Genomic DNA, 144,179 nt, shown 5'->3' on the forward strand with positions numbered 1-144,179 from the left:
TCAGAAAGGCAGACTGACTGTATCTACAATGTTATTCATAGAGAAGTACTTCCCAACAGATCCTAAAATCTCTTATTTCATATTTCAGAAATAAATAAAGCTCAAAAATGTTAAAGCTTTTTTGAATGTTAGCACAATATGCAGTCATATCATGTGAGCAAGTTTTGTCTTCTTTTGATCCTATACTATATGGTTAGATTTTAGTGTACATTCGATCCCCAAATTTGAAATACAATCTTGTTCATTGACAAGTCATGCTTTTTTTTTTTTTTTTTAATTTAAAATCAGCATGCATCACTTCTTAAATGGGGAAGAGGGTTTTAAAAATCATCAATTGGGGTGCCTGGGTAGCTCAGTGGGTTAAACCTCTGCCTTCAGCTCAGGTCATAATCCCAGGGCCCTGGGATCAAGCCCCACATCAGGCTCTCTGCCCAGCAGGGAGCCTGCTTCCTCCTCTCTCTCTCTGCCTGCCTCTCTGCCTACTTGTGATCTCTCTGTCAAATAAATAAACAAAATCTTAAAAAAAAAAAAAAAAAGATTGTGAGTTTGAGTCCCACATTAGGTGTAGAGATTACTTAAAGAATAATATCTTTAGGGGTGCCTGGGTAGCTCAGTCAGTTACACATCCAACTTTTGGTTTTGGCTCAGGTGGTGATCTTAGGGTCATGAGATTGAGCCCCACCCCCAACTCGGTGCTCAGTCAAATCTGCTTGAAGATTCTCTCCCTCTCCCTCCACCCCTCCAGCAACTCGCACATGCTCTTTCTCTCTTTAAAATAAATAGGGCGCCTGGGTGGCTCAGTGGGTTAAGCCGCTGCCTTCGGCTCAGGTCATGATCTCGGAGTCCTGGGATCGAGTCCCGCATCGGGCTCTCTGCTCAGCAGGGAGCCTGCTTCCTCCTGTCTCTCTGCCTGCCTCTCTGCCTGCTTGTGATCTCTCTCTGTCAAATAAATAAAATCTTAAAAAAAAATAAAAATTAAAAAAAAAAATAAAATAAATATATCTTTGGGGCGTCTGGTTGGCTCATTAATGATTAAGCATCTGCCTTCAGCTCAGATCACGATCCCAGGGTCCAGGGATCGCACCAGGCTCCCTGCTAAGTCAGAAGCCTGCTTCCCTCTCTCCTCCTTGCTCTTGCTCTTTCTTGCTATCCCTGTCTCTCTCTCTCTCAAATAAAATCTTTTTTAAAAAATAAATCTTTAAAAACATACATAAAAACAAAATCCTTTTAAAATCATCAATTTAATTAAATGTGTTAAAATTGCCTTCAACTAACAATATACTGTTATAATTTTTTCCTTAAAATAACTCCTTTGAGACCATTCTAAAGAAGAAATAACATGTTGGGGCCCGTCAATGAAGAAGTCGAGAGACCCGGAAAATCTCCATCGAGGACCACAGTTTCCCTTGGTTTGACCAGGTGGATGGGATGCTATCAAAGAAAAAGGACTCGGGGAAGAGGGGGGCATTGGAGTGGGGCACTCAATTTAACATGCTGAGGGGGAGGGGCCTGCATGGCATCCAGGCAAACTTGTAATAACTCTAGAAATGTCATTTTCACCTGAGCAGAGAGATCAGAACTGGAGAAACTATTTTGTGAGCTGAAGCCTCTACCAGACCACCTAGCACACTTGACTGTAATGTTCTTTATGGAATTGTCCAGCTCTACTTCTAGACAGTAAGTTCCTTGTGGCAGGGACCACATGTGTCCTGCTCACTCTTGTTTTCCTGGCATCTAGCACAGTGCATAGCATATAGTAAGATCCCAATTAATGGAGGCCACTGGGTGCCTCAGTCCTTAAGTGTCTGCCTTTGGCTCAGGTCATGATCCCGCGGTCCTGGGATCGAACCCTGCCTCGGGCTCCCTGCTCAGTGGGAAGTCTGCCTCTCCCACTCCACTTGCTTATGTTCCCTCTCTCCCTGCGTCTCTGTCAAATAAATAATTACGATCTCAAAAAAAAAAAAAACCAACCAACAACAACCAAGATCCCAATTAATGTTTTTAAAGTGAATGTGAAAAGAAGTTGCTCATTTATCATATGCCATGCCAAACTGATGAAAGTTTTGAATCACTAAGGGAGTCCTCAAGAGAGCATATTACTGTGGAGTTTCCAACAATGTTGGGAAGCACTTGCCTGAGCAGCTCTGAGATCTCAGTAGGCTTTGGGACTCGAAATCCAGACCTGAAGGGCCACATGCTCTGCAGGACCTACAGTGGGGGTCTGTGGCACTCAGACCATTCTAGATTAGATGACAAAATCCACCCCTGTGGTGATTTTAAAACATGGGTACGAGATCTCTAGCCTTTCTCCCATCAAGAAATAGAGTCTACTTGCCCTCCCTTTGGATACAGGCTGGACTTAAGGGCTCAGGTCTAAGGGAGAGGATATGGTGCTGGTGACATTGCTTGGCGGCTTGGCTTCTGAGATTGGTCACAAAAGAAGATGCGGCTCCCACCTGGCTTTCTCTGGGGGGCACGGGCCTGTGGAGCCCAGAGCTACCATGTGAGAAGTCTGGTCACCTTGAAGCTGCCATGCTGGGGAGACCATGAGGGGAGATCACATGGACATAGAGATGCCACAGGAGCCCCAGCTGTTCCAGCCCAGGAGCCAAATGTGGGAGGAGACTTTCTCCCTGTCCAACCCCAGGCCCTGTCTGACTACAACCATATAGGAGACCCCGAGACCAGTTAACCCCCAGCACTGGGACAGCCGGTAAAAATAACAAATGGCTGCTACCGTTTTATGCCACTGAGTTTGGGGTGGTTTGTTACATAATTCTAGATAATCAGACAGCTGCTGGGGTCTGTCCTGGGCTGGGTTCACTGTTAGAACCACAACTGCCTCTCTCCCCAATTCATCCCCTTTTAAGGAAGATACACAAGGTAGATAGGTTTACAGTATCTTCACCCTTCGCATTCAAAAGTATCTCCCGAGTTGTGCCTCTGCTCAAGCCCTCTGAGCCCATCCCTCACCACTAGATCGCTAACCAATTTATGGACTTATGGGATGTTTTTCCTTTCTTCTTTGTGCTTTTCTGTGTTTTTAACAATTTGTCGACATGGGAAATGTGTTATTTCTGGAATCAGAAATATTAAATGAACTTAGTGGCGAAAAGAACAATCTCCAGTTTGAGATGTTGAAAATGTGCTGGAGATAAACAGTGGTGAGGGTTGCATAACAGTGCGAATGTACCGAGTGCTACTGTACCCTGAAAACTGGCTCGCCGGTAAATTTTATGTTAGGTATATTTTACCATAATGGAAAAATTGTATACAGTCCCTTAAAACTCAACTCAAGTCCTGCCTCCTTCAAAGTGACCACCAGGTTCTCACCCACGGTCTCGTATCTTTCAATAGATCCTGGATTATTTCTGCCTTGTACCGGGATTTCTTCATTTACATAATTAGTTTGTCTCAGTCTTGTGTCTCAGATGACACTGGAAGCTCCCCGAGGGCAGAAACTGGCATTATACAGGTGATCATGCCTATGGTATGTTTATAAAACAATTGCCTGGAAATCGGAACATATTTCCCTAAAGAACTGACATGACAGATGATGGCTCTGTTCTTAGACTAGCCAATCAAAACCTCTTTAACTCATTAAATATCTGAAATGTTGTATGTGGGCAACGAAAATGTGTTGCAGAAAACAATGGAAATACTGGCAATTAAACAAAACAGAAAAATCAATGGAAAGGGTGACAAGTTTGGGATTTAGTAACAAATATATATATTTAAAAAGAGATAATTATTAACTAGATAAAATGAAGTTCTGCATGAATGAAAATGACTCATATCTAAATACATTTGCATAGTTTTAATGATGTGTAAGCACTGAATATTAGTTTAAGTAAAATTACAGTGGAACTATATTGAAAAGATGAGGGGGATGGGAAATGTGCATGTTTGGTGAAAATGGGAAGGAAACTAGTTAAATTCTAAGCTTGCATAGTGGAAATGCCACTAAATAATGCATGAAAACTGGAAAAAGTCAGTAACATTACATTTTATTTAGAGGGTTGTTTTAGAACTTGACTCTATAAAACTATGTGTCTGTGAAATTGGGGTAAAAGGAAACCTAAAAAAAGAAAAAAAGGTGACACAATTCTCTGTAGGGTTCAGTCATATGCCCTCCTGCCCTGAATCATCCCTCCTCAGCGCTGCACGCAAGCACTGATCCACTGCCCCACTCCCATCACTGCCTTGCTGCACCCAACAGCTAGCTCCTGTCCTGTATGCTCCCACACACCCACCTCTGCTCAAGGCCAGCCTGCCCCAGCAAGACTTGGATTCAGATGGTGCCTTTCTCATACCCCTTTGCAAAAACCCTGCACATCTGGCATAATGGGGCTGAGACCTGCTCTCTCCCAGGGCTCTGGGTCCTCTGCAGATGCTGAACACACCGACCTTGGCGGGATGACCACCCCATGCCCTTTTCTTTTAAGTAGGCTCTACACCCAATGTGGGGCTCGGACGCACAACACCAAGATCAAGAGTCAGATGCGGGGGCCCCTGGGTGGCTCAGTGGGTTAAGCCTTTACCTTCTGCTCAGGTCATGATCCCAGGGTCCTGGGATCGAGCCCCGCATCGGGCTCTATGCTCAGCAGGGAGCCTGCTTCCCTTCCTCTCTCTCTCTGCCTGCCTCTCTGCCTACCTGTGATCTCTGTCTGTCAAATAAATAAATAAAAATCTTAAAAAAAAAGAGTCGGATGCTCTACCAACTGAGCCAGCCCCGTGCCCCATCTAGTCCTCTTCGGAAGCTGCACCCCCTCCTGCTGGTGACTGTGTCCACCCACAGCTTCTGGGGGCCAGTACCCTCCCTGCCCAGGCCTATCCTGCCCAACAACCTTTTTCCTCCTCACTGTTTCCCATCAGAGCATGTTTACCCCATGACCCGCTCTCTCCTGTGGTCTCTCAGGCAAACGAAGCCTGTGGAGGTGAAGCAGCAGAAGAGTGAGGGGCAGAGGCAGAGCCCCCTTAGCATTCATTATTCAAGGCCCATCACACTCCAGCCCCAACCACCTGCCGGTTCCTTTCATCCCCCCCCCCACACACCCTCAGATTCCCACTTCCCCATCGGCCAGCTACCTCCCCCACCTGCAGCTTTATCCCTTCATGCCCGTGTGTAAGGTGTTCTCTTTGCCTGGAAAGACTTCCTCCCACCTAGGGAAACTCACTCTTCAAAACTTAATCCAAATGCTACCTCCTTTGTGCAGCCTTCCCTGACCATCTTTTTTTCCCATTGCCCAGAAAAAAAATAAGAGCTCCTCTTTGTTGAGTGCTATGTGACAGATACTAGGAGCTTGGCATGCATTTTCTCCTATCAGAGCTTGTAGCAACTCGATCTGGTAGGACCATGGTTAGTTCTAGGTTATAAAAGAGGAAGCTGAAGCACAGAGAGGTTAAATAACTTGCTCAAGGTCACACAGCAGGAAGTGATTCAGTGGGAGTCAGGACAGGTCAAAGCCCACACTCCTGACTGCTGTCCTGCTCTACCTCCTGGGAGCTCAAAAAGCACTCATCCTCTTTCATTTACATGGCCATCTCCACGTCTGGATTGAGAATCTTTTCAAAGTAGAGAATATGTCTGGCTCCTCTGAACATCTTCAGATCCCTGGATCCCTCACCATGAGCCAGGCCATGGCAACTGTTCAATTCATATTGCTTGCTAATGGATGAGGGAAGCCTGAATTAGCATTCCTCTTCTTCACTTGACCTTGGGGAAGATGTACAACCTCTCCGAGCTCTAATTTCTTTCTCTGGGGAGTGGGGTGGGAAAGCCATGGTGGGGGTGGGGTGGAATAATACTAGTACCTAATTGATGTCTCCTAGCTTATCATGGAGATCAAATTGAACAAGACACTGTCATGAGGAAATACTCTAAGTGGTGGGTGCTCACCGTTAACAAATGGTAGCAGTTGGTACTGAGGGCAATGTGTTACCTGGTCACAGGTAAAACATGGTATTCCTACCTGGGCCTTACCGACAATGATGCCTTCATCCTAATAATGTACAACCTGGAAGATCAGCTGTTGGCTCAGGCAGGTGGGAAGTATCTGAGGCCAAGGCCAAGTCCAGTTACCCCCATGGCAGGCTTCTTGTACCCACCCTCCTTGCTCACATCCCAGAACTTGCTGTTCTCCCAAGATCCTTTGGGCTGAGTCATGTTCCTCTCCCCACCCAGCATCTCCCTTTTCTCCAGGGATCAGGCCTGACAACTCAGGTCCTGGAGAGCGGACTGCTTCCACTGGCAGCCTTGCACTCTTTGGGGTGGGAAGGGGGGGGGGCAAACCAGTGGCAGGAATGCCACTATCAGCTTCATAAACCACTTCTGGGCCCCCATTCCATGCCAGGCCTGTGCTCGGCACTCTGGTCTCACCTCAACTTTGTGAAGGAGGTATTAGCACCCCACTTTGTCCAAGATTAGAGAAGCAAAGGGCTTACTCAAGATCACGACTGTTGGACTTGAGCCCAAGTCTATCAGGTTCCAAATTCTCTAGTCTTTCCCATGCTTCCCCTTCTTTCTCTGGGCAAGTTCAAGGAGATTTATATCCAAGATCCACCCAGGACATGCTTTCTCAGCATGATCTCAGTCCCTGAAGGAACTCAGATTTCAGGCAAATACCATATTTCCTTGATTCTAAAATACATTCCTATTCACATTTTTATATTTCTGATATCAGGATCTTAAAAGGGTAGCATCTTAGATGTTAAGAAATTAAGGAGGAGCCCTAGAGACTGCATTCCAGCGTCTCTGTCCAGCTCCCAACTAGTCTTGTGCCTTTTGGGAGAGTCACCTCCCCTGCTGGGACCTCAGGGAGTTTGGTCAGCCTGACTTTGGGTACCAGCTCTGCCACTTGACAGCTGAATGGCTTTGCAGTCTTCTCTGGGACTCAGCTTCCCCATCTGTAAAATGATGGGGGGGGGGTCACTGGTTTTTTACCTCTTCTTTTAAACTGCAGAACACATTCATTTCCCCAGTCTCATATATGTCAGAAACTAAGCTGCTGTTGATGAAACAGTGGTTGGAGGGCCTGGAGCCCTGAGGTTTCCTCTACTCCCTCCACTTCTTTCTGAGCCTTTCTGGCAGTCTCAGCCTCCTCACTCTGGCAAATTCCTCCGCTGAGCCCTGGTTTGGGAAAACATTGCTCTGGGAGGTGAAGACAGGGCTGGCAGATCTGAGCTCAAGCGTGGACTTGAAGCCGCTGGGATGGCTACAGTATAATCACTTCCTGGCTCTGGGCCTCAGCTTCTCATCTGTGAAGTCAAGAAGTAGGTGAGAGGTTTTCTAAGAATCTGTCCTGGTGCGAACATTCCGTGAACACCATCTTCCATTGCTCTACCTTTACTTTGGTTGCATAGTAGGATCACCTTAGGAGTGTCTAAAAAAAATGAAAAGAGGGGTACCTGGGTGGCTCAGTGTGTTAAAGCCGCTGCCTTCGGCTCAGGTCATGATCTCAGGGTCCTGGGATCGAGCCCCAAATCGAGCCCCAAATCGGGCTCTCTGCTCAGCAGGGAGCCTGCTTCCTCCTCTCTCTCTGCCTGCCTCTCTGCCTACTTGTGATCTCTGTCAAATAAATAAATAAAATCTTAAAAAAAAAGATTTATTTAAAAAAAAAAGAAAGAAAAGATAGCAGACCTCCTCCCTGCCTCCCCATCGTAATTTAATTGATCTTAGGAGGGACTCAGATACCAGCATTTTTAAAAGCTCTCCAGGCAATTGTGATAGCCACCAGGGCTAAGAAGCAACACTTCTTCAGGCCTAATGCCTCAGTGGGGGACAAAAAATAAAAATTCCAGTGACATTTCAAAGAAACAGTCCTAAAAGCTTAACTTAGGGAGAATTTGGGGTTTTGTGGGTTTGTTTTTTTGGCAGTCCTATTAGTGAATGGGTAGATGGGTGCCTGGGAACCTAAGGAGCAAGGTCAAGATATTTGAAATTTGAAAATTGTTTGAGGGGCATCTGGGTGGCTCAGTTGGTTAAGCATCTGACTCTTGGTTTGGGCTCAGCTCTCAGCATTGTGAGATCAAGCCCGAGCCCACCCTGGATCTCCGCACTCAGCAGGGGTCAGCTTGGGGTTCTCTCTCTTCCTCTGTTCCTCCCCCTGCTCATACTCTCAAATAAATAAATAAATCTTGGGGCGCCTGGGTGGCTCAGTGGGTTGAGCCTCTGCCTTCGGCTCGGGTCATGATCTTGGGGTCCTGGGATCGAGCCCCGCGTTGGGCTCCCTGCTCGGCGGGGAGCCTGCTTCCCCCTCTCTCTGCCTGCCTCTCTGCCTGCTTGTGATCTCTCTCTGTGTCAAATAAATAAAATCTTTAAAAAAAAAACATAAATCTTAAAGAGAGAGAGAAAATTGCTACTCAAGTATGTAAGAAGCCATTCCTGCGGGACTGTGTGGTGGGAAGAACTTGCCAAGTTTAAATACAGTGCCTACTCTCAGAATGTGTACTCTAACTGGAGAAGCAAACAGTATGGTGTAAAATTAAGTGTTCAGTCTGAGATAACCTTTACTGAGCACTTACGTTGCACACCAGGCAAGAAGTGCTTTATAGTACAGTCAGCAAATTTAATCCTTACCACCAATCTGCTGAGGAGGGTTCTGGTACTATTCCTGTTTCATACTTATGATATGGAGGGTCAGAATGTTATGTGAACATGCCCAAGCCCATAAAGCTAGCAAGTAGCAAAAGCAAAGGTTGAAGCCAGGCTCCAGAGCCAATGCCACTATCATCTTGCCATCCCACTTATCTTGGGGGGAAAATTCCCCAAAGCTCTGTAGGATGCCTAGAGGAACCTGGGTCTGACTTCAAAGTATGTGTTCTATTAATTAAAAGAGGAATCCCTCAGGATGCTTGTGGTGACTGAAGAGCCTGGGTGAAGGAAAGCGAGGAAAGGTTAGGTGACCCAGGGCCTTCAATTTGATTAGGGACTGGAGCAGGAACATGAGAATATAAAGTTCATTTAAGGAAGTGGCAGTGTCCTGCTGGGTGTTAGTGAGGCGGGAGGTGAGTTGGTTCTGAGCACCTATCAAGGAAAGGGCTGTGTCTCTTCTGTTTTCTCATGGCTTACCAAAGGCATGGCACGTGATTGTTACTGAATATTTGCTGAATGAAAGTTGAGAGCAGCTTCTTTGAAGTCACAAGGAATTTTTTTTTTTTTTTTAAAGCATGCTCCATGCCCAGCATGGAGCCCAGTGCAAGGCTTGAACTCACAACCCTGAGATCAAGACCCGAGTTGAGATCAAGAGTTTGACACTTAACCAACTGAGCCACCCAGGTGTCCCCCAAAATCAACTGGAATTCTTTTTTTTTTTTTTTTAAAGATGTATTTATTTTAGAGGTGGGGAGAGGAGCAGAGGAAAGGGAGAGAAAGAATCTCGAGCAGAATCTGCGACGAGCACGGAGCCCGATGTGGGCAGGATCTCACTACCCTCACCACCAGAGCCCAAACCAAGAATCAGATGCTTAACTGACTGCACCACCCAGACGCCCCTCACTTGGAATTCTTAGTCTTCACACCCAACTCAGGCTAGTTAGAGAGCTGCTACAGTTACCCACTATGACCTTCAGGTCCTAGACTGAGGCAGAAGAGCAGCAAGAGGAACGAGGAGGAATGGACAGTTGAGAGATAATGCAAAGCAATTAGCTGGCAAGGCATCACATCCTAAGGCACTCAACCAAACTCCACTATGACCACCTATATGCCCAGAGGCCAGCTAACAAGGAGAGTTCATTCTACAGAAGAACAGTGTGGTTTCTAGAACCTACCTGGCCAGAGGACCTTCCTGCTAAGAGTTGTTCCCTGTGACTAGCATATTAACCTATGCCACTTCTGCAGGGTGCCATTCCAGTGAAGATAGCAGGGGACTGGGCTTGGGGGGTGGGGAAGAGTCCTGAAACTGAATACTAGAAGTTTGTTTCTCCAAACTTCTATTTCAGTAACTCAAGTTTGGGAGCCAATCTAGAGAGTAGCTTTCAGTAAGGAGCACACAGCAAACTCAACAACTCAGCTGAGTCAGAGCTGAGCCCCAACTAAACCACTTTAGCGGGAGCTCAACCCCTTCTAGGGCAGCATGGCCAGGGCACCAGAGCTGTGGACTGAACCAGACTGATAAAACATTAAATCCTGGTAATTCTTGGAACCACTCCAAGCCCAAAATAAAATTACAAGCATGAGATTCTCATACTGCAGTTGTTTCACTATTCCCCCTCAAGGCACCAAGGGATCAATCATTGTTTCCTCATGACCTCCGAGTGGGTGAGGTTAGGCGGGAGGGAAGTCCAAAGGCTTCATGGCCCTGACAGGACTCTGGCGCCCTGGAGCCCTAGACACTGGGATAGCCGCACTGCCAGCACAGTATCTGCAGCATGTTCATGGCCAGGTTGAAAGCTGATTTTTTAAAATTTATTTTTAAAGATTTTATTTTTAAGGGATCTCTACATCCAACATGGGGCTTGAACTCACAATTCTGAGATCAATGGTCACACGCTCTACCAACTGAGCCAGCTAGGTACTCCAGAAACCTCTGATTTTTTTTTTTTTAAGATTTTATTTATTTATTTGACAGACAGAGTTCACAAGCAGGCAGAGAGGCAGGCAGAGAGAGAGGAGGAAGCAGGCTCCCCACGGAGCAGAGAGCCCGATGTGGGGCTCGATCCTAGGACCCTGGGATAATGACCTGAGCCGAAGGCAGACTTTAACCAACCCACTGAGCCACCCAGACGCCCAAACCTCTGATTTTTGATTAGCAATAGATCTAAGCTGAATTAAAGACACCAAGGAAGAGGCACCTAACTGCTCAGTCAGAAGAGCATGTGACTCTTGATCTTGGGGTCAGGAGTTTGAGCCCCACTTTGGGTGTGTGATTATTCAAAAAAAAAAAAAAATAAGCTTAGGGGAAAAAGAGAGAGGGACCAAGGTAGTCTTTAAGTTTCCCAACTGGAGTCCATACATGAGATTATGTGTATGCTTCAGAGCCTGGGGGTCTCACTGGTCACTTCGTGCTGCAAGCAGCCTCAACAGGTTGACCCAGTGTACCTCAGTCCATCCCAGCATCATACAAATGCCTTCTTTGGTGTGTGTGTGATGAGCTGAAAACGTGAGGAAGCACTGGTCTGTAGCAATGCCCTGTTTAAAGATCTTTTTTTTAAAGATGTATTTTTTATTTGTGAGGAAGAAGGGGAAGGGGCAGGGGAAGAGGGAGAAATAGAGAAGCAAACTCCCCACTGAGTGTGGAGCCCACAACCCCAAGATCATGACCTGAGCTAAAATCCAGTCGGACGCTCAACCAACCAAGCCACCCAGGTGACCCAAGATCATCTTCATTTCTAGTAATTTCTGTATACAAATTAATGTTTTAAGACCCTGGGACGCCTGGTTGGCTCAGTCCACAGAGCCCGCGACTCTTGATCTTGGGGTTGCGAGTTCAAACCTTACGTTGCAGATAGAGTTTACTGAAATAAGGGGGCATTCGGGGCACCTAGGTGGCTCAGGTCATGACCAAGGATCTGGGATCCAGCTCCACATCCGGCTAAATAAATAATAGAGGGGGCATTAAAAATAATTTAAAATGTTTAAAAATTAAAAGGTTGCAAACCTAATACATAATACATAATACAGCAGTGGTTCTTCTTGGGGGGATCATCCTCCCTCAAGAATCTGGAGAAGCCAAAGCCTTTCTCCCCAGAATGCACTTCCACTCATATTTTGCGTATTGCTTCAGAGGATCAGAGAATCCAGATTAAGTGCCTGTACTGGAAGGACTATCAGACAAACCCAAATTTACTAATTTTAGAGGGGTTCATCTCCTCCTCTCTCCCCCTTTGCCCAGTACAGCTTCAACAGACCAGAGACCTGTCAAAGAAACCTCTGAAAAAAGTATTACACCGAACTTCCTTGAAATTTCCCAGGGAGCATGCAGAGACCACTATTTGGAAACTCCAAGGAGCATCCCTGAGAAACTCCCGGCTGCTCAGGAAGGACGTGCTAATCGCTGGCTCCAGGCACCACCTATCCCTGCAGTACAAACTTCGGGGAACCACTTGCAGGCACAGAATAGCTCCCTCCACACCTCCCCTTGGGTTTAGATGCATTTTTGGCTGGTGTTTCTACTAGAAATCCCATGTAATCACCTTGCAGTCTTCCTTTCTCCACTGCAAGCATATGATCTCATTCGTGTATTAATCACATCACAGTTGCCACTAATCAAGGCAAGACTGTACAAATAGGGAAGGGAGGGGGGGAAGGAACATTTACATCAATTAATTTTAGCAGCATCTTTATTGCAACAAAGAACCTGTAATAAAATGCAACAAAACTAATGTTTCACTTTACATGATTAAAAGCCATGTAGCTGAAAATGAGAAAACCCATAAACTTACTGGAGTGAGACATGCAATTCTTTTTATACAAGTCAATGCTTAAAACAGCAGGCACTTTATGTTCTAAAATTAAAGACCTGAACTCCAATTGTGCTGAACACAACATAAATTTGTATTTGGGTTATTCAAAAATAAACATACAAATAGTACTTTTTCTCTCTGTGAGGGACTTCTGAAAGTCCCTTCTGATTACCTAGAACTGTCTCTTGACAAAATAAGAAAAGCAGGAGCCAGCACCTAACACTAACATGTCTCTATATTGTAGGCTGCAAGGTGGATAGGTGAGGCTGGGTAGAGTTGGGAAAGTGCGAGTCAGGGAAGTTTCCTTATTAATTTATGTCTGCTGGGAATGGGCACTCACCTGCAAATCTCTTAGTTTAGATACGGCCATGTCTCTTTTCTTACTTCAAATAGCTCTAAGTTAGGCTCCCAGGCTTAAGCAAGCACTCTATTCTATATCCCAATTCCCAAATCCCCCACTACTAGGAAGACACATTTAGGGTTAACAGTTTTAATTAACTTCAGAATGTCATATACTAATTAGAAGTACTGCTTCATTAATAAGCATGCTTAGCATTTACTTTAGAATGGAAAAATTAACCATTTTATGTTATCTTTAAAATGTTTCATAGGAATATATTAATAAATACTTCTTTAAAAATTTGCCTTTTCTACATATCATTTAAACTACCATGAGTCAGGGCATCTGGATGGAGTCTAGTACCAATAGAACACTAACTGGCTACACGGCCATGGGTATATTTTCTCCTCTCTCTACATGTAGCTTCCTCCTCTAACCAATGAAAACATTAGATTATATCAAAGATATAACAGCTTGAAAAATTTATGATTCTACAAGAGTGAGAGATCTTATAGGAGTCATTCCACCTAAAGAGAGAATTATGTTACAGACAGGTGGGATACACTTTCTTTAAGGAATAAAACAAGTAGTAAAAAAAAGTAAGCATCAATATCTATATCTCATTCTGTTAAAAAGTAATGCATGCATTGTGACTTTATCCTCTTGTACGACCCTTTCGAAATGAGCCAGCAATGGGATCAAGAGAAGACCTTCATTCCAAAATGAATCTCCAGACAAAGAGGATACATAGTTTACGATACCTTCTGCTTCTTTCAGAGTAAGAAGGGCCCAGCAGTGATCACAGATGAGCAGCTACATTGGCTACTGCTTTAGGTGTCTGTAAATCAGTCCAGTGTAAAAATCACCTATTATTTTCTCAATCCAATTCCATTCTCTTCAGAAGACTTTGTGAAAGTAGCCCACAAACAACTTCGGGATCACCCTGGAAAGACTGTTAGAAATGCAGATTCCTGGTCTCCACCCAAATCAATAAATCCAAACTTCTAAGAGTAAAGACTGCATCTCTTTTTAGCAATAAGCATCCAGATGAATCTTAAGGAGATTCTGAGTCCCACTGCTCAACAATGCATAAGCAACTCTACCTGGTGATGGCTGCTCGAGTGCACCTGTTTATCAAGCCTGCAAAACCCACCCCATTGGATGTTTAACCCAGTGCTTTTTGGCTCTTTCCAAAAAACGTTGCTACTTTTATATACTCTTAGCCTTTTCAGATGTTACCCATAGGCAGGGTATGAAGAGTTTTAGTGACATTTCTACTGATTGTTTGAAATGACTACGATGTTTCCCACTTCAGTTTTTAAAATGAAACTCAGTCAAACCGTCTTTCTGGATGTGTAATCAGTCACATATTTTCCCCCTATAGAAGGAGAATGGCATTTAATGAACTGGAGCTTATAAAAGAGGCATCCCTTGTCATAAGAGGAAAGGAGAGGCAAGAGGAAAACACTGGTGAATTCAAGAGTACATGAGGTTCTTTAAGGTTTGTTTTGGTAAAATGAGAGATGCCATTGAAAGAAACAGCCTTACTGGGTAAGAGGTTTCAAATGAGTAGATGTCTAAAAACGACTGGATACCATTTCCACTTTGCATATTATATAAGGATAGATCCCTGGAGGCCAATCAGTTCACAAACAAAAACCACCTTTGATAGATTATATACTTAAATCAAGGGGGAATATACTTTCTTGGGAAGAAAAATTACCCAAATCAATTTAATTTAACATTGAAAAAAATATAAACACACCTTGGTATGGGGAAATATCATAAACAAGAAAATCAATACATACACAGATAATAAGGGAAAGTGTGGTACCTATGATACAGTATAAATACACAAACAGTAAAACCCAATCCCCTTCCCAAGGACAAAACCACCAGGTCACCCTGCCATTTCTGGACCTCCCCCACCTCCCACCTGGCTCTCAGTGATGAATTCACCTCTGATGCACAGTCATCACCCTTACTAATGGAGGCTGTGCTCTCTACGAGAGAAATCTACTCTCTGTAGTAGTGAGAAAGAAAAAAAGAGCAATTTTTCTTAGAGCGTTGTGTAAAAGTACCAGAAACAACTTTCCGAACACTGAGGTGTGTGATAAAAAGGGTCAAACTCACAGGTGCCTTCTCTGCTGCTGGCAATGTGACCCAACAACACCCAAGACTCTAAAATGACAGACTCTAATCAGCACCTGAAAGCCTATGAGCTCCCTTAACAGTCGAGTGCTAGGGCTAAACCTGGAAAATGTCATGGCCATTTCAGACATTGCTTAGAGGCTCTGAATGCTTAAAAATAGAGCCATGGCTAGCTGGGGGTCAGTTTATGGTGGAGAGGTGGTCTGGATACCTGTTTAAGTTCACAATACCTAAGATGCTCAAATAATTTAAAAAGTTCAAATTTGTAAGGTTACCAAAATTAAGATGAAAATAACAAAAAATGAAAACTAGAAAAATAAGGAACTTTTCCTCCCTGAATAATGTTAGTCTGAAACTGTGTTGGCAAGACAGTGATTTCTTCATTCTGGTTTCCTTAACTAACATTCTAGCAGTTTAAATTTCACCCCCCAAACTTTTTCATAAGGATTTTTGGTCAAATTTTACTTCTACTTGGTTCTTAAGCAGATCCTTTCTTTTTCCTCTCCCTGTCATTCTCCACACCCTGGTATCTCTCATCCTACCACAATTCCCTTCCATCACCCTAGAACGCTGGAACATTTCAGTAAGGAAATACTCAATGGAAACTAGCCCCACTAAATTTTCTGAAGAAAACAAATCAATGTGAACTTTTCCCTTTTCTTAAAGGAGAAGATATTGCCTGCAAATATTTAAGCTCTAACCATTTGATTAAAATTTTTCTGCCTGTAATTATCAATATTGTAAGACTAATTAAACCATGCTACATGTACAGTTACTTGCCTTTGTATGAAAGGAAAAACCCACTCTGTCATATCATCAGAGAGAACTATTTATACTAGATATAGCTGAAATTGGCTAAAATTGGTCAGAGCTTGAATGAAACAAAATAAGTGTTTTTAGGAGGCCACTAAGTTATCCTTGGAAAATCATTAATGACTGGTTAAGTCATAGGTTTAATAGTGATTAGTTCATAACATGCTGGATACACCCCAAGCAATGAAGCATAAGCTATTCAATTATATTTAAGTGCTATCAAATCTGTAACTAGTCAGAGTTTCTGGAATTGAACCAAACCAATCACTAATAACATCATATTTTAACAAACTCAGAAGTATACCATAAAAATACACTAAGTCCATGAATTTTATAATGCTATTAAGAAGTGAAAATAAGGTAGTATGGATACATGGTGCTAATGTCTTATTTCTTTCAGTAATTCTCATGGTATTGCTGGGTCCTTTAGAAATACATGTCATTCAATTTTGTGTGTGTGTGGTTATTAGATTACTATCCACAAGCTGCAGACGCCTGCATGGCAACAAATGTACTTTCAGAAGTAGATGTTATGTGGCAGGTATCAAAATGTGATGATCAATCCCATGTTTTCTATCAATTAAACCTCCTCATTTGGTTAAATAGCCAGTGTATACCAGAGTTCTACACAGGTCAAAACTATATCACTTTCAGAGCAGCAATACGTGATCCAAGGTTTTCTTGAAGGTAGTGCAAAAGATGCAGTTCATAATGTTCTCCAGATTCAGGGACTCTTATGCTGTGTCTCTCCTGAGGATAGATCTTAAACAACAATAACAAAAAATCAAAATTCAGAAAGTGAAAATTGAATAATACATCTTCCAAAGCTTTCCATAGAGTTTCAGCAGGATTAGTAATACAGAGCACAGCCTCTCCAAGATACTACACACATATATCTGACACAAAGGCCGCTCCCCCTTTTTATCATTCCTTATGCACTCCAAGGCTTACAGAAGGATTTATGTATAGATCATTGGGTCTCCAAGTGTGATCTAGAGACATCTGGGGTCCTTAGAATCCCTTTCAAGGGATATGCAAGGTCAAAACCACTTTCAGAACAATTTGCCTTTATTCACTGTGTTGGCATTTGCACCAATAGTGCAAAAGCAATGATGGGTAATAAAAGTGCCAATGACTTAGCATGAATCAAAGCAGTGACATTAAATTGTATTGGATGTCACCGTATTCTTTACCACTGCACACCTATATTAAAAAACCCCAAGTTTAATAAACTGCAACCCTTGAAGAGATGTCTTTTTAAATGTTCTCTGGTAGGGGCACCTGGGTGGCTCAGCTCAGGTCATGATCCCAGAGTCCTGGGATGGAGCCCGGCATCAGGCTCCCTGCTCAGCGGGAAGCCTGCCTCTCCCACTCCCTCTGCTTCTGTTCCCCCTCTCACTGTGTCTCTCTCTGTCAAATAAATAAATAAAATCTTAAAGGAATGAATGAATGAATGTCCCGTGGCGATACAATGGAAAGAAAGCAGAAAGCACTTCCGCTATAGGGTGTCTAAAGGAAAAGCACTTATGAAACCGAGTTGCAAGCCACACTGCCACTTCTTTTTTTCTTTCCAAGATCTTATTTATTTATTTGACAGAGACATAGTGAGAGAGGGAACATAAGCAGGGAGAATGGGAGGGGGAGAAGCAGGCTTCCTGTGGAGCAGGGAGCCCGATGTGGTGCTTGATCCCAGGATGCTGGGATCATGACCTGAGCTGAAGGCAGAGGCTTTAACCCACTGAGCCACCCAGGCACCCCACTGCACTGCCATTTCTTTTTTTTTTTTTTAAGATTTTATTTATTTATTTGACAGAGAGATCACAAGCAGGCAGAGAGGCAGGCAGAGAGAGAGGAGGAAGCAGGCTCCCCGCTGAGCAGAGAGCCCAATGCGGGGCTCGATCCCAGGACTCTGAGATCATGACCTGAGCCGAAGGCAGCGGATTAACCCACTGAGCCACCCAGGCGCCCCTGCACTGCCATTTCTTAAATGGAACCCCATTTTCAACTTGAAAGAGTGACTGACAAATATGGTGATTCAGAGTTGGGATACATTTCAAGACCAACACTGGATACCTGAAACAGCAGATAGTACCAAACCCTAAAGATACTGTATTTTTCCCCATACATACCTACAATGAAGTTTAGTTTTATTACTTACTCAGGCATAGTAAGAGATTAAAAACATAACTGATAAGAAAATAAAACAACTGTAACGACATACTGTAATAAAAGTTACCTGATTGTGTGGTCTCTCTCTCTAAATATCTTGTACTACGCTCACTCATCCTGCGATGATGGAAGATAAAGTGCTTACGTGATGAGACGAAGTGAAGTGAGTAACAGGCCCTGTGATTTAGCGTTGGGCCACTAGTGACATGACACGATGTCAGAAAGAGGATTAACTACGTCGTCTTCTTTTTTTTTTTAGAGAGGGAGAGAGAGTGTGGGGTGGGAGGGGCAGAGGGAGAGAGAGAATCCTAAGCAGTCCCCACATTCTGCATGAAGCCTGACATGGCGCTCCATCTCACAACCTGAGACCATGAACTAAGAAGAAAGCAAGAGTCCGACGCTTAACAGACTGAGCCACCCAGGCACCCCAACAATCATCTGCTTCTGGACCTCGGTTGGCTAGGGTTAACTGAAACCTCAGAAAGCAGAACTGCACATAATGGGAAACTACTGTATACTTTAGCCAAAACAACACTTCCCAACAGACTGCGTATGGAAGTAGATATGAGAATCCAGGTGTCTTCCTTAAGCCAGACATTAAAGGGATTTTACAAAAATGCAAAAACAATGCTATTTCTTTCTTCTTTTTATATTTTGGAAAATAGTTTTCCTCCCCCACAAAAATTGTGATTTGTGTTAACATGTAATAGTTGATTATTATTTTTTAAAAAGTATTTTAAATTTTTCTTAGTTTTGGGGATGCCTAGCTGGCTCAGTTAGAAGACCATGTGCTCTTGTTCTCAGGGTTGTGAGTTTGAGTTCCATACTGGGTGTAAAGATTACTTAAATAATAAATAAACTTGAAAAAACAGAACAAAATTTTTCTTAGTTTTAATATCTTCTATGAGAAATACGGACAGACAAAACCCACATAAACGAAAGCTCTTTGGTGTGCATAGGGGTCCTGAGACCAAAATGCTTGAAAAGTGCTGCTACAGACAAACAGCTCATAGTTTATCTACATAAATGTCAACTGAGACATGAAATGGAAAAAGTAATATTTTTCACTCTTAGGAATAATAATCTGTGAAAGAAGTACAAAGGAGGAAAAAAATGATTAGGTTATCTTTTAAAACCCCTTTTTTTTGAGTAATGGAGCAATGAAGGTGGTTAACCTATGGCTTTCTATTCCAATGTCAATATAAAAATTATAAAATTAAAATATAAAATTAAAGGGGTGCCTGGGTTGCTCAGTGGGTTAAAGCCTCTGCCTTCGGCTCAGGTCATGATCCCAGGGTCCTGGGATCGAGCCCCGCATCAGGCTCTCTGCTCATCAGGGAGCCTGCTTCACTTCCTCTATCTGCCTGCCTCTCTGCCTACCTGTGATCTCTGTCTGTCAAGTAAATAAATAAAATCTTAAAAAAAAAAAAAAAATATATATATATATATATATATATATATATATAAAATTAAAATAAAATATAAAATTAAAAAACCATGTAAAGAAAAGCAAAGGAGGATACTGAATAGACTCCTGTCATTTTTTTCCATGATTACAAACTGAAAGCAGTTACAGATACACAAGTTATACAATCTAGTACTTAGCCCATATAGGTCATAGAGGTCAGTTCTTAGCCCAACTTCAACAGAATCTTATTTTTTACCCAACTAGAGGCACTACTAACTATGCCTATGACTTTAGATCTCTCTTTTTTTTTTTTTTAAAGATTTTATTTATTTATTTGACAGAGAGAGATCACAAGTAGACAGAGAGGCAGGCAGAGAGACGGAGGGAAGCAGGCTCCCTGCTGAGCAGAGAGCCTCATGTGGGACTCGATCCCAGGACCCTGAGATCATGACCCGAGCTGAAGGCAGCGGCTTAAACCACTGAGCCACCCAGGCGCCCTGACTTTAGATCTCTTAAGGAGAGAGAGGCCACAGCTGAAAATTCAGCCTTACTCCATAGTTTATTATATTTCAAAGTAATCAAATCACTAATTGCTACTTAATTCAATCAGAAAATAAAGAACTCACCTGTAAATCATATGGCTTTCCAGCCCTCACTAAAAAACTCAGTAATATACTGGTGTGTGCAAAATGGACATTCTCATCCAAGAATCCATGTAAAAGTAGTAAACGATTTGGTCTAGAGAAATGAAAATATCACAGGATTAGGCAAAATAGAGTTCTTGGGAAAACCACTTAACTCCTTTGATCACAATTAACTGTTAGTTACTATTATAGTTATGTAATATATACAACTATATATAGTTATATAATATAAAATACAATTATATAAAAACATATATAATGTTAATAATAAAGTTAACTTCCTTATACTGTAATATTAAAATAAGAATTCAACATTTTCAATAATAAATTTATAATACAGTAACCAGACATTACATGTAATGAAAAATTGTGTTTGATTTCTTATGAAGATATTGGCATGTATCAATAATCATAGCACGTTCCTAGAGAAAGAAAAATCATAAACGTTGTCTATAGAATATATTTAAGCAGAAACATAACTTTTCACCTCGAAACAGTTATGTATTTAAACTTCTTTCAGCACAGTAATTGCTTCAAATATAAGTTGTAATAAAACCAGGTTATATGAACTGGTCTGTAATTCAGCTTTGAGAATTAGCCATGCTGTTTGAGTAGTCTATAAAATATTAGTCTTGGTTTTACAGTATTTGTAGTTTTCACTGTTTAAAGACAAGTTTTAACACTACAATTTTAAATTTATAATCTTAATTTTAAAGCTTGAACTTACTCAGAGGGAAACTTTTCTGCTTGCATGGCCACAGATCCTAAGTAATAACCCTGCTCATTCTGGTCAGGGTGGCCCATATAGCGTTCTGTGTAGCCTGTGTCATAGAAGATCCACAGAGTGACTGGGGCCCCAGCAATAGCAACCTACAGAAGACAACAGTAACAGTCAAGTGTGATCCAAAAAACAATGGCTAGCAATGAGAATGTGTAACTGCAAATTTATAGGCTAAAATTATCCTTAGGCTTTGGCCCCACAACTGGGGCTTACATGGTCTCAAGCAACTCAGAAAATCAAAGTGAAGTGCCAAGGTCAAGAACTTGATACTTTGTGAGTCAGTTAGCTTCATGCTCCACAGGCATGCCACATACTAAACCCTTAACGTGGGCTAGCTGAAATACACACACCGGCCCCTCTGTTAAAAGGGGAGACTGAACTAGATAGAACATGTGAATGGCTCAGTGCAAACTCATTCCTGCTGCTGGGGAAAAAAAGTGTGACAAGTCTCAGCTCTATATAGGAAAGTAGCTATTTCTTTTTTCTTTTTTAGCCTCTGTTGGCAGTTCAGAATTTTAAACAATGAATGAAATATATTGAGGCACTAAACACTTTCCCCATTTTAAGGTTCCCACACAGTTTTATATTTAAATATTCTAATTACTTTCTCAACAGCTGCAAATCTGGGAAAATTACGGCAGTTTTCAGAGTTTATTTTGTGGTTATTATAAAGATTATCTGAATATACATGCAAAAGCAAAAACCCTATCATTTTCGTTCTTAAAATTATTTTTTACTGTAAGATAAAATCATGTTATTGAAATAGTAAAAAAGAAAAACATTTCATAATTGCCATTCTCTTAACAACTTTTAACATCTTTATGTATTTCCTTCTAGCATATTTTTCTAGGAAGTTATTTATAAAATTGTAACCATCGTTTATATATTTAGTATGTTATTCATTCAATAAAGATTTACTTAGGACCTAGTATGTGCCAAGAATTGTGCTTGGCTACTGAGGTTACAGTGATATGCAGAGCACACAAGTCCCCGCCCTCAGAGCTTGCAGTCCAGCAATTAAATTAGTAATTACAATCCAATGTGTGTGTGTGTGTGTGTGTGTGTTTTACTAATCATGACTATCTCCCACAATCTTTGGCGTGTCTATAAATTGCTAACAACTGGCCATCAAGTTGACAAGTTTTTTTTTTTTAAAAGATTTTATTTATTTATTTGACAGACAGAGATCATAAGCAGGCAGAGAGGCAGGCAGAGAGAGAGGAGGAAGCAGGCTCCCCGCTGAGCAGAGAGCCCGATGTGGGGCTCGATCCCAGGACCCTGAGATCATGACCTGAGCTGAAGGCAGCAGCTTAACCCACTGAGCCACCCAGGCGCCCCGACAAGTGTTTTTTAATATATACATATAGATAGATATGTAAATATATATCTCACATGGCTGTTAGATACACAAATCTTAACGTTCCATAATATTGCAAACTCTGTAAACCTTCAGAAAATAGATACTTCCTCATATCCTCAATTGACAGAAAATTCAACCTCTATTGCAAAAAGAAATACAATAGGAAGTCACATACCCTGAAGATATCCGACCTCTGCATTAATGCCATCAGGGAGAGGTATCCTCCATAGGACCAGCCATGGATGCCCACACGATCTAAGTCAATGAAATCATATTGAGAAGCTAGATACTGGAGTCCTTCCACCTGATCATCAATTTCTATTTGACCCTGTCAAAAAAGGGAGAACATTTCACTGATTCTGATAAATAGAAGTCTCATTACCAGAGTGTTTTTAAAGCTGAAAATGGTTTTTACTAAAAATACCTGTAGTTTTTAAAGAATTAATTATCAATTGAGATTCTGTTGCCCAAAAAAAAAATAGTTTAAACTCTAGAGATGGGGGCCTATAGTTTCTGTTGCTAGCCAGTCCTAGAGTTTAGTTACCCCTTAGTCACAAAGTTCTTTCCTACTGAGACCCAAACTGTCCCTCGCTATATGGGTATTTCCCCCTTCCATTTGTTCTGTTGTCTGCTAAGAGGTCAGCATCTTCCTTGTAACAAGCCTTCCTATACCCAAAGACAAAAAATCAGCCCCCTTAAGTGGTTGACTAAATTTACTTCTTTTTAAAACTTAATGTAGTAAAGCAGAAGGAATCACTCTTGAGGTCTTATCCTCCTATTTCCCCATCATCTACTTCTAGGAACTGAACATACACTACTTCTTTAAGGTCCTATTAAGTCCTAATTCCTACCACCACCACCCTGTCTGTATTACTAGGCCTGCCAGTGCACACAATCTCACTTCACTGAGCCAAAAACAAAAATAAAAACAAAAAAACTTACATGAGAATACAACATAAGGTCAAAGAACTGGCTGTGGGAGAAAATCCCATGTCTTACTCAGCATGTCCAATACACTGGCAAACACAGTAACTGCCTTACTGTGTAAAAGGAACATCGGATTCTCATCATTTCCCAAAGCAGCAGAAAGGACATGGGGCATCTCTAAAAGGTAGCATTTAAAGCTTCCTGTAGAGAGAAAGAGGCTTGTCACAAGGAAGGCACTAACCAGTTGGTTTCTCTCTTCACAGAGGACAGAACAAATCTCAATTATTCCTCTCAATAGGGCACAGGATGTTGAAAACTATGGTGCTGCTTTCTGGCTAAGCTGGATATACAACATAGAAAGAAAGGGTATTTCTCTGTAAAAGTGGTTCTATCTCAGCTCCCCGAAGTTATATACAGGTAAACAGGTAGACGTGGGCTAGACTACTGAATATCAAGTTGCATCTTCCCTCCCACCCCTGAACTCTAACACAGACACACACAGACACACACACGCGCACGCGCACACATACACACACACACACACACACATTCTCTCTCTCTCTCACTCACTCACAGCCCCTTCTCCCAACTTCCTCTCTGAGATTTCATACCAAACAATGAAACACAAAATGTAAATGTCTTTAAAAGAAAAATGTTTGTATGCTCACACACCATTTTGTATTTAAAGGCGCCTTCAAATTTAAGCCCTCGGTGACAGGATCCCCTGTTGTCTATCACTACAACCACATAACCCAGAGAGGCTAGGGTATTCAAGCGGAAATACTTGACTCCTTTAAATCGATTATTCACCAACTGCACCTGAGGAAGAAATACAACTTCAGTGAAATTTATTATATGGTAGCATAAAAAAGCATTAAGAGGCAGGATGCTGTGGAAAGTAGAAAGCTTGAATTTTTTGTATTATTTTGCTTTTAAAATTAAATTTTATTTTCTTGTGGCAAGAACACATCACAAGATGTACCCTCTTAATAAAATTTTAAATGTACAATACAGTATCATGAACTATAGGACAACGTTGGATAAATCTCTAGAACTTATTCATCTTGCATAATTGAGACTTTGTACTAGGTGATTAGCAACTCTCCGATTCCCCCCCTCCCTGATTCATTTTTAAGTTAACTTAAATTTCTCATGTTCATGTTCTTTTTCTTTCTGAACTTTACAGTCAAGGTTCAGGGGAATTACTGAGCAACTATAGACTTTAAAACTGCAACCAAGATATTCATTACATACAAGAGATTTAAACTGCCCCATAGAAAAAGTTACTAAAGGGGCACCTGGGTGGCTCAGTGGGTTAAGCCTCTACCTTCGGCTCAGGTCATGATCCCAGGGTCCTGGGATTGAGCCCCGCATTGGGCTCTCTGCTCAGCAGGGACTCTGCTTCTCTCTCTCTCTCTGCCTGCCTCTCTGCCTACTTGTGATCTCTCTCTCTCAAGTAAATAAATAAAAATCTTTTTTTTTTTTAATAAATAAAAATCTTAAAAAAGTTACTAAAATCATTATGGCTACCCTGAAGAACTGTGTCACTCAAATGACGGAGACAAGGATAAATAAGATCATTTTTCTTTCCTACCAGTCTCTTCTGGGGTTGTCCCTGACCAGTAGTAGAAAAATTTAATATTTTAATGAAACACTGTGACCAGTTCAGTTTCCTTTTTCCTGTTATACAAATCAGTGCAAAAGGTAGGATAGTTCTTAAACCACTTATCACACTATCATGCTTCAAAATGACTGAGAAACTAAACACAGTTTAGTGCCTTAACAGAAATAAACTAGAGAAATGAGGACTACATTTTTTTTAAAGTTTTTTATTTATTTAAGTAATCTCTACATCCAACATGGAGCTTGAACTCATGATCCCGAGAGCAAGAGTCACATGCTCTTTTGAGCCAGCCAGGTGCCCCTAAAAGAGGACTTTATTTATTTATTTGACACAGAGAGAGACACAGTGAGAGAGGGAACACCAGCAGGGGGAATGGGAGAGGGAGAAGCAGGCTTCCTGCCAAGCAGGGAGCCCAAATTCGGGGCTTGATCCCAGGACTCTGGGATTATGACCTGAGCTGAAGGCAGATGCTTAATGACTGAACCACCCAGGCACTCTGAGGACTTTAATTAATACAGAAAAACTTAGAGAAGGTTAGGGTTTGGTGGACATGAAGACAAACATTAAACAATGACAAAGAGGATTCTGGCAAAAATGAAAGAAGTTTTCATGTTGTTGTTTTTAAACATTTTATTTATTTGTTTGACAGAGAGAGATCACAAGTAGGCAGAGAGGCAGGCAGAAAGAGGGGGAAGCAGGCTTCCTGCTGAACAGAGAGGCCAATGTGGGGCTCGATCCCAGGACCCCAAGATCATGACCTGAGCTGAAGGCAGAGGCTTAACCCACTGAGCCACCCAGGTGCCCCTGTTTTGTTTTTTTAAGATTTATTTATTTAGAGAGAAGGAGCATGTGTGTGAGTTGGGGAGAGAGGAAGAGGGAGAGAGAGAATCACAAGCAGACTCCCAACTGAGCACAGAGACCTATGCAGGGCTCTATCTCAAAAGCAGGGCTCAGTCTCACAACTGTGAGATCATGACCTGAGCCGAAATCAAGAGTGGGACATTAAGAGACAGAGCCACGCAGGCGCCCTAAAAATGAAAGGTTTTTTTCCTGGCTGAAACCAATAGGAAAACCAATTCAGCAATTTAAATAAGAATCAACACCATCTTCACACAATTAATACATACTGAGCATTTATTAGGATAGACTAGGTTGTGCATTCTATGTGTAAAGAATCTTCTCTTTTTGTGTATAGATTTTATTTACTTATTTGTCAGACAGAGAGAGAGAGGGCATAAGCAGGGGGAGCAGTAGGCAGAGGGAGAAAAGAATCTTCTCTTTCTGAATTTCTGGATAGCCAGGACCTCTGTAGCAACTGCGAAACTGGTCTTCCTGTTTCTACTCTTGTCCTCCTACAGTCTATTCACACGGTAGCAGAGGGATGATTTTAAAATGTAAATTACATAAGACTTTATAGCTTATCTCCCTCCAACTGGTAAAGAGTTTAGACTTTATTCTAAAATCCTTACCATTGCCTTTTAAGACTTTACATTATCTGGCCCTTGGCTATTTCTCTGACTTCACCTAATAGCAAATCCCTACTTGTGCACTATACTCTAACCTTATTATCAACTATACCAACTTGCTTCTAATCCCAGGACCTTGACATTTACTGTTCCCTCCATCTGGAATGCTCTTCCCTCAGATCTTTAAGGTGATTCACTCCTCCTCATCTTACGTACATAGCCTCAGAGACCTTCCCTGAACTTCCTACCAGAACTCCCATTTTAGTCTCTTTGCCATCCCCTTTCCCAATATTTATGCATAGCACTTTCATTATATTAAGTTAAATCATTTATATATCTAGTCACTTATTATTTCCCTCATTAAACTCCATAAGGGTGGGACATTAGTCTGATTTGTTTGCTACGGTATCCTCACAGCCTAGAACAATAGCTACATAATCGGAACTCAATGACTTTTTGCTGAATGAATGAATGAAAATGGAGATAGGAGAATGATGTCTTCCCTTTCTTTTTTTAAATTTTTTTAAAAAAATTTTAATTCCAGTATAGTTAACAGTGTTTTCCCTTTCTCTCTTGGGAGGAGGGGCAAAAAGGAAAGGAGTTGAAAAAAGAAATAGTAGGCATAGAAGACAAAAATGAGTATTTAAAGAAAACAACTTCAGGGTCCCTGGGTGGCACAGTCGGTTGGGTGTCCAGCTCTTGGTTTCTGCTCAGCTCCTGGTCTCAGGGTCCTAGACCAAGCCCCATGTCTGGCTCTGTGCTCAGGAGGGAGTTTGCTTGAGGACTCTCTCTTCCTCTCCCTCTGCCCCTTTCCTCCCTTCCCTGCCCCATGTGCTCGAACTCACTCTTTCTCTCAAACAAATAAATCTTAAAAGAAAACTATTTCACTTCTTTGCCTGTTTTCACACACAAAATTGGCCCAACTGCCTGATACGAACATGTGCCCCAAGAGCCAGTGTTTGTGCCTTTGCAGCCAGAGGTCTGCTATTTCTGAAGGAAGGTACTTACACATAATGGCCTTTGCCACTGAGAATTCAGAAGTCTCCTTCAGTACCAGTTCTACAAAACCTGTGTCCTGCTATCACACAGCCCATTTTCTTGTTCATTTGTATTTATAAAACAGTGTCTAGCACATACGAAACATCACAAGGATTTGTTAAATAAACACTTTAAAACATACAGCTGTTATTAATAAAGAGTTCAAAGAACTAAGCCTAGATGACTTTAATCAGATATATTTGCTTTTCTTGGATTTCACTTTTTTTTTTTTAAGATTTTATTTATTTATTTGACAGAGAGAGATCACAAGCAGGCAGAGAGGCAGGCAGAGAGAGAGGAGGAAGCAGGCTCCCTGCTGAGCAGAGAGCCCGATGCAGGGCTCGATCCCAGGACCCTGAGATCATGACCTGAGCCGAAGGCAGCGGCTTAACCCACTGAGCCACCCAGGCACCCCTTGGATTCCACTTTTGTCCAACTATAGACATTGCTGCATTTAGTGACAAAGTAATTCACTTCATGTTACAAATTGTGACACTGTTGCCATCAGTAGATTCCCACTTTGACCTGAATATACACCAAGAACGAACATGATTTAGACTAATAATAAGATTTAATCAAAAGTTTATTTTTAGGGGTGCCTGGGTGGCTCCGTCAGTTAAGCAGCTACCTTCAGCTCAGGTCATACTCCCAGGTCCTGGGATCAAGCCCTGCATTGGGCTCCCTGCTCAGCAGAGAGCCTGCTTCTCCCTCCCTCTGCCTGCTACTCTGCCTACTGTGCCCTCTATCTCTGTGTCAAGTAAATAAAAAAACCTTTTAAAAAGTATTTTTATTTATTATTATTTTTTAAAGATTTTATTTATTTGACAGACAGAGATCACAAGTAGGCAGAGAGGCAGGCAGAGAGAAAGAGGAGGAAGCAGGCTCCCCGCAGAGCAGAGAGCCCGATGTGGAGCTCGATCCCAGGACCCTGGGATCATGACCTGAGCCGAAGGCAGAGGCTTTAACCCACTGAGGCACCCAGGCGCCCTGTTTATTATTATTTTATTTGAAAGAGAGAGCAAGCATGAGCAGGGGGAGCGGCAAAAGAGGAGGGAGAAGCAGGTTCCCCAACCAGCAGGAAGCCTGGTGCAGGCTCAATATCAGGACTCTGGGATCATGACCTGAGCTGAAGGAAGATGCTTGACCTACTGAGCCATCCAGGCACCTCCTGTGGCTTTTAAAACATAATTAGTGGGGCGCCTGGGTGGCTCAGTGGATTAAGCCTCTGCCTTTGGCTCAGGTCATGATCTCAGGGTCCTGGGATCGGGTCCCGCATCGGGCTCTTTGCTCAGCAGGGAGCCTGCTTCCCCTTCTCTCTCTGCCTGGCCTCTCTGCCTACTTGTGATCTCTCTCTGTCAAATAAATAAATAAAATCTTTAAAAAACAAAATAAAACAAAACCATAATTAGTTACAAGGAATAATTTAAAGGAATCCTTTAGTCTTAAAGATCCACATAACCAGTTAGTCTTAAAGTGTATTTGTCACATATATCACACATCATTTCTTCACTGGAAAGGAGAAACATCCTTCTTACTTACTTCTTACTTACAAACTTAGCCTTAATATAAAAATAATATGCCAAAACATGTAAAGCTTCTGGGAGTGTCTTATAATTTTTCTTAAATTTCTCTGTATTAAGCCTTTATTTATTTATTTATTTTTTAAGATTTTATTTATTATTTATTTATTTTATTTATTTATTTTATTTATTTATGAGAGAGAGAGAGAGAGAGATCACAAGTAGGCAGAGCAGCAGGCAGAGAGAGACGGGGAAACAGGCTCCCTGCAGAGCAGAGAGCCCGATGTGGGGCTCGATCCCAGGACCCTGAGATCATGACCTGAGCTGAAGGCAGAGGCTTAACCCACTGAGCCACTCAGGCGCCCCTTAAGCCTTTATTTTTTAAGTTATTTATTCATTTGAGAGAGAGAGTATGCAAGTAGAGGGCTAGGGCTCAAACTAATGAATCTGAGATCACAACCTGAGCCAAAACCAAGAGTCAGATACTTAACCAAATGAGCCACGCAGGCACCCCAACACTTTTTTTTAAAGTTTACAAAGATTTGGCTTCAAGTTTTTAACAGAAGGCTAATTTGACTATTTATAGTTTTATCATTTATGATGAGTATAATACAAATGTGAATCATGTTTTGTTTATAAAACACACTTAATGATGGCAAAGTGATTTAACTTGATCTATGATTGTCATTGCTGAGATTTTGTGGCTTATGCAGTTATTTTGCTTTTATGTTATTTTTTGTATGTCTTTTTCTTTTTCTTCTATTTTTAAAGTACTACCAAAGTGGGGCTTGAACTAGCTCTGCTGACTGAGCCAGCCAGGGGTCCCTACTTTTTGGATGTCTTAGCATCCAGATACCTTTCCAGATATTGATTAACTGGATATAATTATAAAGGATATTTATGGAGGTAAGAGCTGCATTATAAAAACAGGATAACTATATTCTATTTCTTTAAGGGCCCAACAGTAAGATAATATAATCAATAAACATTTTTTAAAAGTGCCAATTAACCAATGCACGTACCCCAAATACCTTACTCTGATAGTCAACAGGATTTACTTAATATTCACATGCTAATATTTAATCAAGAAAAAGGAAAATTCAGGTGTAAATTTCTTACAATGCTGAATGGTACTGTAGCAGTTGCCTTCCCTAGATGGTAAAAGTATTCTGGTCTGCTTGAGAGATACAGACTTAGAATGAAGAGGGGGAATTCATCAGGCTACCAAGGCTTCTGAAAATATCTATTAAAACTCTTTTTATGGGGCGCCTGGGTGGTTCAGTGGGTTAAAGCCTCTGCCTTCGGCTCAGGTCATGATCCCAGGGTTCTGGGAGCAAGCCCCACATCGGGCTCTCTGCCCAGTGGGGAGCCTGCTTCCTCCTCTCTCTCTCTACCTGCCTCTCTGCCTGCTTGTGACCTCTCTCTGTCAAATAAATAAATAAAATCTTTAAATCTTTTTTTTTTTTTTTTAAAGATTTTATTTATTTATTTGACAGAGAGAAATCACAAGTAGGCAGAGAGGCAGGCAGAGAGAGAGGAGGAAGCAGGCTCCCTGCTGAGCAGAGAGCCCGATGCGGGGCTCGAACCCAGGACCTGGGATCATGACCTGAGCCCAAGGCAGCGGCCTAACCCACTGAGCCACCCAGGCGCCCCTAAATAAAATCTTTAAAAAAAAAAAAAACAAACTCGTTTTATTTACCAAGACAGTTAACTACTTAATTTCACTTCCCAAACAAGTTTCTTCTCTACATAAAAGGTAACGTATTTATCTGCTGACATGAATATTCCATTCCCCATTAGTTACAGTCCTACTGTAAATTAAGAAACTGACACTGCTTTATAAATTAGCCATGTAACAAAACCCAACTTCTAAACAGGAATTAGAACACAAGCCAAAGTCAATAACAGCAGAGGCCCAACAATGCTCTTAACTTGAACAGACTAGACATTTAAAAAACAAATCACCTAAACACACTCACACGTATATATATACAAATATGCCCACCTCAAAGGTGGGTGGGAGGACAGGCGAAATGCGTGATGGGGATTAAGGAGTGCAGCTGTAATGATGGGCACTGGGTGATGTATAGAATTGCTGAATCACTATACTGTACATCTGAAACTAATATAACAGTATATATTAACTATACTGGAGTGAAAATAAAATAAAATAAGGAAATACACCCACCTGAGGACCACCATATATGAACAGCACAGTGGGGTATTTCTTTCCAGGCTGTAGATCATGAGGTTTGTACAGCATCCCATACAATGTAAATCCAGTAGTACTTTCAAAAGAGAAAATCTCTGGAGGGGTGTAGTCAGGAAGAGGACCTATGAGGAGATAACAAAAAAAGTACATAAAAGTTCTTATGGGAGCTCTGCAATCTGAGAGTAAGGACAAGAAACCATGATCCCACAACCCCCCCTGCCCCAACAAATAAATGACCATCCCCCTTACAGGTGATAAGAAATTACTCAAGAACATTTATCTTTAAGAAAGAAAATTAAATGAACATATATATTAAATTATTTCAAAAAGAGATACACAATAATCTGAATAATCCTTAGAGCCTAGGAGGTGTTTAGATGCAGAAGTATACAAACACTTTGTGCTTGGTTCAGTGTAACTTAATGATGGTTAAGCCATATATCTGACCAGAAACTGGAAGCACAAATTTAACTCAGTTTAACTTGCTCACAGCAGGTGCTCAATAAACATTTGTTTCTGATCACTGGAGAGTAAGCCTAACCAGGACCCAGAAAAAAATGAAAGTCATGATCAGTATTGGGTTTAATAAAGCTATACAGACCTGTCCTAAGTCTCTGTACACTGGATGATGTCTCAGTCCAAGCAGAGATCATCACCATATTACAAATCTACCTGCGGACACTGGAACATGCCCTGCGGTTTTGCACTAGTTTCTTAAACCCTCAGCAGCTATTCATGAGGGAAAATGCTTAACAGGAAAAAGGATTTGGGGAAAAATTAGATTAAAGATACATAAAATTTTTTGTTTAAGAAATCAAGCATTTAAAAAATAGATAATTCACAGTGCTATTCACTCCCTATAGAACAAGTGTTCTTTTATTAAAATGGCCACTGTAAGCGCTTAAAAAAGTTAAGAAAGCTACCAGCTGGTTACTCACTAAAGCTGCAGATTCCCTGCTCAGTCTTACTAGTTCCATGTACATTTTCTTCATCCGTTTAGCTGGGAAATTACCCAAACATGTGAACAAATCACTTCTTAGCTGATATTGTGACTATTTTATTCTTATTTTCAAAAAGGCCCTCCAGGGACATCTGGCTGGCTCAGTTGGAAGAGCGTGTGACTCCTGATCCAGGGGTCATGAGTTTGAGCCCCACAATGGGTGTAAAGATTGCTTAAATAAAAAATAAAATGAAATTTTGGGGCGCCTGGGTGGCTCAGTGGGTTAAACCACTGCCTTTGGCTTAGGTCATGATCTCAAGGTCCTGGGATCGAGCCCCGCATCGGGCTCTCTGCTCAGTGGGGAGCCTGCTTCTCCCTCTCTCTCTGCCTGCCTCTCTGCCTACTTGTGATCTCTGTCTGTCAAATGAATAAATAAAATCTTAAAAAAAAAAAATTTAAAAAATTTTAAAACTTCAAAAAGGCCTTCCAAACCTGCTCTTGCTTGGAATGGGAGGTAACCCATCTTATCTGGTGGTTGATAGAATAGGAAGGCTGGGATCAATCAGAACTCAGAAGCTCAGGGCCAAGTGGTGGTGAGAGTTGAGAAATGTGGACCTATGAAATGGGTTTAGTGCACTTATATACTAATCCTGCAGAAAATCGGGTTCAGGAAAATGAGTACCTGCTGAATCCAAAATGGTGGCCCAAAATTCCTTTGTTTTGCAAGTTGGGTCATCTTCAGGACTTGACAGCTTGTAAAGGGACACACAGTGTGGGTTCTTCTGGTTACTATACTTACTTATAAAGAAGTCACAATGCTAGAGAAAGGAGAAACAATTACTTTTTCCCCATGGAAAAATAAAAAAGGTGCTACATCTGTCCTGGTGCCAGAGTAGGAGTATGGTTAGAGTTGGACCATTTATGTCCATATACAATGCTGAAGTTAAGAGTAGACGTTTTAGGGGCGCCTGGGTGGTTCAGTTGGTTTAGCGTTGGACTTAGGCTCAGGTCATGATCTTGGGGTCCTGGGAGAGCCCCACATCGGGCTTCCTGCTCAGCCAAGAGCCTGCTTTTCACTCTCCTCTGCCCCTCCCCACTGCCTGTGTGCACTCTCTGGCTTTCTCTCCAATAAACAAATATATATATATATTTTTTAAAGGTAGACTTTTTAAAGTTTTTCCTCAGAGGATCAGACTTCAGCAGGCCAATTTCACTGATTTTCACATTATTCTAAAGGAGTATGACATGAGCAAAAGGTTTTTATATGATAGGAAACTCTTTTCCAACAGGGACTTAATACCTGGCTGATGCAGCAAGAGTGGGAATAGCCACGGTCAGTCAGCCTTGTCACCTCTCCAGGGTTTACATAACTGACCACATATAGGTGATGTTCCAAAGGAGAGTCCTTGGTGCCTTCAAAATATACCAGCTTCCTGACTTCATCAACCTGGATCTGTAAAAAAAAAAAAATAAATAAATAAAAAAACAATAGAAAAATCAGTGCTAGCAGGACCTTGGCCAGCCTAGTAATTCAACCAACAATTCCCAATTTTATTTAGAATCATTTGAGTCACCCTTTGACTTGTGCCTCTTAAAATATTTTGCCACCAATGTTAATAAACTTGAGCTGGTTTTGCTTATGACTTTTACCTAAGAATAGATTTTGTCCACAAGGAAAAAGGACATTTGAATTGCATGCTATTGTTAGTTTCCTATGTGGTTGAAATGTGGGCTTTTCTTAAAATGTGAGAGTTATTTCATTAAAATTACAACACTTTACAGGGAAAAAAACATACCTATATTGCAGCTTAGGTCAACCATTCATGCATATGTGAAAGAGTCTAATTTTAGAATCCTGCATATTTTTCAGTGCAGTATTATCTTAGGCAATACTTTTTTGGTTTTTCTTTTTTTTTTTTTTTTTACAAACTTGCAAAAGTACTTTATCTACTGGGTTGGGAAGTAACTGAACTCAATTACAATTTTAATACTGGTATAGTTTATAAATAAGTATGGATAAAATCTTTAAGTCTTGGGGCACCTGGGTGGCTCAGTGGGTTGAGCTTCTGCTTTTGGCTCAGGTCATGATCTCAGGTCCTGGGATCGAGCCCCACATCAGGCTCTCTGCTCGGCGGGGGGACTGCTTCCCCCTGTCTCTGCCTGCCTCTCTGCCTACTTGTGATCTCTCTCTCTCTGGGTCTAATAAATAAATAAAATCTTAAAAAAAAATCTTTTAAGTCTTCATTCAGAACTCAAAAAAACTGTAAGTAAACTCACAGCTGAAGTCATTTAATATTCTTCACAAATTATAGGAGTCTAAATAAATGGCTTTTATTGTCCCTTTAGAAATTCTTCTACAAGCCTACTCAAACAGTGTTTAATGAAATTCAATTTTTTTACACAGCAAAGAAAACAAAGATACGGGGTGCCTGGGTGGCTCAGTGGGTTAAGCCTCTGCCTTCGGCTCAGGTCATGATCTCAGGGTCCGGGGATGGACCCCTGCATCGGGCTCTCTGCTCAGCAGGGAGCCTGCTTCCTGCCCCACCTCTGCCTGCCTCTCTGCCTACTTGTGATCTTTCTCTCTGTCAAATAAATAAATAGAATCTTAAAAAAAAAAAAAAAGAAAACAAAGATACATTTCCAAAAGCAAGTATTTTATTTTATTTTATTTTATTTAAAGATTTTATTTATTTATTTGACAGAGAGAGATCACAAGTAGACGGAGAGGCAGGCAGAGAGAGAGAGAGAGGGAATCAGGCTCCCCGCTGAGCTGAGAGCCCGATGCGGGACTCGATCCCAGGACCCTGAGATCATGACCTGAGCCGAAGGCAGCGGCTTAACCCACTGAGCCACCCAGGCGCCCCAAAAAGCAAGTATTTTAAAATGCCACATTTTCTCCAAGAAACTGTTTCTTCATTATTAATTATATTTTAGCGCACACAGGTATAGAAAGAAACACAGTTGAGATTAAGTAGTGACATATACAGAAAGGATATAAGGGAGAGGAAATGCCAGAACAAACATTCATGAAGTTTCACAGGTATGTGTCAATCTGCGCAAATGGTTAGGATAGGTTCTGCTCTTGACCTAGCAGCTGACCTTTCAAAACTGGAGAAATTACTGGTTAATTTCTCACCCCTGATTTAAAGGTTCTTTCTTTGCTTCATGTGACTACTTTTATTAAACAGAAGTATCAGAATCACCTTGAGAGGTTTGTTAAACAAACTGCTGGGTTCTGCCACCAGAATTTCTGATTCAGAGGGTCCGGAGTGGACCCAAGAATTTATGTTTCTAAAATGTTCCCAGGCGATGCTTAGGCTGTGCAGCTGGTCCAAGGACCATACTTTGAGAACCACTCGCCAACACTGAGGAGAACATGGGCTTAAAAGGCTCAAAGCTTTACCCAATTATTGCCATTCAAAATCTTTGGGTGGGAATAAGGTCACTGGCAAAAGCAGAGGAAAATGTAACTTAAAAAAAAATAAGGTCAGGGGCACTTGGGTGGCTCAGTGGGTTAAAGCCTCTGCCTTCGGCTCTGGTCATGATCCCAGGGTCCTGGGATCGAGCCCCACATCGGGCTCTCTGCTTAGCAGGGAGCCCGGTTCCTCCTCTCTCTCTCTGCCTGCCTCTCTGCCTACTTGTGATCTCTGTCAAATAAATAAATAAAATATATATATATATATATATATATATATATATATATATATATATAAATATAAAATAAGGCCAGGATAGAGGGGATATGGAAGAGTAAGAAAGAGAGACACAAATACATTACATAAGTAAGCATGACCGAAAAAAAAAAAAAGAAAACTAAATAAGATTCTGATCTATGTAAATACAATTCTGTGGGTTCCCTCAGTTTATCCAACCATTACACAGCAGGAACTTTACAATAGCATAATTTTTTATTATCCACAGTAAGAGTGTTCTCAAATGATGATAACATCCAAGGTCCTTAGACAGAAAAGATGTATTTGGATATATAACCAGAAGGCCATGTGAGACTCTCAGTGGACATTAGACTTTTACTTGTGATATTCTAAAGTTTTTGCCAACAAAACCAAACCTGAGACCCAGATCTTCACTTTTTCTCCTTTACCACCTTGGGGACTAAGTGACTTCTATAAGAGGCCAGTACACATAATCCTTTAATAAATCTCCAAGTCAGGGGCGCCTGGGTGGCTCAGTGGGTTAAGCCGCTGCCTTCGGCTCAGGTCATGATCTCAGGGTCCTGGGATCGAACCCCACATCGGGCTCTCTGCTCCGCAGGGAGCCTGCTTCCTCCTCTCTCTCTCTGCCTGCCTCTCTGCCTGCTTGTGATCTCTCTCTGTCAAATAAATGAATAAAAAAATCTTTAAAAAAAAAAAAAATAAATAAATCTCCAAGTCAGTTTGAGGAAATCAAAGGCCTTCCCTAAATCCTGGTAGCATATACATCAACTTAACTGAATGTATCAAACACATAAAGGGTGGAGTTCTTAGAGTTCTCAGGAAACTGACCACCCAACTGAAAGTACAAACAAAACACAAGGTACTATAAAAGGCAAAAGAAAAAAAAATTAGAATTCATTGAATTGCTACAGAAAGCTGCATGCTAAGAGGAAAGAGGGTGGGTTTTCCTCCTTTTCCATATCAACCTGCACTCTGTATATATGTCCACCACTCTTTGAAGGTGCTGGATAAAACTTTAAACTTGTGAGATAAGATAAACAGGTAAGTGAAAGAGAAGCACTATCTCAGAAGTAGTAAATGCAATTTCTAAAGCAGAAATGACATGAGCCATCCAAAAGAGATACAAAAATAATTTTCAAACAATATCTCAACTCACAACTTTGGCAGACTCAGAAAATATGGACCAGCCTTTCCTTATTAAGTAGCAAAACTATATTTGAAAATGGTGAACCTAAGTAACCAGAACACATCTAATACCAGGGCTATAAAATGGGTGATTTATCATTTAAACTAAGACTCTTCCTTTCTAAAACTTGAGTTCTTCTAGGCCCTAACTTAATATTGTCTAAACACTGGGGCCATATGAAGTTGTACTACAGCTTTTTTGTACTGCATAAACACAGCAAATGTTGACCAAACATATCAGGAAAATAAAAGAGCATACGTTAGATCCATGCCGGCCAAGAACTTCCCATTCACCACTGGTAATTGCTATTTCCTCTTTGACAGGACACTTGAAATCACCTAAAGATAAACATAGTTATCTTTCAGCACTCTGTATCAGACTATAAGCAAATGAAACAACAAAGAATATTACTCTAAAACTCTTTTCTCCAAAAGTACGTTAAACAAGTTATATCTGGGATAATGAAAATGTTTTGAAACTAAACATAGGTGGTGACCGCACAACAGTAAGAATGTACTAAATGCCACTGTTCATCTTATTTTTCTTAATGTTTTAATTTTTTTTTTTAAAGATTTTATTTATTTGACTGAGAGATCACAAGTAGATGGAGAGGCAGGCAGAGAGAGAGAGAGAGAGGGAAGCAGGCACCCCGCTGAGCAGAGAGCCCGATGCGGGACTCGATCCCAGGACCCTGAGATCATGACCTGAGCCGAAGGCAGCGGCTCAATCCACTGAGCCACCCAGGCGCCCTTTAATGTTTTAATTTTCATAAAAAAGTAATCTCTACGCCCAACGTGAGGCTCGAACTCAAGACACTGACATCAAGAGTCATATGCTCCACCACCTAAGCCAGGCAGGTGCCCTGCCACTATTCATTTAAAAATGTTTGTTCAAGGGATGCCTGGGTTGCTCATTTGACTAAGCCTCAGACTCTTGCATTTCAGCTCAGGTCATGATCTCATGGCTGTGAGACTGAGCCCCAAGACAGGCTCCACACTCAGTGGGGAGTCGGCTTGAGATTCTCTCTCTCCCTCTCCCCCTTGGTCCCTCCCCAACCATAAATAAAGAAATCTCTAAAAAAAAAATAAAATGTTTGTTTAAAATGTTTATTCTAAAGTGGTTAATTTAGTGTTATGTGAATTTCACCTTACTTTAAAAAAAGTCTATAGTTAAAAAAATTCCAAGTTATGAGTCTTCACAATACAATGGAATAATGGTAGAAGGATCCCTGTAAATCAAGTAAAAACAGCAAAATAGCCTCTTTTTTAAGATTTTACTTATTTATTTGACAGACAGAGATCACAAGCAGGCAGAGATGCAGGCAGAGAGAGAGGGGGGGGAAGCAGGCTCACCGCCGAGCAGAGAGCCCAATGTGGGGCTCGATCCCAGGACCCTGGGATCATGACCTGAGCCGAAGGCAGAGCCCCCAACCCACTGAGCCACCCAGGAGCCCCAGCAAAATAGATTCTGATGGCAAAGCGAGAAAAGAACTCAAAAGCAACTGTATTCCTAGACCTAGAAGTCTAATGGGTTGACAAGGCATTTTCTCTAGAAATGCAACAAACTACTTAAAAAGCCACAAAAGAAAAATTTTATACAATTGTTCCTCATCTACCAAAAATAAACTGGGTATTACCATGGTAAATGCCAACATGCCCCATCTGTTTTTAAGAGATTCTGTCTGGGTAAAGACAACTCTCTCGGTGGCTGGTGGTCGAAGCAGGAGGTTAAAAAATGGAAACAATTTCTCTTTGCCTAGTAGCATTGTGGGAAGAGATAGACAGGGACAGGCTGAGATGGTGAGATGGTATGGGAGTCTTAACTAGGGTCCCTGTAAGGTTAAAGAAGTTGATTTATTTTTTCTTAGACACAAAAATTCGACTTAGTACTTTAAATTTTATGTCCAGGAAATATATATAAGTATTATTTGATATATATATGAAACAAGTACTAATTGTTTCATATTATAGCCACTTGAGGAAGAAGAGGGAAGAGGAAGATGAAGTGGTATCAAGGAAAAAGGAAGATTTAGAGCAAGAAAGTCTAAGAAGAAAGGAGCAGAAGGGAAAGAAGAGGTACATAAACTGAGGGGCCCAGAAAGAGACACCGAGAGGGAACAAAGAGGCCAGGCTTTAGAGATGAATGTTAACTTCCTACATTCTTCAAATTTTAAATTATAAAATTTTAAGTAACCAACATTTTATTACTGTTCCCCAAATACTGTTTTAGTTAATTACTATTCACAGCTCTTTGGCCCGTCTTCATCACTAAAATTTCTGGAGGGTGCCTGGGTGGCTCAGTTGATTAAGCATCTCCCTTCGGCTCAGGTCATGATCCCAGGGTCCTGGGAGCGAGTCCTGCACTGGGTTCCCTGCTCAGTGGGGAGTCTGTTTCTCCTCCTTCCCTGCTGCTCATGCACCAAAATTTCTGGAATTTCTTAAGTGAATTTAATTTATCAACAATAGAGGAGCTGGTAAGGGCAGTGTCACACTAAGGGTCAAGTTAAACTAAGGCTCTCAAGGAAGAAATTCTTTGCCTTGGATGTACAAGATCCAGTCTGCCTTAAAAAAATTAGGCTAAGGAAAGGAACAGAGTCATAGGCAGTATTTATTTTGTTAGTCCTAAGATGTAGCTCATGTTTCCCAAATAAGAATGATATTTTAAAAGGCCTTGTTGAGAAAAACACGCAAAGTTTTTTGGAAAGTTTGCAAAGTTGGTGAAGGATTCAAAGACATTTCTCCAAAGAAGATATAGAAATGGATAATGACACATGAAAAGATGCTTTTGTTGATGACAATGTTACTAGTCATTAGGGAAATGCAAGTCAAAGGCACAATGACATACCACTTCCTACCACTTCACTAGGATGGCTATATCCAAACAAACACACAAACAAACATACCACACAGAAAAATAACAGGTGTTGGCAAGGATGCTGATGAACTGGAGCCCTTGTGCACTGCTAATGGGAATGTAAAATGGTGCAGCTGCCACAGAAAAGAGTATGGTGGTTCCCCAAAATATTAAAAATAGAACTGCCACTTGATCTAGTAATTTCATTTCTGGGTATACACCCAAAAGAACTGAAAGCGGGGTCTCAAAACAGGTATCTGTGCACCCATGCTCATAGCAGCGTTAGTCACAATAGCCAAAATGTGGAAGGAACCCAAGTGTCTGCAGAGAGATGAATGGAAGACACAATGTGGTCTCTACATAGAGTTGAATTTATTTAGCCTTAAAAAGGAAGGACATTTTCACATGCACTATGACATGGATAAAACTTGAGGATATTATGCAAAGTGAAGATAGACATAAAAGGGCAAATGCTGTATAATCCCAATTATATGAAGTATCTAGAGTAGTCAAAATCATACAGACAGAAAGTAGTTGCCAGTGGTTGAGGGGAGGGAGCAATAAGCTAAATAGGGTATTATTTATTGAACAGTTTCAGTTCTGGGAGATGAATAAAGTTCTGCAGGTAGATGGTAGTTATGGTTGCATAACAATATGAACATACTTAATGCCACTGAACAGTACACTCAAATAGTAAAAATGGTAGATTCTTTGTATATTTTGCCACAATTTAAAAAAATGCCTATGTTGAGTCTGTTAAGTTACAAATGGCAGTTAAGCATATAACATTATCATAAAGTGCCTACCATTCTAAAACAAACTATTATTAAAGTAGAAAACTGGGATGCCTGGGTGGCTCAGTTGGTTAGGCGGCTGCCTTCGGCTCAGGTCATGATCCCAGCCTCCTGAGATTGAGTCCCACATCGGGCTCCTTGCTCGGCGGGGAGACTGCTTCTCCCTCTGCCTCTGCCTACGACTCTGTCTGCCTGTGCTCACGCTCTCTCTCTCTAACAAATAAACAAATAAAATCTTAAAAAAAAAAAAAGTAGAAAACTGTAACTAAATTAAAAAAACAAAAGCAAAAACAGGAGAACTATTAGATATACCGTTTCACTTTTTCTAGGCTTACATATCCATTGTGTATTATATTTCCCAGAAGGACAACCATCACTTTTTAAAGAGAAATTAACTCCAGCTGACATCATATTTAATGGTCAACAACATAATTGGACAACATAATTATATCACTCTGAAGAGCTATAACCATATTAGCTTCAGTGTAGATGCAGACAGTATTGAGGAAAAAAAAAAAAAGGGAGGGGCGCCTGGGTGGCTCAGTCAGTTAAGCAGTTGACTTTTTATTTCTGCTCAGGTCATGATCTCAGTGTCCTGGGATGGAGCCCCATATTGGGCTCCCTGCTCAGCGGAGGGGAGGCTGCTTCTCCCTATTCCTCTGCTCCTCTCCCTGACTCGTGCTCTCTGCCTCACAATGCTGCTCTCACTCTCTCTCATTAATAAGTAATCTTAAAAAAACCCACAGTATGTAAAAACCAAAAACAAAACTAGGAGGTAAAAATACCTAATAACTAAATAACATTTTAAAAACAGCCTTTTCAGTCTAAATATGACTTCGGCTCACTTTAAGCAAATTAAAAATTACAGTCAAGGCAAAAGTAGAAAGCAAAAATAAGTAATTCCATTCCCAGAGATTACTCAATAGTTTCTTATATAGCCATCAAGAACACTGTCCTGTAATTTCACATATGTATTTATACTTTAGCTTCACTTACATATTAAGTTTAATGAAGCAAGTACTGATGCTTATAAAGTATATAAAGTATACAAAAGAGGCATTATGTTATCCTGCCCCTCCCACTTTCTGCCCCCAACATACAGATGTATTTTCGAAATAAGAAAGGACTTCTTACTTGGGGCAGGCAGCCCACCACTGGATCGTTTGTATTTGCTCTCCTTTAAAATGGATGTGATTTTGTATAAATGACGGAAACCTGTTTTGCATTCAGAGGCAAAAATAAATTCAATTTCATCTTCATGACTTTGGGGAAAAACATGAAAGATGTCATGGATCTGTAAAATGAATAGGTTAATTTACTATACACATTAATGAAAATACTACATAAACAATTCAATTAAGCTAGAGAAAGAAGAATTAATTGATAAATACATTCTGAAACATAAGTAACTGTCAGTGCTAGGGGTACTGTATATTTACAATATAGATTCTGTCTTGTCCTTTCAGATTTATCTCACTTTAGTCACAGACTTCATCACTGAGAAATAAACGTTCCCAAATGGTGAAAAAGAAAAATATGACCAAAAGCTTTTTCTTACTCATTATCTCTATAATCCTTTGAAATATGGCATGAGGTTTAATGGTATAAATCTTATTACAGAAACTTATTCTTATCCAAAATTTTATGACTTTTCTTTTCCAAAGAGAAATACTGTAAAAGTTGAAGGGTGAATCATATAAAGCCTGTACTCAGCCAAGAAGTGATCTGGCTTCATTTATTTTGTATCTTGTTTAAGTTTTTTCCACTAACTTGGAAAATGATAAACTCACTCCCAACTGGTAAATTTTGGTATAGTTTGCCAACTTAAAAGAGAAAATCTCTTCTATATTTCCACTCAGGTCCTCCTCAGAGGCACTGATGAGGCTGTTTTTCAATACCTGATGTGTCTGGGAACAAGAGAAAATTTGTAGCCGGGAGATGTCATTTCAGTGACATCTTTCTATCTACAAATATTTTGATTTACAATGTTCAAACTAAGCAAATAATATTCATGGTTACTCTGAATTGAAAAGATTCATTTTGATAGTTTGCTATAAAACTTCACTTATTTTAGCATTCTGAGAAAATATATAACCAAGTACAGGAAAGCATACATACATTTATCCAGATGTCTGTGGTTTCTTCATAGATAATTAGTGGCGTCACAGAGTCAGGCACCGACTCGATGAGTCTCTGTCTTTCCATGGCATCATCTTCTACTGGGATAAATAATTCAGGTGAGATCAACACTATCTGTAGGCGAGTTTGGGAGCGATCTAGTAGAATGGACCAAGCACTATTTAAACAAAACAAACAAAAAAGCACCAAAAATAAAGCCATCTCTCAGAAAACGAATATTCCCCTACTCTCTCCTCTAGTACCCATCCGTTATTTCTGTAATCACAATTAAAGAACTGCTTTAGTAGATGTTAAATTATCACTTACAAATGGCTAATTAAAAGTATTAGCTTTTTCTATACTTACTTTTTACAGTTAGGCTTGAGTAGAGTTTTTTAAAAGTGGTTGTCTTTAAACTCCTAAAACCACATATGATCTATGACATTGTTTTCTCCCCTTAGTGTCAACAACTGGCAGTCTTGTGAAACTCCTGTTGTCTACCTTAGGAACTATATATAATCACCTTCACATAAAATCTACAAAAATTTTGCTTAAATTATATAATAACAAAATACAGACGTCCTTACATGTGAGCCCTAGGGTCATACAATTTAACCACAGAAAGTACTGAAACCATGACTGGCTATGTAAGAGACAGAATGAAAACGCAATGCTCCTATGGTTACAAGATTACAAGTCTGCAAGCTCACTTAGCTCAGGAGAAATTCTCTGTGTAGAAATAACTACTCTGCAAATTTACATCTGAAGGCATCTTCAACTGAAGGACAGGCCTAGTAACAAACATTTCTAAAGTTCTGGATTCTAAATCACTTGTAAAAGAGTGACAATTTAACATACGCACTATTTTCCCTCTGGAGTCCATCCAGCTCTGGCAATATATTCAACTCCTTCAAACAGAATCTCAAAAGGTTGAATTAGTTCCTTATCTATGACATCGATAATCTATTAAAAAAGAAAAAAAAAAAAAGGAATCAAGTTACAGAAGACTTACATCAGTAACTAGCTTACTAGTCTACCTTAATCATTATCTTTAACAGCATGACATTTTTTCAGACTTAGGTATTTAAAAAGAGATATAGCAAAACCAGCAGTAAGTTTTGGGTTACCTACATTGGTGTGCTCTTCATGTCTAAAAAAGTTCTAAGCACAAGATTTAGTACAGTCTAAAAGTCTTTTCCCATGAGTTTATATATACTAACAGAGCCCTTGCTAATAACTGGTAAAAACAAGTTTTAATCACTTTATTTAGACTCTAGTACCAAAGAAAAATAATAATCCCTAGTTCCCAACATTTTAGCCTAAATATGATTTGTGTAATATATTAGTGAAATGGCAACTTTTCCCTTTAAAAATCTAGCTGACGCAAAAAGTAAGTTTAAAAAAAAAAGGGCAAAGGATCTGAACATATAGTTCTCCAAGGAAGATATACAAATGGCCAATAAGCACATGAAAAGATGCTCAATGTCATTAGCCATCAGGATAAATTTTCCTGGTAAATTTTAAGTCAAAATCACAATGAGATACAACTTCAAGCTTACTAGGATGGCTTTAATAAATACGACAAACAGAAGTGTTGATGAGGATGCAGAGATTGGAAACCTCACACAATGGAAATGTAAAATAGTATAACCACTTTGGGTAAACAGTCTGGCAGTTCCTCAAAAGGTTAAATAAACATGTAGCTATCACATGACTGAAAAATTCCACTTTTTGGTATCTATCAAGAGAAGTGAAAACACACACACAGATTCATGGTTGCATTATTCACAACAGCCAAAAGGTGGAACACCCTAATTATAACTGGTAAGCGGGTAAATAAAATGTGGTGTAGCCACATAGTGGAATATTACTGGGTGATAAAAAGCAAGAAGTGCTGGGGCGCTTGGCTGGCTCAGTCAGAAGAGCACGTGACCCTTGATCTCGGGCCCCATGTTGGGTGCAGGGATTAAATAAATTAACACAAACTTTAAAAAAAAAAAAAAGATAGTGCTGATACATGGTGCAACATAGATGGAGCTTGAAGACATGATGCTAAGTGAAAGAAACCAGACTAGATACTGTATGATACCATTTATATGAAGTATCCAAAATAGACAAATCTACAGACAGAAAGTAGATCAATGGTTGCCCAGTGCCAAGGGACACAGGAAGGTTGGAAGGTGATGATTAAAAGATGTGGAGTTTCTCCTGAAATGTTGAATGATGAAATGATGAAATGAAATGATGAAAATGTTCTAAAATTGACTGTGGTGATGGCTGTACAATTCTGTGAATATACTAAAAACCATTCAAAACTTTAAACGAGTGAACTGTATTGTATGTGACTTATCTCTCAATAAAGCTGTTAAAGTCTAGCAGAGAAGACTGGGTTTTTGTTTTTGGTTGTTTTTTTTTTTTTTTTTTTTTTTTTTTTTTACTATGAAGTCATTTACTGAAGACAGACAATGATTCAAGACACCAATGAGTTACCTGGGTATTTTAGGGTACTTTAAACACTCATGACTAGCAGTGAATAAACATCAAGTATCAACAAATAGTATTTAAATGCCAAAATGTTGTGAATGTTGGGACTAGAGCAGTCATGGTCGGGGATAGCAGGACAGGTGCATATGTGGAATAAAACCCTGTCTTGATTGCTATGTTTCTGAATAATGTTTGCTAAATTTCATTTAATGTTTTTCTAAATTAATATTCATGGGTAAGATTGGTCTGGACTTCTCTTTATTTGTTTGTTTGTTTGTTTTTGGGGGGCTGGCACGGGGCTATGTAGCAGATGGAATGTGTGTTTTATCACTGTTTGTCACCTTCACAAAAAAGTTGGAAGCTCTCTTCTTTTTTTCTGTGCTCTTGAGGATTTTAAATAGCTTTGAAATTAGTCTTTTCTTAATAAATTACTCTGGGAAATAGTCCATTTTTTGAGCATAGCTTTTTGATCCATCTGTTACTCTGATGGCTTAGATTATCTGCTCAGATTATCTATCTGTTCTGTCATTGGTGGTGGCAGTTTATATTTTCAGGACTGAGACCTTAACCTGTGGCATCTGATGCTATCCCCAGGTAGATAATGTCAGGATGAAAGGCTTGGTCCTCTCAACCCAATGCTCCCTGGTTCATTCTGCAGGAAATGAGAGCATGGAAGAGCCTGCATCAGTATGTCAGCCCGGAAGTGACAGCAGTCATTTCTGTTGACATCCCTTTGGCAATAAACTTGGTCTGGGACTTCTTGGGCCTTCAGGCTCATAAACTTCTGGAAAGCGGTATTAGAACGGGGAAGCCGGCTACAGAGACAGAGCCGAGGAGTGACTCTCAGCTTGGGGTTGCCTTGAACCGGTCGCAGGCTCGGTCAGCTCGGAGCGCGGCCAGAGGCCAGGGTGACGGGAGTCATTGGGCGCTCTGTTTTGTTTTGTTTTTTAATTAGGTTCCACACCTAGCATGGAGCTCAGCGTGGGACCTGACGCACCACCCTGAGATCAAGACCTGATCTGGTATCAAGAGTTAGATGCTTAAGGGTGCCTGGGGGGCTCCGTTGTTGTGTCTGCCTTTGGCTCAGGTCATGATCCCAGGGTCCTGGGATTGAGCCCCGCATCAGGCTCCCTTCTCGGCGGAGAGCCTGCTTCTCCCTCTCCCACTCCCCCCGCACTTGTGTTCTCTCTCTCACTGTCTCTCTGTCAAACAAATAAAATCTTAAAAAAAATTTAAAAAGTCAGAAGCTTAACTGACTGAGCCACCTAGACTGTTTTTTAATTAATCTTGTGTGCATTCAGTTTATAAGCATTTGACTATCCAAATGTAAAGCAGCAATACAAGGGAAATGTGGGACATCCAACACAGGTGAGTCACTAGTCAATGAATGCCATCTTTTAAATATTGATCTGGAAAATTAACAATGGCAAAGAGGAAAAACCTTTAGAAAGGAGTGGTAAATATGCATATCCCTATATTCCTATCTTGGGAACCAGCAAAAAGTTTCCAAAGCATGGTCCACAGATATCTCAGCAAGTTAAATGGGTTTAAAAAATTAAAAAGTGGGGGCGCCTGGGTGGCTCAGTGGGTTAAAGCCGCTGCCTTCGGCTCAGGTCATGATCCCAGGGTCCTGGGATCGAGCCCCGCATCGGGCTCTCTGCTCGGCAGGGAGCCTGCTTCCCTTCCTCTCTCTCTGCCTGCCTCTCTGCCTACTTGTGATCTCTGTCTGTCAAATAAATAAATAAAATCTTTAAAAAAAAAAAAATTAAAAAGTGTATCTAAGACATCTACTAGACTGACACAAAAAGTCAACTTGGCATTTTATACTTACCCTTCCTTCAGCATCAATCATTATTTCTGACATCTTAAAGGTGACTTTTGGATTTGCTGTGCCTTTAGAAAGAGACATGAATAATAATCCATAATCAAAATTATTCAAACTAATTTTGCCAGATCAATCCTCTTCATACTTTAGTTAAGTCAGGAATATTGCAGAGTCAGGGCCTTACTGTGTAAGAATCTCAGAACTTCAATTCAAATTCATAATTCTCAACATAGGTATCAAAAATATATATATATACTTGAAAACATCAAGAGTCAATACAAAATAAATAAGAGAAATTCTATATAATTTTGTAATTGACATGTAAACAGCAAAATAGAAAAAAAATCACTGACTTATTAAGAACATAATCCCTTAAAAATCTTTGTTTCCTAAAAAAAAAAAAAAAAATATTTGTTTCCTAGCAAAAACTCCTCTTTTTTCATTCTTGAAGTAACCAGCTTTGTGCACTTACAAACCTTTGAAAAGAATTAAATACGATCAGCCTGTGATTACGTGGTGACACTTTAATGAATAATCTATCTTTACGAAGGTTGTAAATGACTAATTTGGCCATACCTTTGGGTGACTACAGAATCTTGTTTGGAAAGTAGAAATGAGTGAATATAAATGTCAATGGAATATAGTACCTGTTTTAGGATAACGGAATGAATCTGCTCTCCTTGTTTCCAACATAGGGGATGTAACATGAATAATTTCCACCTCAGATTCATCATTTTCTTCATATAGAATTCTTAGAATTTTGCTGCCACTGGGAGCTTTTAAGAGGAATTTAAATATTGAAAATTCAGAAGAATTATTTCAGAGAGCAATCATAACTTACCACTCCCTCTAGTACTATATTTCCCATCGTGAAAAATAATTTATGTATAAAAAACACTGCCTTTTGGGGCGCCTGGGTGGCTCAGTGGGTTAAGCCGCTGCCTTCGGCTCAGGTCATGATCTCAGAGTCCTGGGATCGAGCCCCGCATCGGGCTCTCTGCTCGGCAGGGAGCCTCCTCCTCTCTCTCTGCCTGCCTCTCTGCCTACTTGTGATCTCTCTGTCAAAAAAATAAATAAAATCTTTAAAAAAAAACAAAAAACCAAAAAAACACTGCCTTTTGTATATAAAAGTCTCACTAGTCTTTGCACTAGGAAGGTGAGTTACTACTAAATCACTTTTGCTCATTAAAGAAAGGTAAAACCTGAAGATAATTATATATTTTGGGGGAGTGGTGGTTGTTGCTTTAATTTAAGTAGGCTCCACACCCATCATGGGGCTTGAACTCATGACATGGAGTTCAAGAGTCACATACCCTACTGACTGAGTCAGCCAGATGCCGCTGTACCTATACATATTTAACAGGGGAAACACACCAAGGACTTCAGTCCATGCATACCTTAAAATGCATTCCTTGTTGAAAAATAAATTACTCAATTATATTTATAATATTTCCTGTAACAAAATAAATGCTATTAAAAAATATTTTATTTATTTATTTGAGAGAAAGAGAAAGAGCAGGGGAGAGAGGCAGAAGGAGAGGGGAAGAGAGCCACAAAGAGACTCTGTGAGAGCAGATGTGGGGCTCGATTCCATGACCCTCACACCATGACCTGAGCTGAAATAAAGAGTCAGACACCCATCCAACTGTGCCACCCAGACACCCTGAACATAAATGCTAGTTAAACAGAATATAGCTTTCTTTTTATGAAGTTTCTCTAATTCATGTTAGAATCTTGTTCTAACAAACACAGTTACGGCAAAACATTTTACATCTTAAAACTGAATGTCCAAATCTAAGACATGGCTTAAAAATAAGTATTTTTCATGGTCCCTAAGAGAAATGTTCAAAATAGGAGCTGCTAAGGCGCTCAGTGAGTAAAGTGAGCAACTCTTGATCTCGGGGTTGTGAATTCAAGCCCCACTTTGGGCAAAGAGCTTACTTAAAAAAACAAAAATGGTAGCTGCAATCCATTATTATGTCATGAAATCTATTAATGGGTAATAACAGGCATTTAAATATACAGTGAACAAAAAATATACAATATCAGAGTGCATTACACATACAGGTAAGTATTGCTTCATAAGATTTGTTTTTAGTTTTTGTACATAATATATGAATAAAGTATTAGGCTAGAATGTAAAGCAAATTTCTAACTGGATCTTCAGAGAAAGCTGTTTCACAGGCAATAAAATACTTGTGAATTCATCCAGAAAAGGGAGGAATTTGTGCCCTTTTCCTGATCCATTCATACACTAATTTGGCTGTACATTTATGCACTCCAGTCAATCCTATGTTTTTACAGCAACGCATTGGGTATAGTATTTTCTTTTTATTTTGTCATCAATATTGCCACTAAGACCAGCCTCTACATGAAAGACTGGCAAAAAGAGTTAAAGACCAGAGGCATCAATGCAATTACTTTTTTATTTTTATTAGAATTAATTATAGTGGGATATAACCTATATATTCTAAATACATACTGATAGGATCCAATCTTCATGACTTCATAATCTACTATTCAGGACTTAGCATCTGAGCACTTAACTAACTGGCAGCTGAATCTCATAATATTTTAGTTAACTTCTATTATTCTGAACCCCCTTACTTGTTTCAGCTTCTGGACACCACCAGTAGCCAGAATATCTATCAAATTCTTCTTGAAGAACAAAGGTAGCAACTCCAGCTGATCTGGGATCTTCTTCCATGTTGGCTAGCTCTAGACAAACATAAATAGCAAAATTATCACAGGAAGTTCTCTAACTTTTCATAGGTACTAAGCACAATGATTTGCATGCTGAATGAAATCTGCATGCATAATGAAATCCAGCTGTAGTATTGTGGGGAAGTCTGGAGCCAAATGGACTGGATATAAATCTGAGCTCCATCATGTACTAACCGAATGAACTTGTGCAAATCAACCAACCTCATTCTACTGAAGTGTCCCAATTGTAAATGGGAATAAGAATCATTACGGTTAAGTGAGTTAATTCACATAAAGCACTTAGAACAAAGCCTGAACCAAAATACATGCTCCATAAAAGTCAGTTATTATTTCCCCCATTTAGCTACTAGCATCATGGAAAAAAAGGATACCCAGAGAAGTCCAACTTGAGACCTAGAATGGGTCTTACACAACATGTAATCTTCATCCTTCTTCTTCTCTCCCGTTCCTGCAGTCAACTTTTATCTGTTTTACACTTTCCAGTAAATAGTTTGAAGGGAACTTTGCTTTAAAAATAACCCTCCCAGGATGCCTAGCTGGCTCAGTCAGTTAAGAGTCTGCCTTCAGTCTGCTACCCACGTGCCCCGGAGAAGCTTTTTTTTTTTTTTTTAATTGTTTTAAGGGGGGTCTGGGTGGCTCAGTGGGTTAAAGCCTCTGCCTTCGGCTCAGGTCATGATCCCAGGGTCCTGGGATTGAGCCCCGCATCGGGCTCTCTGCTCGGCAGGGAGCCTGCTTCCTCCTCTCTCTGCCTGTCAAATAAATAAAATCTTTAAAAAAAAAATTGTTTTATAATTAACGAAATTTCAGGTGTACCATTTGTGAAAAATGTACATATTTGTGTAACCAATCACACCCTATCAAGACATATGATATTTCCAACACCGATATTTCCTGCCTCTTCTCAGTCAACACCCATTCTCACCCCAGAAGCAAAAATTCATCTGATTTCTGTCACTAGAGGTTAGTTCTGCATATTCTAAAGTATTATATAAGTGAAGTCATACTTTGTCTGCTTTTTGAGATTCACCAATATTGTTACATGTATCAACAATCCATTCCTGTTTATTGCTGGATGATATTTCAGAGCATACCACATTTTGTTTTGTTTTGTTTTTTAAAATCCATTCAGCTGTTAATGGTATCTGGGCTGTTATCGACATTGTCAGTTATTGGTGATATGAATAAAGATACTATAATCTTTCTTGTATAGAGGTCTTTGTGGGTGTATGCTTTCTCTTGAATAAAGACCTGGAAGTGGAATGACTGGGCAGTATGATAAGTGTTTAACTTTATAAGAAACTGTCACATAGTTTTCCATAGTATTTGTATTATTTCACATTCTTACTAGCCATGTGTGAAAATTCCTCTCCAACATTTGTGTTCTTAATCTTTTTCATTTTAGCCATTCTAATGGGTGTATGGTAATATGCCATAGTGATTTCAATATTATAGACAAGCATCAATGTATTGTTTTTGGTTATCTGTATTTTCTATATAGTCAAATAAATACGCAACATGAGTCAATAATCCCCTATCCAAAAATTCTGAGTCCAGAAGTGTTTGGAACTCAGAATTTGGGGGATTTTTCATATTTATCCTATATCTACCATATAATTATGTAACATCTCTGGCAGGGTAATCAAATACCCTGTAATTGAATACACTAATATTCCTGCAGCAAACTTATGAAATAGACACACTAAGTATGATTAAGATTATAAATAACCTCAGGTCAGTTCAGGACAGGTTTTGCCAGCAAATGAGTTTTAGCTCTCAGCTACTGAAAACTAAGCTCAGTTTTTGTTTTTCTTTTAAAGATTTTATTTATTTATTTGACAGAGAGAGATCACAAGGAGGCAGAGAGGCAGGCAGAGAGAGAGGGGGAAGCAGGCTCCCCGCTGAGCAGAGAGCCCGATGCGGGGCTCGATTCCAGGACCCCAAGATCATGACCTAAGCCAAAGGCAGAGGCTTTAACCCACTGAGCCACCCAGGCGTCCCCTAAGCTCAGTTTTTAAGAGTTTTTTGAATTTTGGAATTAATGATATAGGCAAAACCAGTGTTCGGTTTTCTTGGATCTCTCAACTACCCCAAAGTTATACCCATCATATTGTTTCATATTTGTTCTCTTTTGGATGTGAGAACCACTCATTTCTATCTCCCTTTCACTTAATATAGACTTCAATTATTAAGAGTTATTTATTACATGAATAAAAGGTATCACTTTGTTCTTCTGATAGGTCAATATATCATTTGAGGGTAGAGGCTGGTACTATATTACTTTCACATTCCTTTTCATACTAGCAGAAAGGAAACACATGCACATGTTCACTGACTAACCCCATCAGAAAGCAGACTTTCACTTGGAAACGCTGTAAGCAGAGTTAAGAGTGAAGATGCTTACTCTGTACCTACTTTCTACTTAAACACATCACTCTTACTAGGTTTCAGACACCATCCTAAACACTTCACAAATATAAACTCATTATAACCTCATAAGAGCACTATAAATGACAAACCTTTTTAGATACAGAAACAGATCGGTTAAATAACTTACTCAAGGTGACAGAAGTACAAAATGGTAGATCTAGAATTCAAACTGGAAAGGTTCTAGACTGCATTTTTATTCTTTATTTTTTTTAAAGATTTTATTTATTTGACAGAGACAGCAAGAGAGGGAACACAAGCAGAGGGAGTGGGAGAGGGAGAAGAAGGCTTCCTGCTGAGCAGTGAGCCCCTTGTGGGGCTCAATCCCAGGACTCTGGGATCATGACCTGAGCCGAAGGCAGATGCTTCATGACTGAGCCACCCAGGAGCCCTAGACTGCATTTTTAACAAGTACATTAATCTTGAAAATAATAAACATACCACATACCTATATGCACAGAAAGGAAAATAATAGTAAGAACAATACTATAGCATCCTGCAGGGTGCTGGTGCTTTCTACTTTAAATTCTATCTTTTTTTTTTTTTTTTTTTTTTTTAACGAGAGAGAAAGAGAAAGAGATAGAGGCAGAAGGAGGCAGAGAGAGAAAGTCTTAAGCAGGCTCCACGCCGAGCACAGATCTCACAACACTGAGCTCATGACCTGAGCGGAAATCAAGAGCTGGATGCTTAACCCACTGAGCCACCCAGGCACCCTTAAATTCTGTCAATCTTTACAATAATCCTGTGTGGAAAAACAATTCTACAGAAGAAAAACTAGACTAAAAAAAATCTTAATTCTATCAGTTACTGTCAGAGCTTTGCACTCCCAGCCTCAAGTAGGATAAGTAGTACATAGTGAGAGTTCAATGTTTGTTAAAAGCATGAAGAAACAGCTAGGATTTCCAAACCAGATTTACTAATCATCAACCTAATCCTACTGTCATTGGTAGCCGTTCTGATTCCCTGACTCCAAATGGAGATGCAAAACATGTACTTTTCTTCCTTCCTTCCTTTCATTCTCTCTTTCTTTCAATATTTATTTATTTATGTATTTGACAGAGAGAGAAAAAGAAGGAGAGAGAGTGGGAGCAGGGAGGTAGTGGTGGGTGGAAGGGCAGAGGGAAAGAGAGAAGGAGGAAGCAGCCTCCCCACTGAGCATGGAGTCTAACATGGGGCTTGATCTAAGACCCTGAGATCACGGGGCGCCTGGGTGGCTCAGTGGGTTAAAGCCTCTGCCTTTGGCTCAGGTCATGATCCCAGGGTCCTGGGATCGAGCCCCACATCGGGCTCCCTGCTCAGCAGTGAGCCTGCTTCCCCCTCTCACTCTCTGCCTGCCTCTCTGCCTACTTGTAATCTCTGTCTGTCAAATAAATAAATAAAATCTTAAAAAAAAAAAAAAAAAGACCCTGAGATCACAACCTGAGCCAAAACCAAGAGTTGGATGCTTAATAGTCTGGGCCACCCAGGCGCCCCAAAAACACATATTTTTCACTTAGAAAGTTCCCTGTTCCATCCCCTTTGGCCTATCTGATGTTCCATAGAATCTTTGTCCACTTAAACCTGGATAACTTCAACAGTCAAGTTTTGGTGTCCTCGCCTCTAGCCCTGGGCTTTTCAAACACAACTTTCACAAAGTATCCAGAACAATTTATCTATAATATGACTCTGACCACACCATCCAATTGTTTAAAACTTTCAGTGGACCCCCACATCATGTTAGAGACTCTGTTGATTTACATGAGATACAGTTAACCCTTGTCTTGGTTACCGTTACCTTCTTGATTCATGCCTTACGTTTTAGAACTGTCAGACTGCTTTCAACTCCTCATGCACCACCTTCTGCATTAAGACCTTTCTCAGGTGGTCCCCTCACTGGAATGTACTGGTTAATGTGCAGTCAAATCTAAGATCAGGTTAGGTGCCCGTTAGGTGTCATCTCTTATAGGAAGCCTTTCCTGACCACTACCCCATACTGATACCTTCACAACACCCTATATTTGCTTATCATTCTGTTTTATTATTCATATAGTTTCCTTGAGAGTGCGGGTTATGTCTTAGTCAACTCTGTACTCTTAGTTCCTGCCATGTTACCTGGTGTACAGGAACTTAACCTATCTTTATTGACTGACTGGATAGCTAGAACAGATTTCTGGACTCCTAATTCAGTGTTCTTTCTACCAACGAAAATTGTTCAGGAAAAGGCTTCTTCTATAATACTGATAATCCTAATAATGAAAAAAATGTTTGTTGTCAATACACTACTGTATTCTAAAATAACTTAATCAGAAATATGCCCAATAATTCAGCTTTGTGAACATTAGATTTAAACAAGAGTTGAACAAATGAATTTTGAAAGTGACCATCCTCCACTGTGGAACTTATCTTTTGTTTTATGTGTTCAAAGAAAAAGCAATACACCATTTCCCATCTTTCATTTGTATGAAAGCTTCAGAGGAAAACATCTACATCTTTTCTGTGCTTTGAGCAGTGATTGAGACGTGATTACTATAATCACTTCAATGAAAATTAATTATTTCCACAATACACACAATTCTACAAAGTTTTGTTTTTCCTATTATGACAAAGTAGGCTCTCCAAAAAGGGGAGATAAATTTTTGTGTATTAGGTATTTGTTTCCCAAAAGCAAGATTAAAATTTTTTAAAGATTTTATTTATTTATCAGAGAGAGAGAGAGAAAGAGGGAACACATACAGAGAGGAGCAGCAGGAGAGGGAGAAGCAGGCTCCCCTGATGTAAGCAAGGAGTCTGATGTGAGACTCGATCCCAGGACCCCAGGATCATGACCTGAGCCAAAGGCAGACACTCAACCGACCGAGACACCTAGGCATCCCAAGATTTTTTTAATTGAAATTTTACTTTAATGAAAACAGTTTTGGGGAAATCCTGGCAGTCTTAGTAAGTTAAAGAAACAATCATGTCAGAGGTGCTACAGTGCTATCTGAAAATGAACATTAAAATAAGGCAGCATTGGGGCGCCTGGGTGGCTCAGTGGGTTAAAGCCTCTGCCTTCAGCTCAGGTCATGATCCCGGGGTCCTGGGATCGAGCCCTGCATGGGGCTCTCTGCTCGGCAGGGAGCCTGCTTCCTCCTCTCTCTCTTTGCCTGCCTCTCTGCCTACTTGTGATCTCTGCCTGTCAAATAAATAAATAAAATCTTTGAAGAAAAAAAGGAAAAAAAAATAAGGTAGCATTATGTGGGTGGTACATACCATTTATCCTCTGTACTTTTTAAAGATTTGAATTTAAAATATAAAGGTAACCTACTTTGCTTCAATTTCAAAAAGTGAGCAAAGGCAAAATCTTAAAAATGCTTTTCAGAAAAGTAGATTTGAAGAATTATGTGTTACCATTGTGCACATAGGTGAGCCTCCTTTCTTCTCTGGTTACGATGTTGGATATCCAAATATCATTGCTATGTATAAAAGCAATCCAGTCTGGATCAGCTGGGCATAATTTGGGATCCATGCGAATGTTGGGACAACTAGTCTCTACTAAATTCGGCCGTAAGGGTTGTTGCTAGAAAAGAAAAAACATTTTTAAAGCAAGTATCAGGCGGATACATACTTTATTCATTTGCCAACACCCTTCCTATAAAATGAACAATAATTCCAAGTAAAATGTCAACTATAACTGCTCCTCAGAAAAATATACTTTTGCATGCCTTAACTTATAAGGACACTTTTTTTTCTTATTATCAATTAGAAAGCTAAGGGTAATAGGAAAGTAAATAAGGATTTTTTAAAAGATTTATTTATTTGAGAATGAAAGCAAGAGAGAGAGAGCACTCGAGTATACATGGAAGGGCAGAGGGAGAGGGAGAAGGAGAAAAGCAGACTCCCTACTGAGCGCAGAATCCCACAACCCATGACCCATGAGATCATGGATGACCTGAGCCAAAAATCAAGAGTCAGACGCTTAATCTACTGAGCCACCCAGAGGGCCCCAATAGGAAAGTAAATAAAGAAATATAATAGCGCTTCATAAGTTCTGTTATCCAAACCTGTTTAATTATTGCTTATTAATACTTTTATTAAGCACTTATTTATTGAATACTTATTCAATATTTTAAATTCATTTTACCAATATAAAACAGTACACTCAAAAAGATTTAACAAAAGCCAGGATCATACAATTCCAACAAAAGAATAGTTCTAATACCATGTAAAGAATTGCGGAGAGGGGTGCCTGGGTGGCTCAGTTGTTGAGCATCTGACTCTTGATTTCAGCTCAGGTCATGACCTCAGGGTCATGAGATCAAGCCCCCACATCAGGCTCTACACGCACTGGGGATTCTGCTTGAGATTCTCTCTCCCTCTGCCCCTCCCCCACTCATTCTTGCTCTATCTCTTGCTGTTTCTCAAATAAATACATCTTGGGGTGCCTAGGTGGCTCAGTTGTTAAGCATCTGCCTTCAGCTCAGGTCATGATCCCAGGGTCCTGGGATCAAGCCCCACATCAGGCTCCCTGCTCAGCAGGAAGCCTGCTTCTCCTTTTCCCACTCCCTGCTTGTATTCCCTCTCTCGCTGTCTCTCTCTCTCTCTGTGTCAAATAATTAAATAAAATCTTTTAAAAAAGAAAAAACAAAAAAACAAAAAACATTTCCTGGAGTAAAAGCAAACATTTAAAACCATTTATTAAAATGAATTAAGTTTTTTGGGTGCCTGGGTGCCTCAGTCAGTTAAGTGTTTGGCTCAGATCACGATCCCAGGGTCCTGAGATCAAGGCCCGCATCGGGCTTTCTGCTCAGCAGGGAGTTTGCTTCTCCCTCTCCCTCTGCCTGCCGCTCTGCCTACTTGTGATCTCTCCTTGTCAAATAAATAAATAAAATCTTAAAAAATCAGTTAAGTTTTTTAAGAGAACCAAAAATAGACTGCCTTGTCGTAACAATATCTTCCAAAATCCTCCTCAACCTTTACTCAGAAAATGGGCATTGATGTCCTTTACTAAATCTTCCTACATAGCAAGTATTTTTAGCATTTAAAAAATTACATATTAACGTCAGTGCAAAAATGATTAATTCTTAACACAAGAAATTAATACTTATATATCTTATTTTCTTTACTATTAAATTTCTCACTTGGTTGGTAGATATAATTTTTTGGTTTAATTACCTTTCTGATTTGGATGCAAATAACCGTTAGTACCCAAAAACAGATTTAACAAATAGTAACACGAACTTACAGTAAATCCTTGTGGCCCTCCATCTTTTACATGATAAATTCCACTACCAGCTTGAAACAGAAATGTTCCACTTCCTTGGTGATAATCATAGGAAGCAATTCCAACAGTTCCAATGCGTTTCCTTTCTCTTAATAGTTCTTCTTCTCGAGAATACATTCCATAGTCCAGTGTTGCCTAATGCAAAAGGAAAGAGAAGTCTGGTACTTCAGTCTTCTGAAAGCTTGCTATTTGCTTTTAGCAAAAAATTTCCACTGAAATCCTAGCATCTCCCATATTACCGAGTCTACATGTTCAATGACTCCAAAATGTGCCAGTTAACACTAAGCAAACTAATTTTAGGAAGTTTCCTGGTAAAGGGTCTCTAGATGATTACTGCATATAGTGGAGAACGAGAATTGTTTTATCACCTTGGCTTGGCATTCTAGACTTTCTACAACTTAAATGTAATTGAGCAGTGTTGCATGTAGTTAAGAGCACAGACTCTGAAACCAAGTGGTTTGAATCTCGGCTATGATACTCATTAGAACACTGACTTTGGGAAGTAGTTTAATTTCTTCAAAAGTAATTGTTCTCACGTTCAAAATAGTAATATGTCATTTACTTCAGCTTTGTGAAGATTAACTTAGATAAAAACATGTCAAGCATTTAGCACAATGATTGGCATAGAGTAAATTCTCAAGTATCAGCTGTCATTAATACCTTCCCACCACATCTATTAATACTCTTCTAATAAAACCCTAGATCGGGGTGGTCATGTCACTGACATAAAACCCAACATATGAGTTTCTGCCTCCTGATCTTTGTCTGTTCCACTATCCCCTTTGAGAGGCTATTTTTCTTTCATCCATCCAAGTTCTACCATTATCCCAAAACCTCAGCTCTGATTCCATCTTGCCAAGGAAAGTTTCCTGATCCACTATGATGTACAGTCATCTCTTCTTTAAAATTTATGTAAGAGTTACTATGTCTTTTACTTATTTGACTGTGATACCATTTTTCACTCTTTTCAGTATTTCTGACTAGAAATAGTTAAAAAAAAAAACTTAAGAGCAGACTTTGTGTCACTTTGTTTTCCTACCTGCAGCATCTGTTAAAATCTCTCTCAAAGGCTATTTGTAATTAATGACTGATGATGATGAGGGGTTTTCCTAAGCTAGAAATATTATTTGATGCAGGTATAAAACTAAAAAAGGAATATAAAGAAAACAAACTGAGTAAGTGCTAACAAAAAAAATTTATATCCACATTTTCCCTATGAGCTCTTAATACTTTGAGTATGATAAATAAGGGAAGCAGACACGGTTTCTATCAAGGATGCCTTACAAAGGAATATAGATGAGTTTACTGGCAGAAATGTATCACTCCAAAACTAAGCTAGCACACTGAAAGTAAACACTGTTCAAGGATGGCAAATACATGTGTGTACTTGTAAACCTAAAATAATGTTGGGTGAGGATAAAAATGAGACAACCTAGAAATCTTGCTAAAAACACACATACTTTTTTTGTATTCACTGTATCACTTTTTAATGAATATTTAATTACATGTATATACATTTATACATGTGTGTTAGGCTCCAATAGAAAAAAAAAACCTGTAAATTCAATGAACATATAGTTTTATTAATTCTGATCCCTTTAAGTATCTCTTAAGACTCTTCTGATTGAAGCCAAAATCAGTTCTGAGAATATGACTGTATTTTAATTTCTCCCCTCTTACTCTCCCTGAATGTCACTGGACTTAGTCTGTACTTAATATGTCTTAATACTTAATAATCAGAACATAAGAAACTTCACAGCTAAGAAATTAACTTTCACAAGAGAACTTGGTAATTATAAATTAGTTCGAAATGAATCAAAGACCTCAATGTAAGAGCTAAAACTACAAAATTCACATATAAAAAAAAACAGACAAAAATCTGTGTGACCCTGGATCAAACAAAAGTTTCTTAGATATGATGTCGAAAGCACAAGCAATCAAAGAGAAAACAGAATGACTGTACTTTATCAAATTTTAACTGTGTGCATCAAAGAATGTATATTAGTTTCCTAGGGCTGCTATACTACAAACTTGGTGACTGAATACAATAGAAATTTATTCTCTCACAATTCTAAAGGACAGAAGCCCAAAATTAAGAGCTCAGTAGGGTCAGGTTTCCTCCAAAGGCTCTAGGGGAGAATACTTCCTTGCCTCTTTCAGTTTCTGGTGGCTCATGGACTCCTTGGTTTATGGCAACATAACTGTAATCTTCAGATGATCTTTACCCCTCTGTATCTGTTTCAAATTTCCCTCTCCTTTGTCATATAAGAATACCAGTTGGATTGCCTGGGTGGTACAATCAGTTAAGCATCTGATTTCAGGTCAGGCCATGATCTCGGGGTCCTGGATCAAACCCCAAGTCGGGCTCCCTGCTCAGTGGGAAGTCTAATTCACCCTCCCCCTGTTCCCTCCCCCAGCTCAAGCCCTCTCATTAATAGATAAATAAAATCTGAGGGAAAAAAAAAATACCAGTTACTGTATTTAGGGCCTACCCTATACTCAGGATTATCTCATCTTGAGATCTTTAATTATATCTGGAAAGACCCTATTTCTTTCTTTTTTTTTTTTTAAAGATTTTTACATTTACATTTTTACACTTACATTGGATTATTTATTTGACAGATGGAGATCACAAGTCGGTAGAGAAGCAGGCAGAGGAGAGGAGGAAGCAGGCTTCCTGCTGAGCAGAGAGCCCGATGCAGGACTCGATCCCAGGACCCTGGATCATGACCTGAGCCAAAGGCAGAGGCTTTAACCCACTGAGCCACCCAGGCGTCCCTGAAAGACCCTATTTCTAAACAAGGTCACATTCACAAACACCTTTAGGATTCGGACATACTCTTTTGGTGGTAACTAATCAAACAATACAACACATAAGCCATAAAACCCCCAAGCAACCTGAATACAAAATGGGCTAAGAATCTGAACAGACATTGCTCCAAAGACACACAAATAGCCAATAGGCACATGAAAAGATGCTCAGTATCACTGATAATTAGGGAAAGGCAAATCAAAACCAGAATGAGATACCACCTCATACTCATTAAGATGGCAACTCTAAAAAGCCAAGAAAAGAATAAGTATTGGTAAAGATGCAGAGAAACTGGAACTCTTAAGCACTGCTAGTGGGAATGTAAAATGGTGTGGTGGCTGTGGAAAATAGTATGGCAAATCTCTCAGAAACATAAAAAACAGCTATATGATCCAGGATTTTCACTTCTGGGTATATACCTAAAAGAACTGAAAGTAGGAACATGAAAATATATTTGTATACCCATGTTCATAGCAGCACTGTTTACAACAGCCAAAATGTGGAAGCAACCCAAGAGACTATTAATGGATGAATGGATAAACAAATACGGTATATACAAACTATGGAATATTATTCATCTTTAAAAAGGATATTCTGACACATACTACAACATGGACAAACCTTAAGTACATTATGCTAAGTAAAATAAGCCAGGTACAAAAGGACAAATACGGTGTGATTCTACTTATACGAGGTTACCTAGAGTAGTTATACTCCTAGGAATAGAAAATAGAATGGTGGTGGCCAGGGCCTAGGTGGAGGGGTAATGGACAGTTATTATTTAGCTTGTACTGAGTTACAGTTTTGCAAGATGACAAAGTTCTGTGGATGGATGGTGGTAATGGTTGCACAACAATATGAGTGTACTTAATGACAATGATGTACATTAATGTACACTTAAAAATGGTTAAGATGATAAATTTTACATGTATTTCAGCACAATTTTTTTAATGAAAATATAAGAACTTCAGATTAAGGTAAATGATGAACAGAAGAAAAAGGATGTCACGAAAAGCATCTTATCCTCCATAAAGGAGGATAGCAACTGTGGAAAGTAACTGTGTTTAAATGTATAGATCTAAATTAGTGATTATAGTACTAAACACTTGTCAAAGATAATTATGACTGATTTCATACTAATTAAGGACTACTGCAGTTAAAGAAAAAAGCAAAAAGACAACTCACAGAATGGGAGAAAATGTCTGCAAATCACTTATCTGATAAGCACATGGTATCCAGAATATATAAAAAACGCTTACAACTTAACATTAGAAAGACCCAATTTAAAATGGGCACAGGACAAACACACAGAGACTTCTTCAAAAAAGATATACAAATGGCCAATAAAGACGTGAAAAATGCTCAACATCACTGATCATTAGGGAAATGCAAATTGAATGACAATGAGAGACCTCTTTACACCACTAGGATGGCTATAACCAAAATGACAGACAATAATAAGTATTAGGGAGGATGTAGAAAATTAGGAGCCTTATACACTGGCGGTAGGATAGTTAAGATGGTGCAGCTGCTATGGAAAAGCCAATTAGTACTTTCTTAAAAATTTAAACAGTTACCACATGACCCAACAATTCCATTCCTAGATATACCCAAGAGAACTGAAAATATAAGTCTACACAAAATCTCATATATGTTAAAAGCAGTATTATTCATAAAAGCTCAAAAGCCCAAATGACCCAGATACCCATAAACTGATAAATCAAGTGTAGGAGACCCATAAAATGAAATATTATTCAGCCATTAAAAAAAAAAAGTATTGTTATCTGCTACAATGTGGATGAGTCCAGAAAATACTGTGCTGAGTGAAGGAAACGAGTCATGAAAGTCCAAATAGTGACTGCATGATTCCATTCATACGAAACGTCCAGGACAGGCAAACCTATCGAGACTCAAAGCAGATTAATAGTTGCCTGGGAGTGAGCAGCTAGGTGGATAGGGAGTATTTCCCTTTGGGATGACAAAATGTTCCAAAATTAGATTGTTATGATAGTTGTACAAATAACTCTACGAATATACTAAAAACCACTGAATTCCATACTGGGGTAAATGAATTGTATAGTATGTGAATCTTATCCTAATTAAGCTTGTAAAAAAAATAATAAAAGAATGGAAAAGTACATTCCATGCTAACACTAATCAAAAGAAAGCTAAAGTGGTTGTAATAATATTAAAGTAAATTTCAGGGCACATGGGTGGCTCAGTGGGTTAAAGCCTCTGCCTTCGGCTCAGGTCATGATCTCACAGTCCTGGGATGGAGCCCCACACCGGGCTCTCTGCTCAGCAGGGAGCCTGATTCCCCCACTCTCTCTGCCTGCCTCTATGCCTACTTGTGCTCTGTCAAATAAATAAATAAAATCTTTAAAAATATATTAAAGTAAATTTCAGAATAAAAAATATTGCGAGAAACAGTGAGGTCATCTAGTAACAATAAAGGATTCAATTTATCAGGAAGACATAATCATCCTATCCACTTATGTACTTTATAACATAGCTTCAAAATATATAAAGCAAAAACTAATAGAGCTGCAAGGAGAAATAGTCAAATCTATAATTATGAAATGGAGATTTCAACATTCTCCCTCAAATAACTGAAAAAACTAAATTAGTAAGGACACAAAATTTGAATACAATAAACTAACTTCATATAATGGTCATTTATAGACCCAGGAACAACAGAACACATATTCTTTCCAAGTAAACACAGAACATTTACCAAGATGGATCATATTCTGAGCCATAAGACAAAACTAAAAAATTGGAAGAGATTCAAGTCATACAAATTATGGTCTCTGAATACCATGGAATTTGGTTAGAAATCAAATCTCTGGAGAATACCCAAATAAGTGGAAACTAAACAGTACACATTTAAATAACTCATGGGGTAAAGGGAAAATAGGAAGTATTTTGAAGTAAATGAAAATGGAAATGTGACATATTAAAATGTATGGGCTGTAATTAATTTGGTACCTAAAGAGAAATTTATTACACTACATGCCCATGTAGGAAAAAAAAGAAAGGTCTCCAACTAGTAACCTTAGCCACCACCTTATGAAACCAGAAAAAGAACAAATGAAATCCCAAGTTAGCAGAAGAAAGGTAGTAAAAATGATCAGAGGGTAAAACAATGAAATAGGAAATAGAAATTGACAGAAAAATCAAAGAAACCAAATAGATAGTAACACTAAGTCAGACTCATTAGAGAAAAAGAGAGAGAAGGCACAAATTACAAGAAGTATCAGGAGAGAGAGAGGAACATCACACAGATTCTGCAGACACTAAAAAGATTAGGGAATATTATGAAACTGGTACCAATAAATTCAATACCATGATGAGATGGAAATTCTTTAAAAGACACAAAGAACCAAAGCTTACTCAAAAAGAAACAGATAATCTGAACCTGAATAACACTACCTATAATAAATAAACTGAATTTGCAGTTAAAAACTTTTCCACAAAGAAAATTACAGGTCCAGATGGCTTCACTGGTGAATTTGACCAAATTCTTCCACCAAATTAAAAGAACAAATGAGGGGCGCCTGGGTGGCTCAGCGGGTTAGGCCGCTGCCTTCGGCTCGGGTCATGATCTCAGGGTCCTGGGATCGAGCCCCGCATGGGGCTCTCTGCTCAGAAGCCTGCTTCTTCCTCTCTCTCTGCCTGCCTCTCTGCCTACTTGTGATCTCTCTCTGTCAAATGAATAAATAAAATCTTAAAAATAAATAAATAAATAAATAAATAAAAGAACAAATGACTTCCAACTTATTCTATGGCCAGAATAACACTATTACCAAAATCATACACAATATTGTAAGAAAAGAACTTTATAGATAAAAAAATTTAAACAAAATTATAGCAAATTGAATCCAGCAATACTTAAAAAGGATAATAAATCATAACCAAGGGAGTTTTATCCCAGGATTGCAAGGTTGATTTAACATTCAATAATCAAGTGATGCTTTGTCATACTAACAAATTTTAAAAAAAAAGAAAGAAAACTTTATGATCTTTTCAACAAACATAGAATAAAACATTTAACAAGGGATGCCTGGGGGGCTCAGACAGCTAACCATATGCCTTCTGCTCAGGTCATGATCCCAGGTCTTGGGATCAAGTCCTGCATGGGGCTCCCTGCTTAGCGGGGAGCCTGCTTCTCCCTCTGCCTGCACGTCCCCTGCTTGTGCGCTCTCTTTCTGAAAATAAATAAATAAAATCTTAAAAAATATTTAACAAACCTCAGTATCTGTTCCTGATAAAAGTCCTAAGCAAGCTAGAAACAGAAGAGTACTTCCCCAGCCTACCAAAGGGCATTTATGAAAAACCTACAGCTAATAGACTTACTGGCTAAGGACTGACTGACTCCTCCCCTAAGACCAAGAACACAAGAACATCTACTTTCACCATTTCTATTTAACTTTGTACTGGAGGAGTTAGCCAGTACAATAACCCAAGAAAAAGAAACAAAAGGCATCCATATTGGAATGAACTGCCAGTGTTTACAAACAATATAACTGTTTATATAAAAAAATCTAATGGAGGCTACAAAAATCTAAAGGAACTAGGGGTGCCTGGGTGGCTCAGTGGGTTAAGCCTCTGCCTTCGGCTCAGGTCATGATCTCAGGGTCCTGGGATCTAGCCTCGCACTGGGATCTCTGCTCAGCAGGGAGCCTGCATCCCCTCCACCCCCCCCACCTCTCTGCCTACTTGTGATTTCTGTCAAATAAATAAATGAAATCTTTTTTAAAAAGATTTTTGTATCAAATTTATCATCTTTATTGCTTCTAGAATTTGTGTCTTCTTGTCATTGTTAGGACAGTTTTCCTGTACCCCCAAATTATAAAAGAATTCACCAGTGTTTTCATCTGGTACTTACATGGTTTCATTTTTTAAAGCTCTGTTGAGGTAGAATTGACATAATAAACTACAAATATTAAAGTATACAATATGACAGATTATACATATGTATTACATACATAAGTACCTGTGAAACCATTACCTCAGTCATTACCCACAAAAGTTTCCTTGTACCCTTTTGTAGTCTCCACCTTCCACCCATCCCCAAGCATCCATGGTACTGGTCTTGTATAGTCTTTCGTAAGTATTATCTCTTAAGTATTTCAGATTTTTTATTCTATTGTAAATGGTATTTTCTCATTTCAGTTTCTTGTTGTTCATTGCCAGTATTTAGAAATACAGGTGATTTTGTATATTGATCTTATCCTGCAACCTTATTTAAACTCTTTTAATCCATTAGATTTTTTTTTTAAGATTGTATTTATTTATTTGACAGAGATCACAAGTAGGCAGAGAGGCAGGCAGAGAAGAGGCAGATACAAAAATCTTTCACATGGCACACACACACACACACACACTAAAATGAGTAAAAATACAAATGACAACCTGGAAAAAATATCTGCCAACCAAATCACAGACAAAAGGTTAATATCCCCAACATATAAAAGGCTCCTAAGAATGAAGAGATCCATCACCCCGTAGAAAAATGGGTTAGAAATATGAATAAACAATACAGAGAGAAAGAAATGCAAGAAACTTTTAACCATATAAAAAGATAATCAATTTTATCTATAACAGAAATACAAATTAAACTATATTGGGGTCCATTTCTATCTAACAAATTGGCAAAAATCGAAATGCTTGATTATATATCATGTTGGAGAACTTGTAGAAAAACAGGTACACTAATATCCTGCTAGTGGAGATTCAAAATGGCACAGTTCCTAATGAGGAAAATTTGATACTCTCTAGCGAAATAACGAAAGCATATACCTTTTGGTCCAGATATTTCATTTCTAAGAATCTAGCTTAAAGGCATACTGGCAAAAATATAAAGAGTTGTATGCTCAAGTGGTTTCACCAGGGTACTATGTGTAAGAGAACAATTGAAAATAACTGAAATGTCCATCAATAGGGAATTGAAGATGATTAGTCTGCACAACACAATACAGATGTAAAGAGAAATAAAAATTATGTATAGATTCCTATGGAGTGGTCTGAAGGATACAATGTTATTTGAAAACTGCAAGGTAGAAAAAAATGTATATTGTATGTTACTATTTATCTAAGGGGTGATATGAATGTCTATACACTCACATTTTTTCCAAAAAAGGCTAAGCTATTTAAAACTAAAAGCCTATCTAGATGGAAAGGAAAGGAAATAGAGTAGAGGAGACAGGATTTGTTTTGTGGATTTGAATTTGGAATCCTGTAACTATTTTATAAAACAAAATTCAATTAAAAATAAAGGAATTCCACCACTTGAAAACAAAAATGAAGCAAATGCACTTCACTATAAGGAACCAGTGGCATAACCACATAGAAGAGAACAATTCTAAGTTACTCTTGTAAGTAATCACAGTGTTGATTCCTTTGTTATTTTTTTCCCCTTCGTTATTTTGAAACTGTTGAGTGTGTAATATGGGGTAAAGCAAATGATTAATTATGTTGTTGTTTAAACTGGGACCTTTGGCATTAGAGAAAAGAGATTCATATGTACGATAAATGAGGTTGAAGAAAAATCCTGTAGTGTAAAATCTGAATCAGATGTATCAGTCTGAACTCAGAATTTATCTGAATTGATATGGATTCATACTGATACCTACAATTCACACACACACACACACACACACACACACACACACACACACACAATATCTATATATTCCCTAGTGTGTTCAATAAAAAAGCCCAGAAACAATTACCAACCCAATAATAATGAACGTCCCTAGTACCCAGATCATGGTCTCTTACTACCAATTTCCTCTACAGGAACCAAAGTTCATTGATTTAACATTCAATAATCAGTCACTCAATGACTGACTCCAAGCATGGGAGAGGCAATGTGTAAGACGTAACTTCATACTAGCCTAGCATCACACTAGCAAGGAACATGTCATAAGGATCTGACATGTCAAGTTGAAGGGGCTGCCACCAGCCAATAATAAGACAACTTGAACAATAAGAATAATTATCAATGTATCAAAAAACATCAAACAAGTTTACTCTATAAGTTTATGAAGATACAAAAAAAAAAAAAAAAAAAACCCAAAACCAAGAAAAACCCAAACACCCCTCCAAAAAACCCTAACTGATCATCTATGGAGGACTGCAGGAAACAAATTATTTGGAAAATGGTAAGTAAAGGGAAAGAATCAAACTTTATCCTGCCTTTTCATTATGAACCACACCTCAGGGTGCATACCTCAGAATAGTGGTTGAACAGTAATTTCTTTTTATAGAATTATTTCAGTTAACAAATAAAGAAGAAAATGATAAAACATCACTGTTTTATAACTCCTAATGAATTAATCAATCTTGGCAATGATCAAAGGGTGCCATCATCATAAGAAGTAAAATAAGGCTCTATATGCCTCTTGATGGAAGCATACCTTATCTATGAAATATTCTTTCTTCTAAATTATGGCAGAATATATATAACATAAAATTTACCATCTCAGCTATTTTTAAGTGTACAATTCAGTAGTGTTAAGTGTACTCATACTGTTGTGTAAGCCATCTCTGGAACTTTTTCATCTGGTAAAACTGAAATTCTACACCCAGTAAACAACAACTCCCCATTGTTTTCTTCCCCTAGTCCCTGACAATCACTTTCTACTTTCTATCTCCATGAATCAGACTACTTTAGGTACCTTATGTAAGTGGAATCATAGAGTATTTGTCCTTTTGTGACTGGCTTATTTCACTTATCCTAATATGTTCACGGTTCATCGACATTGTAGTATATGTAGAATTTCCTTCTTTTTTAAGCTGAGTAATACTCCACTGTATGTATATACAACATTTTGTTTATCCATCCATCTGTCCATGGACACTTGGGTTGTCTCCACCTTTTGGCTATTGTGAATAATAATGCTATAAACATGCATGTACAAATATGTTTCAAGACCCTGCTTTCAAAAAAAAGCAAACCTGGGTCCGATCAAGTTTCTAAATCTAACTACCTATTCATATTTACAGAAAATGCAGGGGACCAAAAAAATAGATCAAATACCACCACTGGATAAACAACCAGCAAAAATAGACCTTTCTTTAACAGATAAAGTGCAATGGGGAAAAAAAAAAAAAAAGGATGGAGGGTAAATCAATAAATTAAAACAGACCTATTAATCAATTATAAAATATGAATATTATTTAGATCTTGATTAGTACAAATCAAGTATAAAAATTGTAGTTAAAAATCAGGGAAACATGGACACTAGTTGAATATTTCATATGAGGAGAAGATTAACAATTGTGTAAGTTATGATAATGATACTGTGATAATGTCTAAAAAGAATCTGTACCCTTTGACACACACTGATTTATTTAAGAATGAAACAACTTATCTTGCTCAGCTTCAAAATAATCCAAGAGGTACGGCTAGAGACTACGTAGGGGGACTGGCAGGTCTACAATGAAATGCAAATGGCCAGGATTTGATAATTACTGATAATCACGTATGATTCTATTAGTTTGAAACTTTCCATAATAAAAGTTTAAAATAAAATACAACTTTGATTTCTTAATTTCCAAACTCTTCCATGAGGAAACTACCATTATTTTAGTTCTTTCTGTTTTAAAGAAAAGTCATAAGCCTATGGGAAAAACAACAGCCCTGAAAAACAGTTAGTCAAAATGATTAGTTACCATGGTAATTATTTTTTTAATTCTTAATATCACATTTTGGTTCATTTAACCTAAAACACTGTTTAATAAGGAAATACTCAATGTAAAATAATAAATGAGAACCAAATGGGCAAACAATTACACCCAAATTATTATCTTGTTCTTGGGGTGTTTTCGACTATTTGCTTTTTGTCTAAAGATAAAATATTGAGGGGAAAAAACAATACTAAACAAAAATAACCCTTAAACTTTGATTCTAGGTAAACTGAATTCTACATTTATAAACAAAAACTGAACTTAGTACCTTTTCTTAACCCTTAAGTTAGCACTGTTACTAAGAATCAGAACTATAAATTCAATTTAAAGATTTAAATAAAAAGCTTTCTAGAAATATAATTACTTTTTTAATATGAACTTGTACCTCAAAATGTGAGAACTATAGAACTAACAAGTTTATGGAAGGAAAGGTGGTAAGACAGGGGGAAGTCAGTTTTAAAAATCAGAATTATAATACCCCTTAGTTTCAGATGTTGAGAATTAAATGGACTTTAACAGTTAGACATTCAAAAATATAAAAATACTTTAATTCTTTTTGATTCACATCTATGTCAAGTATAAAACCCCACCTGAATTTCTGCCTCTTAGTAAAGGCAGTATCTGAAAATGTATACCAATCACAGGAATAGCAGTGTTTAATCCTACCTGAAAAAGATCCAAAAGAGGCTTCCAAGAGAGCATTAAGACTGCTGCTCTGTTGATGGTTTTGGGAATTTCAGAATAAAACAGTGTATTTTCTCTGTTCTCACCAGACATAGCTGTAAGAGAAAACAGTCATTTAAAAATTATTTTCAAAAATAGCAATCTAGGGCGCCTGGGTGGCTCAGTGGGTTAAGCCGCTGCCTTCGGCTCAGGTCATGATCTCAGGGTCCTGGGATCGAGTCCCACGTCGGGCTCTCTGCTCAGCAAGGGAGCCTGCTTCCCTCTCTCTCTCTGCCTCTCTGTCTACCTGTGATCTCTGTCTGTCAAATAAATAAATAAAATCTTAAAAAAAAAATAGCAATCTACTTCAATTACAGTCTAAGTAAGTACATAAATCTTTTTTTTTTTTTTTTTAATTTATTTGTCAGAGAGAGAGAGGGAGAGCAAGCAAGCACAGGCAGACAGAATGGCAGGCAGAGGCAGAGGGAAAAGCAGGCTCCCTGCCGAGCAAGGAGCCCGATGTGGGACTCGATCCCAGGACGCTGGGATCATGACCTGAGCCGAAGGCAGCTGCCTAACCAACTGAGCCACCCAGGCGTCCCGTACATAAATCTTTTTTTTTAAAGATTTATTTATCCATTTTTACAGAGAGACAGAGGGCATGAGTGGGGAGAAGGGTAGAGGGAGGAGAGAATCCTCAAGCAGACTCTGCACACAGTGTGTGGAGCTCAAAATGTAGCTCAATCCCAGGACCCCAACATCATGACCTGTGCCGAAATCCAGTTGGCTGCTTAACCAACTGAGCCACCTAGGCGCCGCATAATGCACTCTACAGGAAGGTTAACAAGTAGGAGATGTACATGCCATTTGTCATGGAAATTTTCTTCAATAAAAACCCAGGTTTCACAGAAAAATGCTCAGGTTTCATTTCAGATCTTGGTCCCTCTCAAAACAAACATAAAAGTGTTCAGATGATATAAGGACAATTGCCATTTTTAGTTTTTTGAAAATTGTTAAGTCTCTTACAAGTTTGCAATAGATTTATGAAATTTTAAATGGGGTGCTTTGTGGCAACAGCAGATGACTAAGTTTCTTTTTTTTCTGAAGCTTTTAAACTACTCATTTAGAAGTATATATAGGTCTAACTGAATTCTAATTTTTCTTCATTATAAATGTCCTATAACCATAGTCTGTAATAAATTTCAGCTGAAAGTATATTCATTAAAACAATAAACTCTGATATGTGATTTGCTAAAAATCTCTTTGTCCTTTATCGGGGAAGGGATGAAGTAAAGAGGCCTGTACTAAATAGAAACCAGGCCTATTCTGTGAAATCATGCAGTAATTGAATGTGAATATCACAACAGTGTAGAGTGAGCTACATAAAGAGAAGTAATAGAAACTATGATTATGAAGATGTGAACTGAAAAAAACTTGAAGTAAAACAAAGCCCTTCTTCAATAAAAGGTGCTAGAATGGTATCATTTCCAAAAAAACTAGGGAAAGATGAAGGAAGGAGAAAATAAATCACAAAGGAAGAACAAGGAACTCTCTTGGATAGAACTGATCTTCAGCATAGTGTTTCTGATAATGGCAGAGAAGGTAGTCTGTGGAAGGGCATGGTAACTTCCATGTTAGCCCTTGCAGAGGCTGGGGATGAGCCCCCAAATATTCACATATTCCTTTATTTTCCTAAACTGTTCTTAAACTTTCTTAGCTTGTATTGCCTTTGGAGTAAAAGTTAGATAGGAGCTGGAATGCAGTTTAGCATTTGCCTTTGTCTTAAATCTATTCTGTATATTCCAGAGTTACTGTGTTATAGAATTGTCAGGACTGTAGTCACCTATCTACACCAATCATAATTTAACAAAATGTGAACATATCCTCCTTAAGCCTTGTCCTTCTAAGAGTCTTCAGCCCTCAAATACGAAAAAACTGATTCTCATCTATTTTTCAAATGAGAGCTATTCCCCACAATCATTTTAGTTGCCGCAATTAAAACTGCTCCTTGCTCCATAACATCCTCCCTGGCTCTGTACATGCCCAGTAAAAACTTCAAGACATTCTAGGTATGCACACATCAGTTCTATGTAAGCATAAAACAAACTTTTCCCATTATTTCTCTTCTGATGACACAATGGAACACACTTTTTGGTGTTCACAATATATGAAAAAATTTTAAAACAAATGGGGTGCCTGGGCAGCCCAGTCAGTTAAGGCCCTGACTGTTGATTTCAGCTCAGATCATGATCTTAGGGTGGTGAGATGGATTCACTCTCAGTGGGGAGGCTGCTTCTCTCCTTCTCCCTCTCCCTCTGCCCCTCCCTCTACTCCCATGCTTTTATCATGCACACACACCTACTCTCTCTCTCAAATAAATAAATAGATCTTAAAAAATTTTTTTTGAACAATGGATTTATAAAGAGAAAAAGTATTAACTTCAGAGGAATATAAAAGACTTGAACAAATGAAAAGGCATACAACTATCTTGAAAAGTTCAATATTTTAAAGATTGTCAACTTTTCCTAACTTCTCCAATAAATACAATGTAATCCGGGACTCCTGGGTGGCTCAGTGGGTTAAGCCGCTGCCTTCGGCTCAGGTCATGATCCTTGGATCGAGTCCCGCATCGGGCTCCTTGCTCAGCAGGGAGCCTGCCTCTCGCTCTGCCTCTCTCTCCACCTCTGCCTGCCTCTCTGCCAGCATGTGTGCTTTCTCTCTCTCTGACAAATAAATAAAATCTTAAAAAAAAAAATACAATGTAATCCTACAACAGTATAACTAACATCAGGAGAAAGAAGCTATACAAGCTAATTTTAAGTTCTCACAGAAAAACAACCAAACAAAAATAGTCAAGAAAAATGTGATGAAAGGTAACTAGTGCTATCAAATAGTAAAACATACAGAGTAAGGGTAATAAAAGTAGCAGCAGCACAGTATTAGTACTTCATTTAATAGAGCAATGTAACCAAACAGGAAGTCCAAAATATATAAAGATTTTAAGAAACATAATCCTGGAGTTGGGAGAGACTTTCTAGTTAGGACGCCAAAACCTACAGAGAAGTACAAATTTAACTATCAAAAGAAAAAAAAATCACAAAGATTATAAATAAATCACAGAAAAAGAAATACAAATATTGAGGTGCCTGGACGTCTGCCTTCGGCTCAGGTCACGATCCCAGGGTCCAGGGATTGAGCCCCATGTTGAGCTCCCGGCTAAGCGGGAAGGCTGCTTCTCCCTCTCCCCCTCTCCCTGCCTGTGTTCCCTCTCTCGCTGTCTCCCTCTTTGTCAAATAAATAAATAAAATCTTAAAAAAAAAAAAAGAGAGAGAGAAATATATACAAATGTCTTTTAAACATGTGAAAAGATGCTCAACCTCACCTGAAATTATAGTGATTAACCTTGTTGGAAGGATAATTTCGCAGTATGAACCAAAATTCAGAATATACACACCTTTTATCCCAGCAATTCCACTCTTTGGAATTAGTCCTATACGTAAATTCACAAATTCAAAATGATCCAATACAGTGATATTTATCGCCTCATCTTTTGCAACAGGATAACAGAAAAACCTAAATGCCCCTTATTAGAAGCATGGTTAAGTAATTATGGCACAATTATATAATGGAATAATCTAAGTTGTTAAGAAAATGCATCTGTACTTACTGACGTGGACTAATGCAGAGTATCTCTAAAAAAATATATACGTAGATGAATGAAATAACTTTAGAAGAAAGGAATAAACCTATTTTTAAAAATGTAATAAACAAAGGACACCTGGGTGCCTTAGTTGGTTAAGAGGCCAACTCTTGATTCTGGCTCTGGTCATGATTTCAGGGTTGTGAGATTGAGTTTGTCCTTGAGTCTGGACAGGCTCAACGTGGAGTCTTCTTGTCCCTCTCCCTCCCCTTCCGCCCTTCCCCCTGCTCACGCTCTCTTGCACGCTCTCTCGCACAGTGTGCTCTTTCTCTCTAAAATAAATAAACAAAATCTTTAGGAAAAATTTAATAAAGAAAGAAGTAAGTCAGTGGCATAATATATTTAATTTAGACAGACCTTAAACCTGGAGTGAATAGGCTCAGGAAAAAGACACCCAAACCAACCTTGGTTGAAAAAAATGAGAGCAGCATCGGTTGAGAGTGATTTTATTGTTTGTGTTCTTCATCTGACTGTTCCTAAGGAAAGGCATTTTGTTCCTTTAATGGAACATCATTGATTCATTATTTATTCCCCAAAACTGGGAGTGCCAATTGTATCTAGATTTTGAATTAAGAAAGCATTTCCTTTCAGAAACTATAACTTCATACTCACCAAGGTAATATATCCTGTCTGAATGAGGCCCATCTGGATCATTCCTCTTCACAAACATAAAATCATGCGGTGCCTTAGCCATCATGTAGCCATGATATTTTCTGGTATCAGCAAGGAGCTTTTTAAGCTGACTCCAGGAATATCGCTCAACGTAAAATGGCTCCAATTTAGGCTGATCCTGTGATTCAATATTCTCCTCACAATCTGCAGTTTCAAAGATCTCAACACCCAGCTGTTCTGTTTCCATCGCTGCTGCCATGTTGCATTTTCCTAGAAAAATAAGGCACATGAAGTTGTTCATAGGTCTGCCTTCTTTTATATTAATGGGCATGACAGTCTGATAGTGCTTCCCCCACCAAAGGGGCAAGAAAAAAAATGCTCTTCAGCACAGTTGCAATGAAACCTAGTAAGAAAAGGAATAGCTCCACCTTCTCTGTGTTCAGTTTAAAAAGGAGATTTTTTTTAAAAATTGAGGTCATGTCTATTTCACTGTGACTATAAATCCCTTTAGGAACTTTTATAAAAGGCTGTCCTTACATATCTCTTGCCAAAAATTCCTTTTTTCTTTCCCACACTGGGAGGAAACAGGCCATATGCCAGTTGGCTGCTATGCTCCATCCAAGAGCATGTCAATAGTGAATCTAAATGTGCTCAAGGAGTGAAGTGTTTTTGCACTTAAAAAAGTAACACGTTTGATAAACGCTGACTTCAGTTAACAGAAATAATCATAAGCAATTAGAACAGTAATAAAATTGCAGCAAACAATGTACTTGCAATAAGCTTCCTAGGGCACTTACCAAGATAATGTAAATACTGTTTCTGTTTAAGTGGAACTCCAAACAACAAAAGATAGAACTGCGTAGTACATTTTTCTTTGGTTTCTGCTCTTGCCTAGATATCACTATCTTCTGACTACTTCTGGTGACTATAAATAATTTATGTAACTATTATTTCAAATTATATAACTTTTACTTTCATGATTAAATGGGAGAAAAAAGATACTATCTTCAAGCAGCTTTAATTAGGTGAAGTTTATGCAAAAAGCATTTATTGTTTGGGGCTCCTGGGTGGCTCAGTGGGTTAAAGCCTCTGCCTTGGCTCAGGTCATGATCCCAGGGTCCTGGGATCGAGCCCCCCACATCAGGCTCTCTGCTCCGCAGGGTGCCTGCTTCCTCCTCTCTCTCTCTGCTTGTCTGCCTACTTGTGATCTTTGTCTGTCAAATAAATAAATAAAATCTTTAAAAAAAAAAAAAAAGCATTTAATGTTTGTACTACTGATATCTGATAAAAATCTGAACCCAATTTCCCAGTTCAACCCCAGAACAGTGTCAATATTTCACCTACTAATGATGTTTCTTGTCACTTTACAAATTCAGAAAAGGATGTATTTTCTTTTATCTTTCAATATTTAAACAATATTTCAGCATTTAAAGCAGTGATGTAACAGAAAAAATAACAAGAACTCTTATGACAAGACACTGTGTGAGATTCTGAAATGCATTATTTGTGAAACTACCAAAAACAAGCAACACAAACAAAAATTCTGAAGCAATCTGTGGATTTGAGAGAGAAACAGTTTACATTTATGCAACTACTTCTAGAACAACAATCAATGCATGGCTGCATATTTAATATGTCGTTTTTTAAAGTTCAATTTCCCAGGTTAACAAGAGTCCACAGTAACTACCAACCACAGAGAAAGAGTAATTAGCAGGTGGGGGTTGCGAATTAAGTCCACCAGGCAAGCACTATGGCATGCAAAATGAACTGAACTGTGTGGCTAGGATAGTGTCTTTTTTATGCTACAGTGAATCATACTATCAGTTTCAATGTAACAGTAGCAAAAGTGACCAGAAAACTCATTCAAGAATTATATTAGGTATCCAACCTGTAACATTACTATAATTGGGCATTTACCTCCAAGGACCAAAATTCAAATAGCTCAGCAGAGAAAAAGTCATTTGGCTCAACTGCTACTTAGCACACGGATAGTAAGTGGCAGTATAGGACATGGGGGCCTGCCCATCTAAAAGCCAATAGGAGGCCTACTTTCTATCAAATATGTCAGTGGATCTAGTTTGATTTCTAACAGAATTAGAGACAACTGAGAGAAAAAGCTACGCAAGCCATGCTTATTATCCTCACCTCCCTATTTGTTAAATTTGGAACTTCATGTCCAAACCACTGCTCACAAGAATAAGGCTAGGGAATAGAACCAGGAAGCTCAGCAGGCAGATTTCACAAGGCTTACTGCCCAGCTTCCCGAGTTACCACCAACTTGACATCTCTCCTATGTCAAAGCTGCATTAGCTTGCACTCATTAATAGCCAATTACCTGCTCTCCCTAAACTGTACTAGGTCTTTGGACTATTTTTGTCTCTCTCCACACACACATACAAAATTTAACGGTTCTAATGACATTCTACTATTCTGCTTATAGTAAGTGAATATTCCATGTTTTCTAGGCTATTTTAGTAATTTACACAAATGTGTAACAAAATCATTTAAGTTCCAGATTTCCATAACACCATATATTCAAATACATTAACAAAGTTCTAATTTCAAAAATTAGAAGAGAATCAGCATACATTTTCAGCACAGTGCATGTATGTCACTGCCCCACCTACCTCTTCACTTAAGGCCCTTCCCTCGTGCCTACCTGATTGTATTTTCATCTGCTCAGATCTCTTCCACATTCAAAGAGACCTTTTTTCAAGTGACTCAACTTCAAGCATAGATCCCTCTGCTCATCTTGCTCTCTTCTCACAGGAGTCTTTCCTTTTCTCACCATCCAATCCTGCTCACCAGGATAATGAAATAAGATATAAGGCTGTTGATCATTATTGAAATGGATCATATGAGGCCAAAAAGAGTAAATCTAAAGTCCCAAATAGATATTAACACTAGTATAGAAATATTCTTCTTGGTGTAATATAGAATGCCTGAATTATTTTGTATCTGTACTTTAGATTATTAAAATTATATTTTTTTAAAATCCCAGAAATGTATACCCTAAATTCACTCAAAAGGATATCCTAACAATAGTGTAAATCCTGACATCTAGATGTACATTAAAAGGAAAATTACGGAAGAACTTTACAAAGTATAAAAGGCACACAAATGTGAGGTTACTCAGGTGGGTATTACAAATCCTCAAAAATGACAGACGATTGATTACTAATATTTATTTCTGTGTGCTTGGTCCTGTTCCTGCTTTTACATTAGTAATACATTCGTATTATTTTACATAATACATATTGAGCTGGTTGGAGACAGAGTAGACTCAGAGAACAACCAAAAGGAACTATAAAACAAGCCATTTTCGTGGAAAGGAAATTAACTTGCATTTAATCATTTTTTTTCCTAAGACCAAGAATGTGCTATCCATTTTAAGTGCATTCCACTTTTGCTCCTCTCCTTTTTAGCTGCAGTCTGAAAATAATTGAATTAGGTAACTTTTCCATAAAAGGAAGCATTAAGTTGTTGGAATTCTGGCTTAGTAAAAGAAAAAAAAAAAAGGATCTGTGATTACACTTGTTACTTCGTTATCAGCTTTAATTCTGGGCTCTCATAGCCCAAGTAGGTGATGGAGAGAGATGTGGTGAGAAAAGCTCAGGGGCAAATGGAGGGAAGACAGTGGTTATGCTAGCCTAAGAACAATGGACTACGATGTCAAGACACTGTCCCATGCACTAAGCCCCTCACTCAGAGAAGAGCATCTTGGGTTACAGGATAGCTTCAGAACTCCCGAATCTGGACGTACTCAACTGCCATTCTTATTTTTAATCCAAGAGCCAAGCAGTCGTCCAGTTGAACACCCCACGCCTCATTGAAGCCTAGCTATTTCACTCTTCAGGGTCCATAGCTAGTTGAGAGATTCATTATCACTAACTGGGGCAAAGATCTTGAAAGCTATGAATGGGGAAGAAGAGGATAGAGCTAACAGAGAATGTTGAGAACGAGGGGATGCCAAGTCTTAGAAGTCTCAGGAGAAGTGTGTGAGGGGAAAGGTGGGGTGGGAGGAAGAAATGTATCTATCCTGCCCCCCGGGGAGGGGGGTGAAATAGAATGAGAAGGGGCCGGTGAGCAGGGAGGGAATCGACCTAGAGTGAGGCAGGAGGAAGGAAAAGAACACCGGCTGGGAAATCAGAAAAATCTCAGTCCGAATCCGATCCGCCACAGTCGAACTTGAGGCAGATCCCTTCGGCTCTGCGGGCTTCCGTTTCCTCATCTGCAAGCCCGGGCAATGCCCGGCTCCCAACCCCAGCGAGGCTCAATTAAGGTAACGGACGTGGAAGTCCGGAGGCCAGCACCCAGCGCTCAGGGGGCGCCCAGTGAACGTTGGTGGACTCGGAATCTCGGAGCCTCGGCTTCCTCTTCCGGCAAGCGGGGGCCCCGCCACCAGCTCGGACCCGCGCAGGGCGGCGCGCCGGGTAAACCGCAAACCGGGCTAACCCGGAGAGCGCGCCGGGCGGCTCCTCCGTGAGCCGGAGCGGGGCGGCCGGGCTGGGGCCCAGGCCTCGCGGGCGAAGGGGAAGGAGAGGGGGCGGATACTGCACCTTCCCCCCCGGCCCCGCCCGGAGCGTCCCGACGCGTGCTACGGAGCGGGCCTGCGCCGCTTCATGCCGCGCCGCCTCCACTCCCGACCCCGCTGCGGCGGCTTCCTCGGCGACCGAGCCGGTGGTAACCCAGGCGCTGAACACGGCACTTAAAGGCGGCGGCAGCAGCGGCGGCGGCGGCGGCGGCGGCGGCGGCGGCTGGGCTCCGACACTTCCGGTTCCTCGCGCCCCGCCCTCCGACCAGCCAAGGCTCAGCCGGGCCAAGAAGGGCGCCACTCCCTGCTGAGTGGGGTGCGTTGCCACAGTGCAGTCTAGTGGCGGGAGGAACGAAGCGTGCGCGGGGCAGGGACAGCAGAGGTGGGGGACCGGTGAAATCCAGAAAGAGGCAGAGACTTGCTAGAAATGGCAGGACGCACTGTGGCGCGCCTCTACTTAATCATTTTTTTTTTTCATTCAACAAATATATACTGAGTGCCCGCTATGTGCCAGGTAGGGTTGTAGAAGCTGAGATTAGAGCAAGGAGCGAGCCAGCGAAAATCCCTGCCCCTTCGTGGAGATAACTGAGCAGACGGACCAAGGCCTTGGGTTGGGGATGGGGGGTCGGGGGGAGTTCTTCTAAGCAGCTCACTGCTGTGGTGGAAAGAAACCTCAACTTGGAGTCAGAAAGCTTGGCTCTCATACTAATTAGTAATCTTTAGCAGGTCACTCAGTCTCTTTGAGCCATGACTTATCAGTAGAAGAGACATAACAGATTAGTTATAATTGAGAAATACCGTATGTGTCACAGTAACACATAAAGATGAGGAAAGTGGGGGCTAGGGCAGGGAAGGGAGTGACTTGCTACAATGACAATAAGGGGTAGGTCCGTGACCCATAACTTTGTCCTATTTTACGCCATGCATTGGCTGAGAAAAAGGGAACCTGTGGATGATTGGGATAGTGGCAGGTGTAGAATGGAGGAATGGAAAAGAGGGGCCTCCCCCCTTTTCTATTATTACAAAGAGCAGTATGCCAGAGGTGTGTGTCATTAGAATTTATTATAATGGCACTAATAAAAGATCTAGTTGGGTGCCACGTTCCATTCCTCCTTATACAGTTACTCACTTTGAGGCTTTTTTAAGCTGGGCTCCCTTAAAAGAAAAGTACAGTCATTTTCACTGGGACTCCCTCTGTGAATTTTCTGCAAGTGACCTGCAAGTAGGGTTTAAGGCTTTGAATGCACATGCGCATACTAACAGAATACAACATAATATCCTGCAGTTCACGTCCTTCAACCAAGTGTTTGTTGAATCGCTGCCATGTGCTTATCACTGTTCTAAATACTGGGACTGCAAGAGTGTATAAAGTAGACAAGATCCCTGTGTGCAGTTTACACCCTAGTAAGAGGAAACAGTCCTCACAAAAGGCAACCGAACAACAACAACAAAAATGTATGATTTTATGGATTTAAAAAAAAAAAAACCCAGTCTCTGGAGAGGTTAAGTCACTTGGCTAATTATGGATCAGTCTAGATCAGATTCCTTGGTTTTCAATTTTATTTTTCTCTCTGGTGAGCTTAAAAAGCCTCAAACCAGAGAAAGCTATAGGGGAATATCTCCAACATGTACCCTCGCAACCTTGCGTGTATTTACATAGGTCTCAATGGGCCTCGAACCAAAGCTTTTCTGAGTCTTAGCAGAAGGCTTTGTGATCCTCCCAGAACAGCAGAGGATGGGAGGCTTATGAGGATCTTAGGGCACTGTCCCCTGACAGCTTCTCATCTCCTAGGTTCTGATGAGGTGTGGGCTTTCTGCCCTACCCCCTCAGAACAGAGTTGCAGAATATAAGAATCACTTGGCTGCCATCTAGAACGGGCTTCTCAGCAGCTGGCTATCCCACAACTTACATCTGGCCCCTTCTGTTTCAATATTCTCTGTTATGATTTGTGGGACAAGGACCACTGGCCATCAGCACCTTAATGCATTCGTTCTTTCGTTGTATAGGTAAGTAATAAACTATCTGAATCTAAGGTGGCTCGTTGTATTTTTACTGGCTAACTCAGTCAGGCCTGGGTCTTGCCAAGTTTATATGTGTGCTTGACAAAGCCTACTCAGCTTTTTGGGGCCCTGAGCTCTAGGTACTCATCAGGAAAAGGCAAGATGTCTAGCACATGAGGCTGAATAAATAGCATGGCAGTGTCGACGCAGATCTGTGCCTTGATAACAAAAGTCACGTTCCGGCCTAATGGATTGCAGGCAGGAAGTGTGAGTAAAACTAGGGTGGCAAGGCCAAGGGAGAACCATTCCTAGTGAAGTCTGGTCTGCATCCAGAAGCCATGCCTGTTTGAGGCAATCAGGTCTTGTCCGGGTCTGGGCTTATATTTTAGAGACCCTCACAGTTTTCTCATTAGGCCTCAACAGAGATCAGCCTAAGTCCTTCTGTGTGTAACACTTCATGATCTTCAAGCAGTGGTACTTTTTCTCTGGGACTCATGTGTACAAGCATGCACTCCTGGAATCAGCCAGACATGAGTTCACATCCTGGCTCCTCTCCTTACTGACAGTGATATTTGGGCTTTCCTAAGCTTTATTTCTTTCATCTGTAAAATTAGTTTGGTAGGGGTGCCTGGGTGGCTCAGTCGTTGGGCATCTGCCTTCAGCTCAGGTCAGGGTCCTGCGATCAAGCCCCACATCGGGCTCCCTGCTCAGCAGGAAGCTGGCTTCTCCCTCTCCCACTGCCCCTGCTTGTGTTCCCTCTTTCACTGTCTCTCTCTCTATGTCAAATAAATAAATAAAATCTTTAAAAAAATTTTTTTAAATGAGTTCGGTAACATCACTGAAATGAATGAATGAAATATATAATGCATTTAAAGTGCTTAGCAATGCCTCGTGCCCATTTAGCATTCCATTTATTAATTCTATTTATGAATGGTGGTGAAGATGTTAAGATCACAGAAACCTACCCACCTCTGAGGTGGGTAGGAAAGGAAAGAAGAGGCAGCAAAGGTAAACATGAGCTCTGGATATGTCCCAGAGATCTACTATTGAGGCTGGGGCCATATCCCCAGAAAAGACCATCTTGGCTCTGTCCCTCAGCACTCTGACCTTTGTTTACACACAGACACACATGCACACACACACTATATCTATACCTATACCTATACCTAAAATCAAAGAATCACAGAATCAACAAATTGGGAGTGATTTTGGAGATGGTTAAGCCTAATTCTTTTATTTCACAGAAAGAACAACAAAGGCCCAGAGAGGGAATATGACTTACCCAGAGTCACATGGCTGCTTATTAGCAACTCTCACATGGAACTTCCAAAATCAATTGGCCACATGTATTAATCTTTTCCTAGGTTTAGAACATGGCCCAGGCCATAGGAGGAGAAAATTCTGGGAACTCTGGCTTCCAGAGGGACATGCCCAAGCCTTGCTAGGTAACACCACCTCTGCCACCTCCAGGCAATGACAAGCATCATTCTTCCAGTTTGAACACAACAGTTTGACATCATTACAGAAAGATCCATTCGTCATTTCATTACCCTATCATAACTTTTTTTGTTTTGTTTTGTATATATCTTTCACATAGGTAGCAGAAGCAATATTTTCAAGCCACATACAGATTTGTACTTCATTTAATTTCCTAAGTTTTTCTGTAATTCAACTTGTATTTATATGACCCATTTCACTTCAGAGTAAAAAGTATAACCTTGGTTAATTCCAGGCACACCCAATCATTCCCAGGCACAATTTAGCATCCTTCCTGGTGAAGGGGATAATGGCCAGTCCCAGTTCTATACCAGGATCTCCTAAGATGTCCTTTGTCCCAGCTGTACTGGTCAGAAGAGTGTCCTCAAATCCATGTCTATCCAGAACCCCATAATGTAACCTTATTTGGAAATTGGATCTTTACAGATGTTATTACTTAAAGTAAGATCATGTTAGAATAGAGTGGGTCCCAAATCCATTGACTATGTCCTTATAAGAAGGCCATATGAGGGGCGCCTGGGTAGCTCAGTCGGGGAAGCATCTGCCTTCATCTCAGGTCCTGATCCTGGGGTTCTGGAATGGAGCCCTTTATCAGGCTCCCTGCTCAGTAGAGCCTTCTCCCTTTGCTTCTCCTTCTCCCTCTGCTGCTCTCCCTGCTTGTACTCTCTCTCTCTCTCTCAAATAAATAAAATCTTAAAAAAAAAAAGAAGGCCGTATAAGGACATAAGAACAGATACACCCCCAGAGAAGGTCATGCAACAACAGAGGTGGAGTTTGGCATGATCCTCCTATAAGTCAAAGAGCAGCAAGAATTGCCACCAGCCAACACGTTGAATTTTTGCCTAGAACCTTCAGGGGAGCATAGTCCTGCCAGCATCTTGATTTTGGATTTGTAGCCTCAGTAACTGTAACAGAATAGAGTTCTGTTGTTTTAAGCTCCTCCCTCCCCATCTGTGATATTTTGTTATGACTGCGGTAAGATATGAACATTCCAGCTAATCTTCAGCTATGACCTCCCCCACCACATGAGGTACTTAATAAGATCTGTTATCTATCAGTCTCTAGTTGGCAGTTGACACTCTTCTGTTCCTTTTTGCCCCAAATATTAGTCCTTCTTACATACTCTCCTGAACCTTTACCCATACCACATTCAGGAAACTGTGGGTTCTCTTGCTGATAGTCAGCTTTTATCTCCACTAGGTGTGACTGCTTCTCAAGGGTCTTGCACTAATGCCTGGTCATGTGCATAGGTTTTGTCTTACCCTAGATCCCTAAACCTGCCATGGGTGTTGAGGGGAGATCTACTATTCCCTTCAGCTTTGGAGAAGCCCTTAAGGGGAGGTGAGGGCAAGATTCAGGTTTTCCTAAGGTCACTCCCGTAGTTCCCTCTGCCCCTTTAAAAAGAAAAACCCTCCCACTGGGGCACCTGGGTTGCTCAGTCAGTTGGGGGGCTGTCTCCTGATTTCAGCTCAGGTCATGATCTCAGGGTCCTGGGACTGAGCCCTGCACTGGGCTCTGCGCTCAGCGGGGAGTTTGCTTGAGGATTTTCTATCCTCCTTCCCTGCCCCTCCCCCTGCCTGTTCTCTCTTTCTCTCTCTCTCCCAAATAAATAAATAAATCTTTTGGGGTGCCTGGGTGGCTCAGTCGATTGAGTATCCGACTCTTGATTTTGGCTCAAGTCATGATTTCAGAATCCTGACATCCACCTCCGTATCTGGCTCTGCTCTGGGCACGGAGCCTGCTTGAGATTCTCTCTCTCTCTCCCTCTGCCCCTCCTCTCACTCATGAGCACTCTCTCTCAAATAAGTAAGTAAATAAATAAATAAATAAAATTTTTATTAAAAAATACAATTTATAAATAAATCTTTTAAAAAATCCTCTTGGGGTTTACTGAACTCTGAAGTCAGGTTTATCATTTGTGTAAAGGCCACCAAGTGGAGTCCCTTAGTTCTCTTTTGACTTTTTTCTCCCTACTCTGCTTGGAAATTTTTTATTTAGTCTGCATATTATTCCAAATATTTTATCGTGTTTTATTTTGTTTGCTTTTTTATTTAAAGTCAAGTTACTTAACCTATAACAATGGTTTCAGGAATAGAATTTAGTGATTCATCACTTACCTATAACAGTACTCATCACAAGTGCCCTCCTTAATGCCCATCATGCATCTAGCCCATCCCCCACCCACCTATTGCAAATAATTTGTTTTACATGTGCATCCAGGTTTATTTATTTATTTATTTTTAAAGATTTTATTTATTCATTTGACAGAGAGAGATCACAAGTAGACAGAGAGGCAGGCAGAGAGAGAGAGAGAGGGAAGCAGGCTCCCTGCTGAGCAGAGAGCCCGATGCAGGACTCGATCCCAGGACCCTGAGATCATGACCTGCGCCGAAGGCAGCGGCTTAACCCACTGAGCCACCCAGGCGCCCCTGCATCCAGGTTTAAAAAGAAGAATTTGACATCTCTGTTCTCTGTTCCCATTATTACAACTGCAGAAGAGCAAGGGTTGCCACACCTTACCTCCCTAAATTGGGAAGCATCAAGAGTTATAAAGAAGCAAAACAAAAACCCAAGATACTTCCCTGTATTGCAGCACTACATAAAGTTGCAATTGGAATTTTTGAAAAACATTTTTATTTTTATTTTATTTATGTAATCTCTCTGACCCAACACGGGGCTTGAACTTACAACCCTGAGATCAAGAGTCACATGTTCTGACTGAGCCAGCCAGGCACCCCTGTAATTGGAAATTTTGTATTTTTTATCATAAACATTTTCAATATTGCTGGTTTCTAATTCACCATTTTGCTCTGCTGTATTGTTTTCCCCTTGAGTAGTTATACTACCATTTGGTTGGTCATTCTCCTTGTGTGATTGCCAGTGTTTCACCACGGAACACCATGAACATCTTCACCGTGGAACACCACAAACACCACAAACCTTTCTTGAAGTTATTTTTATTTTTTATTTTACAAAAAGATTTTTATTTATTTATTTTGAGAGAGAAAGAGCACACGAGGAGGGAGGGGACAGAGGGAGAGAGAAAGAATCTCAACCAGACTCCCTGCTGAGCATGCCCCTGAGCTTATGACCTGAGCCGAAACCAAGAGTCAGACACTTAATAAATGCATTTAGATAGATAGATAGATGATTATTCCTCCTACTATTCCACTATTTTTTTTTTAAGATTTTATTTATTTGACAGAGAGAGACAAGTGAGAGAGGGAACCCAAGCAGGGGGAGTGGAAGAGGGAGAAGCAGGTTTCCCGCTGAGCAGGGAGTCTGATGCAGGACTCCATCCCAGGACCCTGGGATCACAACCCGAGCCGAAGGCAGCTGCTTAAGGACTGAGCCACCCAGGTGCCCCCTATTCCACTATTTTTAACCCAAAGTGTAGCATACCAACTGCTGCACCAGGCATTCAGGCAGACAGTTTAGAGAGCCAGGAATTATCACATAGATCAAACTGAATAGTATGGAAAGGCCCCTGCCCATGCCCAAGGGGTAATTTTGCACATTGTTCTAGACTAAAGGTTGACAGACTGAGTGGAAGTTTTTTTCTGTCAATGACTTGGCTGCAGTGCTCACCCTCTTGGAACAGCTGGGAGGTTACAGGAATATGGGCTGGGTTCACCCAGTGCCTTAGTAGGTGCTTGGGCTGACCCAGTGAGTCTCCCTCTCCACTCAACATTGTGCTGGCTAGATAGACAAACATGATTTTAAGGATAGTTCCCTGGGTGATTATGGGTGAGGCACAAGATAGCCAAATTCTACAGCTCATTTTCTAAAACTTCTTCCAGGATTACAAGATTCTGTAAGGAGGTGAACAAGGCTGGAAATAAAGCCTTAAGCACTGAGTGTGTGTTTCATTCACAGCAAGTATTCAGTCACGGCCTCCTGTGGCCTGAGAAGAGTGAGATGGCCCTGGCCCTGGGGCTGGGAAGGTTGCGTCTAGAAGGTAGGACATGTGGACAGTGCTTCATTTGCATTTTTTTGGGCTAGTATTATCATAACACCCTCAGCCTTACTTTCGTCATTCGGCTTGGGCATGTTACTTGGCTTTGTCTTTTTATCTCCTCTGCTCTCTTTTAGTTTTATAATTTACCTGGACATTACTCGGCCTCTATTTCTTTTTTTTTTTTTTTTTCTTATTGGATTTCCCCTGGAGAGAGGGGTCCTTAAAAGCTGGTCTCTTTGCAGGAAAATTTAGAAATTGGTAATAAGACCATTAGAAAGGACTGGCTCTAACTCTCATTTGAGGGATCTGGAAACTCAGTCCAAGAAAAGTTTCCAGTAGGTTAGTAGTGGTGGTTAGTTGAAGAAGGCTGGACAGGCCCCCTTCCCAGAAGATCTGAGGCAAAATGTCAAGATTTAGTCTTTTCATTTATTAATAGCTTTCACCTTGGATGGAGGTCAGCTGATAAGCCTCAGGTTTTTTTTTTTTTTTTAAAGATTTTATTTATTTATTTGACGGAGAGAGAGAGATCACAAGCAGGCAGAGAGAGAGAGGAGGAAGCAGGCTCCCTGCTGAGCAGAGAGCCCCATGCGGGGCTTGATCCCAGGACCCTGAGATCATGAACCGAGTCAAAGGCAGAGGTTTAACCCACTGAGCCACCCAGGGACCCCAAGCCTCAGGTTTTAAGTACCCTGAACTGAACTTATTTTACTGTTTATTACATACCCACCACCAGAATGGTTAAACTAGAAAGACTGAAAATACCAAGGGAATAAAGCAACTAGAACTTTGAACCATTGCCTGTGAGAGTTTGTAAACTGATCAGAATACTTTGTGAAACAGCTTATCGCCTGTGTTAACTAAACTAAAAACAAAAGCAAAATCTTATCTGCTAAAAGCAACATGCATTTCTACTCCTATATATTTATCCAAGAGAACTAAGCAATTTACATATCAAAAGATAGGTACATAAATGTTCATTGCGTTCCATTATTTATAATAGCTAAAAATGGGAAACAATGCAAATGTCCTTCATCAAGAGGATGGATAAATAATTTGTGGTATCTTCATACAATGAAATACAACACCGCAGAGACAAACTAAAGCCATTCCATTTAATGAAATTCAGGAACAGACAAAATCTACTTTATGGTGAAAGAGGTCAGGATAGAAATTTTGGAGGAAGTGTTGGAAGGCAAAGGTATACTGATAAGAGAGAACCCCCAGGGATGCTGGAAATGTTCCCAATCTTGATATAGACGGTTACTTAAGTAATTACACAGAGATAAATAAGTAAAAATTCAGCCTAAGCTAAACATTTCAAATTTGCGCATTTCCTGTATACCTCAATTTTTAAAAAGTGTCCTACATTGGATCTGCAATGTATTAAAGGCAATGCAATGAAAACACTTTTATCATTTCAAACATATTTTATTTTTAAAATTCAAGACTATCAAGTTTACTGTTTTCGTCATCCCATACCCAGCAGATCGCATCACCTCCAACCAGTCTGCCTTTTATCAATCCCTCCTTACTGACAGGTGGTCCTGCCAAGCGCATATTTGATTTGGCTAATTGCCAGTTTGACAAACTTCCCTGGCTCGCAGGAGTCTGTGGGATACAGGACAAATACCTCACTGAAGCAAATAAAGACTTTCCCAATTCACTCCTTATCTGCCTTTCTAGATCCAGGGTGATTTCCATTCTCTGTGCCCTTAATCCCAGCACACAGAACTTTCCCCATTTCTTCACCTTTGGACTCCTGCTCCATACATCCACTATCCTACCCCTGCTTCTTTCTCTACCAAATCCCTCCTCACATTTCACTATCCGGCTATCAAGGACTCACTCTCAAATGTCCACCCATGGTTTCCAAAACCCTCAGTTTCCACTCTCCTGACTTTGTAAGCTCAGTGTACTCACCATATTAAAACCCCCATATTTTATACTATCCACACCCTGAATTAAATGTTTCCTGAGAGCCTGCATCATTTCTCTTCATCTCTGGATCCTAATGCTCAGCGCTTTGCTAATTAAATGGGTGCTAACAGAACTGAATTATAAGTTTTATTTTTGTCCCGGACTTCTGGTTTTCACAGTAATGTTGCTTCCTATTAAATTCTTCACTGTAGCAGACTCAGGAATGAAGGTGGATACAGATGAGATAGCTTAGACACTAATTAGTGTTGTATCTAGTTTGGGTTTCCTATTTTAAGAGAGACAAGTCTCTTGTCCAATAGGATAGCCGCTATTAAGTCGCTATTTAAATTAATTAGAAGTGAATAAAATAGAAAATTCAATTTCTCAGTCTCACTAGCCGCATTCGAGTACTCAAAAACCCCATGTGGCTAGTGGCTACCATACTCAACCGTGCAGAATGGAACATTTCCATCACGGCATAAAGGTCTATGGGACTGAGCTGAAAAATCTCTGGCCTTTAGGCTTACGAGATCTCTCCTCTTAGAATCCCCTTCCACCCTCTTCCCACAGTGCTTCCCCTATAACCATCACCATCCTCATTCTGTTCGTAACTGCAGAGTTCCGGGACGGCAGGGACTGTGTCTTACTGCAGTAACTCCAGTGTTTAGTTTTGAAGCCCTGAAGCGCTATTAGTAGGCGCTCAGTAAACGTTGAATTAATAGGTGATAGAACCGGAGGGACTTTCCAGATACACCAGTCCCAAGCCCTTTCCCATGCTGATCAGTCCTTTAGGTGTCTCCAGCATTTTTCTTTTTAAGCCTATCTTCAAGCCTATCTCCGTCCTGGAGAAGAGAGAAAAGCGCCACCACGAACCCACCTGCAGACTCTGAGTTTTCCAGGCGGCCGCCTCAGGCTCCGGCGTCACCGGCCCTTCCCACCTCTGCCCGGCTCCGCCCCCTGCCTGATTGAGCAGAGGCCAAGAGCACGCACCACCCCCGCCCCTAATCTTCATTGCGCAAGCGCAGCCTGCGAGCGTGGGGCGTCTCGAGGTGGCCGGCTGCCGGCGCTGAAGAGCGCGGGGGTTTGTGGCCTGCGTTCGGCCCGCTCCAGTCGCGCACTCTCCGAGGCAGGAAGCGCAGCGATCCGTCTCCCCGAGCCCTGAGCAGTGTGGCCATGGAGAATCAGGTGCTGACGCCGCACGTCTACTGGGCTCAGCGACACCGCGAACTGTATCTGCGCGTGGAGCTGAGTGACGTGCAGGTAAAAGCCGGTGCGGGTGGCGGGACGAGCGCCGGGTTGCAGCCCCGGGGACCTTCCGATATCCCCCATCCCCTTTGTCCCGGGGCGTGCCGGAGAGCCTGCAGTGCGCCAACGGGTTCGGCGACGCGGTGCACTTTTCGGCGTCCGGGTCGGGGCAGAGGCTGGCCCTCGTAGAGGAACACCCGTAGACCCCGGGCCTGGGGCGCAACCCCGAGGGCTGCAGGTACCTTCGGATGCTGCCTGAGCCCTGCGCGGCTCTCGGAGGCTGCCCCGGCCTTCTCTTTGTTCACAGCCTGCGGCCTGATGGAGCCCGCGCCCGGCCCCGGAGGCCTAGCCGTCGGGGTTCGGGTTTGCCTAGGCCCTTCGAGGCATGGGATGAGCTCTTTGGGCCGGGGGTGCAGAATGAACGGTGGCTTGCTGGGTCCTGGCTGGACGTCTGGCGCTGGCCAGAGAGGTCCTGCCAGGCCGGTCTGCCGTTCTCAAGGCCCGAAGCCGCTGCCCCCAGAGGGGCCACACCCACTTTCCAACCGTTCAGTGATGGAAATCATTCTTGTTAATTTTAATTTTAAAATCCGGAAGACCCGCTGAAAGTGATTTTCCCCTTGTTCTGAGGGCTGTGAGCTCAGGTTTGCGGAGTTGCATAGAGAACTTAAAAATTAAGTTACATCGAGCATTTATGCTTGATTTCCTTAGCTCCCTGTATGACCCAAGTCCATGCCTCCTGCATGATGGAGGTTCCAGGACCCGTGTACCCCCTGCCTCTGTCCAAACCATCCAGAAACTGTAGAGTTTTCAGTCTGGAATGTTCTTTCTCTAGTCATCCTTGCTCTTTATCTGTGACATCTATGGCAATTTGTAACCTCCTTCATTCCACCTAACTTTCTCTGCCTTTGACTCAGTCGTTCATATTTCTCTCTGTCCACCTGTGTGGCATATTTCTTGCAAAGTGTGGGTGCTCTTTGGGTATGGATTTGAATTTGTTGAATTGAATCTTTGTTTCTGGAATTTAAACCCGTTTTCCCGTTGAAAGAGAAAGACAGTACTGGCCAGAATGCCTTTAAATAGGATGTGACATTGCATGGCATGTCATTTAATGTGTTATATCAGACTGAATTATACTTTTGCATCAGAAGATGAGTAAATGTACTGTGCTGTCTCCCTCTACTCTGCTCCAGCGTATTGTAGGAAAGAAGGAAACAAACAAAGTCGTTGTTGGTGGGGATCAAAGTCTCCATCTGGAGAGGGTTCTCAGTAACTGTGGAACATGTGTTATGACAGTCTCTTTTTTAAAAAAGTAATTTAGCCAAGCCTTACGTAGACCAATTAAATTTAGGCCCTCCCCTCTCTAGATGTTATCATGTAATAAGGATGTCCTATTCTGGGATACTTTGAAGCTGCAAACACCAAAGGTGTTTTTAGGGGAATAGGATGGTGGTGGTAGTGGAAAGAAATGGAAATTATTTGGACAAAGGAAAGGATGCATCATACTTAAGTTTGTCTTGAGAGATTTAAACCTCCTTGTTAAGAAATAGGAACATGTGTTAATCATCTTTGGTATATTTAGAAATATGAGAGGTATACATTTGAAAGTTATTGTAGTTAAAGAAATGCAAAGGTGGTGGGAAAAAATGGAAGTTTCTTTTGGAGAGAGAAATCCTTTTATTTTGGGGAAAAAATACCCCCCCCCAAAGCAATGTGTTAATACCACTCCTCTGCCATGTGTGAGGTACTAGAGCTTTACAGAGATGAGTCAGACAGTCTCGGCTTTCCAAGAGCATACTATCTAGAAGAAGCATATTATCATATACAGACAAAAAGTTTTGTGTAGGAGTATGTTTATTGGTAGAATTGGAGTTGGATATGAACCAAGTCCCTGGTGTTAAAGGAATTTGTTACCTCTCTTATGCTTAGTTAGAGATGACTTCCTGAAATGAGATGAAGTGTTCTTTTTTTTTCTTTTTAAGATTTTATTTATTTATTTATTTGACAGAGAGAGAGAGAGAGAGAGAGAGAGAGAAAGAGAGCAAGAGAGGGAACACAAGCAGATGGAGTGGGAGAGGGAGAAGCAGGCTTCCTGCTAAGCAGAGAGCCTGATGTAGGGCTTGATCCCAGAACTTTGAGATCATGATCTGAGCCGAAGGCTTAACGACTGAGCCACCCAGGCACCCTGAGATGAAGTGTTCTTGTCAAACTGAGATTGGAAGAATGTTCCAGGAAGAGAAAGGCGTAGACTCTTAGGTTGTTCGACTTGTACCCTATCAGTGCAACTACAGCCAGAGTGTCAGGGAAACACCCCTGGTTAAACAAGTTGGGTTTATTATCATTTCAGGAAGGGAGATCATAGCCCATGCGGGACGATGAGGTCTCATTAAGGGGTTAGAACTGATTGTAGGATTTAAATGCTGTCAGAAAACAGGGGCAATTCTGTGGTTGGCTATCAGAATAAATCCTACCTGTAGGGAGGAGAGACTAGCAAAAGAATAAAAGTAATTGGTAGAGAAGTCACAGTCACTCATTTTGGCCAAGAGAAAGGGTGTCTGGTATTTTGGGAGTGGCATAGCAGCCATTTTATTGGTCTGTGCTTACACAAAATTATGAAATGACCTTTGTCTCATTTCACCGAGGTTTCAGAATAGCCTTGTCCAAGGTTGGTATTCTGTGCCATTATGTCCAACAGGAGAGTAAGATGGCCGAGCTGTGAGTGACAGGCCACCCTCTGAATGTCAGGGCTGCTGGGCTTTTTTCTTTCTTTTCTTTTTTTCTTTACATTTCTCAATTGCTCAGTACACGGCTGTTGAACCTGTAATTCAGGCTCTGGATGAAACAATTCATTTATTCAATGAAGACCATGTGTGGAGTGACTCCTTTTATCTCATTAAGCTAAATATTGGGTTGTTGGACAGCTCTCTGTCGCCCCCTGCTTTCTGGCGTTTCCCATAGTTACTGAGTTTTGGTGTTGAATTCCAATTTAGGGACATCAACTCTGCTCCCCTCCCTTTCTGAGACACAGAGAACTGTCCAGTTTTCACATCTCTATTCTATCCTTAGAGCACAGGGCTAGTGGCTCCTGAGAAACGTCCACTAATGTGAGGAGGAATGATGCACAATAAAGACTTCTAACAGCAGCCTTGTCTGTGTGTGACGTGAGTGGTAGCAAAGATGCTAGCTGGAGTCCAGGGGGCGAGGGCAAGGCTATTTTCAGAATAGACTTTATTTTCAAGAAAAACATAATTGACAGATTTGTGCCAACAACCATAGTTGTTAAAGCATTCGTTCATTTATCAAGGTTTTCTTTTGTTTATTTTAGTTGTGTGTGAACAATGTTCATACCTGTGTTTGGGAGCTGTTTGACAGATATTGTTTTTGTCCTTACTTGATAGACACTGTGGTGGAAAGAGGGGTAACCAAAGAAGTGAGATTGGGGTCTTGCGGTTCTATTTCCTGTCTGTGGCCATGGGTAATTCATTTAACCCTTATGTCCCTCGGTTTCTTCATCCAGATAAATGTGAATGCACTGAATTCACAGGATTGTTTTGAGGTCTGAATTGGACAATGGATTTGAAAGTGCTTGTAAATTCTAGTTTGCTATTCAAGTGAAAGGATTATTATTGTGATACTAAACCTTAGAGAGAGAAACACAAAGGGCAGTAGAATAGGGTAGAGTCTATTAAGCAGAGTTATCCACATATGAAAACTTATTGTACAGCAGAGGTGGCTTTGCATATTAATTTGGGAAAAGATGAAACATTTGGGAAATTGTTTGGGGACAGGTGGTAATCCAAATAGCAAAAAGATTATATAAGATCTCGCCACAAAAGTCAGTTCCAGGGGGGGCTAATGACCAGAATGCATAAAGCAAAACTACTAAAAGAAAATATTGGAGACCATCTTCATGATTTTGGAACAGGGAATAATGTGTTAAATAAAACACACGAAACATAACTCCTGAAGATTAATTTAAGACAAGCTTGAAAAAGATATCTATAGCACATATCACCGCCAGGTAACTAACATCTGAAATATGTAAAAGACAACCGACAGATCAATAAGAAAAAGACATATTACTTGTTAGGAAAAGGGGCAGAAAATATAAGCAATTCAGAGTAGAAGGAAACAAGAATGACCAGTAAACCTAAAAAGATGCTTGATCTCAGGCGTAATCAGGGACATGTAAATTAAAGGGATAGTATTTGTTAGAAATTGGTAATATTTCTTAGATTAGATTGGGAAAAATGAAAAGTCTAATACTACCAATTATTGTTGAGATTGTTCAGCAGTGGGACATTTTTATACAATCCCCCCACCCCAACCTCACCAAAGACCACCAGAAACAGCTTTTTGTTTTAAAGTGAAATTAAATTTATTTAAATTCAGTTAATTAACATATAGTATATTACTCATTCCAGAGGTAGAGTTCAGTGATTTCATTAGTTGCATATAAATACCCCAGGCGCCCCGATTATAGGTAACTTTTAAAGAAGCTCCCTCTTGGGGCGCCTGGGTGGCTCAGTGGGTTAAAGCCTCTGCCTTTGGCTCAGGTCATGATCCCAGGGTCCTGGGATTGAGCCCCGCATCAGGCTCTCTGCTCAGTGGGGAGCCAGCTTCCTCCTCTCTCTCTGCCTGCCTCTCTGCCTACTTGTGATCTCTGTCAAATAAATAAATAAAATCTTAAAAAATAAAAAAGATCATCTTCTTAAAAAAAAAAAGAAGCTCCCTCTTGGTGGGGGGAGAGGCTGAGCAGAGTCATCAGTGGTGCAGTGTTCTTGGAGTCCAGAGAAGAGGGGAAGGCTTTCTTTCTAAAGGATGTAGGCCTTGAGCTATGTTTTGTTTTTTTTTTTAAGATTTATTTAGTTATTTATTTTTGGGGGGGTTTGGGGAGGGTCAAAGGGAGAAGGAGAGAGAGAATCCCAAGCACATTCCCTGCTGTGCACAGAGCCCCACTCAGGGCTCAATCTCATGACCCTGAGATCGCGAACTGAGCCGAAATCGCAAATTTATATATTTATTATATATAAATATATTCCTATATTTAATATAGGAAGGAAGGGATATAAGACTATCTGGGTATATTTACTTAGTTTTTGGAAAACATGTGTGCACACATACGGAGGAAGGATAAACCGGAAGCTCTTGAAATGCTTACCTGTGGGTAGTGAGTAGGAAATGTTGTGGAGGGACATGGGTTTGAGGTAGGACTTCTGAAGATATGTTTCTACAGTTTGACTTTTCACCCATGTAAGCATTTTACATAATTCAAAAATAAAAGAATACAATGGCAAATCTTGAAATTCAGTACAAATAGAATCAAAGGACGTAACTATATATCAAGTTGATAACATAACCATCCAGATAAATAAGTTAATAAAACTAACTTCTAACACAGTACTCTGGTTCTTTAGTTAAATGCATTCTAAGAATAAAAAGAAACATACTTCATTCAGTAGGTTTATTGTCAGTAAGAATACTGATATAATTCCGGAAACTTTTGAGGATCAGATAAGTGAATGTGTTAATGCTATTAGGAACCAAGGTTTTCAGTGTAAGAAAAACGGTAAAAATATTGAATAACAGAAGATGAAAAGCTCTGTAATAGTAAATTTGAATTGGAAATTTAAATATATGACAACATGACTTTTAAAATTCCTAGCTAGGTGCTAAAAATGAGCATTGCGTGTACCTCAATGTGCCAGACCATGTTTTCTTTTCTTTCTTTCTTTCTTTTTTTTTTTTTTTAAGTAGGCTCTATCCCCAACATGGGACTTAAACTCAGATACTCTACTGACTGAGCCAGCCAGACATCCCCAGATCATGTTTTCTAAGTAACCATTCAAGGCTCTTTGAAGAAACGGCTGATTATTCCAGGTCTATGCTAGAGAAAGTACATCCTCAAAAGCCACAAAGTCATGTCAGAATCACATAGGAGCTGATTTGAAAGGATTTCCCCTGGCCAAATTTGTGATCATTTGAACAGCAAAAGGAGCAAGAATAGTAGTGGACTTTGACAGAGGGAACGAAAAAAGAAGAACCATCAGTCCAGAGTGATACTCAAAACGAAAGGAAGATGGAGGTGTGGGGTGGGGGGGTGGGGAGGCCTAGGGGCAGGGGCAGGGAGGTGGGTGTGGTTCCAAAAGGGCAGCACTAGGGATCTGGAACAGTTCAGTATCTTGACTGTGATGGACAAACCTACGCTTGTAATAAAATTGTATCGTACTTACACATATGCACAAATGAATACAAGTCAAACTGGGAAACTATGAATAAGATAAGTGGGTCATATCAATGTCAATATCCTGACTGTGATATTATACTATAGTTATGTAAAACACTGTCTTTGGGAGAAACTGGGCAAAGAGTACAGGGGATCTGTATTATTTCTTATAATAGCAGTTATTTCTTATAACTGCATGTGGATTTACAATTACCTCATTAAAAATTTCAATTTAAAAAATGAAGAGGGAAGAGAGAAAGGGAAAAACTCTTCCTTACAGAAGAATGCCAGCTAAAAATGAAGATGGAATGATTGAATTAGAAAATCATCACTGTGCGGTTTCCAAATCAGGCAAGGATTAACAGTGGATGACCGTTCCATTGGAGGAAAGAGTAAATTACTTACTAATTACAAAAGAAAAAGTACTTTTAAAGTAGAGGGTTTGGCAGTCCCTATCAATTAAATGATCAAGGTTAGTATCACCCATCTGATGGTATGGGCCTTCTCCTACGATGCCTTAAGAACTACTCATATAAAAAGAAAAAAAAAATTACCTATGTCACCTATGAGATATTCTTGTCAAAAATCATTAATAAGAAGGAATGTCCAGACAAATCCATAACATGATACGTTTTCTAAGACAATTGGCATGGATTAAAAATAATAAAAGTAGAAGTCTATATTGGGTTAAGATAGAACAGTCAAATGTAATGAATGAACATTGATTGGTTTCTGGATTTGTGTGTGTGTTTTAAATGTAAATGCAGGAGTGGTTCATTTAATTTAATTTTTTAAAGACTTTATTTATTTATTTGACAGAGAACAAGAGAGCACAAGCAGGGGGACAGGGGGAATGATACAGGAAGAGGGAGAAGTAGGCTCCTGCCTGAACAGGGAGCTGGATGTAGGACTTCATCCCAGGACCCTGGGATCACCCAGGCGCCCCATAGTAGTGGTTTAAAGCTCAAGAGCTCAACGGAGAAATGGGCTCTCTTTACTCTTTCTTTGAATCTGGGCAGGTCCTATGGCAATTTATAGAATGCTGCAGAATGATACTGTGGCCATTCCCAGGCTTAACCTTTTTAGGCGGACTGCCAGCTTGTGCTTCTGTCTTAGAACACTTGTTGAGATGTTCCCTCCCAGAGCTCAGCTGCCCAACTGTGAGAAACCTAGATCACACAGAGAGGTCACACGTATGGGTACTCTGGTCAATAGTCCCAGGTGAACTCCCAAATGACAATCAGTGTCAACTCTGAGCCATGTGAGTGACCATCTGGGATGTTCCCATCCAGTATAGGACAGCTGTAGCCACCGTCTGGTGGAGCCTAACCGTGCAGCTGAGCATAGTTTAGTTTCAGATAATAAAATGGTGTTTTTTTTGTTTTTTTTTCATAGTGGTTTTAAGCCACCAAGTTTTGCATTACAGTAGATAACTGAAACAAGTAAACATTTTTCAGGCCGTTGTTTAAATAGAAACTGTTTATTAGAGGATATAGAATTTTTGTTCCTAGGTGTGAGAAAATTGTGGTAATTATGTAAGAGAACGTCCTTATTTAAAAGCAGCATGCTGAAAGGTTTAGAGGTGAACTGTCTGCAACTCATTGTGAAATGACTGAGAAAAGTCATGTGTATAAAAAGCAAGTGTGATTAAATATAATCAACTGATGAATGCCATGTGAGTATTCATTATGCTATTTTTTCCTCAAATTTTTAAGTGAATTAAAATTTTTCACAATAAAATATTGGGTTGAGACACTGTTCTAGGGGAGATGCCCTACACCCACCTATGTGTTTGATGATTCACTAGAAGACTTCATGGGATTCAGCATGTAGTTGTTCTGGCTAAGATTTATTACAACGAAAAGATATAGGACAGGATCAGCAAAGGATTAAAAAAAACACAGGTGGAGTGTAGAGAAATTCCATGCACAAGGCTCTTCATCCTCTCTCCTTCCTGTGAAGGTATACACTTGAGTTGCTCTTTTTTTCCAGCAATGAAAGCTGCAGTAACTTATGTGCAATGTTTCTGCGCAGGGAAGCCCATTAGAGAGTCAGCACCCATGTACCCAAATTCTAGACTCCCAGAAGGAGAGTTGGTGTTCACCACTAATCACATTATAGGCATGGTGAACCAACTGTTAGAGGATGGAGGAAAGCCAGGTTTCCTAATGCCAGTCAAGGGCTGATCTTGGAAGCAGTCCTTTATAAAGACAGCAGCCTCAAGATTGCCATATAACTGTTTTTTGTGCTTGTATTAATCACACACATGTGCAAAACTAAATACTAGTGATTTCGATGAGCTCTAAATGTCAAAAGGCTTAGGTAGCAGATAGTTCACTGACCTCTGTAGTTTTGTCAGAAATTATGAAAATGGGATGCATTAATTTCAGTTCACTCAAGAGTTAATGAGACAGTAGGGATTCAGAGATGAGTAAGACACAGTCCCTGCCATCAAGGAACTCAAGTCTAGAGGGGCAGATAAACCAATAAACAATGATTGGAGAACAGTGTGGTAAGTATTATAATACAGGTGAAGACAAAGCACTAAGGAAACTATTAATTTTAATGTTGGAGGTGAGTGGGAGGGAAGAGGAATTAATATTTGGTCTGGACTTTGGAAGGTGAATAGTATTCAACAGGTATGGAAACTTAGAATGGGCATTCTAAGGCAGAGAAAGAAAAGCAACGAGAATCTAAGTCCTTAGTAGTTACCAGATTCTTTACACATTATTATAATTCAGTTCTTACAACAATGTTGTGAAATGAGCGGTGTTACTGTTGTCTTAAAAATAATGACAGTTCTTGGGATGCCTGGGTGGCTCAGTTGGTTAGGCAGCTGCCTTTGGCTCAGGTCGTGATCCCAGGGTCCTATAAACGAGTCCTGTATTGGGCTCCTTGCTCAGCCGGGAGCCTGCTTCTCTTCTTCTGCCTGCTGCTCTGCCTGCTTGTGCTCTGTCAAATAAATAAAATAAGATCTTAAAAAAAAAAATTAAAAAATGACCGTTGTGGATTTGAAAGTGAATGATAAAAATAAAAAATGGGGGCACCTGGGTGGCTCAGTGGGTTAAACCTCTGCCTTCAGCTCGGGTCATGATCTCAGGGTTCTGGGATCGAGCCCTGCATTGGGCTCTCTGCTCCGCGGGGAGCCTGCTTCCCCTTCTCTCTCTGCCTGCTCCTCTGCCTACTTCTGATCTCTCTCTGTCAAATAAATAAGATCTTTAAAAAAAAAATAAAAATAAAAAGTGGTATAACTAGGATTTGAACCCAGGTCCATCCAACTTTAGAGTCACCTTTCCCCCTTTTCCCTATTCATTTCTCTTTTATAAGCAGAGGAACAATTCCTCTAGTAAAAGATTTGCTAGGTTATGCAGATTCTATAAACAACTAAAAATGTGCAGTAAAAATCTTAAAATCATTAGAAATCATCATTAAAATCATCATTAGAAATTATAGGGGAAGCTCTGATAAAGCTGAATAATGAAACTGCTTTTGCCTTAAAAACATTAGCTCAGCTGAGTGAACTTGAACTTTGGCTTTGACAGCCCAACAGAGTACAGGGGACAAAGGCCAAAGCCCACCAAAAATTCAATATGTAATAGGAAACCCTTCTCCCTGTAAACTACTTCAGAGGTCCATACTCTTTGGCTAAGCTAAGGATGAACTAAAAGTAAATCCATCCCAGCTCCCCATCTCCAGAGGACTTAACACTGAGCAAAGTAGAGGAAGTGGTCCGTGAGGAGTTAAAATCATTGGTTGGCTTTTAAAAGATTATGTAGCCCAAATGTACACAATTTTGAAGATCTAAAAATCCTCAGGTCATGAATTTAGTTTAAAATGGTCTCAAATGGCAGAGTGGGTCATTTTTTTTTTTTTTTTTTTAGATTTTACTTATTTTTTTGACAGAGATCACAAGTAGGCAGAGAGACAGGCAGAGAGAGAGGAAGGGAAGCAGGCTCCCTGCTGAGCAGAGAGCCCGATGTGGGGCTCCATCCCAGGACCCTGGGACCATGACCTGAGCCGAAGGCAGAGGCTTTAACCCACTGAGCCACCCAGGCGCCCCAGAGTGGGTCAATATTATATATAATAACTGGTGTCATTATTTTTAAGACCCCCAGCTCTTAGGTGCCTGGCAGATGCCAGTGGGGATCCCTGTGATCTAGCTATGCTGATATTGGGTAAGAGTTTTAGACCAAGATGTATTTTTATTATTTATTTATTTATTTATTTATTTTAAAGATTTTATTTATTTATTTGAGAGAGAGACAGTGAGAGAGAGCATGATCGAGGAGAAGGTCAGAGAGAGAAGCAGACTCCCCATGGAGCTGGGAGCCTGATGCGGGACTCGATCCTGGGACTCCCAGGATCATGACCTGAGCCAAAGGCAGTCGTCCAACCAACTGAGCCACCCAGGCGTCCCGCAAGATGTATTTTTAGAGATAGAAAGGTCAGTTCATAATGATAGAGGTTTGAATTCATCAGGAAGGTAAAACAATATTAAAGTTATGTGTAACTAACATGGCCTCAATATTGCATAAAGTAACAGAAATAGGAGAGACAGACAAGTTGACCATAGAGTGATTTCTCAGTAATTGATAGAATAACAAGATAAAATTCAGCGAAGATACAGATTACGTGACCAAATAGTTAACAGTAAATCCAGTAGACATATACAGAATGCTGCATGTAAATTCCAGAATACACATTCAAGTTCACTCGAACATTTATACAATTCATACTGCTTCTGAATGCAAGTCTCCACAAATTTGAAAGGATTAAAATCATACAGAGAATGCCCGCTGATCACAGTGCAGTTTAGGTGGAAGTTAATAACAAGATAACTAGAAAATCTCATGTGTGTGGAAATTAAATACTTCTCAGTAACCCATGTGTCAAAGAAATATTAGGAAATATGTTAGACTGAATAATAATGAAAATACTACATTCAAAGCTTGAGAGATGCAACTAAAGTAGGGGTTGGCAGGAAATTTATATTCTTTTTAAAAAAAATTGTAGCTGGCGTATTAGTGTTGAGGGTACAGAATAGTGATTTGACATCTGTGTACATTATGAAATGATCACTGCCAGAGTCTAGTCACCATATGAGGTTATTAGAATATTAGTGACTAGATTCTCTTTACTGTACTTTATGTTCCTGTGACTTACTCATTTTATAAGTGGAAGTTTTACTTCTTAATCTCCTTTACTTGTTTCACTCATCGCCTTCCCCCCTCCTCTCTGGCAACCACCAGCTTGTTCTCTGTACTTTTTGAGCCTGTTTCTGTTTTGTGTTCTTGTTTTGCTTTTTAGATTCCACTTAGAAGTGAAATCCTACAGTATCTGTCCTTTTCTATCTGACTCATTTCACTGTCATGTCGTCATGAATGATCTCATTCTTTTTTTTTTTTTTTAAAGATTTTATTTATTTATTTGACAGAGAGAGATCACAAGTAGACAGGCAGGCAGAGAGAGAGAGAGAGAGAGAGAGAGAGAGAGGGAAGCAGGCTTCTTGCTGAGCAGAGAGCCCGATGCGGGACTCGATCCCAGGACCCTGAGATCATGACCTGAGCCGAAGGCAGCGGCTTAACCCACTGAGCCACCCAGGCGCCCGATCTCATTCTTTTTGATGGCCGGTATTCCACTGTGTGTCTGTGCCACAGCTTTATCCACTCATCTGTGGATGGCCGGTTACATTGCTTATGTATCTTGGATGTTGTAAATAATACTGCTGTGAACATAGGGATGTGTATGTCTTTTCAAATTGGTGTTTTCATTTTCTTTGGGATAAATACCCAGATGTAGAATTGCTGGATTGTATGGTAATTCTATTTTTAATTTTTTTTAAAGATTTTTTTTTTTTTTAATTTATCTAACACAGAGATCACAAGTAGGCAGAGAGGCAGGCAGGGAAAGAGGGGGAAGCAGGCTTCCTGCTGAGCAGAGAGCCCGATGCGGGGCTCTATCCCAGGACCCTGAGATCATGATCTGAGCCGAAGGCAGAGGCTTTAACCTTACACTGAGACACCCAGGCGCCCCTATTTTTAATATTTTGAGCAACCTCCATCCTGTTTTCCATAGTGGCTGTACTAATTTACATTCCCACCAGCAGAGCACGAGGGCTCCCTTTCCTTCATGTCCTCACCAAGCTTTTTTTTTGTTGTTGTTCCTTTTGGATAATAGCCATTCTGACAGGTGTGAGGTGATACTGTGGTTTTGATTTGCATTTCCCTGATGATGAGTGATGTTGAGCATCTTTTCATGTGTCTATTGGCCATCTGGATGTCTTTGAAAAAATGTCTATTCAGATCCTGGGCCCATTTTTTAATTGGATTTTTTTGTTGTTGTCAAGTTGTAGAGGAGTTCTTGATATGTTTTGGATATTAATCCCTTATGGTACCTATCACTTACAAATGTCTTCTCCCATTCAGTGAGTTGCCTTTTTGTTTTGTTAATGGTTTGCTTCACTGTGCAAAAAGCTTTTCAGTTTGATGTGGTCCCATTTGTTAGTTTTTACTTTTGTTGTCCTTGCCTGAAGAGTAGGATGCAAAAAAAATTTCCTTTCCTTTTTTAGAAGATTTATTTATTTATTTTAGAGAGAGAGAGAGAGAGAGCGCGCGCAGTGGGGAGGGTCAGAGAGAGCATCTGAAGCAGATTGCATTGAGCACAGAGCCCAATGCGGGGCTTGATCTCACAATCCTGAGATCATGCATGACCTGAGCTGAAACCAAGAGTTGGACACTGAACTAACTGTGTCCCCCAGGCGCCGCCCGAAAAGATATTTCAAAGACCAATGTCTGGGAGTATACTATGTTTTCTTTAAGGAGTTTTATTGTTTCAGGTCTTTTGTTTAAGTCTTTAATTCATTTTGAGTTTATTTCTGTATATGGTTTAAGAAGGTCGTTCAGTTTTCCCAGCACTCTTGATTGAAGAGACTGTCCTTTCCTCATTGCATGTTCTTGCCTCCTTTGCCATAGATTAATTGACCATGGAAATGTGGCTTTATTTTTGGGCTCTGTTGTGTTTCATTGATGTATGTTTCTGTCTTTGTGCACGTACTATACTGTTTTGGTTACTATAGCTTTGTAGTATAATATATATATGTCTGTCTATCAATCTGTCTACACATACACACATACACTATAGCTTTGAAATCAGGGAGCATGATATCTCCAGCTTTGTTCTTTCTCAGAATCGGATTAGCTATTGGGGTCTTTTTGTGGCTCTGTATAAATTTTAGGGTGATTTATTCCAGTTCTGTGAAAGATACCATTGATATATATATTTTTAAGGGTTTATTTATTTATTTGACAGACAGAGATCACAAGTAGGCAGAGAGGCAGGCAGAGAGAGAGAGAGAGGAGGAAGCAGGCTCCCTGCTGAGCAGAGAGCTTGATGCGGGGCTCGATCCCAGGACCCTGGGATCATGACCTGAGCCGAAGGCAGAGGCTTTAACCTACTGAGCCACCCAGGTGCCCCGATACCATTGATATTTTTGATAGAAATAGCATTTAGTCTGTAGATTGCTTTGGATAGTGTGGACGTTTTAACACTATTCTTCCAATCCGTGAGCATGGAATATATATCTTTCCATTTATTTGCGTCCTCTTCAGTTTCTTTCCTCAGTGTCTTGTAGTTTTCAGAGTACAAATTTAACTTCCTTGGTTAAATTTATTCCTAGCTTATTTTATTCTTCCCAATTCAATTGTAACTGAGATTGTTTTCTTAATTTCTCTTTCTGATAATTCATTATTAGTGTATAGAAGTACAGATCTCTGTATATTGATTTCGTATCCTGCAACTTTATGGAATTCGTTTATTCTAGTAGTTTTTTGGTGGAGTCTTTATGGCTTTCTGTATATACTTTCATGCCATTTACAAATAGTGATAGTTCTACTTCTTCTTTTTTTTTTTTTTACCAATTTTTACCAATTGGTAATTTACCAATTACCAATTTTTACCAATTTTTTTTTACCAATTTTACCAATTTTTTACCAATTTTTTTTTACCTTTTGTTTTTGTGTTTTGTCTGATTGCTGTAGCTAGGATTAACAGTGCTATGTTAAATAAAAGTGAACAGATAGGACATCCTTGTCTTCCTGATTTTAGAAGAAAAGCTTTCAGCTTTTTGCCATTGTGTATATATGATGTTGGCTGGGATTTTGTCTTATATGGCCTTTATTATGCTGAGGTGTATTCTCTACACGCACTTTGTTGAGAGGTTTTATCATAAGTGATGATACATTTCACCACTGTGTTTCTCATTGGATAAAGTTTGTCAGATGCTTTTTCTTATCTATTGAGATAACCATATGACCTTATCCTTCATTTTGTTAATGTGGTGTATCATGTTGATTGATTTGCAAATACTGAACAGTCTTTGCATCCCTGGAATAATCTCACCTGATTATGGTGTGTGATCCTTTAATGTATTGTTGAATTCAGTTCGCTAATATTTTTTCTAAAGTTTTGAGAAATGGTGCACAGCCCCGGGGAGGGGCAGAGGGAGTTGAAGATGCAGGCTTCCTGCTGAACAGGGAGCCTGATGTGATGTGGGGCTCTATCCTGGGACCTTAGGACCATGCCTGAGCTGAAGGCGGTGCTTAACTGAGCTACCCCAGCACCCCTCAGTTCACTAATATTTTGTTGAAGATTTTTGCTTCTGTGTTCATTAGCAATATTGGTCTGTGTTTTTTTGTGGGGCGGGGATCGGGGTTTTTGGTTTGTTTGTTCATTTGTAGAGTCAGTCTGGTTTTGGTATCAGGGTAATGCTGGCCTCATGGGATAGGTTTGGAAGTATTCCTTAGTCCTCACTTTTTTTTAACAGTTTGAGAAAGATGGGTATTAACTCGTCTTTAAATGTTCAGTAGAATTTACCTGTGAAGCCATCTGGTCCGAGACTTTTGTCTGTCAGAAGTTTGACTACCGATTCAATTTCATTCCTTTTTCCTTCCAAGTGATTTAGAGTATGGGAAACACACTGAGTTGGGCAAGAAGTGACTTGGGTGGGAACCCTACCTCCAAGACGTTCTAGAACTTTAGCTTTAATGAAAATATTTGCATCAAAACCCTGTTTCCCTTACTGAGGAATCATGCCCTTGGAAGTGTAACCTTTTTTGTTGAGGTTCCCTAACTCCCTCTTCCTGCCACAGAGAGGATCATCTAGAATTTTAGCTCCTTTGGGTGAGCATCTCAGCCTGAAGTCTGTACTCCCACTAGGGAGGTTCTCAACATAAAGCTTGGCTCAAATGCTCCCCTCCCCGCCAGCCTTCATTCTTTCCCTTTTCCTGACACTCTTGACTGTGAATAGAGAATGCAGGCCCCCTCTCCCCATTGTTATACCCCCTCTCCAATCTTCTCTCTGTCATTTGTTGGTTTCCTTCCATGCATGTTGGAGCACAGAGAGCTGAGCCTGCAGGAGAAAAACAAATGAATTAGTCACAGCACTGGAAACATGCTGCTCCTTGCTTATTAACTTTGAGCTGGGAGGTAGGAGAGGAGTCCTTTCTCATCCATTGAAAAAAGAGCTAAGTAGTTATACTCTAAATTATGCTCTTAAAGTCATATAGCAATTTCTGGGAATAAGTGAACAGTCTGGAGAATTTGGATCTCTTTAGTGTTGGTTGGGATGGGGGTTAAGAGGATGGAGCCTGAGGTGAGGGCACTGCATGTTTCATTTCGAGTGAAATCCCTTGTGATCATCAGCCCTTCTGTGGCCTTATAGGTCTCACTTTGGGTGAACCTCTCCTCAGCCATCCTGTTCTTGTTGTGCTTGCTCTTTTAACACTTACAACACTTAACTGCTTTTTACTACTCTTTTGGTCTTGAGCGTATGTTACTTGTACTATTTGAGATCTTCTGACAGGAAATGACTCATCATCTGTTCCACTAGACTCTCTGCCTCCACAGCTCTGGGGCTGAGTCGTAGAGATCTGGGTCCTCCTCGGAAACACCCCCCGTAGCACCTTTGTACCATTTGCCATTATGGGAATGGACTGACTCAGTATCTAATTGTTCTGCACAGTTAGAACAGCTTAGGGTTATTCTTACAGATGCCTACAATCTCAGATGGGTACAGCTAGATGTAGCAAAACCCCGCTCAGAGCTGTGCATAAACAACTAAATATATTTTCTGGGGGAGGCACAGGTAGGAGGCCGATTCCCTAAGGGGGAAGGATGGAGGGAAGTGAGCCCCGGTTTTAATTTCATTTTTCTCCTATTAAAATGCCCTTCTCGCATCCTTGGTCTCTTTTCACAGAATCCTGCCATCAGCATCACTGAAAATGTGCTGCATTTCAAAGGTCAGTATCCGGGCAAATGCTGCCAGCTCTCTACACAGCTTAAGAGGCATGGTGGTGGTTTCTTTTTCTTTGTATCTATTTGTTTTATACACTTTCTATTGATGCTCACCTCTCTGCTGCTCTTGGGGTAAACTAGATTGTTTTATAAACATATGATTAGGAAAGGCAAAGAACTTATTAGGACTTAGAAGTCCTGCTTTCCTCTTGGGGAGCAGGAGATAGAGTGAGAAAGAATCCTGGGCTGGAAATCAGGACATCTGTCTTCTAGCGCTAATTCTGCTGTCCTTGGACCACTTGCTGACTTCTCTGGACTTATAAAAGGAAAGCGTTTGGTTATAATCTGTATTTCTCAAATTTTAGGACCTTTGGACACCTGAAAAAATGTCCTAAGGATCCATGGACCCCAGTTTTTGAGAAAACATGTGAAGATTGAAATATGGCCACTTTAAGTGATACTTGGCTCTGTTGCAGCTGGGAGCACAGCTGCAAACACGGCCTCTAAACTTGTGTGTTCGTACTTGATTATAAGGTAGCCATCTAGAGGATCCAGAATACACTTCCTTTTTTTTTTTTCTTTTTTTAAGATTATAATCGAAACAAAAAATAGAAATTTTCTTAATGAGACTTTGCAGCTCTCTGAGGCCACGCTCACTGGCCAGTTTAAGATTCTAGATGATACCTAAAGCCTTTGCAGCTCTGACAGTCTTTGATTCTGTGAATCTGCCGCCGTCTCCTTTCTCCTTGGTTTGTCAGCAGATACACTGCTGTGCCTGAGGGGAGGTCTGGATTCCTTGTCACCCATTGGGGTGGGATTCTCCCTACTCTCTCTTTGTTCTCGGTCCTTGGAGTGTCATTAGTAAGTGACTGGGGTCGGGGGCAGTGTAGGGGATATTGATGAATTTCTGCGTTACTGGAGGCTCCATCTACCTTCACATGCTTGCACGAAAGTGCAACCTAGCTTTTGTATCTGCTTTTCTTTTCTTCTTTTAATATTTTATTTATTTATTTGACAGACCGAGATCACAAGTAGGCAGAGAGGCAGCCAGAGAGAGAAAGGAGAAAGCAGGCTCCCTGCAGAGCAGAGAGCCCAATGCGATGCGGGGCTCGATCCCAGGACCCTGAGATCATGACCTGAGCCGAAGGCAGAGGCTTTAACCCACTGAGCCACCCAGGCGCCCTTCTATCTGTTTTTCAAGAGCAGTTGTGGTAGCAGCTTAGATTTTTTTCAGTTAAGTGACGGAAGTGTATCTTGCCACTCAGAGGTTATGGACTGACTGCTGGACCTTAAGGATCTCTAATAGCCACCCGGAGCAGATACTAGGCAAACTATACCATATGTGAGGAAAGAGAATCCCAGTAGGGAACCAAATAATGGGCAAGTCAGAGAGTTAGAGGAGAAGGGATGTCCAGCCGTCCTTGGCACCTAGGCATGGCACCTCTTTGTTGTGGGGAAGCGAGCCATGTCAAGGCATGGGAAGGGCATAACAGTCAACCCAGGGTCTTTTCTCCCAGATCCATTTATGCTCTCAGGAACGAGCTGAGGAAATTAGATATATTTCTCTTTTTCGCTCCATTCAGGATGTATTAAAGGAGAAGTCAGCTTCTTCACTTTCTGTCCCTGGTTGGGAGGTGTTAGATTCATAGCTTTCTTTGAGGCAGTCCAGCGTTTCCCTGCAACTTTCCTTAGCTGCAGTCAAGCTAACACACCTACCTGGTATGTCTCTGCCCTGGATTCAGTGCCAAAGTAAATGCGAAAGTTAAATTTATAGCTCTGTGATACCTTTGGCTTTGCTTTCAGTATTCTTTTTCCTGCCTATTATTTGAACTTGGTTGTTATCAAGGCCACATTGGGAGATGAAGTAAATTATTCTGGAACTGATCGTCAGAAGGACATACAGAGATAAACTTTTGTCCAGGATTCAGCTTATCCAGTTGTCTGAGTAGCTCTGCTCATGGGCCCCCGCTGGTTTGGGCAGGGCGCATTACTGTTCGTATGCCTCTGAACGAACTGCACCAAGCTCTTCGATGGCCTTGCCCTCCAGTTCACTTCAACTCACATTTCTTTCTTTGTAGCTCAGGGACACGGTGCCAAAGGAGACAACGTTTATGAATTTCACTTGGAGTTCTTAGACCTTGTGAAACCAGAGGTATGTCCTTTCTTTTCTTACTTCCCTTTACATTTTAGGAAATAAATATGAGTGGTTTAGTGACATAGGGGGATAGAGGTCGTGGGGAAAATAAAAAAGACAAAAACCAAAGGAGAATATAGTTCTTTTTGTTGGGAACTGAGTCCTGAGTTTAGCTGCAGAGGAGTGGGAAATTCAGAGGGCCCGAGGAGAATCTGGCGTCTGCCTGCCTTTTGCTAGCAGTGTGAACAATTCTCTTCACTTCTGTGGTGAGTTTCCTTGTGTTCCTCATGAAATGAAGGGTTGGACTAAGAAATCCTCAGGGGCCTTTCCAGCCCTGATACTCTCTGGTGTTAGTGAAGACAAAGGAGTATGTCTGTGGGAGGGAGCAGAGTTACGTAAGGCAGGTGAGGCCCATGCCAGGGGCTTGCTTTCATGTGACTTTGCTTCAGGGGCAGTGGAAATCAGAAAAGGTGGAGGCAGCAGACCTTTAGAAAGAATGCAGGAAATATCGTTGAAGTTTCCTTTCTCTCAGAGCTCAAGGGAAACTTTTATGCCAGGAAGAGAGAGAATCTACTAGGAGGTGTGTTTCGGGTTCTGGAATTACACTCCTCTCTCTCGGGACTTGAGCATACTGATCTCTCTGTGCAGAAGGGCTCCGTTGTTTCGATTGGTTTAATAGTCAGCAGTGGTTTAAGGGGTAGAAAACCTGTCATGGGGCTTGCTTTAGAGGCAAAGGAAGAGGCCATGTTGAAGAAGAATGAACTGGAACAGCCTCTGAGAATTTGAGCTTAGCTGGGAGGTTGTTCTAGGCTATCCCTTGTGATAGAGTTGTAACTGATCCAGTAAATTCCAGCCTTGGAGAGACCTTTCCAAAACAAGGGCTTGCTATGCCAGGGCCTACTGACCGCTCAAATTCAGTCGTCTTCATGGGAAGGAGATTTGGAAGGTGAGGATGAACTGAGAGTGATTGGATGCCGTGCCAGGCATGGTAGTGATCCGGCAGGAGGTTCATCTAGAACCAGAACTATCTGTCTGTCTTACCCTGATTTCCTCCTGTGTCCTTCAGTGGAGGATCGGAGAAAGACCGTGCCGTTCGTACCAGTACTTTGCTGTGCCAGCCCTTGGTCTGGAGGTTCTTTTTGCATCACTCCTTGTAGGAACAGAGAAGAAAGGGGAGCGAGCATGCCCTACAGCGCCTCTGTGTAGCCAGCCTGGCTTGGCGCAGTGGAAGGAGTCGGGGACAGGAAAGAGAGGTCATTCTCACATTCTCACTTTTTTTTCTAGCCGGTTTACAAACTGACCCAGAGGCAGGTAAACATTACAGTACAGAAGAAGGTGAGTCAGTGGTGGGAGAGACTCACTAAGCAGGAGAAACGCCCACTGTTTTTGGCTCCTGACTTCGATCGCTGGCTGGACGAGTCTGATGCAGAAATGGAGCTCAGAGCCAAGGTCAGTAAGAACTGCCCGGTCTAGACAAATCATAAGGAGCACAACTTATTTGGAAGTTATTTGGGCCACCTCAGATACCTATCTGGGTGTGATAGAATAAGGACAACATTGCAAATTCAGTTAAAGACCTGGAAAAAAATTTTTTGTTTGTTTTTAAGATTTTATTTATTTGACAGAGAGTGCACATGCACGTGTGAGAGGGCATGTGCAGGGGAAGGGGCAGAGGGAGAAAGAGTGGGAGAAGTGGACTCTCCTCTGAGCAGGGAGCTTGATGTGGGGACCCTGGGATCATTACCCGAGCCGAAGGCAGATGCTTAACCGACTCAGCCACCCAGCTGCCCTGGAAACATGGTTTTATAGAAGTACTGGTCATATGTTTTGTAGACTGTCCCTCAACTGGGATTCATTGAATGTTTTTCTTACAATTTAGAGAGGGTGATGGGATTTCGGGGAGGACAACCACAGAGGTTTCATTCTTACTGTGTCACATCACGGTTATACACTGTCAGGACAACTTAGCACTGTTGGTGCTTATCTTGGTAATCTGGCTGAGGGAATGTTTGTCAGGTTTCTCTGTTGCAGTGTAACTCCCCCTGCCTTTCTTCACTGTGACTCACTATGTCCAGCCCATGCTTAAGGAGTGGGGAGTTATGCTTCCCATCCTTACTGCGGAATATCCAAATACTTCATTTGGAATTCTTCTGTATGGGAGATTTGTCTGTTCTCTTCCATTTATTTATTCAGTCATTGATTTATATCCACATGGACTGATGAATATTTGTTTTATAGTTTGGTTTATAATCCAGTACTCTGTTATTCATATTTATTTTGTTGTTCATGTTGTTCTAGCTTTGGACATTGGAAGCTCTTTCAGTTGGCTCTTCTGCCTTTTTGACAAAGCTCCGTCATTGTAGGGCTTTTTTTTTTTTTAAATATCCTTAATTTCTGTCACTATAAGCTGCTGCAGGCTTATCTTGTGGATTCCCTGCTCCAGCCCTAGAGTCAGCCATTCTTCAAGGAGTTCTGTTCTTTTTATTGAAGAGTCATAGTGGAAACCAAGATCTGGGCTCTAGATATTGTTTCTAGATCCTCTCAGGTGACAAAGTGAGGAACTGCATGTGTGCAGACTAGCCCATTCATACCCTGCCCCTACCTATAAATATTTCTGTATGTATGCATCTGTATCTGTATTGACCTAATGTTAGTTCTTAACTGATGTCGGAGACATGATTTTAGCTTCTGGAAAAATTATGCTAAAAATCTAGAAGTCTTAAAAAAAAAAAAACAAAAAACAATCTGGTTCCTTCCCTAAAATTCTGTTTTGTTTCTACAACCATGACACATCTTCTGGAGGTCTTTTCCAGCTCCAAGATTCTGAGACTCTCCACGTTGTAGTTTGGAAGACAGCTGATTGGTTGAATTCTCTTGAGCACTGGATGGACATTCTATGGTGCTGGGGCTCCCTGGTCAAGGAGGGGTCAGGCTTGTGGGCACCATGAGCTAGGATGTTTGCCCCAGTGACCCGTGAACACAATTGGTGGTGGTGGCTTTGGGGAAGTCAGGTCACTTACCCAACACGTGGACTTTTGCAAGCATCTGGGAATTCTAACCTGTGTTCTTGGAAAACTTCTGTCCAAATTCTAGGAAGAAGAACGCCTAAATAAACTAAGAATTGAAAGCCAAGGCTCTCCTGAAAGTAAGTTGCCCCCCCTGCTGTGGTAGTTACAGTTAGCCAGCAACAGAGATGGGGGTGTGGAGGGGTGCGATGCAGCAGGAGAGCTAAGAATGATGTGTTTGAGGTGCTGAGGACTCCTTAATGGCCAGGGCTTACTCTGCACACTCACATCAGAAGCCTTCATTTTTTCTAGTGTTTCCCTTCTCTTTGGAGCCTGACATCATCTGAGGGCACCAAAGCTGGTCTAGCAGAAGGGGAAGAGCCTTAGTCCCCTGGACTGGCCCAGTGACGTGGTAGCAGGCCCTGCCTAGACACATGGAAACACCACGTAGGCCCAACGCTACATTTCCTCTGGCTTGGTCTTTTTCTCCCAGATGAGTGTGGTTCTCAACCTCAGAAACTCTGTTTCTGTTTCTCTCTGTCCAACTGCTGAGAAGCGAGAAGCTCTGTAAGTGTATTGTCTTCTGGGCGATAGTGCTGAGATGCGGCAGCTCTTAGCTCCTTTCCTGCTGGGTGGAAGCCAAGGGCAAGCCAGTGAACTGGGCAGGGCACGGGCTCTCTAAGAGTATCCGTTCTGGAGTGAGGACTGTGAAAGACTATATAAAATGCCTGCGGAAAAGCAAAATAAAACCAAGGTTTCTCATGAGTCTATATATTTGCAAGTTTTAGGGGCCTTTATGTGGCATACCGGAAGGAAGGAAGGGGAAAGTTTTAGAGTGGCTGTTGTCGAACTATGTCCCATGGCTCCCAGGGATGCTTTGGAGGGACAGGCCAAGCAAGCGTGTCCACTTCAACCCAGAGAAGTTCTGCTTCTGTGTTTTATATGTCAGGTTCTGAATACAGTTCGTTTTGAAAAGGAGGTTTCATTGCTCTAGAAAAAGATTGAATAACCACTAATGGAGAGGAATATTCCTTTAGAAGAACAAAGAAGGGGTGACGTTAGGTGGAGGCAAAAAATTAAGATTTGAGATTAAAATCAATTTTGAACTTGAAAATTATTTGAAATTTAAGTTAATTTTGGAGGGGGTTTAAAGGGATAAATTTCAAATGTAAAAATTCTTATGTATGGATTTTTAGGATGTTAGATCTAAGGCTTTTACTGTTTTATCTCAATTCATGAAGTTTCCTGATGAAATGAGCTCTTGAGGATGGCAAAGTCTAATACATTATTGTAGGTTTTTAAAAAATTATTTATTTATTTGATAGAGCATGAGCAGGAGGAGGGGCAGAGGGAGAAGCAGGGAGCCTGATTTGGGGCTTAATCTGAGGACCCTGGGATCATGACCTGAGCCGAAGGCAGACGCTTAACCAACTGAGCCACCCAGGTGTCCCTACATTTTTGTAGTTTTGAAGAAAACATTTTAGTTAAATGTTGCAAAAAGGCTGACTCTTTTGGCTCCTTAGAACTAGGTTGCTTTTGATTCACCAACCTATTTTTTTAAAAAAAGATTTTATTTAGTTATTTGGCAGACCGAGATTACAAGTAGGCAGAGAGGCAGGCAGAGAGAGGGGGAAGCAGGCTCCCCGCTGAGCAGGGAGCACAATGTAGGGCTCGATTCCAGGACACTGGGATCATGACCTGAGTTGAAGGCAGAGGTTTAACCCGCTGAGCCACCCAGGTGCCCCTGACCACCCTATTTAGCATGATTATTTGAGCATCTGCCAAGGCTTACATGCAGAATGTCTGTTGCCTAGGAGTAAATACGGAGCAGCAAGATCCGAGCTCCATAGCTCTTCTCTTGAGAATTATCCTTTCCTTTGCCCCACTCGTTTGACTCGGCCATGACTCTAAGCTCCTTACTCCTTTAACTCTGTAATTGGCTGTGTCTTCCTGAGCCTTAGGCTCCAGACAAAACTAACATTCCTTATCCTCCTGCCTCTCAGGCTATACTTTTCCTTCTTTGCTTATGTCCTCATTCTACCTATCTTCCAAAGCACAGGGCAGGTGCTGTGACATCCCTGCAGACTTGCCTGCTTCCCATTTCCCCAGCTGAATTCGATTTTCTCACCTTGAGGGTTTTACAAGACACCACCTGTTACTCTCTCCCTTGTGTTATGGCTTTCAGATTGAGGGTGACGTCAATTCTCAACATCTTCGAATCCCACTAGAGCCCCTCAGGACCTCACAGCTTCTGGGTGTTCAGTTGATCCTTAGTTGGATGCATATATGATCGACTATCAAAATTCTTTTTTTGTTACATTTTTATTTCTTGGAGCTAGTTTGACCTACATGATGTTAAAAAATTGTGAGAACGAAGGAACTGTAGATTATATGAAAATGACAAGAGCAGGAGCAGGGTGTAGCTTTATCTCCCTTCTTTAATGCCTCGTACAATGATCAGTCACTCCCTGGCGGAAGTAATTTTTCTCCTTGGATTTATAATATCTGTACACTCAGCCCTTCAAGGCCATGAGGGGAAAGACTGCTAAAGACATACCTCAGAGTGCAGTGTCCATAACTTTACCTTACCCTTTTCTCTTTGGGCCTAGGAGTCTAGGCTGGTGCACATCTGGGCCAGATGTCTGGGAGCTCAGGGCACGCAATGGGAGAGAGGGGTGGAGTCAACCAGGTCTGTCCCCGCACCTGTCTGTTGCAGCTCAGCTTGTAATAGTTTCCTGTATTGCTTTGCTTTTCAGCTCTTACAAGCTTGAAGAAAGGATACCTATTCATGTACAATCTCGTGCAGTTCTTGGGATTCTCCTGGATCTTTGTCAACATGACCGTGCGGTTCTTTATTTTGGGAAAAGGCAAGCACAAAATTTCAACACTAGTTTTCTTGCTTTCGATTATTTATTTATTTATTTGACACAGAGAGAGAGCACGAGCAGGGGGAGTGACAGGCAGAGGGAGAGGGAGAAACAGACTCCCCACTGAGCAGAGAGCCGGATGGAGGGCTCGATCCCGGGACCCTGGGGTCATGACCTGAGCCGAAAGCAGACACTTAACCGACTGAGCTACCCAGGCGCCCCAGCACTGATTTTCTTTTGTCAGTAGTTTAGCCTAGTATCCACTAAAGGTGTCAGCAGTACCCTGCCTTTGGTATTAATCATAACCCCCCACCTTTGTGTAGCACTCAGGCCTTTCATTGTACTTCCTGTCTCTGAGTTCCCTTGGCCTTGTGAAACAAGCAGAGGCTGGAGATTGTGTCCATTTAACAGGGGAGGAAACAGGCTGAGAAATGCTCCACATTCACACAGCTGGCCAGGGGCACATTGTGGGCTAGTGTTCCTTTCTCTGCTCACTACATGGTAGCTCATTCGTAACCAAATAAACTTACGTGGTATTTCCAGTGCCAGAGTTAATGCAAGTCCAAAAGAGGTCTTGCCCTTTGGGAGCCTAAGTAGATTCTCAAATGGCCTATTCTAAAACTGAATGAAAAGACTATCATAAAGATACTCCTTCTTTTTTTTTTTTTTTTTTTTAAGATTTTATTTATTTATTTGACAGAGATCACAAGTAGGCAGAGAGAGAGAGGGGAAGCAGGCTCCCTGCTGAGCAAAGAGCCAATGCGGGGCTCGATCCCAGGACCCTGAGATCATGACCTGAGCTGAAGGCAGAGGCTTAACCCACTGAGCCATTCAGGCGCCCCAAGATATTCGTTCTTTTCTTTTCTTTTTTTTTTTTTTTTTAAAGATTTTATTTATTTATTTGACAGAGAGATCACAAGTAGATGGAGAGGCAGGCAGAGAGAGAGAGAGAGAGAGGGAAGCAGGCTCCCTGCTGAGCAGAGAGCCCGATGCGGGGCTCAATCCCAGGACCCTGAGATCATGACCTGAGCCGAAGGCAGCGGCTTAACCCACTGAGCCACCCAGGTGCCCAAGATATTCGTTCTTGATGCATTAATTTGTGTGTATGTTTTTTGAACTATATATTTAACAGAATTCTGACATAAAGTAAATGACAATGGAAAATTTTTGAGGATGTGATCTAAAGTATTTTGAAGTTGTATTATAAACAATCGGTAATAAAATTTGTGGGAAGAAAGGGTAATGAGGGAGCACTTTGTCTGGTATGAAAGAATGATAATTAAAATAATACAGGATTAGTATACAAAGAGAATATCAATAGAGCAGATTAGGTGGTCCAGAAATAGCTTTTACATTATATATATGTATCTCACAATTATATATGCAATGTAAAAGGAATCATGAGTCAGTGGAAAGGGAAATATCCAATACTTTTTTATTAGATGGGAATTCTAATAATGTTTCCAGGGAAGATATGTTAGGTTTGGGTTCATGAAGGAGGCAAGGATTCTCTTGGACTCTTTTCCTCACACTGTGTACAAAAATAAATTCCCCCCAAAAGATTTAAGAGTCCTATATCAAAAATTTAAAATGTAACAAGATACAAGTAAATGTTTATAAAAATCTCATTTGCAAAGTTAGGACTTTCTTTCTTTCTTTTTTTTTTTTTTTTATAAAGATTTTATTTATTTGACAGACAGAGATCACAAGCAGGCAGAGAAAGGAGGTAGCAGGCTCCCCACTGAGCAGAGAGCCTAATGCGGGGCTCAATCCCAGGACCCTGAGATCATGACCTGAGCAGAAGGCAGAGGCTTTACCCACTGAGCCACCCAGGCGCCCCAAGTTAGGACTTTCTAAGCTTAAAAGAGAAGAAATCATAAAGAATAAAGTCAGTATATTTGACTACAATAAAATATGTAAATTCCTGTATATCTAAAAATACCCCACTAAGACAACACTCAGATTAAAAGTATATGGAGGTTAGTAGCATGGGGATGGAGGGTTGGTGGAAAATTGCAACAGATACTAGCAGGGGTTGATTACATATAAAGAATTTGTTACAAATTGATCTAAAAACATCTAGATCCCATGGAATAGATAAATAGAAGTCATGTGCAGGTAGTTCCTAAGAGGGAGTAAAACCAATTTAATATACAAAAAAATGTTTAACTCAATAATGATGAAGGAAATAAAAATACGATTTTGTCAGTTTTGCAAAGTTAAAAAAGATAACGAATTTAAGAGGACATATGCTAAAGTAGACACACCAGTGGCTACTGGAAAGGGCATGAGCACAGCTCTTTTGTTAAATCACTTGGCAGAGCTCATCAAGACACCTGACTGTTCATATCCTTGAACCTGGTTATTTCATTTCTGGAAGCGCGTTCTAAAGAAATCACCGAAACTACAAAAAAAGCTTTTTCAGAAGGTATACACTATGGCATTGTTTAGATTAGTGACAATTTAGAAGCTGCCTAGATGGCCATCAATGAGGATTTACTTTCGAATATTCATTCAGTGGAATGTTGTGAAGCAGATAGAAAATATTTAAGAGTTTATAGTAACATGGAGAAATACGACAGGCTACAAAAGTAAAGTATAAATTCGTTCTTCCAGTTACATCACATTATATAAAATGGGGAAATTACTGAACCAATACATGCAAAAAGATTGGAAGGAATGCACCATCTGAAAATGGTTTGGATGTGGACAGTTTAAAAATTTGTCCCTATTTTGTAGAAGAAATAGGAAAAATATCTGTATAATGGAAAATAGAAGCTCTGTTTACAAAAAGGGAAAAAAGTCCTATAGTCTGCTTTTTTTTTTTTTTTTTTAGCCCTTAATTTTCCCATCTGAGGGGTTTTGTGGTGGGTGAATTGTCATTAGCTCTAGAATCATTTCAAAGAAGTGCATGTTGTCTTTCCAGCCTTCTTAAGATCTTAGAATTCTGTAAAGCACAGCGGCAGGCTAGTGAAGACTTCACAAATGCCTTCTGTCTTAGAGTCTCATGTGACCAAAGGCCTATAGATGAGTTACTTGAAAAAAGGAGGCAAGTCTCAGACCTGCGGTTTTTCTTACTGTGGATTGATCACAAGTCTCATGGAACGAACAGGGACATGCAAACACCCAATCATCTAATTTAACATTGTTAGATTGACTGTTGTTCCTGTGCAAGCCTGCAGGCCATTAGGTGATCTACTCCAAAAGCTCTTCAGTTATCTGGGTCATGTGTTTAAGCTGCTTGGATTTGTCATTTCTATTTTGGCTCTCAGCCCTTTACCAGCCACCTTCTAGAATGGAGCTGCTTCTTTATTTCTTCCCTTATCAGGCATCAGAGACGTGGTAAGAACCTAGTGCATGGCACCCAGTTTGCCCTTTGGAGTTTTCTCCTTTTGAATGAAGGGTGTTGGTAAATGGCAAATTTTTTAAAAAATATTTTATTTATTTGAGAGAGAGTACAGGTAGGGGGAGCAGCAGACGGAGAGGGAGAAAGCAGACTGAGCACAGAGAGCCGAAGGCAGAGGCTTAACTGACTGAGCCACCCAGGTGCCCCTAAGCTGATGTTTAAACTGTACTCTTTTGAGCCTCCTACAAATGCCATCTTTGGTGGTCACTGGCCTAACTCTGCCAGATCCTTGGAGGCACTCCTTGTGTCAAATAGGCAAGGACTCAGGAATCCTAAACCTAGTGCACCGTGTAGGCCCAAGAATTGTCAGTAGTACTGTGGTTGAGAAACATGGCAAAGAAGCATGTAGGAAGGCAGGATGTCAAGTAAGGATCGGTATGAAAAGTAAAGGATTTTATATTATGGTCTGCTCAGAACTGATACGGCATTTGCTGATGTTCTATAAGCAATAACTATCATTTTAAATTACTACATAATAGTCCGTGAAGAGGATTTATTATAGTTTATTCAAACTTTCCATACGCTTAGGCATTTAGACTGTTTCTACTTTAATGTACTTAGGAAAAATGTTTCAGAGAGCAACGTTGTTCCTAAGAAAAATTTTTTTGTTTTGTTTAAAATTTTTTAGTTAGGATAGATTCTTAGAATAAGAATTACTAGTATGAAACATATAAACACAAATATGGTTTTTGAAAGTTTGTTTTACTCAGTACTTTTGCACCTCTGCATTTATTTATGGTTGTATGATTTTGAGATTTTTTTTTTTAAAGGTATTTTTTTTTTTTAAGATTTTATTTATTTATTTGTCAGAGAGAGAGAGAGAGCACAAGCAGGCAGAGTGGCAGGGAGAGGCAGAGAGAGAAGCAGGCTCCCCGCTGAGGAAGGAGCCCGATGCGGGACTCGATCCCAGGACCCTGGGATCATGACCTGAGCCGAAGGCAGCGGCTTAACCCGCTGAGCCACCCAGGCACCCTGATTTTGAGATTTTAAAAGGCTAGATTGCATTCAATGTATGTGCTATAGTTTAATTTTAAATTAAATAATGGATCTGACTTCTCACCGTGCCTGATACATAGATTTTTCAGCTTATAATAGCTTTTTTCTTGCATTTTATTATTAGTATTAGTATTTTTAAAAGATTTTATCTGACAGAGAACAAGGGAGAGAGAGCATAAGCAGGGGGAACGGGAGAGGGACAAGCAGGCTTTCCGCTGAGCAGGGAGCCTGGTGCAGGCCTCCATCCCAGGACCCTGAGATCATGGCCTGAGCTGAAAGCAGAACTTAACCAATTGAGCCACTCAGGCGCCCCTTTTCTTGCCTTTTAAAATGAGAAGGACATACATAACCACACTTGATCTTAGCCAAAAGGCCGAGAAGCGATAGGACATACATAACCAGTAGAGTTTACTATTCATGACCTCACAGGTTTGTTCCCCTCCAGCTTAGTTTGGATAGTAAATTTGAATCTGAGTGGCTGTTTATTATACTTTTCCTTAAATTCCTTCCATGCAAGTAGGTATCTAGTTTGAGAAATAATCCAGTTGGAATTCGCTTCCTGATTTACCCTTACTGTGTATTTGTCCCATAGAGTCCTTCTATGACACATTCCACACCTTGGCCGACATGATGTATTTCTGCCAGATGCTGTCAGCTGTGGAAATGATCAATGCAGCAATTGGTGTCACTAAGTCACCCGTGATGCCTTCTCTTATCCAGGTACTGAACAATTAACCTCAGATTTCAGTATTTAGTAGGTATGGCACACTTCGGTGAGAAGTTACAATGAGTAAAAATCTCTTTGCACAGAAATAGCATCATTATTTTATCTGAAAGAGGAGGAAAACTTTTAAGCCCAAGGATATTTTCCAGAGTAGACTTTTGCCATTTCAGGTCTGGTTTGTTTATAATATCTTCATGAAATCACAAAGTTATAAAAGGTTTTAAAACTAGGGAAACTTGATTCTCAAGCAGGAGCAGAAAAATTTACCCATAGTCTTCTTAGGTAGTGATGTGCTTGGTTTCCTCCCAACTTGGATAGGTGAAGGCAGTGTAATCCTAGGAGCTCTTTTCACTTTGGACTTTCTTCCGTATATGAAGGGGACTCTTTTGACTGGTGTGGGGATTCCCCCTCCCCTTGATAATGTCTATGTTGTTTCTTCATGTTTGGAAGATTGCTATCAGGAATGGGGCATCAGAGTCTTTTTTTTTTTTTTTTTTTAAAGATTTTATTTATTTATTTGACAGAGATCACAAGTAGGCAGAGAGGCAGTCAGAGAGCGAGGAAGGGAAGCAGGCTCCCTGCTGAGCAGAGAGCCCGATGCGGGGCTCGATGCGGGGCTCGATCCCAGGACCCTGGGATCATCCTGAGCTGAAGGCAGAGGCTTTAACCCACTGAGCCACCCAGGCGCCCCGGGGCATCAGAGTCTTAACTTCCTTGCCGTATTTCCTGTGTAATTATATACTATTAAATACAGACCCCACTGCTGACTCTGGAGGCAACAGATGATTTCTGGTTAGTCTCTTCTGGAGTCCTGTTTCTATAGTTCTACACCTTCCTGATATACCGGCCCTGGCATGCTGATAGCAGTTGCAGGGTAAAGGGTTTTAATCCAATAGCCTTGTTACTCCTGGGTTTTCTGTTCTTGGAGAGAAGCCGCTTTTGTTCAGAGGATAGTGAGGGACCCACTGATGTGGAATAATACTTTTTGTATGTCAAGGACTAGTGCAGATAAGCATGAGGATGGAATTTCTAGGTTACGATGGAAGGGAGGCGTTCAGTACCCTCCCATCGCACCGCTCTGAAGAGTGCCGTTCATGGAGAATGCAGTGTGAGCACAGCCCCCCGGGAGTTGGGCACGTGCCACCACGGCTGCAGCTCGGAAGCAGAATGTGGAGTAGAAACAAGTCACAGATTACTACGTTGTATTTCAGAAAGTTTAAAAACAGGCAAAGTGAAACAGTGTACTATTTAGAAATACGTACATAAGCAGGAAAACAATAAAGAGAAGCAATGGAATGGTTAACCCAAGGTAGTAGTTACTTACGGGCGCTGCCACACTGGTAATGTTCTGGTTCTTCACACAGCTTACGCAGACACAAACGTGCATTTGGCAGTACTCTTTACCCTGTGTTTGAGTGTGTGTGAGTGCTTTTGAAAATCAGCTATTTGTGATAATCTGTTTACACACATATACACAGTCTATTCAGAAAGACTGCTTGGGGTACTTCAACTTGTTCCAAAACTGGAACAGAGGCTTACACTAGCTGAGCTCAGGCTTTTTTTTTTCCCCTTAAGATTTTATTTTTTAATTTTTTAATCTCTACCCCTGGTGTGGGGCTTGAACTCATGACCCTGAGATCAAGAGTCACATGCTCCACTGACTGAGCCAGCCAGGTGCCCTTCAGTCTTTTTCTCTTTACCCTGAATTTAGTGGGGCTAAGTTTCAGGTAACACATTTATACAGTTTTTGTAGAATATATTTTTAAACTTTTTCCTCTCTTTTGGGTTCTTTTAATAGCTATGTGGAAGAAATTTCATTTTGTTTATCATCTTTGGCACCATGGAAGAAATGCAAAACAAAGCTGTGGTTTTCTTTGTGTTTTATTCATGGAGCGCAATTGAAATTTTCAGGTGGGTAGAAATGCCAGCATAGTGTATTGAATGCTTCTCCTTCCTCCGGGGCTGCTCTTTTCTGGAGGGAGTTTTATTCAGAGTCTCATTTGGTTTGAGATTAGGGTTCCATGTGTAGAGAGCTCTAGCTGCATCTTTGTGCTCTGCAAAGGTGAGGCACGTTTTTTTTAAAGCAATCCTTGGATCATAGTACCAGCCTGGGTACTGGGGAGCAGAGGGAGTTGAGAGGTGCAGAGAGGTGGAAGACCCAGCGTACCCTTCAGGATCCTGCTGTCTTGTCGGAAAGAGGACTCATCCACGTGGAAAGATTTTGAAAGGGGAAGAAACATGGGATTGAAGGGGTAGTTAGGCTGGAACTAGTGAATACCAACCTTCTAGAAGGAAAGATAGAAATAAATCTTGACTACAGGATTACTGAAGTTTGAGTCAACCTCTTATCTGATTCTGCTATTCTCAGTTGTCAATAGAAGAAATATTAAAAAAAGATCCAATTAAAGTAGAGGTACTCTTTGCCTCAAGACTATACATATTCCATTTCTTTTTTGGTTAGGTGGAGCAGGGGTTTTGCAAAATGACTCCTCAGCTCTAGGTTTGGGGATATTTTGGCAAAGTTAAGTTGAAAGGGAGAAGAGGCAGTAGCAGCCCTAGACTTGAGGTAATTTTTTAAATTAACACAATACATTATTTCCTTCAGGGGTACAGGTCTGTGGTTCATCAGTCTTACACAATTCACAGCACTCACCATAGCACATACCCTCTCCACTGTACATCATCCAGCCACCCCATTCCTCCCCCCCATCCCCCAGCAACCCTCAGTTTGTTTCCTGAGATTAAGAGTCTTACGGTTTGTCTCCCTCTCTGAATTCGTCTTGTTCCTAGATTGTGTCTTAACTGTGGTCTGAATTCTGTAGTATCCCTTATACCCTCTAATCTACTAATACAAAGGTGAAAGAGATTTTAAGTACTTAATATTAACTCTGGGAAGAAAATTGTTTTTTTTTTATTACCGCTTTTTAAATAGCGTGTGTCCAATTCTAGATGAGGGGTCTTTTGTATAATTTTGAAATTGTTTTTTTTTTTTTAAGATTTTATTTATTTGACAGAGAGAGAGAGAGAGAGAGAGATCACAAGAAGGCAGACAGAGAGAGAGGCAGAAGCAGGCTCCCTGCGGAGCAGAGAGCCTGGTGCGGGGCTCGATCCCAGGACTGAGATCATGACCTGAGCCCAAGGCAGAGGCTTAACCCTCTGAGCCACCCAGGCACCCTGAAATTGTTTTTTTTGAGAGAGAGAGAGCAAGCGAGCAGGGGAAAGGGAGAGGGAGAGAGAATCTTAAGCAGGCTTCATGCCCAGCATGGAGCCCAATGTGGGGCTTGATCCCATGACCCTGAGATCAGGACCTGAACTGAAATCAAGAGTCAGACACTTAACCAACTGAGTCACGCAGGCCCGTTTACTTTGATAACAATCATATATCCAGAGATAAATTGTCAAGGTGAGTCTGTCATCCTTCCCTACTTAGAACATAGATCAGATCTAGTAATAAAGGCAAAGAGCTTTTGAGCATTCATTCTATATGCTGAACTATTCCAAAGAGGGTTCTTATAGGACCTAAACTTAGTCTATCGTCAGAGAGTTCACATCCATTGAAAATTGGGGGAAGAGTGTGATGGGACTTTGTGGGTAGATAACCCAGGATTAGAATTCTGTTCTGAAGAAGCCATGTGTGGCTAAGTGTGAAATTATTCTCCTTGAATGACCTTGTAGGGTTGCACTCAGGACCTGAAGTGCTTTTCACATCCGAATTTCTTATTTTCAATAGGTACCCCTTCTACATGCTTTCCTGCATTGACATGGATTGGAAGGTGCTCACGTGGCTTCGTTACACTGTGTGGATTCCCTTGTATCCTCTGGGATGTTTGGCAGAAGGTACTTTCAAGAACCCTAGGTTTTATAAGCTTAATTCCAAAGGATAGCTAAGCTGATAGGCCTAAAGCTTTCTTCCTTCCTCTGCCAGCCTTAGTCTGACATACAGGTGTTAGACTTTTTAAGAATTTCTTTCTAGTGGCTTCCTTCCATGATACTCCTGGTACCCAGACTATTCCAGGGAAATAGCTTGTTTTTATAAGGTTTGGAAGCTGGGCGTTCATGTATCGCATGCTTCCTATTTATATGGTGTTTAGAATTTTCCAAAGCAGGTTCCTATCAATGATTTCATTTTATTCTTACAGACACCTAGTGAGTGAGTCAGGTAGGGGTTTTTCTCTCCATTTTATAGAATAGAAAACTAAAGCTCAGTGCTGTCAAAAGTAGTGTTTCTTATTCATCTCGTTGTCAGCTTAGAGGCTCATCGCTTATGAAAACTAGGGGGAGAAACGGAATAGGCATGAGCCAGCCCCTCTGTACTATCGGGAAGGAAGGATTTTCGGCACACCCAGAACTGACACTCTGGAGGGTAGAAGCTTCTCTCACTAGAGGGCACTGTATTTCATTTGCTTCTGACAGGTTCGTGTTTCTCCTTTCAGCTGTCTCAGTGATCCAGTCCATTCCAGTATTCAACGAAACAGGAAGATTCAGCTTCACATTGCCATATCCAGTGAAAATCAAAGTTAGATTTTCCTTTTTTCTTCAGATTTATCTTATCTTATTATTTTTAGGTAAGTACTGGCTCTGTAAGACTTTTTCCGGTCACTTGTTAGAGGGCAAAGTTAAATGATACAAAGTTTTCGAAGCCTTTGTTAGGGTTTTTATTTCCGGAAGAGGAACACAGAGTTAGAGAAACATAATTTTTTACAACAGACCCCCCCCAAAGATACATATACAAATGCTATATGTAGTTCTTCTAAATCGCCAGCGACTGAGGGATCTTGGTTGTGCTCTTGGTCACTGGGAATTCACCATATTTCATGTTTAAAACAATGTAAGCAGCTTTTCTTTGTTTTTTTTTTTTTTTTTAAGATTTTTATTTATTCATGGACAGAGAGAGATCACAAGTAGGCAGAGAAGCAGGCAGAGAGAGAGAGAGAGAGAGGGGGAAGCAGGCTCCCTGCTGAGCAGAGAGCCCAATGCGGGACTTGATCCCAGGACCCTGAGATCATGACCCGAGCTGAAGGCAGAGGCTTAACCCACTGAGCCACCCAGGCATCCCTAGAAGAAGCTCTTTTAAAGTAGAATAAGAAAAAAGAAAGGTAGAATAAGAAGTACATTTTAATTTCACTAGTTTCAGTGACATATTCCTTATCCAAAGTTTATAGAGGTGATAATACCGCTGACAGTAAGGAAGGAAGAAGGCAGTCAAGGTCTCTGAGCAGCCAAGAAAGGTCATAAAGCTTCAAACAATAGGAAAGCACCGTCCCCCCACTCCGGCCCCACTCCTCATGTAAAAACAGCTTATATATTAATTTACTTTTATATAAAATCAGTTGCCTTAATTCATAAAAACTAAGAACTGAAAGAAGTAAACCTAATTATTCCAAGTATGAGAGATTTAAAAGCTTCCTAATCATAAGGACTGTTTACTTTAGATAAAGTTCCAATGTATTTTTTTTTTTTTTTAAAGATTTTGTCAGGGAGGGAGGGAGTACAAGCAGGGGGAGTGTCCGGCAGAGGGAGACTCAGGCTCCCCGCTGAGCAGAGCTCCGATGTGAGGCTCCATTCCAGGACCCTGAGATCATGAGCTGAGCCGAAGGCAGATGCTTAACCAAGTGAGCCACCCAGGTGCCCCAGTTCTAATGCATTTTAATATAATTTACATATTCTCTTGTTTTAGTTTACAAAAAAATTTTTTTTTTTTTAAAGATTTTATTTTTATTTGACAGAGAGAGATCACAAGTAGGCAGAGAGGCAGGCAGACAGAGAGGAAGGGAAGCAGGCTCCCTGCTGAGCAGAGAGCCCGATGCGGGGCTCGATGCAGGGCTCGATCCCAGGACCCCAGGATCATGACCCGAGCCGAAGGCAAAGGCTTAACCCACTGAGCCACCCAGGCGCCCCTAGTTTACAAAAATCTTAAGGTGGCCCTAAGTATGGCTGTGTGGTCTTGTAGCAACAAGATTTGACAACAGATAGCCTATTAATTATCTATTGCTGTGTAACCAATTACCTCAAAACTTAGTAGCTTAAGACAACAAATGTTTATTATCTCAAGTAGCTTCTGAGGGTCAGAAGGCAGCCTAACTGAGTGGCTCTGAGTCCCTCCTGAGGTTTCAGTCCGGCTGTCAGTCTGGCGGGGGGGGGGGGGGTGCCATTTATGCACTTGACGAGGGCTAGAGGATCTGTCTGCTCCAAGCTCACTCATGTAACTGTGAACAGGAAGCTTCAGTTTCTTGCCACAGTATTTCTCCATGTGGCTGCTCAGGAACACAGCTTCCCCCAAGGCAAGTGGTTTGAGAGCCAGAAGCTACACTTCTTTTGCCTTCAAAAAGTGGATCTATAGGAGTGCCTGGGTGGCTCAGTTAGTTCAGTGTCTGTCTTCAGCTCAGGTCATAGGCCCAGGGATCCTGGAATCAAGTTCCACATCAGGCTTCTTGCTCAGCGGAAAGTCTGCTTCTCCCTTGCCTGATGCTCCCCCTACTTGTGCTCTTTCTCTCTCTTGACAAATAAAATCTTTGAAAAAAGCATCTATTTTTTAAAGAAATATGACATATAACATTGTATAAATTTAAGGTGTACACCATGTTGATATGATTCACTTATATACTGTAATATGATTACCACTGTAGACAGGACTCGTACCTGTATCATGTCTGCACTGCTTTTTGTCACCTGTAATCTCAGAGGTGACATACCACCACTTTTGCTGTATTCTGTTGGTTACACAGACCAACCTGTTATAGTATGGGAGGGAATACACAAGGGCATGAGATACCAAGAGGTAGGATCATTGGGGACCATCTGGGAGGCTAGCTACCCCAGTGAGAGGAAGACCACAAAAAGTAAATCCAAGAAGCTAGAAAGCTTGGTTCATTTAGCATTGGGGGACAAGAGCCCTGCACCCTTAGGAGCCCCTCAGGGAACCAGCACATGGCAGAAACACAAATATTATACATTATGGGTATAGAGGATTTGCCCGAAGTTATTTTTTGGTCAAAGGTTAAATTTTATTCAGTTTCTCCTTTTCTATTTCAGAAAGGGTATAATTTATTTCAGAAAGATTTCTAACCAAAATATGTGAAAATGTTTGGCCCTTGAAGGGAGTATGCTTCAGTTTGGAAAATGGACTCATTATAAGAGTTCTTTACTTCTATTACTGGATAAATCTACTGTTCCTGTAGCCAGGCTCCCTGAGGTGTGCATATTGAATGTGTTGAGAGAGGACTAAGTATTGGAAAGACACTTAAAATATCTTACCCGAAAAGCTGGAAGGGTAGAAGCATTTTAATGTGCATTAACCCTACCAGCTTTGCTTTGTGTTATGTTGTCGTACACTCCAATTGACAAGGTTTTATACTCCTGTCTAGTTTGCCCACAATGTAGTTAGTTGTTCTTATTCTTTAGAAATAGATATTAAATTTATGTAATTTAGAAGGAGTTTTACACCCAGTTACGTTTGCATATAGATCAGAATACTTCTGTAAACATACATTCTCCCATATTAAGTCTGTAAAATTGGTGTTTTTAACCTTCTTGTACAATGAGGAAACTGAGTGAGGCTAAGCCACAGAACTTGTTAGTGGTCAAGCAGGATTGGAAGATTTTTCTGACACTGAAATCCTGCATTTTCTAATTTACTTCCCAGAAAAGTGTTTCATACCTTTTAGACTATTGCTTAATGCATGTTACTGTATAGCCTTGAATTAAAAAGTGTGGGTTGTTCTTATACTTCAGATTTATGGATTTCATTTTATGTAAATCTTACCTTGAAAGAATGAAGGAAAACTGAACTCTAATTAATGAAATGTTTAGGGGTGAAGTATATGGATTCCTGCAACTTAGTGAAGTACATCAAAAATCAGATGGGAATGAGCAGGTGACAAAGTGAATATAAGATAAAGTTTAAGTTTAGATCTAAGTGTTGGTTCACTGAACAATATTTTACTTTTTATATGTTTGAAAATTTTCGTATTAGAATATGGAGAAAATAAAACAGTAAACCCACTGGGAAAAAAGAGTGGCCTCTAATGCACTGATGAGAACTTGGCCAGACTTGTAATTCCCGAGCACCCTGCATTAAGCACCGTGCCGTGGGATAGGACAAGCAGCCATCTAGAAATTGTCCCTGTCCCAAGAGCTTCTGGTTATAAAGAGACAGATTCCATTTTCTCATTGGCTTTGTTCTTTTTCAGGGTTGTACATAAATTTCCGTCACCTTTATAAACAGCGCAGGCGGCGTTACGGACAAAAAAAGAAAAAGGTCCACTAAAAGGATCTTGATGACTTCTTGCCAGTTTGAGCCTAATCTATAATTCTTACAGTTTTACCTTCTTGTACTGATGTAAAAGTTTTTTTTAAAGTTAAATGATTAAATTCTCAGTGAGGCTATATTCCCTTCCCCCCAGTAACATTCCTGAATTTACCGTATTATCTTAGTGTAGTACTTGCATGACATGGATTCCCGGTATCTGAGGACAGGTTTGTTCTTGTATATTCCACTAATGACAGCAAGAGACAGCCCTACTCCCAAGCACTCCTTGTCCAGTCGCTTTCACATGGGCCAGAGGTCCTGTTTCAGTGCCCTAACCCTGCCAGATACTGGTCATACTTACAGCTGGCCTTTGTTCATTTCAGCTGTTGCTTGGAGGGTTTAAAAAAAAAAGAAAAAAAAGGAAAAGGCACTGTTCAGGCAGGACCTTATACATTCTATCCCTGAGGGGTGGCACTGATAAAATATTTGAGTCTGAGAGAACACATTACTCCTGAGCATCTTTTGGCTTCTACCACCACCTGTCATGACAGTGCTTACCTGTGTGCACACCGAGGAGGCACAGAATGATCTGGGAGAAACCAGGCAGAACCTTGGAACACCATGATCACTTATTTCATTCCTAGCTAAATCAGAATGATCTTCAACACTAGAGAAGGATGAAACGTTAGTTTAGAAAACGGTGAGATTATAAGCGTTCCAAACCCAAATGGCTACAGGTGTCAGAAGGGTCAAACCGTTAGTGAGACAGCTGCTGGCAGGGCGGCCTGTGGCAAACAGGAAGCAGAAGAAATGTGCAGGCAGACCAGTCCTAGCCTGTGCACATACATAAAATGACTCTCTTCCTTCTTCTGTGCTGGCCAAGTCCATTTCTTTGTAAACCTGTCAGAGTGGCTGGTGTAACTGACCTCAGAAATGCCTGCCTTTGTTCTCTTGTTTCACTGGTCAGCTCTTGGAGAGCGAAAACAGTGGGAATTTTGGCTAGAGAATCTTGAAAAAGCTTCCTGGCTGGAAACCCACCCACAGAGGAAGTGAGAAAAGTGGAGACATTGTAAAGTTTGGCCATTGTCAAAAATATTGTTTCCTCTAAAACATTCCAGGTTCACCAAGTAAAATATATGTTAGAAGTAATGCTTGTACAAAAGAATTTAAGAACATGGTAGCTCTTTCTGTTCGGCCATTCCTATTGTTCTTGGGTGAGAGGGGACTCCATAAGTTACACTGTTTCTCTGAGCCGGATATGGAAACTTGGTTTGACCTAAAGACATCAGATTAGCATAGGCTGGCTGATTTTTTTTTTTTTTTTAATAAGTTCATTGCACTGAAGGGTATTTTGCATGTTTGTAACTTCTGTCAACACTTGTTTGTGTTAACTTCTGTTCTTTCACCTGACTTTATTTGGACAGATCAGCTTTGCAGTATATGCTGCATCTCTGTGGCAGAATCTGTATTCTTAGTGATTGTTATAAACTATTGCTATCTGAGAAAGCAAAACATTGTGTATTTCTATTAAACATTTACAGTCAAAATCCTAACAACTTGTGCTTAAAGATCATTTAGTCTGATGGGTTTTCAGGTTGCTAATGATAAAGTCCTTTGTTCAGACAAAATATTATACTGCACTGCATGGTGAAATGTTAAATTCAGCGTGTGAAAATGATTGCTTGGGGTGAAGCCTACAGGAGGGTTAACCTCCGGAGTCCACAGAGCAATCTGAAAAGCACTGATGGCAGAAAGCTTGGAGAAGTTACCTGACTTGGCTAAGGTCCTGAAGCTAGTGAATGAATTGATACCGTACTGAAGAGAGAACAGTCAAATCCACCGGGGTGGAACCTGGCTGAGGCAGAGACCTAACCAGTGTCAGAAATAAGTCCATATGGAACCCAAGAATTCTCAGGACTTATGAAATCTGTGCCACTTAGGAAGTTGAAATTACATCCAGGTAATAGGACAGACCAAAAGTCAAAGACCCATTAGTTTCCCAATGAATCCATTTTCTAGAAAATCAAGTATTTTATTTTCATTAAAAAACAAAACCAAAACCTGAAGAAGTAGGAATCATTTTATACATTTATAGCTGCTGTTTAAGTCTATATCTCAAGACATACTACACCAAAGGGTTACCATCAAGTTTTTGCCCAAGTTCTAAGGACAGTTCTGACACTTAATGGTGTTGGACTCACATTTAGCAAATCCCAGACAGTCTGGGCTGGGCTGCTCATTGCAAGGACAGAAGCTGGAAAATGTCCTTAAGGTTGGGAGAGGAGAGGAGGTACCTTTAGGAAGCCCGAGAACCCCCGCTGATTAGGAGGAAGTGGGGAGAGCTCTGTATTCATCAGTCCTTTAAGTTACTCAGAAGGTGTGCCCACTGTGGGAGCAACAATGGTTTTTTGGGGCTTAAAGACTCAGCTCCAGAAAACCAAGGTCAAAGCCCAAGCAGCACAGCCCAGCAAGTGGTGCTTCCGAGGCAACCTCAGGGAAGTCTTGGCCGGGGGGGGGCTCTTGCAGAGGTGAACAAACTGGAAAGTTTTTACCCTAAATCCTTTTCACCTGTCATGAAAGAAAGCAGGAAGGCTCCCAAAGTCAGTTTCACATTCTTTCAGTGCTGCTCCCGGAGAAGTCTGTATGCAAAGGCGTGATGTTGTGCTCATAGCCGGCATACTCAGAGGTGCCGGTGCTGGCTAGCTTGAGCTGCTGGGCAGCGTGGGTCAGCTGGAAGGCGGCGTCCGGGTGTGCTGTGTCGGGCAGCAGCGTGCACTCCCTTTCCAGCATGTCAGCCACCCCTTTGAGCAGGTCCAGGAAACCAAATGCCAGGGCAGCCTTTCGTAAACGGTTTAGCTCCTGAAACAAGATAAAAAACAAAAAAAACCCACCAGTGTTCCTGAAATGTACTTTTCTTGTCACATACTTTCTAAATGCTCAACTTAGAATACATTTTTCTTGATCCCTGAACTTGTGAGCATTTTTTACAGGAGAACAAATGCTTGTGCAGAGATGCCAGTAACAAGAGACTGTGAGGACATGCCAAGAGGGTTCCTCTTGGCGATCAGACTGGCCGACTGAAACAGGTGGTCATCACCACAGTGGGTGAGCGCTTACACCAAACATGGTGAGACACTTCCCACACATCATTTCATTCACTCCTAACTGTCAGGAGGATGACTTTTCCCGTTACTCAGGCATGGCGGAGGCTAGCCCCAAACCTCAGAGGACTCTGAACCCTCTGCTGCCTCTTCTCTGGCTGGGCCTCAGACTGAAGAACAGTGAACATGTTTGGAGGAGGCTCTGGAGGATTCAAGAAGTCTGACCTGAAAGACTGCCACCCAAAGAAGGGTTGGGTAGTGGATGGAAGCAGAGAAATACAAAGAGCCCCGTCAACCACTTAGCAGTGCAACTAGGCCACTTGTGTAGCCTCTCTGAGGCTCAGTTGTCTCATCTGTAGAGTGAGGAGGACCTCTTCCATGCCTGCTGCGGGGGCTCACGCAGTTGCCTGGCAGAGGCCCTTTCACATCTGATATGTGGGACTCCGTAAAGCCAGAAAAGAGAAGTGGGCTTTCTGACAATCTCTCTACTATCATCTGTTAACAAGGGGGAAAGTTCAGAAGAAGGCCAAAGTACAAGTGTGCCTTCTTGAATAGACAGCTGACGACTGTAGGGGATAAAGGGACTATAGCCAAGGGTGGGGGTCATCAAGGGCCTGTGTGAACTATGGGCTTCACGGGGAGGGAGGGCATGGCTGGCTGAGCAGCTCTCTGAACTCTGATTAAGGTTGCTCTTGCTTGAGTTCACCAGCTTGCCACATAATTAGGTTTGAAGACAACAGTGACATAAAAGTAATGAGATAACACCCAGACAAAGTAGCCCCGTCTGTTCTCCGGTAGACATGCTAGCCTGGGGTAGGCTATGTGCACCATAAAATATTAGTAGCTGGGCTACAACTGACAACACAGCGTGCCTCACACTGCCACTTAATTTAATTTCAGCAAACACCAGATGGAAAGGCAAGAAACAAGGTGTTTACTTAAATGAACCCCCAACTCTACCCACTGGTTATAAATTTATTCCCTCCACCAATAGCTCTGGATTAGCTAGGCAGGATTCTGGAGGGCCATCCTTTTGTAATTCATATAAATACAATTTTAGTAGTCATTCCTGGAAGCAGCTTCTCTGGTAACGTAAGAATGTTTTGTGAGATCATCATCCCAGGAAGTCACCCTGGTTGTCCAGGGTTAGACTGGATACTCATATGACAGTGGTAAGGCGAGTTCAGGGCTTTGACTCACAGATTCTTTTGACTCCTTTCCTCAGCCATTCACAGCAGCATCAAGACAGAGGAGCCCTTGTGCACAGAATCAGGCCACTTAAACACTTCCAATTCTTGGATTTTTAGGGCAGCAGTAGACCTATCATTTCTATGGACTTTACAATGAAAACACTGAGGCACAAACCAAACATTTCTCATGTCTGTCCATGTTCACTCTTTTACCCCATACTCTAACTGCTGTGAACCACTTATTTTTGGTACACATCCCAGGGCCCCCCTCTCCCACTGTAATTCTGACAGTCTCACCTTATAGAATGTCTGTGTTTTTTCAGGTAGTTTCCTTGCATTTCTTAAAATCTTCTGTACATCTGTCTGTCAAGGGTAAAAAGATTTCAGCATTAGGGTTCTGTGGTAAAAGGGGAAAGAATACAAAAGGATGGCACTAGATGTTTAGAGGAAAGAAATTGGGAACAGAGGTGCAGTGTCAAGATGAGGATCCCTCTGAGTCAATGTCACTGTTCTTTACATTAGTAAAGCACCTCCCTCCTTCAAAATGTTTGATGATAATAAATCCCTTAGTGACAGAAATGAACTTGTCTCACAAAAAATACACCCAATAAACCTATACATCTATGGCCAGCTGCTTTCTGGCCAGGGTGCAAAGACCATTCAATGGGGGAAGGAACGGGCTCTTGGACAAATGGTGCCAGGACAGCTGGCTATCCACATGCAAAGAACAAAACTGGATTCTTACTTCACACCATATAAAGCAAACAAAAAAACCAACTCAAAATGGTTCAGAGACCTAACTGCAAGAGCTAAAACTACAAAACTCTTTGGAAGAAAACATGGGCATAAGTCTTCATGACCTTGGACTGGTCATGATTTCTTAATTATGACAACAGCAGCATAGCAACAAAAGAAAAAAAAATTGACAAATGTTCTTAGCTGTATTATTCACAATAGCCAAAAGGTGGAAACAATCCAAATGTTCATCAACTGAATGAAATCCAAAGGAAGGAAGTACTGATCTATGTTACAACATGGCCAAATGATGAAACATTATGCTAAGTGAAGGAAGCCAAACACAAAAAGTCACATGTTACATGCTGCTATTTATATGAAATATCTAGAATAGGATGAATCCAGAGTCCGAAAGCAGATTAGTGGTGACCAAGGACTTGGGGAAGTCAGGAATGTAGAGTGACTTGCTTAACAGGTACAGGGTTTCCTCTTGGGGTGAGGAAAATGTTCTAGAACTACATAGTGATGATGGTTGTATAATATTATGATTGTACTAAATGCCACTGAATTTAAAATGGCTGAAATGGGGACTTTGATGTTATGTGTTTTTCACAATTAAAAAAATAGACATCCAGAACAAAACAAAATTTAAAAAGTCATTTGAGAAAAATTCAGCTTTCCTTCTGACAGGGAAGTACTGGGGTCAGGGATAGCAGGAGAGAACCTGATTTTCCAACAAAACCCCTCTCCCACAGCCACGACAGGGTGTGTCCAGTCTCTATGCAAAGAAGAAACCGTGCCATCGACAGAAGCTATTTCCCTTGTCAGGTGGCCTAAGTAAGTCAGTAAGTCAGTGGAGGGAGAAATATCACTGAGCTTGCCTGAAAGCAGCATACCTCGAGAATAGTGTAATCTTAGCTTTCCATAAAAGTGTTGTGGAATTAAGGTGTACTGCCATTGCTTGGGTTCTACTGTGGGGACAGAAAAATAACCCCATGAAGATTTTTATATCCTTCTCAAAAAACTGTTGTCAGGGACGCCTGGGTGGCTCAGTTGGTTAAGCGGCTGCCTTCGGCTCAGGTCATGATCCCAGCGTCCTGGGATCGAGTCCCACATTGGGCTCCTTGCTCGGCAGGGAACCTGCTCCTCCCTCTGCCTCTGCCTGCCTCTCAGCCTACTTGTGATCTCTCTCTCTGACAAATAAATAAATATTAAAAAAAAAAAAACTGTTGTCAAAGATAAAACCCATTCTGTCAATGCCTCACCATGTCAAAAATTTTACACTGAAATTCAATGCCAGGAAAGTATGTCTCTCTAGAACTGGCATGCTTCCTTCTGTCAGACAAGAAAGGTTATACATAACCCTACATGTTGCTCTTCTGACCTTGATAGCAGAAAGCTCAGAGCCAAATTGCTCAAATATAATCATTTCGCCTTGAGTTCCCGGTGCAACTGTCTCCCCTCTTCCTCTAGGTTTTGTACTGCTCTAAATTTTGTAAGAAGTGATTTTGCTGCATACGTGTTTTACTGTAGGCCATCTCAAATCCTTTTTGGAAATAATGACAAACATTAGAAGTAAGTGAATTACTAAGTATCAAAGGAAAGGAAAATCAAATCAGATGTCTAATTGCCTGCCAGAATCCCTCCCCTTGTCCCCAGCAGAAAGCAACTTGAATGGTAATGTTACCTGCAGGCCACTGGGTTTGATCCAGACGGTCACATTCTGAGCATAACTGCGTTTGTTTTTGGGCTGCAGGGGAAATGGGCTCTTATTGTCATCCTCTCCATAAGGGTTTTCTTTAGCATCTTAAAAGGAAAACACATTCTTGAAATGACATCTGGCAAAACATAATCAATTACATTTCCAATTAGGCTAGACGCTCTCTTGAATCATTCAATCTTCTTCATCCTGTTACTTCCCTAATTAAGAAAATCCATTCACTTCCCTCAGGTTAGGGAACCAGTTCCCAAACAATGCCACTGATGTAGGAGACTAAACAATCAACTGAGGCCCAAGTAGGTCAAAAACCAAAAATAAAAACAAACCCAGCATAATGTTTTTAAAGAGATAACTTCACTTATTTGCTTTATCAATTGAGATCAAAGAGAATAAAACTAATACATGCAACCATTCTAAAGTACATATTTAAAGACTATCTAAACACACATAATACAATTCTTTATAGTCTGGCCCAGTGCTCTCCAAGAGAATTTTCTACAATGATCGAATGGTAGCCACTGGCCCATGCAGCTACTGAACAATGACTTGTGGCTAGAGCGACTGAGGAACTGAATTTTAAATTTTACTTATTTCAATTTAAATGGCCTCAGGTATCTAGTGTCTACTGGACTGGACATCATAGGTCTAAGCACTGAGAAAATTCCAGAGGAAAATTATAGGTAGCCACATTAAGGAAAAGGGCAAGAGAAGAAATACTTTTTGGTGAAATATACTCTATGTCGTCATGGCTTATTAGTTATTGCTTTCAAAGATTTAAAGCCCAGTTTTTTAGCCATGTGAATAAATAAGGGTTTCTGTTTTTCTACCTGCTTCCCAAGCCAATGAAACTTTGCCACAAACTCACAAGCCCACTTATATCTACTGGCTCATTTTATCCTGATTACTACCACTTTCTGGGGTAGACAGAGCTGGGATCATTTCCCCACCAAGTTCAGGGAGCTTATATCCCTTGTCCAAATGTTCGTATTTCCAACTGGAATGAACCCAGTTTCTCTGAGCCAGAAGCTCTCTAACCCCAATTTGGTAATTTAAATGTTTTATACTGGCCCCACACTATGTGTCAGTGCCCCCGACCCAATCCCTCCAAAAAGTATCAGCCCAGCTTTCCAGGCATATTTCCACAAGTACTTGCATATATATAAGACCTTTAGCCAGGTCAGGATCCCAGCAGTCTTTTTCCATCTAGCACATTTATTTCTAACTTGCCTGCCACTACTTCGGTTATTTCCCCTGACTGGAGTGCTCCCCTTCCCTCATCCATTTATTCCCTTACTCACTAGCTATACTAAGTCCCCACTATGAAGCAAGCACTCTGCTAGGAAGTGTGGCTGGAGAAGATTTTTTTCTAGACTCAAGGAACTTACAGAATAAAGAATATTTATTAAGTTCCAAACATGTTAAATATATACCTTCTTTCCTTACAGCAACCCTAGAGGGGGAAATATTATTGGTCCCATGAAAGATGAGGGAACTGAGGCTCAAAGAGGTTGAATCTTCACAGGCTTCACAGTTACTCAGTTGGGCCTGCTTGCAAAGGCAACACTTTTTCTACCACTCAACCTCATGGTTCCTCACATATCCAAACTTACTTATATTCCAGGTCCAGATCTTATCCCACCTTCTCCACGAAGTTGTCCCAAGTATTCCTGGCACACAGCACTTTCTCTAGACCCTTTTCTACTGTAGCACTCAGTATCAGTATCAAACACTGCAATATCTAACCACAGTCTATCTTGTATGGTCTCTATCTGTTTGAAGCCTATATGTGGTGACTGGTTTGACAGACAAAAAATACTGCATCTATGAAAAAAGAACAGGGAACTCTTAGACATAAGAAATATGGCAGCAGAAATTAAAAGAAAAAAAAAAAACCCAGCTGCAAGATAAAGCTCAAGATACCTTAGAGAAATTAGAAAACAATGGAAAAATGGGTGGAAGGTAAGAAAATTATACAAAAATCATCAACAGATGTTCTAGAAAAGGGAGAAGGGAGGATACAGAGAGGGGGAAATCAAATACATGATTCATGTTCCCAGGACTAAAGAACGGACTTGCCAGATGGAAGGGCCCACTGAATGCCCAGCACAATGAATGAAGAAACCAACAAGTAAGGACATGATTCTGAAAACCCAGAACACAAGGGATACAAAGAAGCGCCTCCAGTAGTGCAGAGGAAATAGAGATCTGGGTCAAAGCCCTGACAGCATTTCACTAGACTCTCAGGAGCAACATAGGAAGCCAGAAAAGAAAAATGGAGCTTGCATCAAAACTCTAAGGTAAAGTCATTCCCAACCAGCACTCAATATCCAACAGAATCAACAAATGAGTGTAAGGGATGAAACATAGACATTTCCAAAGATGCAAGATTTCAAACGTCTACTTCCCATGTAGCCTTTTCTTAGGAGGAGTCACGAAACAGGGGAGCCACAGGAGAGATAGGCAGGGAAGGCTGACAGCTACCCAGCAGGCACAGAGAACAAATAGTCCACTTATGAAACAAATGGAAGGGAAAGGATTCTAAGGGGGAAAAAGAGAAAACGGACAAAAATACCCAAAGAATGTATTTTACTTGGGAATTAGCAGTAAGTACACAGAAAAGAAAGAAGAAAAGCAAAGTAAAGCAAGTAGAGGGGAAGGCCATGAGACAGCCCAAAGGGAGGGCTGGCTGTCTTCATCTGCTGCTCGCTGCCCCCACAGCCTGCCTGCCCAGCTCTTTCCCAGAGTCTCTGAGGAACCTCAGTGTCTTTCCAACAGCCTTCCTTTTAAAGGAAGTTAGCAGACAGCTGACCTTTGAACATGGGTGTGATGTGTACAGGTCCACTTATACACAGAATTTTTCCTAAAGATACAAGTACTGTAAATCTATTTTCTCCTCCTCAGGATTTTTTAAATAACAGTTTCTTTTTTCTAGCTTTCTTTATTGTAAGAATGCAGTATATAATACATACATATATACACACAATAATATATATATATGTATATACAAATACATATATATACACAAACATAAAAAGTACGTGTTCATCAACTGTTTATGTTATTGGTAAGGATTCTGGTCAACAGTAGGCTCTTACTAGTGAAGTCTGGGGTAGTTAAAAAAGTCATAACCCCCACATTATTCAAGGATCAACTGCACATTTATCTTGCCTGCTACAAAAAAGAAAAAAGTACCTTTAAAAAAAAAAAAAAAAACTGGTGCAGAGAACAAAGAGCTCCAAAACAAAATGTAACTCAGTGTACCACACAGCTTAGTCATTTAGTCATAAATAACGTTCACATCATCTAACAAGGACAGAATACTGCTTCACCCAAAAAGAACACTATAATCACACTGGAAGGATAGAGGAAGGGAAAAATGTTCTTCTTGGGCGGGTGGGTGGGTGGGGACAGTGGCGGTAAGAGAGCTAAGCAGTCAACCTTAAAAAGTCAAAATGACATTTAAAATGAAAAGAAAAAAAATCATGAAATATATACTTATATTATTTAGAAATGTAAATACCAAAAAAATCCCCAAACCCTCTTACAATTAGAAGTTGTAAGTAGTTGTTACTAGGAACAGAATGAGAAATAGGAGGGATAGGTATAAACAACCGCACCATTTTGCCTGCCTTGTTTTAACTAAAAATAAATAAAAACAAGTTCTTTGACATTGGCCGTGGAAACATTTTTCTAGGTATGTCTCCTCAGGCAAGGGAAATGCAAGCAAAATAAAGCTATTGGGAGTACACCAAAATAAAAAGCTTTTTGCACAGCGAAGAAAACCATCAACACAACAAAAAGGCAACCTACTGAATGGAAGAAGATATCTGTAATTGATTATATCCAATAAGGGGTTAATAACCAAAATATATCAAGAACTTATACAATTCAATACAAGAACAAATAATACAATTAAAAAATAGGCAGAGGAGCTGAACAGACATATCCAAAGAAGACATACAAACGGCCAACAGACACATGAAAAGATGCTCAACATCAGTGATCATCAGGGAAATACAAATCAAAACCATAATGAGATACCACCTTATACCTGTCAGAATGACTAAAATAAAAACACACAAAAAATAGGGGCATCTGGGTGGCTCAGCTAATTAAGCATCTGACTCTTGGTTTCAGCTCAGGTCAGTCACATCATGGGTCATGGGATTGAGCCCTGGATCAGGTTCCCCACTCTGAGAGGAGTCTGCTTGAAAGATTCTCTCCCTCTGTCCCTATCTTGACTTGTATACTCTCTCTCTGAAACAAACAAATAAATCTTAAAAAAAAAAACAAAAAAAATAACAAGTGTTGGCCAGGATGTGGAAAAAAAGAAACCCTTGGGCCATGCTGGTGACAATACAAATGAGTGCAGTCGCTGTGGAACACAGTGTGGAGGTTCTTCAAAAAATCAAAAACAGAACTACCATGGTTCATTAATTCCACTACTGAGTATTTACCCAAAGAAAATGAAAACACAAATTCAAAAAGATATATGCACCCCTATGTTTACTGTAGCATTATTTACAATAGCCAAGATATGAAAGCAACCTCTATGTATCTGTCTATAGATAGATGGATAAAGAATACGTGGAAAACACACACACACACACACACACACACACACACACACACACACACGTATTATTCAGCCATAAAAAAGAAGGAAATCTTGCCATTCGTAATAATATGGATGGATCTAGAGGGCATAATGCTAAGTGAAATAAATCAGAGAAAGACAAGACATGACATGATTTCACTCATGTAATTTCAGAAACAAAACAAAGAAAGAAAGAGACCAAAAAAAAAAAAAAAAAAAGCCCAGACCTTAAGGCACCTGGATGGCTCAGTCGGTTAAGCGGCTAACCATCAAGATCCCAGAGTCCTGGGATCAAGCCCCCCATCAGGACCCTGGCTTGGCAGGGAGCCTGCTTCTCCCTCTCCCTCTGCCTACCTGCTTGCAGCTCCCCCTGCTTGTGCTCTCTGTCTCTCTCTGTGTCAAATAAATAAATAATTAAAAAATAAACAAACAAAAAACCCAGACCTTAAACAGAACAAACTGGTGGTTGCCAGATGGGAGGTGTGTGGGGGAAGGATGAAATGAAGGGGATCAGAGTACACTTATCATGAGGAGCACTGAATAAAGCAAAGAATTGTTGAATCATTATACTGTATACCTGAAACTAACACTGTATGCTAATTATGTTGTTATTATTTTTTTAACATCTGGAAAAGTAGGTAAAAACAATGGGTAGAATTTTTCTTGTCGTCCTTTCACTGAGGGGCTAGACCTTCCACATTCCTAGCTTTACTCAGAGATTTCAGTTCTTTGTCTGATTTGGAAACAAAGTTGTATCTCTTCTCCTGTGTGAACTTTAAAACCCCAGACCCTGCATCCTAGCTCAAGAGCTGGCCAACTGCCTAGTTTTGAGTTAAAAATGGTTTTTACATTACATAGTTGGGGGGAAATAAAAATATTTCATGACACATGAAAATTATGTGAAATTCAAATTCTGTTGTCCATAAGATTATTTTATTGGAATAGGTCATTCCTATTCATTTATGTATTATGCTACAATGGCAAAGTTCAGTAGTCACGACAGAGATCATATGGTTTGCAAAGTCTAATATATTTACTATCTAGCCCTTTACTGAAAAGTCTTACTGCTTAGCTTCTAGGGTCAATATTTAATCAAAATCTTTTCTAGGCTTCAGTGGCAAAGGCATCCTTCAGGCCTAACTGACATAAACGTACATTGTTTAAGACAGGGTAAGCAGGCTATGTATTGTACATGTGTATGAGACACTACTTTCTTCTTTCGTCTCTTTATTCTCTTGGCTTCTGTAACATCACTTTCTTCCACTTTTCCTTCTACTTATTCCTTCTCATTTTCCTTTATTAGCGCCCTTTCCACTGACCCCATAGTTAACCTTTTCTAGGGGTTTGGTTCTTGGCTCTCTTTTTGCCTTAATTACATATTTTCCTGAGGCAAGGGCTTCTTAAAGTGTGGTTATGGATCACCTGGATTGTAATCACTTGGATAATACTAAAACTGCAAGTTTTTTGGGCTGGAATCCAGACCGAATGAATTAGAATCTCCGTAAGTGGGGCCCAGGAAACAATTTTTAAACAAATTATGGGTTTTTTGTCTTTAGTTTTGTACACAAAAACTCAAATGTGTGAACCACTACCCTAAGCAATTGTCCTCATTCTCACCATTTTAACTATGCTTATAACTAAAAAATTATATATTAAACTCTGTCCTCTTTCAGGAACTCTTACACGAATTGTCTCTAGCCTCCTCTACCTAAATCTCACAGGCAAAATGAGCAAAGTTGATTCTGCCTCCTGAGTATCTTTTGCATGGATCCCTAACCTCCCTGTTCCCAGCCACTGCCCCTGTTCTGGCTCTCATCCTTACATCTCCAGGACTGTCACAGCAAACTTGTAACTACTGGATGCTCTTACCTTTCCAAATCCACACTCCACAGAATTATCTTTCTTTTTTGAAGATTTTATTTATTTACTTATTTGAGAGAAAGAAAGAGAGGGAGAGCACACATGCCTGAGCAGGGCAGGGGGAGAGGGAGAGAAAATCTCAAGCAGAGTCCCCACTGAGCACAGACCCCAACGTGGGGCCTGAGGTCATGACCTGAGCTGAAACCAAAACAAAGTCAGATACTTAACTGACTGAGCCACCCAGCCATCCCCAGAATTATCTTTCTAAATGCAAATTTATTAGCTCTCACTTGAATTTCAGCCATACTATGTATCTCCAGGGAGCACCAGTATCCAGAAAAAAAAGTCTCCTAACTGGTATCTCCACTTCTCATATGCATCCCCTTCAGTGGCTTCCCAGTATCCGCAGAATAGTCTCAGCTCTTCACATTTCAGAGGAGGTATGCCCTATTCCAGCCACTGCCAACTTCTAACCCACCACTGGGCCCTCCCCGCCCCACCCTCATGCTTTGTGTTCTAGCTTTGCTTTTCTATAGGTGATCCCTTTGTCCAGAATGCCTCTTCTTCCTTCATTAGCTCAGCAAATCTTTTTCTTCAAACCTCAGTTTGGGTGTCCCTCCTCTGTGAAGATTTTCCTGCGTCCTCTACGCAGAGCCGATCATCCAGGCCAACCCTGATCTCGTACAAGTCTTTACCCCCTACAAGTTTGTTCAGTAGAAGTTTCTGAAATTGAAATGGGCCCAAATGAGTCCAGAATGACTCTACAGTTGGAGCCTGAGTACCTAGGAATACGTAGGCCTCAAGCAGGAGCGGGAAAATAATAAAAAGGAACAGCTTAGGAGGGAAGGGTTAAGAGACGATGGTTTCTCTAACAAACATGCTGAGCTGCTTGGTACTATGGCAGAATATCCAGGTGGAGAGGTCTAACTAGGAATTGGAAATATGATATGCAAGTTTCAGGGAGAGATCAAGTAGGACCAGAGTTATACATCTAGGGGAGTCTGAAGCTATAATGTCTGATGGAATAATCAAGAGAGAATAATAATCCAAGAGAAAGCGGCAAAGGAAAACATCATGAAAATCATGAGGCAAGAGGAAGACAAGACAACGAGATAAGGCAAAGCTGCTAAAGAAACAAGTATCAGAAGAATGGAATATTAGGAAATCTAAGGGAAAACATTTTTAAGAAGGAAGGGGATTAAATTATCTATAAATGACTGGGGTTACTGAGTTGAAAACAGTATACTGAAGAAAAAAATGTTTATGGACAGTAGCTTTTCACTCTAAGCAGTCAGAGCACTTATGTTTACTTAAAGCAACCTAAATGTCAGTTTCCCTTGACGTAAAGTTGAAAGTTCAAACATCACACTCTGCTGGGGTTCTCCATGCACAAATCTGCATTAGAGACCACAGCACATGTGTCGGGGAGATCACACAGCTCTCTGACTGCAGTCAGAGCCATTCAGAATAGCAGAGAGAAAACAAAGTCAAGGTAAGTAAAATCTGATCTGGGTTATACCTGAAATAGGACCCAACTGTGCCATTTTCCCTAGCCATGGGAGAGGTTCTGGGCCAGGCTCAAAGAGAGACATCATGAGGTTTGATTTCTTCTTGCTGTCAGCTTGGGAGTAGAGCATTCCATGCCATTCAGGACTAGATGGAGAGAAGATGGAAGATCAGAAGAATGTCAAGCCTGGGACTATGGAATTATATAAGTCTAGCCAGTGTTTTTCTCTTGAAAAGACATGGGTCTTCAGCTTTGAAATTAGGCTCATTTTTACTAAAGCCAAATCCTAAAACTGAAAATGCATACTGCTATCCTCTGATATTGCCATTCCTCTGGGAAATGTATTATTATTCAATTAGGTAGATACAGAAATCAAAAGCAATCTTAGGAAAGAAAAAAATCACAAGGGTGACAAATAGCTACAGAGGTAGGGAGGACAAAGGGTTGCAACCCATGTTTCAGCTGCCTCCCTGAGTCATTCACAGCAGCACCAACACAGAGCAGCATTTCTAACAAAGGGCACAAAGCCATCACCCAGCTCTGTTCCTGCTTCTCAAAAGGCTCAAAAGGCCCTAGAGGACTCTCATATTCAGAGCTAGTCAGTACAAGCAGCTTGGGTACCAAGAAATACAGCAAACTAATACCTAATAAGAATCGCTTTCTTCTTTTTGAACCAGGTAATTTTAACTCAAGTAGAAATGGAGCTTCACCTGAGTACTCCTAACCTCTTCATCTTCTATACCAGTCAACCCCAGGTGACGGCCAGAAGATGATCAGTCACCTCTTCTTTCCTAACAATAGGTATTATAGAAAGGGAAGCAGATGGTTTTGCAAATTTCAAGACTGTAGTAAATGTAAAAGCTAGAGAGGTGTTCCCCACAGGGAAGGGTTACAGCAAAGTGGTTATGAATATGGCGTCTGGAGTCAGAATGCAAGGGTAAGGACCCTGGCTCTTTCATTTACAAGCTGTGTGACCTTGAGCAAGTTCCCTGACCTCCCTAAGCCTCAGTTTCTCATCTATACAATAGGGAAAACACTGACACCCTCTGCAGAGTGTTGTTGTGAGGGGTTACATAAAATTAATATATGTAAAGTGACTGGAGGAGCGCCTGGCACATGGTAAAATTTTCAATCAATATTCTTGGTATCCTTTTTCATTTAGTTCTACCTCCTCATCTTATAGCTGAGGAGCCTGTGAATATTGCTTAAGATCCCAGAGCAAGTAGCAGAACTGTTATAACTGAATCCCGATTTCCCAGATAGAAAAGAGGAAAACTATAGGATATAATATAAAAGGATGTAATATAAAAAGATATACTATAAAAGGATATAATATATAAGCAATATAATTAAAAGGCTCACTCTGTACTTATTCTAGGGGATAACTTAAAGAGCAGTTTAGGAGGTGATGGTAGGTGGGAAAAGTATGGCAGGGGGAAGAAAAAGGTGATAAGGAAAAATCTGGGAAATATTTCACTCTGTAAATTGATTCTCCCTCATTCAACCAAAGGTAAACAAAGTTCCTTACCCTAACTGAACTATTGCCACCATTCCTTCTACTTTCAGGCTGCCATGCAGCAGGACACAGAAGTTGGGTATTTTGCCCGCAATTTGATTGGCTGAATTTTCATCTTCGTTGTCATCAGTTATGCCAGTACCCACCTCATCACCTTCTGTGAAAAGATCAGAATAAGATTAGCTGGTTGTTTCTAGCCTTGGAAGGAGGGTATTCAGTTATAAAGAAATATTGTAACAAGTAAAAAAAAACTCCTTTTCTCGTTTTCCTATGTCCATATAAAAATCAGTTTTCACATATTATATGAATTCCATTTAAATGAAACATCTCGAATAGGTAAACCTATAGAAACAGAAAAACATTTAGTGGTTACCTGGGGCTGAGGGAGATGGAAAACTAGGGGTTGACAGCTAAAGGGTTTTTTTCTGGTGGTGGAATTAAAATCGCAGAAATGGTCTTCTAGTATTATTAGGAAACATTCCATTTTAAAAAAATCAAATCCAGTAACTATTCCTTTCCCCTAATTCTGCAAAATGGGCTGTCCTACTATCAACTATATACATTTAAGAATAACTTTAGATCATAAGATGCTTCATCTTTATCACTAGAATAGGAAGAGAACTCACCTTTGTTAAGTGCTATTGGTAGGACCAGATGTCTGGACAGAACTGGGGGACTTGAAATATCAGCTATATCAATAAATCCCACTATTTCCAAATCTGAAAAGAATGAATCAACACTGAATTAATGGACAGGGAAATACATTATTTTCTATGTACTAGGTTTCACAAATATAGCATTTAGGTGAGGAATTCAGATGTGACTAGGAAGGTTATTAGACGTTTCTCTGGATGACTCATAATTTGCATTTTAAACAGCTCAAGATACAAGAATAACTGCCTTTCATTTAATGATTTAAGTTGTAAGACAAACCAGTTAGACTTTATTTTTATGAGGCTAGGACCCCAGCCAAGACAAAAGCTTAAACATCCAATCCCTCTGTTTAGTCAAGGATGTTAGGGTCGGCAGGGGGCGTCATAGTCAAGCACTTCCACCACTCCATCCTTGCAGGAGGAGCAAACGTCCTTGGACTGCAAAGCTATTATTAAAAACATTTCCGTGAGAAAGAAATACATTCACTAGAAGCCCAAGGTAGCAGTCTAAATATGACAATGATTTCTTTGCTTTACAGAAGCTGTATTAAAGACCCAGAGTACTTGCTGGAAACCTAATAGGTAAAAAATAAAAGTTTTATCCCAAAGTGCTTTTTAAAAGTTTATTTTCTGATTATATAAATAGTAGAAAAACTTA

At 40.5% G+C, this 144,179-nt stretch overlaps 3 protein-coding genes across 15 annotated transcripts in view; 1 reads left to right on the forward strand and 2 right to left on the reverse strand.

Annotated features, from left to right (window-relative positions):
- Positions 1-12,261: 12,261 nt before the first annotated feature.
- On the reverse strand, positions 12,262-78,368 carry DPP8 (dipeptidyl peptidase 8). 3 transcript variants are annotated; one of them, XM_047736490.1, is made up of 21 exons: positions 78,157-78,368; positions 76,257-76,394; positions 73,598-73,867; positions 69,289-69,401; positions 57,078-57,251; positions 55,244-55,412; positions 49,337-49,447; positions 47,377-47,505; positions 46,736-46,797; positions 43,283-43,383; positions 42,421-42,598; positions 41,437-41,596; positions 36,914-36,993; positions 33,096-33,248; positions 32,478-32,613; positions 30,832-30,977; positions 23,668-23,814; positions 22,244-22,396; positions 20,655-20,797; positions 19,910-20,021; positions 12,262-16,468 (listed from the first exon to the last, which is right to left on the reverse strand). In XM_047736490.1, the coding sequence occupies exons 2-21, from the start codon at positions 76,291-76,293 to the stop codon at positions 16,346-16,348; spliced, it is 2,697 nt and encodes an 898-aa protein (XP_047592446.1). In that variant the 5' UTR covers positions 76,294-76,394; positions 78,157-78,368; the 3' UTR covers positions 12,262-16,345. The 3 variants fall into 3 exon arrangements, with proteins under 3 accessions (XP_047592446.1, XP_047592447.1, XP_047592449.1); XM_047736491.1 differs by lacking the exon at positions 78,157-78,368 and adding an exon at positions 77,701-78,145; XM_047736493.1 differs by lacking the exons at positions 12,262-16,468; positions 19,910-20,021; positions 20,655-20,797; positions 22,244-22,396 and adding an exon at positions 23,041-23,196.
- A 10,148-nt stretch (positions 78,369-88,516) lies between these two features.
- Positions 88,517-128,195, forward strand: HACD3 (3-hydroxyacyl-CoA dehydratase 3). The gene is made up of 11 exons (XM_047736344.1): positions 88,517-88,764; positions 105,225-105,267; positions 107,341-107,414; positions 108,681-108,845; positions 110,490-110,541; positions 113,158-113,268; positions 118,263-118,390; positions 120,193-120,305; positions 122,125-122,231; positions 122,828-122,959; positions 126,584-128,195. The coding sequence occupies exons 1-11, from the start codon at positions 88,678-88,680 to the stop codon at positions 126,658-126,660; spliced, it is 1,089 nt and encodes a 362-aa protein (XP_047592300.1). The 5' UTR covers positions 88,517-88,677; the 3' UTR covers positions 126,661-128,195.
- Positions 127,969-144,179, reverse strand: part of INTS14 (integrator complex subunit 14) — a 30,815-nt gene continuing 14,604 nt past the window's right edge. For 10 of the 11 annotated variants that reach the window (XM_047736342.1, XM_047736335.1, XM_047736334.1 and 7 more), the window contains 6 exons: positions 143,495-143,587; positions 142,881-143,025; positions 141,365-141,498; positions 133,356-133,474; positions 131,231-131,296; positions 127,969-129,501 (listed from right to left, as the gene is read on the reverse strand). In XM_047736342.1, coding sequence (XP_047592298.1) covers positions 129,250-129,501; positions 131,231-131,296; positions 133,356-133,474; positions 141,365-141,498; positions 142,881-143,025; positions 143,495-143,587 — 809 coding nt within the window. In that variant the 3' untranslated portion in view covers positions 127,969-129,249. The other variant, XM_047736340.1, reaches the window with a different exon arrangement.

Source organism: Lutra lutra, chromosome 7, assembly GCF_902655055.1.
Source record: "Lutra lutra chromosome 7, mLutLut1.2, whole genome shotgun sequence".
Lineage (NCBI taxonomy): Eukaryota > Metazoa > Chordata > Mammalia > Carnivora > Mustelidae > Lutra > Lutra lutra.

Excerpts from the sequence above, each read along its gene's own strand:
- DPP8 (XM_047736490.1), bottom strand. The coding sequence starts at position 76,293 with ATGTGGAAGAGATCTGAGCAGATGAAAATACAATCAG. Across the intron at positions 33,249-36,913 it reads TTGGCCGGCATGGATCTAAC|ATCCAGGTTGATGAAGTCAG; the intron begins GTATGCTCTTTT and ends TTTTTTTTACAG. Across the intron at positions 32,614-33,095 it reads ACTCTTGCTGCATCAGCCAG|CATTGTGACTTCTTTATAAG; the intron begins GTATTAAGTCCC and ends TCCTTTCTCTAG.
- HACD3 (XM_047736344.1), top strand. The coding sequence starts at position 88,678 with ATGGAGAATCAGGTGCTGACGCCGCACGTCTACTGGGCTCAGCGACAC. Across the intron at positions 113,269-118,262 it reads GTTCTTTATTTTGGGAAAAG|AGTCCTTCTATGACACATTC; the intron begins GCAAGCACAAAA and ends TTTGTCCCATAG. Across the intron at positions 122,960-126,583 it reads TCTTATCTTATTATTTTTAG|GGTTGTACATAAATTTCCGT; the intron begins GTAAGTACTGGC and ends GTTCTTTTTCAG.